Below are 130,518 nucleotides of genomic sequence, written 5' to 3'. Positions count from 1 at the left end.
CGGGGGTGTCACATTTTGCAAAGGAGCAATCCTGCGGGGTGCGGTGCATGGTGTGTTGGCGCGGGGGCCTCGGCGCGGCTGCAGAGCAGAGTCATCTCACCCAGGAGGCGGGCGGCTGCTGCTGCTGAGCTGGCACCTGGGCGCAGGGCCCCGGATTCAGGGCTCCCCCCCCACGCTCTGGTGTCTGGAGAGGGATGTGTTTGTCCTCCTCTCCCTCACGGTCACACTCATGCCAGGAGCGGGCCCGTTTCTCTTGGTCCCTAGGGATAGTTTTGGCTCTTGCTCCTGGGAACGTTTCTGTACCCCCGGGCCTCTTCAGGCTCTTTGTCCCCTGAAAGCCTGAGCGCTTTGCTGAGTGGTGGGGTTTGGCCAGGATAAGGGGGGACGTGCAATTGGGGGGGGGGTCAGTCAAGTTTCAGACAAAGAAGGCCAGTGTCTGTCTCACCCTGGGGTTGTTAATGATGTTAGGTCTGTGTAGCACCCTTATATCAAGGATCCGATTCGGAAAACATAAGTACCAAGTTCTTCCCACAACCCAAGTGCTGCCCACCCATGCATGAAGTTAAAAGTCAGATGCCACCCCTAGTTTAGCGTGAGCAGATTTTCATATGGGGTTCTGCTGCTTTCTTGTTTGGATCAGTCAAATAGTTACCAATGCTGATATTTAAATTGTCATTAGGCTTTGGTGCTAACATCCCTGGAAATGCATTGAGCCAATTCACATCTCTCTTTAAGCTGCTGGGAGTTTCAGGCAGAGATCACAGAATTGGTTGACATGCTGAAGGCTGTCTTTGCGGCCCCAAGGTCTAGAGACTTCCTAATTCTTTAAAAACGAGAGCCTAGATTCTAAAGCATAAGCTACATCTACCAGAGGAATTAGCTCACAGTGCACCCGTGACCTAGTGCCGTTTGACTCCTGCCTTTCATCTAGATTGAATACAAAATGATGTATTAAATAAACAATATATGGAGGAGAGTAGTGCTAATGCTGAGATGTGGTGTGTTTTGAAGTACAATGGTGGCCACTGAAAAGTCAATCTTTGACAATCAGCACTATATTTATTTCCCATTCTGAGTATAGGGGCAAATGCTTGTACCACTCAAGACGCCACTGTGCAGTAACCGTTGGCCAATTTTTAAATAGCAACTGTGTACTGCAAAAACTCATTGTAAGGGGAAGCCATAAATGGAGGGCTTTCCTAATTGAGGCACAAAGAACATTTACAGGTTAGGGAAATTCTCTTACAGGAAAGTGAGACAACATCACTCCCTGATGTTATATCCATGTATCATTGATGATTGCTTAAAAAGGAGCTTGGTGAATTAGCTGGGATTAAAAAAGAAGCTGGCTCAAACTTCAGCTCTACAAGCAAATTGAATCTGAGAAGGGTCTGAAACTGTTCAAATAAGTTCAGCTTCCCATTCCTTCCCCGTTTCCTCTCCTCTTTTCTGGACTCATTGACTTGTATTGTTCCTTATCTTTCCTTTTCTATCACTGAGCCCTGTCTTTATCCACTGAACTGCTAACCGATTTCTCCATGCAAGCTGGCTGTGATTTCCTTAGCAGAGTGGCAGCAGGTGAACGATACTTGGTTAGGGTCTGGGCTAAATGCCGTGTTCATAATCTCCAAGACAGTGCTTCAAAGGTACCTCTGGCCCAGGCTTGACTCAAAGTGTGTGAGATTTGATCACACCAGCCAGATAGATCCAGAAAAAAGGCTGGAATGTCCTTAAATATAAGGAGGTTCAAAAGAGGAGGTCAAGGTCTTCTCTCCAAAGAGCTTGCATGCAGCACAAAGCATTCTGCTCCCTGCCTCACAGCACTAGAGCTTGAGTAGTCAACGTCACACTAGCATTTCCCTGGTGGACCTGGACCCTCAAGGTAAATTGCATGTTTGGCAGCATAGTGTGAATTAGCCCTTCTCCAAAACTTTCGATATTCGTTTATCACTCTGGCTTAAACGAAAATGGATGCCTGAAGGGTGCTACGTTTCTTTGTTCCCCCATTTTGCATGCCATTCAACCAACCAACTTTTACTACTGTATGACTTTTCATGTGTAGTCTGACTGTCCGAACTCTTTTATTATACCATGCAAATAATTAGGTACATTCTACCCTGGGTAGGCTGGGTTCCACTGGAGCAGTCCCATTTAAATACATGGTCTTGCGTAGGTCTACCTGAAGGTAGAATTTGTCCCAATATGTTTAACATAGGCAGGATAAAGTGTCCGAACATGTAAGATGAGGTTAGTTGCTTTTGCCTAGGGAAATAATGGAAATATTAATATGGCACTTTCTCAGGAACTGGTCTAAAAATCAGTTTAACCATTTATAACAAGGAAAGCTCTCTTTTTAAATGAGATGAAGATAAGTTAAATACACAGTCAATATGGCCTTTGGTTAATCATGCTAAAGGCCTCAGTGCTCCCATTGAAGCAATGAACGCTTTCTTAAAATCCAAAAAGGTCATTCAGATCACATTAAAAGTACGGTGAAGTTTTTCATATGCAAAGAAACTGAATTTTCAGAAGAATCCCATAAACGGCCTCCAAATGTTTCTTTCCTTTCCACAGCATTCTAAATTCTCATCACTCTACATGTTATAAACCCACCATCCATCACATGTTATTGGTATAGAAATGATATAATAGTTGAAGCTTCCTTGCAAAATCCTGTATGTTATGAATAGCTTCTGTTCTTGGCTCTTTTGGGGGGATTTATTATCTCTTTTGAAATGGAATAACTTTAGCCTTTATTTCTCCAAGTGTTAGATGTATACAATTATTATACCCCATTTACACAAAAATGACTTTTTTTAAGCACATAAAGCAAAAATAGGCAGATCCAACAGAAAGAGAGAGGTATTCCTTGCAGGCTTATTGCATGCATTACCTGTTTTGGGGGAATATTTTACATTTTATTTTCACGCTCAAGCTAACAATGCCTTTTGCTCTAAGATATTTCTGTATTTTAATTAGTAGAACCCTGTGTATGTACAGAGGTAGAAAACAGCTGTGGGTACGTTAGGAATCTTTCTATACGGAAAAAGGTTGTCCATATTTGATTTTCCTGAGCAACAAAATACTCATCTACGCATCCATGTGACCATATGCATCAGCTGAAGTCTTTCATTATTCTAAATTATATGCATGACATGCATGAGGAACCTGTGAAGTGTTCAAAAGTCAGCTTCTAAACCAGGGTTTTCAAAGTCTGGTTTTAAAGTGAATGAGGATGATTGCAGCGTGTTTATCTTCAGTTTGAATACTCCTAGATGGTCCCATGCATTGACACATTTTATTTGTACAGCTAGTACAAATATAAAACTTGTTTATTTATCATTTAAGACTCATGGCGTGTTTCACTGTGAGCTAAATTACACAGCTGCTAATGAGCACGAACTGCTAAAAGTAATCGTGTTTGCTAGTGTAAACGTAACCTGTTTTCTTTGGTGTGAAGTGTCTGTTTTACACAGAACAGGGTGGAAGACCAGGGCTATATTTTCCATCAGTCTGTCACTTTAAAGGTTGGAACTTTGCTAAAGAAGTTAGGAGGGCACAGTTATGGATAGCAAGGTGTGGTTCTTTGCACCAGAGTGTGGTGCACCTGAAAAAACATTTCCAGCAGTGGGGCTTGTGTAAACTGTGTGTCGATTCCAGCAAAAAATTCAGTAAAATGCTTCAGTTTGAAAAACTAAGAACAGAAACAGAAGGAACAAAGCAACAAAGGTTGCAGGATCTCACCAACATGTCACTCATCAATGCCACAGAGAACTTCAGCTTTGACAAACCTTCACAGCGGGCAGACTGAAAGCAGTATTTTGCAAGATTTCACATTGCAATCAAGCTCCACAAAGAAACTGGAGATATACAGGTATCTCCTTTAATTTGTTATGTGGAAGCAGGGAGAGCATCTTTAAATCCTTTGACTTTACTGAAAAAATGTGACTATGAAAGGATATGTTATGTTATACCTCAGATAAATGTGGTTTATGAAAGACCGTATTTTCATCAGAGGATTAAAAAACCAAGGAACACGTTGAATGTTTAATAAGAGTTCTGCATACATTGTCTGAAAACTCTGCTTTTGGGAATGCAAAACACACACATTTCAGAGACAGGTTGTGATTGGGTTAACGGATAAAAATCTTTCATGGCAGCTATCACTGAAGACAGACTTAACCTTAGCCACAGTTATACAGATAGCAAAGCAGTCTGAACTAGTCGAACAGCAGAACAAAAGGCAGGAGCAACTTAAAAAAATGAGACTGGGTTAGAAGCTATAAACAAACACTTGAGTGTTAAAAGTCATTATCACAAACCCCCTAAGACAAGGAGGGAGAACTCCCAGGCTAAGAAGGACAAATTTCAGCCTAGGTGCATAAGGATGTGGAAAAAGTACTATCCTAAAGAGATGATGCATGTCCAGCCAAAGGCATGTGGTGTAATAAATGCACAAAATATTGATGTTTTGTAGTTGTTTGCCACACCAAAGCAGTCAGGGAGTTGACTCATATTACAGACAATCAAGAGCCATTTTGGGGAGGGATCTTTCACCTGTGATGACACAGAGCCTGCCTGGAGCATGAAATTGAATATTCATGGAAAGGCTATTGGCTTTAAAATTAGACTTGATGTCGCAATCATCTCAGAAGGGACTTACAATCAACTTCAACCCCTCGCAAAGCTGAAGTCAGCTGACACAGCCCTGATTAGCTCTGGATATATTCTGAACTGCGTGGCCCAGTTCACCACAGAAACAGTTTACAAAGACAAAAGCTTTGCTTTCAGAGTGTATGTGATCAAAGACCAACAACTGTCTCACCTGCCATGTGGCAGCCATGATGGGTCTGCTGAGAAAGGTGGAAGAACTTGATGGAGGATTTGTTATTGGACTTTTGAAAGGAGATCCAGTATAAATCAACTTAAGAGAATCCTGAACCATATAATGCACAAATCCCCCTACCAGGGAGATCTTGGAAAAGACTGGCTGCAGATTTATGTGAATTCAGAGGACATCACTGCCTTTTGCTGTGAACAACTTTTCCAGTGTACTTGAAAGACGTAATATGCTGCAGTAGTAATGAGAAACTGAAGTGCACATTTGTTCATTTTGGTATTTCAGACAATTAGTGCTGGACAACAGACCACAATCCACTGCAGTAGAATTTGTCATTCCAAGCAAAATATGACTGTGATCATATTACTAGCAGTCCACATTACTCACTAGCGAATGGAGAGGCTGAGAAAGCTGTACAGACAGACAAGAAAAGCCTACAACGTGAGGATCCATTCCTTGCTCTTCTGAGTTACAGATCAACACCAGTAGTGGTTACTGGGTATAGTCCAGTACAACTTCTGATAGGAAGACAGCTAAAAACTATAGTTTTGGGGGGGATAGCTCAGTGGTTTGAGCATTGGCCTATTAAACCCAGGGCTGTGAGTTCAATGCCTTGAGAAAGCCACTTAGGGATCTGGGGCAAAAAATTGGCCCTGCTAGTGAAGGTAGGGAGCTGGACTCAATGACCTTTCAAGTTCCCTTCCAGTTCTAGGAGATTGGCATATCTCCAATTATTACCTTTATTACCAATTTTGGAAAAGAATCTCCAGAGTGGCCAGACATGAAAAGAGTAGCCAAATCAGATAAAAAAACCTAAAAGACCGTATGAATACTTTTACAACAGATGTCACTCAGAGACTTGCTAGGTCTAGAACCTGGTGCTTGTTTCAAATTGGATGGAGAAAAAAGATGGACAACTGCAGCTGTCGTGAAGAAAAAGAATTCAGCACCCAGATTATATGCAATGAACACCGACAGAGAAGAGTTCAACAGAAACCATCAACATCTACAGTTTATTCCTTAGGAAGAACAATCGACAGAACAAACTCTACAGATGGCAGATGCAGAAGAAGACTCAAGGACTCGAGTGACCACAGCCAGTCATTGCAACTAATGGATATCCAGAAGACCGAGTTGTTACGTGTTTGGGTCATGTAATTAGAAAACCAGTATGATTCAGCGATACTTAACAGACGGATACCTACTGAACTTCAAAGATTTCCTGATAGTATAAATATAGTAAATGGTAGGAATGTGGAGTTTTTAAAAGGGGGAGATGTTTGGAATGCTAAACTGTATTATACCATTTAGGCACTGGGTGGTACTGTCTGTAAAAACCTTATTTAAGCTAACCTCAGCCATACTTGGCAGTGCATTAAAGGCTCTTATGATGAACACAACTGGTGTGTATCTCACTCAGAAAAATCTCTGTAGCCAGTCCATATTTCATACAGGAACATGACAGGGCCTATGAAGCTTGTCTGCTCACTCGTGTAGCTCATTAGCAGGTCAGTCCTACTCCTTCTTCCAAGACATCACAGGGTCATCTTGCAGTGCCAGAAGTTCAGCTGTACCTTACAGGTGGTGGGAAGGTAGAATTTATGAAGGTCATGTACTCACTACTTGCCACAGACCTCAGTTCATGGATGTTCCATTCACGCTGCCGCATAACAAGGTTTTGGATGATGGGCTATATAGAAGCTATGCATTGACAAAGAATTACTCACATACGCTTTGCCTAGCTTTTGGAGCGAGTATTTTGGCAATGTTGCCAGTTCTTATGATTTTATCACAAGTATTGTGATAGTTGGTGTTTTTCTTAAAGCTCCAACTCCTGCAATCAAGCTATTATGTGAGAATCTCAGCTTTCATTAAAAAGAGAGGGAGAGAGCATTTCTAGCCCTCAGGATTGCACAGAAAAACGTGAAAACATGAAATCTAAAGGCTCAAAACCCACAAAGCAAATTAAAGAACCTAAAATGTATTATTTATTAAAATCTCACAATTTTAAAGCCAATCTCATGATTTTGGGCCTGACTCATGATTTTTAAATCAGGGTTCTCAACACCGCTTTTGTGAATAGCTGCTGATTTAAATAAAAACAATAACAAACAAAACCTTTCATACTGTAAACTGTAAATAAATACATTTGCATGGTAGACATTGACAGTAAGTGTTGCTGGGACCTTGTTCATGCCCTAAGCGATGTCTGATGGCACAGAAAAGGATTTATTTTCAGACTAATAATACAATACTCTGTGCAGCCCCCTCACTGACTTTCCTACACACATGCCACTGAAATTTTTCTCTGAAAAGACACCATACCACTAAGCTGCTTAACTTTCTGAGTCTGTGCATAATTCTCATCTCTGAACTATGTTGTGACTCTCTATTGCCTATTTCCATAAGGAGAGCCCCTAGTGTTATCAATGGGAATTCCATACAAGAAAGGAGGGCAGCATATTTCACACAGATCCTCACTGCAGGGTCCCGGAGCTGTATGTCACAACAGTATTTGCTATGAACTGGAGTGAAAAGAAATAAGTCTCTAAAAATGCCCAATGGTTTTGTTGGGATTTTTGCAAGATAAATATGAATGTTACTGAAGACTGATTTGCAAGTTAAGTAGAGGAATAAGTATTGAAATTTGCATTTTATGCTTACCGGTTCCTTAGCTTGGATGACATTTTATATTAGTGAGATAAAACACTACTAGGTTTTCTTTTGACCCAATTTTCTAAACTGTTAGCATGTATTTATGTTCAAAATTGCCTGATTTGTGCATGCAGTTACTATGACAGCCTATGCAAATTATCTGTAAGTAACTGTAAGCCAATGACCAATTATATGTATAACTGGTCATTAGCATACAGTTTACCCTGGTATGCATGTAGATATATTTGCATGCACAAATGACATATGCAGTTGTTTGCAGAATTTTGCACCTCTTGTCATGTGTATAGAGTTTCCAAAATCTTTTTTGAGTGTATATATATTGAGTGCACCAGTTACCATGGTGCTTAGGTTCCAAATGCAAGACTTAAAGTCTCAGTTTTGACCTGAAAGGACCATTTTCTCTGTTGATTGGAGTTGTATTATTTCTGCAATGAGCTCTCTTTGTGACGAAGAGGACAGGCTGGCCAAAATGTTGCTGCCTCTATTGAGGAAAGGCTGGTGCAAACAGTTGCCATGTCTGTTCTTTAAAGGAGTCAAGACATGAATACATCTTGATCTCCTGCTGTAGGGAGTTCTAGCACCAGGACCTGAAACAATACTGAGATGTTTTTTTTAAAGCAGGTCATTCATTTCAGACAAGTATCCCATACCACATCTCTTATGTATTATTAATTTTGCAGCTTTTCTTTTTGGTTGATGCATCCTTCCCCAAACGATTTATGGTATGAATGTTTCATGAATGAAGAGTGCTAATCTTATTTCATCATTTTACGATAAAACCTCATAAGCTTCTCAGAAATCCTGGTTTGCCTTGAAGAAAATTAAGTTTAATTGCAGCCCTATCATTTTCATCTACCCTAAGAACAGAAGTCATGACAAATAAAGCATGAAACCTGTTTCACCAGATTCCCATTGTGTGCTATTAGCAGAACATGCATTTTTTGCAATATCTGGTACAAGAGATGAATCATTACTTTTCACTGACAATAAAAGTCCACTTCTCAAATTTCATGGTATTATAGGGCCGGAATATGTAAGGCTCAGTGATTTATTTTTTTTGCGTTTCCTAGAGGGGCAGGCCACACAAAGGCTTCTGCACTGCAGACTGAGGTAAACTATGTGTGTGTCTGTCTACTTAAGTAATTATATGGCCCCTATTTCAGTCGCAGCTGAATGGCTCACAGGTAATAAAAACTGGAAATTACAGGAATAGTCTCTCTCTTTTTTTTAACAGCTGTAGGATGAATACCTTGATTAGCTTATAGGTTTGTGTGCGTGCAACATCATATGTATGAAGAACATATTCAAGGGAAGCTAAATCAAATAGATGAGATTTGCATTTAGCTGTGAAAGAGATGAGATTGGAAGGTATTTCTCTCTCTTATGGGAGTGAGTTCTGCAGTTTGCCTCCAGATCCATGTCATCTGAAAATTCTGGCTCCTGATTCTCTAGCTTCTCCCTGTCTGGTCTATGGTTCCAGTGTTCCAGGGGGATGTAGCACACACGGAAGGGTTTGACCTGAAAGGACCAAGTAATAGAAGTAATAATCTCTCCAGTAGCTGGGGCCAATCTACAAAGGGTTATGAATATGAGATCAGAGATCTTGAACTGGACCCCATTCAATATGGAGAGTTGAGTACCAGGCTGATGTGCTTGTGGTGACCTATGTTGCTAAGAAGACAGGCTGTTGCCTATGGTAGGTTTTTCAGGATGTGTGACTCCATTCTTAGATACATAACAAGCAAGCTTGGATCTCTGTGGCCAGGTCTGCATCCAGTAGGATGTGGTAATATGTTTAGTAGGGCTGTCAAGCAATTAAAAATATTAATTGCAATTAATCACAGTTTTAATCGCACTGTTAAACAGAGCAATTAAACTCCTGTTAAACTCCTTTTACTGTGCTAGGTGGGCTCCCTTCAGCTGAGCTAGCCCTTGTTTGCAAGGAAAGGTGGGTTTTACCTTAGGGACACTGCATGTGGCAGCAGAGGAGAGGCTGGTGCAGGGAGCCTCAGCTCACCAGGCCCTTGTTCTCTATGGCAGTGGTTCTCAAAGCCGGTCCGCCGCTTGTATAGGGAAAGCCCCTGGCGGGCCGGGCTGGTTTGTTTACCTGCCGCGGCTGCAGGTCCGGCCGCTCGCGGCTCCCACTGGTCACGGTTCGCCACTCCAGGCCAATGGGGCCTGTGGGAAGCGGCGGCCAGCACATCCCTCGGCTCGGGCCACTTCCCGCAGCCCCTGTTGGCCTGGAGCAGTGAACTGCGACCAGTGGGAGCCGCGATCAGCCAAACCTGTGGACGCGGCAGGTAAACAAACCGGCCCGGCCTGCCAGGGGTCTCCCTGAGCAAGCAGTGGACCGGCTTTGAGAACCACTGTTCTATGGGATACCCCCCAGAGCAAAGGGCTGGCCAGGGGCACTGGGACATGGTGCCGGGGAGGAGGGGTTGGTCCCCAGAGTGAGAGGCTAGCCGGGGGCAATGGGGTACAGTACAGGGGGGCACAGGGATGGTCTGTCCCCAGAGAGGTGGCAATGGGGCATGGTGGGGTCAGGATCCCTACGTCTCTGCTCGATCTGGAATGGGAGCCACTTCCTCTTTTATTCCCGTCCTTTGGTGGCAGCTTGGGTTACTGGATCTGACTGGACACTTTCAGGTCTCTCTGTAGCTGCTGACTTTCTCCGCCCAGAAGTATGCGATTAATGTGTTAAAAAAAATTAACACGTTAATTTTGTTTTCAGTTAATTGCAGGTGTTAACTGCGATTAATTGACAGCCCTAATATTTAGTAACTGATCAGACAATCTATATCATAAAATCACTGAGGGTCCAATTCCAGCCTCATTTATGCCAATTTTATCTATAACACCAAAGCAATCAGTTGAGTATGAGTCACTTCTGAGTTACACGAGTGAGAGATCAAGCTTAGAGCTTCAGGGCCCAATCTTACTGCCATTAAAACCAACCGCTTTGTCATTGATTTGATAGAGAGGAGGATTAAATGCATAGAGGAGCCTGTGACAATTACATTCCTTGGTCCAGAAATTATTGCAGGTTTTGAGCCAGGGAGCAAACAGTTTAGAGGATGTAAAAGGGAGAGTTTCTCCCGAAACAGAAATCACTAAAACGACCGATAGAGAGAAAAAAATGTTTACACTGATTCTCTCAGTGGGGCTTGTCACGGAGTGTGCGGGAGTCAGGGCCCTGCACCTCCCACTTCCTGCGATTCACTGTGACTCTGCGGCAGCCAGTAAAACAGAAGGTTTATTAGATGACAGGAACAGGTACCGTCCCTCACCTAAAGTCATCCCCTGCTCTCTCATCCCCCCATGCAGACCGTCCCAGTAAAACTAAACGACATTCCCTGTTCAATCCACCTCGTTCCCTACTGCATCACAGTCAACAGTTTTCAAAACAAACACTATTAGGAAGAATCATGGCCTTGTAGTAAAGGTGTGACCCTGGTAGTCCGGAAAGCTGGGTTCAGTTCCCAGACTTCCTGTTTAAACTTGGGCAAACCATTTAATCTTTCTATACCTCCATCCCCATCTGTCAAATAAGGATAATAATAATTTCTCCCATGCTTTTGTCTGTCTAGTATATTTCGATTGTAAGCAGTTCAGGGCAGGGCTCTCATGATGTGTCTGTACTGCAACAAGCACAGAGCCCCAGTGCCAGTTGGGAACTGTAGGCATTAATGTGATACAAATAATAACTTTTAGTTTGGATTCAGAACTGCTTAAGATGCAAAATGACACAGTTTAGTAAGTCAGTGAAGCTCCTCCGCTCTGTATCTATTTGAAGCATACCTGGCTTCAAACCACTTTCTTTCTCATCCTTCCTTTGGCCACCCAGTCTTGCACTGAGCTTATCTTGGCCAGCTCAGATTATCTGGTCTTTCATTTTTAAATATATTTTTCTGGAACACATTTGTTCAAAAACCATCTTTGTATAAAAGTAACCTGGAAACTTAGGAACATTTCCACACTAAGATGTTGAACTGGCCTCTGTAGATCCACATGACTTCTGTGTTTGTGGTCCCAAAAGGGACATGTTCTGGCCAAAATTGTGATGATTTTGTGCAACATTTCTTATGCTGATGTCTGAATAAGGTATCTCAGAAGTTATTTAATTAAGCATAACTTATTCCAGAGCCCTGCGGAATAAATAACATACTTTGAAGGACTGCAAAGCTTGGGAGTTTTGCAATTGTATATGAAGACCTTAATGTCTTTCTGAGTCCGTGTAGTGAGGCGGCCTGGCTCCCGGCCGCACCTGAGAGGGAGGAGCCAGAACAGCCGCCCCAGTGGGCGGAGCCACTGCCGCCTGTCCCCGCCCCCCGGAAGTCAAGGGGTGGGACAGGAAGTATAAAGGCCCGGCCCCAGTGCTCAGTTGCTGCCTGGCCGCTGGAGAGGACAGACGCTGCTGCCCAAGCTCCTGTTAGGCCGAGCCTTCCCTGAGCCCGGTACCCCGAGGTGGACTGACCGAGCCTTCCCTGAGCCCGATACCCCGAGGAGCTGCCCGAGCGTCCCCCCGACCCAAGTCCTGAGGAGCAGCCCGAGCTAGCCAGCCCTCAGCACGCCGAGGAGCCCATGGTGTGGGACCCAGCGCCGGACCCCAGCGATGAGCAGGTACCCATGGAGGGGGAGATGGAAAGTAGCCCAGGGGTAGCTGACCCCAGTCTGGCTACAGCAGACGTTGAGCCGATGTTGGTGTGTTGCGGTCAGGACCCCACCGACACAGCAGCAGACTAACTGCCGCTGTTAGGGCCCCGGGCTGGGACACAGTGGAGTGGGTGGGCCTGTGTCCCCCCTGCCACCCCACTCACGGGTGGCAGTCTCCCCCTCACACCAGCGCTAAGGCATAGAAGTCTGGACTTACCTGAACTATTGTTGCTCAGCTCCTGCCTGAGGACCTGAGCCCTTGAACTGCTGTGTTTGCTCAGCTCCTGCCTGAGGACCTGAGCTCTTGAACTACTGCTTGTTGCCCCGCCCTGACTAGGGCTAGGGTTTTACTGACTCTGTTTGCTCAGCCCCTGCCTGAGGGTCTGAGCCCCTTGAACTACTGTTTGTTGCCCTGCCCTGACTGAGGACTTGGGCTTAAATTACTGTTTATTTTGCTCAGCCCCTGCCTGAGGGTCGGAGCCCTTAGACTATTGTTTGTTGCCCGCCCCGACCTAGGGCTTGGACCTTCGGAGACTGAACTACTGATTTAGGCCGTGTAGTGAGGCGGCCTGGCTCCCAGCCGCACCCGAGAGGGCCGAGCCCCCACACTGGACCCTTACAGTCAGTCATGACAGAAAGTCTTCATTCCCTGTTGACTGTTCAGTGGCAAATATGAAAAGCATTAGTGGTTTCCATTCAGTTCCAGGTAGACAGGTGTCCATATAATTAAAAAACAAAACAATCGCCTCCCCCCCCCAAAAAAACCCTACCAGAATTACAATTAGTTTGAATTAGTAGTCTCAGCAGAGAGAGACTGTGGAATGAATAGAAATGGAGAACCAACTACCCACTTAATCATACAGACGGCTCCTAGACAAAGAGGATGAATCACATTGGGGAGGCTGTGTGGGGAAGATTGCATTGGTGATGCCTTTGCGCTACCTCTTCAGTGATTGAAAACTTGACACATGCCAATCCGGCATCTTTTTTTTTTACGTTAAACCACTAAATATACTTTTAAAGGGCAACATAAATCAGGTCACTTTACCGTCCTTTGAGTGGGCACATGTGCATTTTTCTCAATGTGTCGGTGATCTAAAAGTAAAATGGAGTACTCGTGTACATCTGATATATTCCCTGGAGGATTTTGGACCCATAAACTAATAAATAGATTACACTGATATACTCTATATATGTAGTTCTTTCCATGTGTGACAGGTGGAGCAATAAATGTATTTTATTTTTAATATGAATAATCTTAATTTAAATATAAATCAAAATATCACATATCTTGTCAGTTTATGTTAAAATATTCTTCATGTAGGTGAGAGTACATGAGAGAACAGAGATTGCTTATATATGATATTATTGGGTTCTGTATATTCTCTGAAATTAATAGCAAAGAAGAGGATAAAGAGAAATAGGGGCAAACATAATGTATTTCCTGGCTATGCAATGTTGCCTAAGCCATCTAAATCCTGGAGTTTCAGGCTGCAATAGCAATCACAGGGCCAATTTGTGCCTTCAAGATCTATGCATTCAAGTTTCAACCTTTGCAGTCAAAAGTGAAGGAGGGTCTGCTATTTCTGGCCCTGTTGTGCTTACCTGAGTAAGGTAATATCACCTGGGCTGTCTGATCTATTCTGCAAAATGCCTCTTTAAGGGGAGGGCTGGGACAGATGTAACTAGAAGACCGTGGTAACATGGGGAGGGCATATAGCTAATGTGGATGCACAAGTTCTCTACAGAAATGGCCGTGGTCTCTCACTGATACCCCGGGATCCCATGGGTCAGGTAGTAAGCAACTCCACTCTTCCAGTACAAACACTGGGAAGAAACTCCACGAAGGGATCCATGCAGATTTTGACTCCTCAATAGCTCACTCTTGTGAAGTTTACACCAGAAAGGAATGGTTGGGTCCATAGCTGGTCTGTGACAATGGAAGGGCTTTGTGATCAGTGAGTCCTAATGAGATCTATGGTAGAAAAGCGTATTCCTGAGACATTCTTGCCCTCTAGGTGCAAGGGAAAACCCATGCAGTGTCCCTGGTGGAAGTTGCTTCATGGTTCTTAAAAAGAAAGCAATAGTTTCAAAAGCAAGCAAACAAAATATTTGGGTTACCAAGATCTACCTATTCCAATAATCTGAGAAAGATTATGATAATATTTCTAACAATAAGGCTACGGCATCCTCCAGGGATGCTGCCTGGGGTTCATCGTTCTTTCAGTTTACCACAGAGTCAGGTGCCTTACAACTAACAGAGAGATACAAGTTTGGCGGTAAAGTGTTGGCCACATTTGGGAGAAATTTGATTTACAAACTGCACCTTAATACAGGTTAGGTAATACACTTCTATGAAAAGCCAATGACAGAACTTGATAAAAGATCTATTTAACAGTTATATCATAAAGAGATCGGCTGACGTTGTGCTGCTTCTGCCTCTACTGGAGAGACTTTTTTTCACTTGCAAAGAAGAACTGTCACAGTTTCTTGTGATTGTCCAAGTGCAGTGGTTGGCACTTTCTGAGGTACCACACAGTGGAAACGTTGTATGTAGACTATCAATAACTGGCTTCTCAGATATCACTGTTTGGTAACTGTTGGCAACCCCCTCCCCTCCCCAGTATTCCAGATGTGTATATATACATCCATTTAATAAGAAAGTTCATCTTGTGGTTAAGGCATAGAATTGTGATTCAGGAGACTGGGATTCAAGTCCAGTTTTGACACAGACTTCCTGTGTGACTTTGGGCATGTCGCGTAAGCTGTCTGTTCCTCAGTTCCCCATCTATAAAATGGGGATAATGCTTCCTTTCTCCCCCCAGCTTCTCTGTTTAGACTCTAATCTCTTTGGGGCAGGGACTGAATACAAATAATAATAATTCAATGAACTATAATTCATGTGGCTTGTCTTGGCAACTGAGTCAAATTCAGCCCTTGGTGGCATCTGTTACAAGTTATTGCCTATTTGAAGCCTGGACACTAGTGTTTGCAATTCCTGAGCATTATACTTTGAGCATGACCTTTGAATTGCACTGAGTAGGTCACATGATTTTTAAATTATGAACTAAAAATCACCACACTGAAATATTGTCTATGATTATAACAGCTTCTGAAGCCTCCTTCCAAAGAGTGCAGAGAGTAAAATCAGCAAAAATCCTTATTTTACACACTTGTCTGCATTTAATCCTTCAGTCTATCTGTTTCACTTGTGTAGACAAGGCAAGTAAGCTGAGATCATAGCAGATGTGTCCTATAAAGCTTTACAGAAAATCATTGCTTTTTAATCCCTTTATCCCTGCTATTTTCCTACTGCTGTGAAAATCTAGTGGCAGGGAAAGCTGCCATCGTGTAGGACAGATGCGTAATGTGTAATGCTAAGTAGGCAAAAAATCCTTCTGTTTGTATGATACTCAAAATACATTTTATATGCCAATGTTAGCCCTGTCTGTCCTACATAAATACTGTAAAAATAACTTATCAATACCCAACAGAGAATTACACATATTTATGCTAACCTTTTATACATGCTGATTTGATAACTAGGGCTAATCTTACTTCTAATCAAATATAGGTTAGCCAGGATGCTAATGCACTGAAATGGTTTATGAAAACAGGTACCACAGAGAGATATTTAGGTATAACAATGAGATGTGCATTACGTGTTCTACGGGACCTCATCTCAAGCCCTTCATTTTAGTTTGTGTATTAGTTTTCTCCCTGCATAAACAGAGAGAACTGGCTTAGACAATAGACGTGTACCAGAGTGCCTAGCAGGCATCCAGAAATTTTCAGGTGCATGCTTGTTTCCTTGATCTTCACATTAAAGGATTCCTTCTCACTGTAGTACAAATTTAATCAGCTAAGCTACATCCTCTTACTACTAAAGAGTCCATGAGTCCTGGAAGTTGACTAATCATCACATTATGGGAGACTATTTTGTAACACAAGGGTGAGAATGGATTTACTTAAAGTACAGAAGTAAGGCTTGAATATTGTACAGAAGCTGTAATAAAAGGCAAATGTTTTAATGCGCATAAGATATTATGAGGGGGGATCATTTACAGGAATTATTTTAAATGCACTATAAATGTTTACATCATGCATTTCTTTAATTGGAATACTTTGAAGTGAAGTTGTGAATTTATATTGACTTCAATGGGAGATTTGGCTGAGTAAGGACTGCAAGATTTGTCACCTAGCATTAAAAAAATTGTGTTGATTTCAAGACTCAGGAGTTAAATAAAATAGTTAATTTTCAGAATACTAACATATATTCCTAAATAGAAAACTGGATTTAATAGGTTGAGGTTGAAAGCATGTGTTTCAGTGGAGTCCAGATAACCCCCCAATATGTTTACACCTTCTTTGCAAAAATTCTACAACTTCTTTAAAAAAAAAAAAAGCAAAACTCTGCCCTCCAAAAAACCCACAAATGTTAAAACACCTAGATATGAATAGTTAAAGGATCTAGCCCATTCTCCACTGTCATATGAATGATCCTTTGTCATTGAATGTTACTCACTTGGACTCCAGCTAACCACCCAATCTCAATTTTGCCTCCTATAATTTGTATAAAACATATGAAAATGGTTTACATAATAAATTAAAATTTAAAACCAAAAGTTTAACTCTTTTATAGCACATTTCAGCCACAGATCTCCAAATGCTTTGCAAAGGAGGTAAGTATCACTATCTCCATTTTACATATAGGGAAACGAAGGCACTGAAAATTAAAGGATGGGAGTTTCAAAAGCATGGAGAGTAATCCAGATTCTAATGAAATGCGTCGGAGTTTTAGCATTCACTTCAGCAGCAGCAAAACTAGGCCAGCGTTGAGAGCGTTTGAAAATCCCACTTGAAACAGCAAAATGGCAGAACCAGGAATAGAACCCAGGACTTCTAAGTCCCTGTCTAGTGCCCTATGCATTGGCCCAATGCAGCTTGCACTTAGGGTGAATTACCACCACTGCTGGGCTCAATTCTGCATAACTTACCAGAAATGGTAAACTCACATTGATTTCCATGGAAGTGATGTCAGACTGAGGTTCACAAGATCAGCCTTGCCGTGTGGTTCATAACAGATCATGGGAACAATGGACTAGCTGCTCAGTAAATCCATTGGACTAAGTCTGGTGGAACCTTCTGGTGGACAGAATAGCACAATGGCTCCAGAATGCCTGCTAAAGGGATATAAACCAAGGCAGATAATAACAGAGGATGTGTGGTTTTTTTAAGCTAGGGCTGAAAGAAATATGGAGCATCAAAGCAGTATCAATTGAAGAATCTGACAACAAAAATACGTATTCCTTCAGCCATAATAATTTAAAACAATAGTTCATTTTTCTTCTCCTCTTGACTGTACATTCAATATAAATTTCATGAGAGTGACAGGCTTTCAAGCTGTTCTCATCCGACTTAAAAAACATCTGCCTCAGGAAATGACTTTTGTCTAACCTCTGAGGTTTTTTCCTCATTATCTTACTAAATAGAAGTATTCTGTAAAAAGCTGCTATTCTTTTAAAAAAAAGATTACCTAAGGTTCACATCAGTCAAACAAAATGTGATATATTTTTGGTAAATATTGTAGAAATAAATGCTCTCCGTCTAGGGAACAAAGTGTTCTCTGCAGAAGAGAAGAGTGAGGCGGGATTTGATAGCAGCCTTCAACTACCTGAAGGGAGGTTCCAAAGAGGATGGAGCTAGACTGTTCTCAGTGGTGGCAGATTTCAGAACAAGAAGCAATGGTCTCAAGTTGCAGTGTGGGAGTCTAGGTTGGATATTAGGAAAAACTATTTCACTAGGAGGGTGGTGAAGCACTGGAATGGGTTGCCTAGGGATGTGGTGGAATCTCCATCCTTAGAGGTTTTTAAAGCCAGGCTTGACAAAGCCCTGGCTGGGATGATTTAGTTGAGGTTGGTCCTGCTTTTAGCAGGGGGTTGGACTAGATGACCTCCTGAGGTCTCTTCCAACCCTAATCTTCAATGATTCTATGATTGAAATGTTTAGCTAATTCATGATGAATTCACTGACTTCTCAGGGAGCGTGGGGGGAAGGGGTGGAAGAGGGAATAATCTTTTTAAAAAAATTTCCCCCCAATTGAAACATTTTGTTTTGACTTTTTTGAAAATTAAATGTTTTATGTTTTTGCACTAAATGAATTTTTGTTTGAAATGTCCTTTCATTTTATTTAAACATTCAAAAGTTTAAAAAATAGTCAAAATCAAAATATACACTTAGATTTTGTTTTTAAAAAAATTCCATTTCATTCAACCTGAAATGATTTTTTTTCACCTTTCACATTTTTAAATTTTTTAACAAATGTCATTTTTGGTTCGACTGGAAACCTGTATTCTTCCAATTTTTTGGAATTGCCAGCGAACTGCGAAATCTGTTATGCATCCAGAACTACAGCTGTGTGTGTTTAAATTGATGGTGTCAGAAATATTGTCAGAAAACTAGTCAATTGCTGAGTCACAATTATAAGGCCATATTATTGCTTTGAAAATGCATGCAGGGGGTTCCATTGACTTCACTGGAATCTGTGTAACCATATCCAAAACTCATGTATGGGTCATAGCAAAGTTTTATAGAATGAGCAAAACTTGTAACTTTTCTATAGTGGTTTTTTTAGCCATTTAACAGAAAATTATATCCCTCCTAGGGAATCATAAGATGCTTTTATGAATAACTTCTATCGGACCTACATTTCTATAGACTTTAATTGGTTTCATACTTATTACTTTCCCTTAATGTTTTTTAAATGTATTTAATCAAATAGATGTAATCTTGATGTCTTGGGCACATTATCACACTAACCTCATACTAGGATTAAAACTGGCAGCACACACCTATCCATAATGAGGGTCTGTGTGCACTATGGGGTTTTTATTATGAAAGAAAAATGAACAAGGATATTAAGAATGGGGAAAATATGGAAGTCCACATTTTTGACAAAGCTATGGACTCTAATTCTCATTCCTATAATCATGGATGCCTTTAGGCACACACCTCAATAACTGCTATATTATGCTTAACTGTGATGGCTTCCCAAAGTTACTCTTTGGTGAAATAGACCATTTGTGCTGCTTACCCATAAAAATGACTGATCTTTGGTGTTACTAGGAACATTGGCACTTTTCCATTGCGAAAACAATTATAGCTTCAGTGCAATTGATGTATCGAGAAGGGAGAAATGAAACAAACAGTGTAAGTGTCCATATCAACCCTCCCTTCTCCCTCAAATACCTTTAGACTGGTAGGATTTTCAGAACTCCTGAAATGAATGCTTCCTGAAAGAAATACACTTCCCTGGGGTACCAGACAGCTTTCAGTCCTGCTTCTATGAAGGTAGGAGAGCTCCATTTTCATTTACTATTTATGAGATGTACATTCATATTATTGAGTGACCATGGGCTTCTGTGCTCTTAAGACCCTGCAAATGAGAATAAGCTCATTATTTTTTAATGTAAAGAGGATGATTGTAAACTTTGCAAGAGGATGTACAACCTCAGAAATCTTTACATGGTTTTACTATAGGATATATATTGATGCTGTTCACTTAAGAAGCTAGTAAGCTATACATAGTATTTACCAGACACTCTGCCTGAAATACTGACGTGGTAGTTATTGGGAATAACATTAAGCAGTTTTTTATTGTAAAGCATGACATAGAAAATTTGCCTGCTCTTTGTGGGAATTTTGCTGTAGTGTGCTTAGATAAATGTATCTTAATGTATCTTAATAATCCCATGTTCAATTTTTTTCTATAAATTAAGATTTATTTTACAGGATCAGACCATTGGTATCTCAAGCCTGATGCCCTGCCTCCAGCAGTGGCCAATACTTGATGTTTCTGAAGATGGAGAAAAACCTGGATAATATGTCTAGCTATTTGTGCAGTAGCAGTTTCTGATCTGAACCAAGGTGTATGATCTCAGAAGAGGAGAACTAACAATAAAGAAAGTACTGAAAACTGCAGTAAACCTGTGTATTGCAACCACAGGTCCTGCTTCACTGTATACCTGTCCTGTTTCCTTGGTACCAAAGAGGTCAGAATAATGATCTGGATTTCTGTTGTCAGTGGTTCTGAGGAGTTTACAGCTGTTCTTTCTTCCTCTCACGTGGAAAACCCACAAACACCCTCCTGTCCAGGAAGTTACATACCAATGTTACTTTTACTATTTCCTAGCCACCTTTAGTGAACTTCCTGTATGTTCCTTTGAAACACATTCCAGCCATTGGACAGGGGAAGGGAATCATCACCTGTTCAAGGGTACTTTTGGAGGTATTTCTACAAAAAGTGGCTGATGTGGGGAAGCTGGACATACTGTTATGTATTATCATACTGCATCTGGTACCTAAGAACTACATTCATTTGGCTATTTCATTAAATTTGCACCTGAGAACAAGAATTTGACAAAAGTGAACTTATTTATAAAAGGATGACGGGTTGGACTTGTTTTAATACTGTCTTGATTAGCACTGCTAATAAAGTTGTATCTCCCACCCAAGTTATGTGCTGTCTAAAATGTATCCCCTGCTGTTGGCCCACTCATAGGGCCACGTTAGTATTGGCTAAAAGGAGTTTGCAAAAAATGAAGGCAGATGATGAACATGCTACATGCTTACAGCTACTAACTGTGAACATGGCACATGAGCTTTCTGATGTTATTTCTGGCTCTCTGGCATTTTCAAGCCCACACTTGTACGTCTTTTTCTGGCTGAGTGGGTAGGAGTCCAATCTATATTCTCTGTTGTCATGCCTACATATCAGGGATGCTTTTTGGGCAGATGCAACTCTTGCAAATGTTGTTTTTTTCTCTGTTGTCCCAAATAAAAGAACCTTAACCAAACAGAGTCACATCCCTTCAGCGGACTGTCCACCTTTGGAAGGACAACCACTTCTCTCTTGGACTCTGTTTGACTCTCCACTTTGCTCTCTGGCTAGTTTGAGGATAAAATCTACTGTGAGCTTGCCTGCAGTACATATAGAATATGTAGGCTGTACCCAGGTATTGTATATACTTTGATTGTCCACGTCTTGATGGATTAGTGAGGCACCTGCTGCAACACATCTTGCCTTGTCTTTTTTTCTTCAGATGCTGATGACTCTGTGTCTCTTTCCTTTGCTATTAGATAATCTTTTCTTGGACAGAAATGTCAACAGGTGTGACCAAGTATAAAAAGACATGTGAGTGACGAATGTTACTCTTTCTGAGGGTGGGACACACCTTGCGAACTCACCAAAGACAGCTCAAGATACTACAGAAAATAGTAAATTATATGGAAGAATACCACATTTCTGCTAGGTTGCTTTTGTTGAGCTAATTATGACTATTGAACACTTATGTCGGTAGTACCTAGAGGCCTCAACCAAGTCAGGGCCCCATTTATGCTAGGCGTGGTACAAACATGCAGGAAATTAGTCTCTGCACCAAAAACGTATGTTAGATTATGTTATAATTAAACGTATGTTAGATTTTGATACAGTACAGCAGAGATGCATGGATCCAAATATATAGCATACAATAAATAGGACACTCTTCATACACAACTATTAATTTGCTTATGGAGCCAGAAAAGAGCATTAAAATGTAAGGCTGGGATTTTCAAAGGCAAGGAGTCTAAGGAAGTTAGGGCCCCAGCTTTGAAAATCCCAGCCTAATTCCCTTCATTCATGTTCTCTTCCCCATTTTGTGTCTGCTTTCCGCAGGTGTTCTAGGGAACTGATTTATTGGTAGGAAGGGTCATGGAAGTGATGAATTTTGAGAAATAGAAATATTGCAGAAAGGAAAGTTTCAACATGTATAAACATGAGGATTCCCAGCAAAAACCATATTCTAAGAGTTATGCTCATCCATCAGGGAATAGACACAGTGCCAAGTGTTTGATGAAGAGTAATAAAAGCAGCTCAAATTTCTAATTTTGAAAATGAACACTTCTAATGAACTGTTTGTGCCTGGGCTATCTAGCAAGTGTTGTTCACAGCCGTTACATTTGTCAAGTAATTGCAAATAAACTCAAGAAAATTGTAAACTTTTCACAGTAAATTCATAAAAAGAAAGAATGGTCAAATTCATCAAATAAATTACTTGCTGCACTATCTAAATGACGAACATTGCTTTTTAGAACAGAAATGGCTGCATGCAATATAATATGATGGACAAAAAAAACCCAGACAACACAGCAGTGAGAACCAAAGGGTGTATTATACAATAAAGTGTTACAGATCTGACAAAAGTAGGGGCTTGCCACAGGAACTTATGTGGAGTTTCCTTGCTATAGCCTGAACCCAGCAAAGGACTTAAGCATGTGCTTAACTTTAGGCACAGGCATCATCTCATTGATGCCATTGGGCCTACTCACACATGCTTAAGTACCTTACAAAATCAGGGGCCTACATCAGGAGAATGCTCTAGTTCAATATGATGTGATGCAATTTCAGAAGGCCAGAGGACGCCCATTCTCCCTTCCTGTGGGTGCAGTTTCTGTTAGATTCCAGAGTAATCTGCCAGTGGTGGTTGTGCAGACCCCATTGCTAGCAATATTTAAAACTAAAGTACTCAAAAATGTTTGTTCTAACTTATTATATCAAGGGTGTGGACTAAATGACCTAGTGCAGTTGGGCTTTCCCATTGCTAATTTAAGTAATTCTGTGATGCAGGCCACTGAATTTAAATGTAAAACGGCTGAATTTTTAACACTTGGATAGCTGCTTCTACTAGCCATGATGATAATTAAGAATTTGTATTTCTAATGAATCATTAATTTAATCTGCATTGAGAACCTTCAATGAAATTTAAATGTTTAAAGTGATAGTACTATAAGCATAATTCCTTGACCATACTTATGAACATCTTTCCAAGATAGATAAGGGATTGCTACACGTTAACAGAGAGCCACATCTGGGATAGAACGCAGCTTGTGATTAACAGCACCCCGCAACAGTGAACAACATTTGTAGGACAGGATATGTAGAAGAAGATCACATGCAGCTGAAGCTGCAAGGAGAATGCATATAGCCAGCACGTAATTAGTTGGGATTAGGCTGTAGGATACTGGCTTTAACATCTGTACTCTTATGAAAAGTATCTATGTGTTCTTTAAAAACTACCTATAAAAAGGATCTTTTTTTAACTCTCCTCTGAAAGACCTATTTGCAGTAATGGTTTAAATGCAGAAATCTAGTCCACGCTAACATCATACCAGTTCCATACAGACTGACATGACAGGGAGAATTAAGGAAAGACTGTCTGATTGAATTCTGAATTTCCTTGCTGATTGAAGTTTGAATCAGAAGCAAAGATAGTTTGGAAGCTGGGCACATAAATGTACCCAGTTTCAAAGAAATTTACACCAAAACTGGATTTTTCTAGATTTGCACATTAGTATCCATCTTCATTTACATCTGAAACAATGTTTTCAGTTGGAATTTGGCAGGTAACGGAAATTATATTTTCAAACCATTTATGTGGCAGTAGTGGGGGAGCTGCCAGTGGGTTAGGATGTCAGTGAAAAGGAAGGTGAACATTCCTTTCTTGCTTTTGAACTTACAGCACCACTGTGTATGCCCTTGTGTCACTTTATACTCCATTATCAATCGTTGGGGGAAAAAAATCGTTTATCTGCAGTCTGTGCCCTGAAAAATGGCAGCAAACAGCAAATTAAACAGGGTTGCCTGCCGTTTGCAGAAATGCTCTCTTCTAAAACCATCTTGGTACTCCCCAGACTCAGTGTTCAACGTTCGATTGAGAGTAATGCTACTTACAGGCTAATATTTTCCTCTTTGGAATAAGGGTAACCAAAAATGGCACACTGGGATTTGGGAATTATCCATAGTCCAGGATTGAATTCTTCCTCCTGCAGCACCCCGGACAACGAGTGAGCAAACTGACTTAAGTTGTGGAGTTTGGGGTACAATAAAGTATTGCAAATCAAAAGAGATCAGTAATCCTTTTCCATAAGATTGTTCAGTTTTCTTTACTTAGCAACAAGAGGATGTGGGGACTTCAACTATATGGAGAGGTCAGAGTGCTATCTTGCTAATACTCTGAACCACCACACCGAGCCACTGGGAAGTTAGTTGATATGTAGCAGCAACTGCAGCTTTGCAGGGGTTGGCTTTTTTATTTTTTTGTCATTTCCCACTCATAATTTCCTTTCCTAGCTTGACTGATATTTGATCCCTGTGAGTTTCCCAAACAAAGAAGAGCAATTTTGGTCTCTGATTAAAAAGCCTCGGCAGCGTGGTGTGTGCAAATCAAGATAAACATTTGTCTGCAACTGTTCTCTTTGTGCCCTTGAGGGCTTAAGCTCTGGCTTGGTTCAGGCTGCAGAAATATTTGCTTTTGCTGTGATTTCAGCATGTGGTGATGGGGACGAGGGGAGGAAAGGGATAGTCTGGGGTCTGCAAAATGGAGATAAGGGCTGAATTACTGGAAGGGATGACTTAAAGCTAGCCAGTAGTCACCTGCAGATAAAATGCTTTTGCAATGTGTAGATTCACAGTATCCACCAAGGTAACTACAATGTCTCTCATGTATTATTCGGATTCAGATAGCGGACATGTGTCTATGCGATTCAGACAACCCCTACCCCGTATTGCATTTCAGAGTACACCTGTCACTGATCACTTTAAAAGATAAACATGAAAATATTTTGGTGTGTTACAGTGGAGCTGCTCTTGCCATAATGATAATGGGTCAGTCAGCATTTCCATCCTAAATTGCTTTTATTGAAGAGCTCCTCACTTAGTCATAAAAAAAATGTACCAGGCAGGAATTTAGTTAAAGGAAAACCAAGAATGATATTTTCAATCCCATGATTTTTAAAAAAAAAAAGTTACCATAATCCCCTCCTGTGACTGGGTATTTGAATAGTGGAGGCACATAATTGCATATATACAGGTCAGGAAAGATTTCCTTGGTTAAGATAAAATATAAGAGTGTAACAGGCCAGGGTGCAAATTAAACCTCCAATCCATGCTTAAAATACCTGTACTTTGCTGGATCAGGTCCTTAGGGCTCATTAATGCTGTTTAGGCAGAGCCCTGTGTTGGGGGAAGTGTGGAGTTGCACTATCTGACAGATGGATATGGTTTATGCCTGCCTCCTCGTACTCCCTGATACGCACAGGAGCGCACCTGCTGATGCACCATGCAAGAGGATGCGATGTGGCCTTCCTTTCACAGCTGGCTGCCTCTTCTATCTCCTCACTCCTATGGGGGTGGCCTCCAGGGCAAACAAGAGCTGCAGATGAGGCCTATCCCTGTATGGAGTGTGGATTCCTTGCCCCCTCCCCTCTAGTGCAGAGTGCCCTCTCCGCAAGCCATAATCTGGCCCTAATTGCTTTTGCTGGTCTTGAGTGAAGCCGTTTACAATGACTGAACAATTACGGTTGAATTATTCAGTATGGATTTTATCATGTGGATACAGGGTTTTTCAAATAAGGCTTCATGCTGCAAGCTGAGAATTGCCATGTAGATTTACACAGCTTGTCTCTGGAACCACTCTGTCACCTTTCTCCTTCTCTCCACTGCTTTGTCCACGTCTGCCATTAGCTGAGCCCATCTGCACAACAACTGTTATTGCACCAGGGACCACACTAAGGCACAAATCTTACTTCAGCTGTGTGCATTGGATGAACTGCCACCCTTCCTGCAGGTGTTTGCCATTGACTAACAGCGAGATCCTGTAAAAATGACATTTCTTTCCACAGGGCCTGTAGGATTTAAAACTGTGTTTTAACTATTACTTAATTATTCTCTTCTATTCATGTTCCTATACCCCACGCATTGCCATGATGGAGTGCCTAATCCTGTAACAGGTGTCTGCTATAACATAAGTCTATGATTTATTGTCAGGGGACTGGGTCATAGACAGTCAGGCCTAGTGGTTGGCATCCAAATGCCAGAGCCAAGGAGTGAGACAGGGTCAGAACCAGGGCCAAAGGTCAGAACTGGATTATCAGGAGCAGGGCTGGTTCTGATGCGGATGCAAGGCTGGGAGAGGACCAGAACAAAGCTGGGCAGGCTCCAGGCTGGAACAGTAGAGCAAGAGCAGGACTTGGGGCGAGACAAGCACATGGAGGCAGAGAATCTGTGGAGGTGCATACTGAACAACCAGCAAGCTGCTCCTGGGCTTTCAGAACCGGCCCGCTGGCTTCCTCAGGTAGCCAGGCTGGGTGATCCGTCAAGTAGCCTGGCTGACTGGCTGTCGGGAGTATTGAGCAGGTGCAGCTCCATGCTCTTACTCCTGACACCCATTTACACAGGCTAGTCTGAACCATGTTCTAATACAATCCTCAACCCAGTATAAATTGTCAGTATATTGATTCATTCTCTGCTTCCTCGGGCCTCCTCTCTTTGGTTTTGCTTCTGTGGAGTCATAGGCTCTAAGGCCCTCCTCTCTGTTTCTAGGCCTGTCTCCACTTTTCACGACCTCTCTTTCTCAGTTATCTCCACTCTGTCCCTCTCTCAGGGCTAACTTCATTGCCTAGGAGAACTAGTACCTCAGAATATGTAACAGAACCATGTTCAAAGTACCATGAACCTTTCCAAAGCTACAGAACGCCAAGAATAATAATATTTATCCCATCACGTTCATCTGGGTTTGAAATTAATTGGAAAATAACCTTGTCTCTTTCCCTAGCGCACACAGTTGGTAGAGAGACAGTATGTTGTGTTGTATAGACATATTTGGTTTTTGTTTAGTACAGGGATTTAATACATCAATCATATGATAATGTTACACATCCGGACATATCTCGCTACAAGCTCTGTCCTTCTGAATATCCAATCAAATCTACAGTTAAATATATTTCACTAATATCACTATAATTTATTATGGGATTTAAACATTGTGCCAGAAACCTGTTATCTGTTCTGAAGCTTCCAAATTTGATTCCCATCAAAATTAGTTAAGTACCAAGAATTGTACAGGTTGTGCAATTTTAATCCACTATTGTTTCCTGCTTCTTTAAATGATGACTTTAGTTTGTAATAGATTAATTTGTAACAAAGCTTGAAATGTCGTCTTAAGGAAAGAATGAAAATATAAACACTCCTCCAAGGTGCATGAGTCCAGAATTGGCCCAAATTCTTTGCCTTCAGAAGCTCATTTTACCTTGTTTGCTTTTTTAACAGTGCACGGCACTGAAATAATTTAGAAGATAGCAGGGAACAAAGGATGTTGAAGCCTTGATAGGGGAAACTAAATAGATTATGCATACACCTCTTGGGATATGAAGCTTGGCCATATGTGCAGTAGAGATATGTTTACATTTTAATTCAGTGACAAAAGAGGGAATATTTTGCTTTTAAAAATCTGTTCATATTCATAAATAGGGGTGCTATTCGGATATACTCCATAGTGAAATGGCTTAATTACTTTTTACATGTAAATTACATGAGAGAGAAAAGAATCCTTACTCTCTCCACAACTGGACTGCTCTTTAAGAAGGGAGTGCTTGAGAAAAATCACCTGCTTAGAGCTTAGCTTGCTTAAAACAATAAAGCTGAGGCTAGAGAGAGTGAGTGGATGGCTCAGGGGATTCATAATAGCATAGTGCCTTCCAGATGTAGGTCACTGGTTGAAATCCAGCCAAGGGAGTTAAGGGTTGAAGTCAGGACAGTATTTTTCATTGTGCCGGTCTTGTTGTTTCAATTGAAAACATAACATTGTGGTGACTTGGCCATATATCTATTTATATATATTTTTAAAAGGAGCTTAACTATTCGTGGTCTCTTACATGCTATATATTATTTTTAGAAAAATAATTAAAACTTCAAAAAAACCCAAACCAAACCAACCAACCAAACAAAAATCAGCTCTGGCAGGCCTAATTCAGGTACAATGAGCAAAACCCTTCCTAAGAGTCTAGCCTGTCCCACGGGTGTTGGATTGGCTGTGTTTTTCCCTCAGTCCCTCCTTTCTCCAGCAGTATTTCACTGCGGAGAACATTAAACATTTTTCACTCCTTAGGATGGAACTGTATGATGCCTTTAGGGTTGTTTTTTTCCTGATGAATTTACTCACTGGGGTATAGAGAAAGCCTAGAGACCTAAGTGGCTGAAATTAGCTTTTGATTGCCTCTGGCCACTGAAAGATTTACAGGCCTCTGGAGCTAAAGAGATGTGGAGGCTATTCCTGATTCAGTGGCTTGGTTCTCCCCAGCCTTTCACCTTAGGTAGCCATTAACACCAGTGCAATACATGTTTAAAATGGGGAGTGAAAGATGGAGAATTTGGATTTGATACATTTTAAACCCACTTTATATTGATTTTTGCATGGCTGTAAATGGCTACACACAAGGTATAGGCAGTGTCAAATCAGGCCCAAGGCTGAAACGTCATTTTAGAGCTGGAGTAACTGATCTTTGTTGTGTGGCTGTAGTGAGTGTGTCAATAATACAAAGCAGTCACACAGTCAGGCGGAAGAAGACAACTTGTCTATAGAGCCAAACCAGAATTCACAAAGATGTGTTTGAACAACAAAGCCCAAAGTGGTTTGCATGCTATTCAGGACGTCTTTCTGACATTTGAATGACTGAATTTTTGTTCACAAACTTTTTCATGGAAATAGAATATTGATGGGAATATTGGCACAAATACTTACACTAGATGTGTTTAGGGGTCAACTTGAAAGATTTTTTGTGGGCCGTGTGAACAGTGAATACTCAAAGCAAAAACCGCGGTGAATAGTTTGTGAGTGAAACGTGCTTAATAAACAAATGTTTCAAAAAACCAAGACATTCAGGATATCTGAATTCTCTTTGAGGATAACTGGTGAACAGAAAAGAGGTCTGTATTTAAAGCTCTTTTTAAGGGCTTTGGAGGACAGGATTAAAATTCAAAATGATCTTGACAAACTGGAGAAATGGTCTGAAATAAATAGGATGAAAATCAAGAAGGACAAATGCAAAGTACTACACATAGGAAGGAATAATCAATTGCACCAATACAAAGTGTGAATTGACTGCCTAGGAAGGAGCACTGCAAAAAAGGATCTGGGGGGTTCTGGGGGATCTGATGGATCACAAACTAAATATGAATCAACAATGTAATACTGTTGCAAAAACCCCCAAACATTATTCTGGGATTTATTAGCAGAAGTGTTGTAAGCAAGACACAAGAAGTAATTCTACTCAGCACTAATAAAGCCTCAAGTAGAGGAGTTGTGTGTCCAGTGCTGGGCACCACACTATGGGAAAGATGTGGACAGATTGGAGTAAATCCAGAAGAGATCAACGAAAATGATTAAAAGTCCAGGAAACATGGCCTACAAGCAGGGCTGGCTCCAGGCACCAGTGAAGGAAGCAGGTGTTTGAGGTGGCAAATGGAAAGGGGCGGCACGTCCGGATCTTCGGCAGCAAGTCCCTCTCTCCCTCTTTGAGCTGCTGCCGAAGTGCCTCCGAAGAGAAAGAAAGGGATCGAAGGACCCGCTGCCGAATTGCCACCAAAGAATAGAGCAGCACGACTGAGCTGCCACTGAAGTGCTGCCAATCGGCTTTTTTTTTTTTTCGCTTCGCCGCTTGCAGCGGCAAAAAAGCTGAAGCCTGGCATTGCCTACAAGGAATGATTGAAAAAACTGGGTTTGTTTAATCTGGAGAAGAGAAGACTGAGAACGATAGCCGTGTTCAAGTATGTAAAAGGTTGTTATAAAGAGGGGGGTGATAAATTGTTCTCCTTAACCACTGAGGACTGGACAAGAAGCAATGGACTTAAATTGCAGCAAGGGAGGTTTAGGTTTAACATTAGGAAAAACTTCCTGTCAGGATAATTAAGGACTGGAACAAATTACCTAGGGAGGTTGTGGGATCTCTGTCGTTGGATGGTTTGATAATATTTAGTCCTGGTTCAGTAACTGGGACTGGACTAGATGACCTATCAAGGTCCCTTCCAGTCCTACATTTCTAGGATAATCTGTGATTCTTTGATTCAATGGCCCAGAACTGTGTACCAGAATTTAACATTTCATTTTGGAAAAAGTGTTTCTAGCTCTTATAGTTGCAAAGAAAAGTAGCCAATGATGAAACGAGAGTAAATTGATATAGTGCTGTCTTTCTGGGTTTACAGACAGACAATTTGTCTGAAGCAATAGCTTTGAAAGGTGTGAACTCCCACATTCATCTCAATGGGGTGTTGACTCTGAAATCTAGCAATGACGATTTAGCGGCTATGTTTATTATTTCACTGCTGGTCATCAGGGATCCTAGAAATCCATTTGCTATGGAAAACATAGAATTTGCATTTTTACAGAAAATCTTTAGTTTTTACATTTTGTGAAAAAATAAAAAACATATTCAGTAGAACCCCATTTAGCCTAGCCTCCATTATCCAGCTCTCTCTATAAATCGAACTGGGGCTGTCAGCCCCAGGTGGCAGGGCTGAAGCTCTCCGTAGTATCTGAATTTTGATTATCTGATCTGTCCCTGGTCCCAATTAGATCAAATAAATGGGGTTCAACTGTATCAATAAAACATTGTGTTCAACTGATTCCTATATATATTGTGACTAGGGAAACCAAAATTCAGCATTTCAGTTTAATCATGGAAAAATATGGATTTTTATGTTTTTTATCAGATTTTTTTTTTAATAATGGAAAACTAGGATCCCTGCTAGTCACTTTAGCTGAAATATCCAACTGATGATCCTGTTCCTCAATACAAATCTTTCATTTCCCTACATCCCAAAATCCCCAATTGTCCTATGTCCTATGTCCAGCACGCTTTCTGACAGCTGCTGCATCTTAGCATTGTCAATACAGAAATCATCAGTGCATCGAGCATTTAGAGGCAGAATGAAATAACTCTAATAACAAAATAAATAACGAGGGCTGTTGGATTTGTTCCCATTTGTATTTAATTCATTAAAATCTTTATCCTTTGAATTCACCTGAAGCTGCTGTAGAATTTCCAGTCTGCTGCGTCAAAGAGCTGCGGAAGCTGGAGCAGCTCTGCTTCAGAGGGCATGGGGCCTTGCTTATCTTCCTTAAAACAAGTGTACACTGTGAATAACCTCTAGGAAATACTTCCCTTGTGGGGAACTGAGTCACTCCAATACATGGCACTAGGCGTTGTGTGATGTCTATAGCATTCCCTGGCAAGTTATAATTTTTTATTACAGTAGCACCTAGAGACCTCATCTGAGATCAGGACCCGCTGTGTTAGGCCCTGTATAAACATTCAGGGCTTATCTTCACTGCATCAGGTAGCTCATTTTGGGTTAGCCTGCTTGAGTGAGAGTGGATTGCTAGGGGCAAAACTTGAGTTATACTTGAGCTAACAATGTAGTGAAGACAGATTTATGACAGTCCCTGCCTGGAAGATCATACAATGTAAACAGACCAGGAGGGGAAACAGTGGTTAAGTGATTTGCCCAAGATCACACAGCAGGCCAGTGGCAGAGTTGGGGGAAAAAAAAGGGTCTTTCAAATCACAGTCCAGTGCCCTATCCTTAGACTTCACTGCCTCACCAGAGATATGTCCAGATCTGAATCTCAGACCTGTCACTCATATATACTGGGGACGTTTGGAGCCCAGTCCTGAACTGAACTTTGAAGCTTAGGCTGAACTCTAGTGCAAATAGTCTGGTTTGATCCCGAGCTAGGATTTTTGTCCCCTTTTGTAGGGCTTACCCAAGTTGTTCCTGATACTTTTTGCTGGAAAAAGACCTTTAAAAATATGAATTCAGCATAATTCTTCTCAGCCTCACAATATGTTTGTTTAAAGTATAAGCGTCAATGTTAAATTAGAAACTAGAAAAAATGATCAACAGAGACCCTGTTTCTCTTTCAGTACAATTTCATCAATTTAAATGCTAATAGAATGCATACTGATAAGGTCTCACCAAGTGCAATGTCCATGTTATATTTATTGTTGTCCTAGGCTGTGTAAAATAAATGCATTCAAGCCTTATAATTCCCACTGGTGCTCATATACAGCCTCCGGTATCTTTAGGTTTGTGTCTGTCATTGATAAAAGGTATTTGAAGATGACAACCCCCTTGCACAATTCTGGTCCTTACTATAAACAATACATGGAGGATCATTTTTATCCCCAACTAACCTCTCCACCGCTCAATAGCGCTTTCCAAGGAAATCCTCGTTGTCATTGTTTTGTTATATTTTAAAGAAGAAAGTTGTGCCCCCATGTTACTGGGCCACATAGTCTTCTAATTCCTGTTCTGGCTCATTATGAGATTCAAGGCAAAACTCCCATTGACTTCAGTGGTGGTGAATTGGGCAGCTAATGAGTGTTTGGTACTTGAAAGGTGAGAGATGGCATGGATTAAGGTCCATGATTCGGCTGGAGTCCCCAGATAGACTTTTGGCTGACTTGAGCACAGCTCATGACTAGAGGAGTAGCACACCCATTGGAGAGCGGCGAGTACAGCATGTTCCTTTTTAATGCATGGCTCTTTCTTCTAGCTGGTACGAAGTGGGAAGGGGAACCATGGCTTCTCCCATACAGTCTTCTTTCAAGCACCTGTTGCCTAGATGGATGCTGGAAGGGAGCAGAACTTGTGCTTCCCAGGAACATTGTGGCTGGCCACCACACAGCAGTATAAGAGAATCATAGAATTGGAACTGTCAGGGACCTCGAGGGATCATCTAAGTCCAGTCCCCTGCACGGGGAGGAGAGTCTTTTGAAGCCCTGCAACTGGACCCTAAGGACTTGATTCCTCACTCATTGATGTCAACGTGAGTTTTGGTGTTCACGTCACTGGTGGCAGGATCTGGCTACAGTTCAGCAAAGCACTTAAGTACATCCTTAGTTTTCAGCATAGACTTGAGTGCTTTGTCAAATAGGGATCGATTACTGACTCGGGCCCTAGGTGAAAGCAGTTAAGAGACAAAAGCCTAAAGCAATGATGCATTTACTACAGTGGTATGAATGATTTTCAGATTTTGAAATCCATGTAACAAACTGTCCCCAGTACAGCTGTGAAGGGAAATACGCATAATATGTTAAGCCTTCGAAACTCTCCTTAGACTGTAGAGCCAGTGCACAGGAAAAATTACTTTCTCACAATAAATTACATCGCTCGTCCCTGTATTGCTAATCCTCTGTGTGCCAGTCCTGTGGTTCTTTTAAATGCGTCTGTATTAACATTGAAATTATCCATCTGGGTGGTTCCAGCATCCATTTGGATATTTTACTCTCTTCTGATCTCTCTTCATTACTATATGGAATGGGGCATTAGAAAGGCAGTTGTGATGCAGGTTGTAAAAGTTCTGCAAAGGCACAAGAAACTAGAGTAATTGGAAAGCATGTGTTGCCATCATGTATTAGGAATCTTTAATGTATTTATTTGCCTTTGGAAAAGAAACCTTTCGGGGTGAGTTTGCAGATGCCTTATCCACACCAGTCCTAAACTAACCTGATACTGAGATTGGTTCCACTGAAACTGCTTTGCACTGGTTTAGTGCATATATGTTACTCCAGAGGGAACTGGTTTAGAGAGTATCTAAAACCCTTGTCTGCATGAGGTGTTTTCTCACCCGCTGGTCACAGTGGGTAGCTCAACACCAGTGCTAGCACTGGTACATGTGCTAATGTAAAGCAGACTTGGCTGTTTTTCTGTCTAGATGCTTATATGGCTCATCACCTTAGTAAATGAGCACCTTCAATTATTAATAGATTTTATCTTCACAACTCTCCTGTGAGTAGGAATTATTCCTCTGACCCTGTTTCCATTGTAGGCATGGTTAGACAACATGGTTGTAAACACCTGTGAACAATGTGTACTAGCACTGTCCTCAGTGCTAACGTGAGTGCAGGCATCATTGCTAGCCGATCTCGATGCAAAGATAGGGGCCTAACACACTAATGAGCTGATAGACCGAGTTCATTCTTTGCTCTGACTTTTATTCTAGAATTAGAAGAAAAATGTCTCGAATCTTTGCATAAAAGAGAGCATTCTGATAGTGACAGATGATGGTCCTTTGGCTCTGTTTGGCACAGAAAGGTCCTGCAATGGTTGAGAGGCTTTGAATCCCTCTGCTAGATACCCTGAAACATTGGTTGTGTTTGACATGCAGATCTGGATCAAATTTTGCAGTTTGGAGTAATTTCTAGTATTAATGGCTTCAAATCCTTTTACACACTGTGACAGACCCAGACCAGTGGGGTACAGGAGTTTGCTAGAAGGCAAATATACTGGCCACTGGATGAATAGTTTTCTGTTCCCTGAGTGACCAGAACAAGAGCTGCACTAGAGCAATCGGGAACCTGCTATAACCAATTAAGACAGGGCAAGCTAATTAAGACACCTGGAGCCAATTAAGAACATACTAGAAGCAATTATGGCAGGCAGACTAATCAGGAGACCTGGTTTAAAAAGGACCTCCATGAGTTAGTGGAGGAGTGAGAAGGTGTGCTGCTGGAGGACTGAGGTGTACAAGTGTGATCAGGCTTCAGGCAGATGATCTAGTGGTGAGGATAAAGAAGGCGCTGGGGGAAGGCCATGGGGAAGTAGCCCAGGGCCTTGTAGCTGTCATGCAGCTGATATCCACAGGGCCCTAGGCTGGAACCCGGAGTAGAGGGTGGGTCTGGGTTCCTCTTATCCCCCCAACTCATGATTGGACACAGGAGGAGTTGACCTGGTCTGTGAGCAACCCCAGAAGGGAACGTCTAATTTGGAAAGGGATCTGGTCTGTCCCTGACCCATAGGTGGACTGCGGGGATTGTTCTCCATTTACCCCATGCTGGCCAGTGATGAGGTTAGCTGAGTGAATGGCAGGTTTGAGCTTCTAGCAGAAGCTTCTAGAGGGCTGCTGTGAACCTCTGAGGTGAGCCATTCCGCCAAAAAGCGCAGGACCCACTGAGGCAGGGGAGGAGCTTTGTCTCAACACTTATGAAAATTAGGGAGACCATAAAGATGTATACATGCTATCAGATGGTTCCTTAACTTATTCCATGACAACATCTGTTCTTGTAAGGTTACAATTACTTTGTGATATGTGGATTCTTTTTTCTGTTTATCTTACTCTCTCTTTTTCACATTTTTAAAAGTAAGTTTTACATGAATATATCAGCCTTGAGAAATATCAAGTAAATAACTGCTTTGCCTGCTTTTCTTAAATTTTAACTGACCTTGAAAAGAAATGGATCATAGTCTGACCTCCATATTCAAGCACAGGCTATCACACAAACGGTGGGTTGTTTTTTTTCAGAAGGCACCAATCTTCACTCTTGTGGTTTATTCAAGTATCCGAGTAGGTGTCGACTTTATAAACAATACTGAGAGCCAAGAAATCTGACGTCTGTTAAAATAACACAAACACTAGCAAGGAGAACAGTGTCTCCAGATGGCCTGCTACTGTATAAAATAGCATTTCACTTAATTAAAATGTACACTTCACTGCTAATGTTCGAACAGCGCTGAGTTCATATCCTAGTTCTGCTTCAAAGGAAATCGGCATGGGAAATCCATGTATTCTGTGTCACTGTCATTTATGTAATGGCTAATGCTAGTGATTATTGTAGGACAGCAGAATGTCTTTTATTTGCTGTCCTTTAAACAATAGGATTTAAAATTAACCAGCCCATAACAAAAAACAAATAGGTTAATTGTTAAGTAGGAAGTACTCATTTATTGTTAGATAATTCTAAATGGGGGGACCTGCTGCATCTAAAATTGCTGATGGGGTCAAGTGGGAAAACTACTTAAAGGATTTCACGAAGTGCTACTGTACCTGTGTCATTAGGCCTGTTGCCCACATGAATCAGAATATCAACATGGATAGTTACAGATTTAGGCTGTGATCCTGCATTGTGATCCTCATAGGCAGCTTGCTGTGCCCGTGCAGTTCCCAGTGCAGAATCAGGGCCTAACAGTATTGATTTAATGAAAACCTATTTTAAATTGTATTTAAAGTTGTGTGTTTTGTATGTACACCACTGTCCTGAACTGGGTGGCATCAAATCTCAACAGCGTATCATGAGCCCCACCCTGCTAAACAAGTCTCCTTCACTGGTAAGCACCACTATTCCTGCAGGAAGAGGTCTGAGCTCTAGCTCCACTGTCACAGTGAAGTTCTGAAGGTCCATGGATTTATTACATCGTGTTCCCTGTGTAACATGCTGCTTTCAGACAAGGAGGCAAAAAAGCAGTAGAACTAATGTGTCCACTTGGTGGCAGAGGGCAAAAGGACAGGGGGAGGGATAGCTCAGTGGTTTGAGCATTGGCCTGCTAAACCCAGGGTTGTGAGTTTAATCCTTGAGGGGGCCACTTAGGGATCTGGGGCAAAAATTGGTCCTGCTAGCAAAGGCAGGGGGCTGGACTTGATGACCTTTTGAGGTCCCTTCCAGTTCTAGGAGATTGGTATATCTCCAATTATTACCTTATTACATGGGCATTTAAATCATTTTGAGTACCACAGAAACATGACTTAGGGGCATCTCTCATTATAGCACCATACAAGGCATGGTTAGTGAGAGGCAGGGGTTTCACCAGTATGGAGGTCAAATGTGTGTAGGAGCCAATAACTGGCCAGAGCAATTAGTGCTGCCAAGAGACTGTGCTGGCAGGGCAGAGGGGCTGCACAGCTGCTCCACTACCTGACTCCAGGTTTGTTAGGAAGGGAGCATTAATCTGACTCCACTCCCGCTTAGGCTCCAGTACTAAAATCTCATTCAATCAAGCTTTGCATGGGCAGTGGGAATTTTGCCCTTAAGCACAAGGTATGTGAAAGAAGCATAAGTACATTCATGGGCACGAAGGGAATCATCATTTTGCCACTCAGGCCACATCAAAAGGAAGGTTAGAGGCTTTTTTTTTCTTTGGGGGTGTGTGTGTGTGTGTCTGAGAATGGTCTCAGAAGGCTTGCTGAATCCCAAGCCGTTGGTGCAGCCTTCTCAGCTATAACTGAAGAAAGAGATGGGGAAAGGCTCTGTTCGTTCTTGTAACCGATTTATAAGCATTACTCAGAATTGATTTTTCAAAAGTCCAAAGGTTGTTTATAGTTTTCAGTTGTCTCTCAAATGCGGCGGGTCTGCGTGGCTGAACTTTCCTTGGTGAGCCTCCATTAGCAGAGAAGTTAATGTTCCTGGCTTAGGCTGCCACTGCCATAGACTTGCGGTTTGTTTGAAGTCTTCTGTTGAAATAACACAGTGAACAGTAAAAGTGTAGAAGTGACTTAACCAGAGCAGTGATAGCCTCAAACAAGTCTGATCTCTAGGAGTCTTAATGGTTTGTTTTTTAAAAAAATAACAAGACAATCGGTCTCAAAGGACGTAATTTTTCCGAGATGCATTTTGATACGATTTTGCTGGATGCTGTGGTTTCTATGTATCTAAGTGCAATTCTACTCAGATAAGCGACTGTGCAAATGACATTGAGAGGTTCCCTATTTATTGTGGCTCAGTGATTTTTGACATAAGTGCTCAATTTACAGTTAGAGGTTTAAATTGTGTTTTTTAATCTGCCAGATCTCCAGTCTCTACCTACCACCTAAGAACTGGATATTTTTTTTTTTCCATCTCATGTCTCATCAACAGTAACAAAAGTTCTGCTGGCCAAATTAGGGCCCATAGGCCACATGTGCATGGTAAATGTTATGAGATTACACCCTCAGTGGCACTTGTGCAAACCTAACAGGGCAGAACCTCAGCTGCTGTAAATTGTCAGAGCTCTGTTGACTTCAGTGGAGCTTATGACCATCTGTACAAGCTGAGTACGTGCCTCATTGCCTTCAATGGGCTTGACAGGTGTGACTGATTGGAAGACAGTTAACAATTCTATTGATGATTCACAAGAAGGAAGGGACTCAGATCACTTCCTGCTTTACAGAGCTACCAAGAGTAAAAAGGAGTAGGTGCATTTCTTTACTTTAGTGTCAAAGCTTATTTCTGAATAAGCACAAGAAACTGACATGTTGAGTAAAAAGGTGCTGTTCATACATAGTTATTTTTTAGTATAACCACCTTTGAAAGTGCTCTTGCACTTGATTAGTAAAGCTTTTTGTTGTTTCCCTGACTCTTGACAAGATATTCAAAGGGTGTCCAAACTGCTGCAATTGCAAATTTTGCACAAGGTAGGTCTGAGTTATTATCTGTCTCCATTTCAATGGGGGAGGTGGGAGTGGTCTTCCTATCTGGGTAGCTGTTTTTGTACCCCAGTTGATGGATTTTAGCTAGACATCTTATATGAGACTTAAAGTTCTTCAGGTCATAGACTCTGTTGTTTGGCACAGATGTCTGTTGTACAGCGAGATATAACTGTACATCACTTTAGAACTGATCCGCCCCCCAAAAAGCACATAAAGGAGCCCCTGTCCCTGTGGTGGTGGTGATGATGATAGACACACAAAGTATCTGTCTTCTGTCTGCAGTTCATTGAGCTGCCTTCTTTTCAAAAGCACTTGGTTTAGAACACATGAAAAATCCCAAAATTCTACTATGGTTTTACCAAGTAATCCTATTGTTTACAAACAAACAGTGCTTAGTAACCGTTAGTTACACCCTACCAAAAGCTTAGAAGCATGGAATTAAGTTGTTACTGGAAGTCTCCTGCATTTCTTGCCTTTGTCACCTTCATATTGCCTTCAATGCTGTCAATACCATGCTACAGCACTTCATAAGGCTTTCATTCTGTTTCCCACAGTTACCAAAAAGCAGTATGTGCCCTAGCTTCAGCAAACTTGTGCTGTAATGCTAAACTTCAAAGAGCATGTGAGATCCCTGTTATCAATTATATCAACAGATCAGCACATTGCTGCTACACATTCAGGGTAGCATTCTGCCTTAACACTGCTTAGTTCATTGAAATTTTACATTCAGGACTAATTTCTCAAAGGACTTCTGAAATTATAGAGCTAATTGTGGGTGCAAATGTGACAGCCACCATCTTGCCTGACACCCCAGTGATTGAACTGCGAACTTGTAGAGCTAAAAGCATGAGCTGCTGCAGCTTGAGATAAAGAGCCAGCTTTCTGTAGCTTGGGTCTAAGAACTCATGTCCTATGTGGATCAGCAGGTGACCTGTAATCCACACTCACCAGTGGGTAACAAACCCACATTTATACATTCAGACAGGCATTTGTATGCTCAGTCAGATCAATAGTTGTATATGTAATTACCAGACTGGTATAGGCAAATATCAGGCTGTGTGAGGAAATGTGGATTTTGTGCCCACAATTGGATGTGCTTGCAAATTTTGCACATGCAGATCTCAGAGGCTCTGCAATTTTACAGTCAGGGCCAGCTTTTCAATGCATTGTACCTGCTCTGTGTCTGTGTGCATAATCATTTTGGTGAAGTAATAAGACTATGGAAAGTAATGTTAGAATATTTAAATGAAGAGGTAGAACATCTGACATAGCTGCAACACTTTATTTATTATTAATAGATCACTGAAGGACAGGCCTTTTAATCAAAGGGTTTTTTCCATTGTGCCTCAAAAACCCCCCTATAAAAGCAGCAGGCAAAGTGTACAGTGTTTGCTTTCCTTTGCTGAAGGACAGATATTGATGGCCTCCTAAGATGTGAAAATGGAGACCCCAGGCAGTACTGCTCCACACAGAGCATCAGTGTTGCACTATCGGGGATGGCATGTAGTATCTGACAAAGCTAGTGTTTTCCCATACATCAATAATGTGGACAAGAAAGCATTACATCTTCAGTTTAAAAAACGGCGTGTGTGTGTGTTTAGGAAAAGTGTTTGTCTGATTTGAATTTAGAAAGCTCATAGGTATATTTAACTCACTTTAACCCTTGTTGGAAAAAATGGCATGGCTTTGAGTAACCAGGAGACTTGTCTATTACAGTATGGGCAAGAGGATGGTCTTGTGGGTGACACATGGAACGGGACTCAGGATTGCTTAGGACTTGATCCTGCAGGATGAACTTCTATGGGAGCTGAGGGCAGAGGGCACTCAGTACTTCATGGGATCAAGTCTGTAGTTTGTAACAAGGATTCTCTGCAGCAACAAATATCTGTATGAAGTACAGAATTATTGCTCAGATTTAACCGGTGTTACATAAACACAAGCACTGACACACATTTGGCGGGGTGGAGACAATTGATTGATTGCTCGTCAATGATGGTGCCCCAATGACCAATGCAGGTATGGGAGTGGTGATGATGACATTGACCTACATATAGCAGGTAACAGGTAAGGAACATCCTGTGAGTTTCCAGCCTCTATCATTCAGAGTTTGATCACTCAAGGTGCTGAGGACAGTGGCAGCAGAGGATACTTTGCACATCATGACCCTTAGGAATCATCTATCTGTGCATGTTAGTGCACTATAGAGTAACTTGTATCATGTATAATCATTTATTTATTTATTTATTTATATATGATGTTAAATTAAAAAAAATTGCCTTGTCCTTGAGTTCCAAGAATTCTCCCATACAGTAGATTCCAAGGCTCATCTCAGAGCTTAAGCAGTAAATGCTAGTAGAATTAATGAACTGCTGCTAACTGGTGGTTGTCTAGTGATAGGCACTTCAGAGATGCAATGAACGGCAGTGCTGGGGCTACAAGCGAAAATTCTAAACATCACGTAGGGCAGAATTGATTTTCCTTGTCTAAATTATTTGCAAGCTTAGTCATTACTTTTGTAGATGACGATTTCTGGGAGGCTTGAGACCTGCTGTATTAAGGTTTATAAAAATTTAACCATCAGTGAATTCTTAAGCAATAAATCACTGCATTGTTGTATTTTTTTCTCAAAAACTGGTTGAAGATGAATATGTGGAGGAAGTAGCAGAAGAAACTGAGGCTGTAGCTCTTCAGGTATCTCATGCTGAAAAATTCCAACAAGCCTCAAAATTCATGATGTGATCCAGCAAAGCACTTAAGCATAGGCTTAACTTTAAGCTTGCCCCCATTGAAGTCATATGCTTCAGTACTTTGACTGAAGCCCTAGTTTCCAAATGATCCAGCAGCTAGTTTGTGGCATGTCTGCCTTCCTCAAATGCCAAGAGTTTACTGTAAGCATCATGTGTGGTGTTGTGTTTTTTTTAAAAACTGTGAATGTTTGATTCATTAGACTTTTTTTTGCTTGCTTGTTGCATGGCTTCACCCTGTTTTTCGAGCAACAACAGCTGCAATTATTGTTTCAACCCAAAGTGCAAATGTGTGTGGGTTTCCCCTCCCCCCTGCCCCCATTATTGCTGTTCTGTCAGGAGAATTCTTCTCTTTTACAACCAGGTCATTGATTACGGTGGCCTTCTTGCAGCAAGCAAAGTGCTCACTTATCAAAGTCACCCCTTTGTTTTCTCTAGGTCACAAGGGCAACCTTTCCCACGGGAAGATGGAAAAGCTTCTCCTTAACTTTTTGTGGGCAAGGTAGCATCAATACTAATGGCCAAAGGACAGTAGCAGGAAGGTGATGTTTATTGACTGACTGCTCCAGGGTGCATTATCATAGTACAGCGTTGCATTTGTTTTGCTACACTTAAAGGTTAACTGTTCTTTCTAGCAGAAGCGTTTGTTTTCCCTTTTATTAGGGCTTTGACAGAATGGTGATGTTAAATCACAGATGCTTGGCAGGCGAGGTCCCAGTGGGGTAGTTGAATATCTATTAAAAATAGCTAAATTGATGATGATGGATTCATTTTTAGTTCCAGAGATGACAAAAATAATTCCTTTTGCTTTGGATATGAAAAACCCTACTTTTGATTGTATTCTAACCAGGTATCGGCTTTGGGGTGAAGAGGTGAGGAAACAGTACAGAAAAAGTTATGTATTCTGGGCCTGTATGAGGGCTATATTGCCCTGCTAGCAAGCATTTTACAGTCTGAAGGACTAATTCTGCAGCTGCTCCATCCACTGACCTCAAAGAGAGCTTGACAAGTGAAACAGCCACAAAACTGAGCTCCTACAAGATACACCAAGTAGTTAAACAAACTAGACTGCATCAAAAGAGTAAGATTAATACTGTGCTCTGAAAGACAATGCTTTCACCCTCTTGGAACCTGATCCCTTTACTCACAATAATCTGTCCGTAATCGTGCAAGGGGAAATGGGGTAGGCAAAAGCTCCAGATGCAGTTCTGCCAGGGTGCTGGAGCCTAAGCCCCAGTTCTTAGGAAAAGAGCAGTTGGATCTTTGAATGTGGGCCCAGTCCAAATTTAATGGAAGACAATGGAAAGACTCTCACTTAGTTGGATCAAGCTTTGTGGTCAGGCTATATGTGGTTTCGTGTCTCCTCCAAAAGACAGAAGAATGCCTCCTAATACCGCACTGGAAGCAGTTGTGTAGATACCAAATCACTGATGCTACTTTCTGCAGCACCCTTGGTTTTCCTTGGAGGTCTTCCATCCAAGAATTGGTCAGTCTCATTTTGCTTAGGTGATGAGATCATGGTCCAAGGTGGCTTGCCTACAGAATTTAGGGCTTCTTTTCATGCAGACATTATACAGTTACTTCCATAGTAACAGGTGCATCTGTTTTCATTTGTGCAAACTCAGGAGGTAAAGTCAAAATCTGCATCTAAATGGAGGCACTTTGAAACTCTCTGGAATTCTGAAGCCTAAAGGTATTTTTCATAGCAGTCTGCCTGTTAAATGTTTGACACTACAAGGTATGGCAGGTAAATCTCGTTCTCACTGCAGATGCTTTAGATACAGCTTTGGTAAAGCTCTCATACTTGTTTGTATTGTTTACTGATGACATGAGTTTTGAAGTGAGGGAATATTTCATGAAGGTATATTTCAACAGAGCCCAAGGATTAAATTTTTCCCTTAACATTAACAATACATCAGTGCCTTTTGTCAGAATGCAATGACATCATCTTGTAGTGAGTCTCTGTGTTTGGCATGATATCATGAGGTTGCTGAAAGAGCAAAATTGCATATCTGCCTCCTCTGTGATGTGTGTATAAGTTACGGGAAAAGCAGCATAGTCAGAGGTGCATTCAGGGAAGCTTACGTTTTTATGAAATCCTTATGTGGTTTAATTCCTGCTTTGCAATTCTGAAAGCAATGTATTTCCTTGTGGGGAAGAACTCTGAAATGGTAATGTTTGAGATGGCAGAGTAGCTTAGATTAGTCTATAAGTAATATTGTTAAGGACCTTTGAAATGTAATGCCAGGGACTTCATTTTCTTAATTGGTCACCCCATTCTAAAACAAATAGTTCCTTTTAATTTTAGTAGCTGAAATAGGCTTTAAATAATGGTCACAATGGATAAGGTTCCAGATCTGTTCTAGTTTGAGTAAAAAACCATGTTGGGGCCACTGTTAGCTGGTTATATCGGTGTGTGTGTTTGGGGTTTTTTATGCTACATTCTAGGGATCTCACTTCAAACATTGTTACTGTAGTTGGCAGCAAAATGGAATTTTTAAAAATTTCAGAGAACTAAGTAGTTCTAAGTAGTTTTCTCTTGACTTTAGCAGAGGCAAAGCCATAGATCTAGCGCATGGGTTCACCACTAATACATATAACCCCCATTGTCTTCAATGAAATTTGGACTGGGCCCACGTTCAAAGATCCAACTGCTCTTTTCTAAATAGTGTCTTTAGTATCTAAATCTCAAAAAGATGTTGCATATCTGTCTTAGTAAATGAGAATGCTTTAGGGCATTTATTTCACTCATGAGGGAAGCTAGGATTATGAGTCTTGATTACACAGGCTTTGCAATCCTTTATTAACCCGCTTGTCCATGGTGAGTAGAAGGTCTTTGTGGTTTGTTTGGTTTTTGGTTGGTTTTTGTTTTTTAGGAGGTGGGGAAAATCAGATGAGTAACATATATAATAATCCACATTGCAAAGGTCTGGCAAATAGCTTTTGAGCTTGGGCTAGTAAATGTTCTTGACACTCCAGCTTGCAAAATTGTCAATTTACTTTGGAAGCAGCAAAATCACTATTTTTATATCAAAAGACCATTGATCTGAGATCAGATCTGTGGAGAATGAACCTTGCTTGTATGTTATAAGAAATAAGAGGACATTGTTTAATTTCTTCAGGGGATACTACAACACTGACAAAAATCGCCCTTTTTTTTTTTAAATAACGTGATACTTGCCTTCCTTTGTACTATGATCTGTGGATGAAGAGCACTATATCAGAGCTAACTATCACTGTTACTATATAGGGGTCATGTGCTGCAGGATCTTCTTCAGATAAAACTTCCCTTTCCTTAAATAGCTGTTTTATTTGAGTAGCCAATGCAGAATTCACCCTATACAGGAGGGGATGGGGATGGGAGGGGGAGGAGTATTGAGATATTGGCTCAATCTCTCTCTGAACTGCCCTCTGGATGAGGTTCCCATGGTTTAATTTTTCTCCTAGTTGTGAAAATGCCAACATTATTGTTAGTCCTTTAAGGGGTTTCTCGCTCACCCATAAGTGCCGACTCCATGGGTGCTCGGGGGCTGGAGCACCCATCAGCAGCCTCATGGATTAGCACCTCCTAGGGCGACCAGGTAGCAAGTGTGAATAATTGGAGTGTGTGTGGGGGGGTAATAGGTGCCTATGTAAGACAAAGCCCTGAATATTGGGACTGTCCCTATAAAATTGGGACATCTGGTCACCCACCACAATCAGCTGTTCAGCGGTGTTCAGGAGGTGCTGGAGGGGTGGGGGAGGAGCAGGGGCAGGGGTAGAATGGGGGCAGGGCCTATAGCAGAGTAGGAGTCGAAGCACCTATGCGCTCATCCATCTCTGCCTTCCCTCCCTGAAGGTGGCCTTGGTTACATCTATAAGACCAATCCATAAAACTGCAAGTCCACATTAAACATCTTGATAATCCTTCCCTGCCAATACCTGCTGAAAGCTGCTAATGTTTCAAAACCTCCAGACTTTACTGAGCAATTTTCCTTGTGTGGTATGTTCTGTTGGGTCCTTAAGGAGAGTGTTGATTTATACCAGCATATGGCTATTTGGAAAGCAACATTTTGATCACAGGAGTCTTAAATTGGATCCTGGTGGAGGAATTTCTACTGGACTAATACTGACATGCACAGAACTGCAAGCAGTTCCAGATCTAGGGCGAGCTGAATGGAAAATATTGCATAACGTTAGCTGAATCAATCTTCATCTAATTTCTATATAAACTGTGTTCTGACTTTCACACACAGTTAGGTCTTAGAGAATGAGACCAGGGCTAAGAAGGTGCTGAATAAGTGGGATGATAAACTGGCTGTTAATTATATTTACACATAATAAACTTATACATAATTCACTGTATGCATAATCAAATGGTTGATCATCATGACCAAAGTAATCAAACAATGGAAAGTGCCATATGATAAGATCTACATTATGCGATATGACACAAAGTATCTAGAGGAGATGATGATGTGTGTGTGTGGGGGGGAAATGATGCACTTGAATGCGATCATCTGAGTGCTAGTGGAGAGGGAGGAGAGGGAAAACATAGCAGCAGCTTATTAATACAGATCAAGAAATTTCCATTAGTTACAAGATCCTCTCTGGAATTCAGTTTTTCCCACCTTTTCTTGAGTCCATATGAAGCCAGACAACTATTGGGGTAGGGGGAATCCAACACTACTCTCTTGCTGTGCCCAGCACAAAACCAAGTATATTATTGTGTTTTAAACATGTATATCAAGAGCAGCAAGTCTGTTTAAAACCCCATCATCTTGCAACACTAGCAAGAATCAGCCATGCCTAGCAAACTGCAAGCTGATGAGGAGCACAATGAAATGTAACAATGAATTCTACGTAGGCCTCTTGCTGGTATTGCCACCCTTACTTCTGCACTGCTGCCTGCAGAGCTGGGCTCTCAGTCAGCAGCTGCTACTCTCTGTCCACCCAGCTCTGAAGGCAGCAGTGCAGAAGTAAGGGTGGCAGGGCGGGCTCCAGGCACCAGCATTCCAAGTAGGTGCTTGGGGCAGCAATCTGCAAGGGGTGGCAGTCCGTGTGTGTTTTGCCCCCAAGCAGCGCACCGAATTGCCGCCACAGGCGGCGGGGGGCAGTCCATGCGCCGTTAGGGCGGCATGCGTGTTTTCGCGGCGGCGGCAGTTTGGCGGCAGCTTCTATGTTCAGCTGTCCACAGCAGCACAGCTTCTGTCTTCTGGCTGAAGAAGCTGCGCCGCTGTGGACAGCTGCCGCCAAATTGCCACCGCCGCGGAAACGCGCGTGCTGCCCTAACGGCCCACAGACTGGCCCCGCCGTCAGCGGCAGCAATTCGGCACGCTGCTTGGGGTGGCAAAACCAGTAGAGCTGGCCCCGAAGGGTGGCATGGTATGGTATTGCCACCCTTCTGCGCTGCTGCTGGCAGGGTGCGGCCGTCAGACCTGGGCACCCAGCCAACCGCTGCTGCTCTCCAGCCAACCAGCTGTGAAGGCAGCACAGAAGCAAGGGGGGGGGTCACAAGGGTATTTGCCCTGCAACTCCCTTTTGGGTCATGACCCCCAGTTTGAGAAACTCTGGTCTCCCCCATGAAATTGGTATAGCAGAAGGTAAAAGCACATGACCAGATTTCACAGTCCGTGATGCATTTTTCTGGCTGTGAATTTGGGAGCTATGATATAGCTGGATGGGGTACAATCCTAGCTATGTGCCTTTTGGGTTATGGAGTGTTTCCTTCTGTATAAGCCTACCCCCTTGCTCCAGGAGTACAAGTACCTGCTTCCTGTCTGCCATACGTGGGGTGCCAGAGTGTGATCCTGGGTTCTGAGATTGTACAGTTAAGGATGGAGTGGCAGGGCTAATTCATGTTTTCCTATTTTAACACATTGCTCTCTATTGGGAACCCTGCACCAATTTGAAATTTTGATGATTCAAACACGTCTGTCTCAGTTTTGGCACCTGAACGTTCTCTCCCCTGCTGACTATTGAATAAGCAGAGGACGTGAGTCTTCCAGATTTGGGCCTGAACCTAGGGCCAGTGCAACCGCTAGGTGCCCTAGGCGACTGCCTAGTTCACCAAGATATGGGGGTGCCAAAAAGCAGTGTCCCCAAAAATGTTTTATAGTGTTTCAGCCTACTGCCCCCCTGCGCTTCCTCCAAGCGTTCCCCCCGGCCCCCAGAAGCGTCCCTGCCTCTCTTCTGCAGCTCCACGCTGCCTTGCCTCGGCTCTGCTCCCGGCATCAACTGCTGCTGCAGGGTCCTAATGCCCCTCATCACTAGTGGCAGGGCAGGCTGCCCTCCCCCCCTCAAACCCTGCCCTTTTCCAGCAGGACCCTCCACCAGCACAGGCCCCCCTCCCCCGCAGTCACCGCTCCTGCCCTAAACTGGGCAAGGGGTAGCAGCAGGGGAGGAGGCACACATGTGATGGCAGCCCCCCCCTCCGCCCAGCACCCACCACCAGGGAGTCAAGGAGGCTTCCTGGACCTGAGAGGGGCTCTACAAGCAGGTGCAGTGGTGCAGGGTGAGTGTGCTACCAGGGTGGGGGAGGAAGTGGGGGCCCCTCCCCCAGAACTCACTGCTGCTGGCAGAGAGGGCTGGGGGAGTCCTCATCTCTGGGCCCCATCCCTGGGGCAGCCTGTCTACACCCCAAACTCATCCTCAGCCCTGCCCCACCCGAGAGCCCACAGCCAGAGGCCTCACACACACCCCAACCCTCTGCCCCAGCCCTGAGCCTCTCCCACACTCCAAGCCCCTCATCCCCAGCTCCACCCCTACCCTCCCAGAGCCTGCACCTCTTAGCCCCACCCTCTGCCCTAGCCTGGAGCCTGCACCCCTCACCCAAACTCCCTGCCAGAGCCAGGGCCGGCTCCAGGCACCAGCTTAGCAAGTAGGTGCTTGGGGCGGCCACTCCGGAGCGGGGCGGCACGTTCAGGTATTCAGCAGCAATTCGGCGGAGGGTCCCTCCCGCTCGGAGCGAAGGACCTCCTGCTGAATTGCTGCAGATTGCGATTGTGGCACTTTTTTTGGCTGCTTGGGGCGGTAAAACCCCTGGAGCCGGCCCTGCCCAGAGCCTTAGGCAGGTGGGGGGCAGAGTTTGGGGGGTGGTGGTTTCTAGGCACCACCAACATTTCTACAAACCTGCCACCCTTACCAGTATTTGGGTTTTAAGCCCTGTTATGCCTGTGAGTGACCGCTCATAGCAGCTGCCTGAAGTGCTTGGGGGAATCGCACATTAAAGACAAGTGTCGGATTTGTAAAAACTTTTGTCCGAGAATGCAGAAGGAGAGTGATATTCGTTTGAGGGCTCTCCTCATGGAGGCTGCGCGCTGCCCGGCGCAGGACTGCAGTCTCGGCAGGGCTCTAGGCCCAGCACCTCGGCCTCGGTTTGTAGTGCACCCCGGCACCGGACTCAGTCTGGCATCACTATCCCTCGCCAGTGCCCAAGAAGCAGTCAAAAAAGTGGTACTCCCTGGCACCAAGCAAAAAGGGACATCGGACAAAGGACCTAGTTCAGGCCTTCTGCCCACCCCAGAGCCGCATGGGGATTTCTCTCCGATTGGATCCACTAGTCTCCCCAGGGATCCACCGCTGACTCCCGGGAGTGGCATGGGATCCAAACTCACTATTGTACAAAGATGCGTATGTAGGTTGTTGAAATCTGTCCTATTGCTATTGTCAGTTGTTGTGTTTTGATGTATCCACCATTCTAATTTTATTAATAAAATTTATAAAATTAAATTAGATATTCCAAAGGTAGAATAAAATGTAGTCGATTTTGATATGAAGGAAGAAAATGTGACTAAAAAGGGTGTATTTTTTTAAAGTATTTTGAAAATTTGTAATAAGCGATGGTCCGGGGGAGGGAGAAAGGGGGTATAAGGTGGAAGTTTTGCCTAGGGCGCAAAATATCCTTGCACCGGCCCTGCCTGAACCCGAACTTTGTATCTGAACTCCTTCAAACTTCAGGAGTTTCCAAAATCTATATCCACATTTCTCAGCTTTAGCCCATCTCTCTATTTAAAAATAAACAAATAAAAGTGCCATTATACAGCACCCAAGATGCTAACAAACGAAGTGGGCAGAATGGCTCTTTGCATGTGTAACAGAAAAGGAGCATGCAACCATCTTAAAACTGGCATATGCCAGAGGCATTTAGTGCTACTAGTGTACTGTGCCTTATCTTGCAGTATCACAGTCATCATATGCTTGAGGCTTATTATATAGTTTAACAAGTAGGCTTTGGTGGTCATAGGTTGCAGTGTACACTGAAATTTAAATGGCACAAGAGGAATCGTGTGTGGTTTCCAGACAGCTCCTTCCACTGAGGAGTTTTGAAAACAGAATGTCTGTGAATGTTAAAGATGGCCAAGACTCTCTAATGAGGCTGTTAAGTATACTTGCTGCATGCTTGATTTAGCTCACTCCATATGCTCAATTGGACATGTCCTGTTACTGTTTCTTTTAAATCAGTCTGGGCTTCTAATCAATAGATGTATGGTCACCCAAGCTGTTTATCCCTCTGTTCTTTTAGAGCAGGGACATCACGAGATCAAGATGTGGGCAACTAAACACGCTTTCATGGGAAATCTGGGAGAATTAATTGCCAACATTCACAAACAGAGCTATGAAACTGTACTAATGAAACTCCTGGTTCAGGCCACAAGCTGATTGCTTAAGGAGGTCAGCAAGAAATGTGTTTACCTATATATTGCTCAATTGACTGTCTCTAGTTGGTGTGTAGATATATTTTAGATATTGGGCTGTAGAGGTTAAAATGCAACAATGGCATCTGAGGTTATTAATGAATTTGTATTTACTGTCTATTAGATCTCCACATTCCCTCTTGCTTTTTCTTCCACTGTCATTTGTGAGCTCTGCAGCACACAGACACTTGTCATGTTGGTTACTGTTCTCTGATGAATAGTGGATGTCTCTAACCTGAATGGATGGCATTAGACTCATGATGTATGCAACGCACAACAGAACAGATTTACCCGAGTATGTTCATTCAGAATCTTTGTCTCCAGCAATACCTTCATTAATTATGCTCCCATGGGTAACATACCTATCATTGGTATTCATTTAAATATGACTGAAATGTGATTACGTGCAATAAAAGGGAGACCTAATCGGTAGTTGTAACCTTCTCTATCAGGAAAAGAGAGCCCTTTAGGGAACATTGGTTTACAGATTCTATCACTGTTTGTGTTCTGCCCTGTGAATTATCCACTTGATCATCTTCATGTATTTGAACATGGTGGATTTGGTAAATGGCTAAAAAGAAAATTAACTGCTAAGGGCATGGACATCTCTAGGAGAGGATCAGGAAAAAGCTACAACCCTTAGAGAACTGCTGCAACTATCATTCCTCTGTGGATGTTCATCATTCACAAGTCTGGCCTATGATTCCTATATACATCCCCTGCTTTCTATGCCTGACTCCTACTAGGGAAAATGTGTATATGCTCAAATACAGAGTGCTCCACTCCCTTTACATTCTAGTAAAAATCTGATTTTCCTCTGATGCCAGACTTATGTAGGAAACCAGAAGCAAGCCTTAGTACTTCAGAAGAGAGAGACCTATATCTCCTCATAACCCATGGATTCAGCTGTAGAAGCTGGAAGTGGGCAATGACTCTTCAATGTACTTACCCTGATTCTATATCTCTCTAGTCTTTGTGCATGTTCTGTTTCTTTAAATCTGTACAGTAAGCCAGTCTGAGGAAGATTCATGGTAGAAATGCTGCCAAACAACATCAGGGATAATTCTGTTTCCTTTTCTCTAACAGTGTTTCTTATTCAGTCTTAGAGGAAAGTGACTTTCTGTGCTGCTTTTTTTTTTTTTTTTTTAAAAGCCACTGTCTCCTATAACTTTGGGTCTCCGTGTCTCAGACCTCCTAATCTGAGGTCACATTCTGTTAGCTTGGATCCCTGTCTCTTAAGACACATGCTAGAACAGGCAGCCCCACCCTTTTGGCTGACCTTGGTGACTGCAAGCCAACCAATCTTTTATGGTTTCTCTTTCTGCCCTGAAAGTAGGGGATGTTTTGTTCCCTGGAACATGTGGGCAATAGCAGTCAAAATCCAAATCATTCAAAACCAGTTCTAATTAATGCTACAGTAAAACAACATGTGGCTTATTTTAAAAAAGAGGAGAGGGAGAGAAATAAAAATCAAGAAGAGCTTTTGCTCTTATTCTCATGTAGATGCAGCTAGAGGAAGCGGCGCTAGGTTGATCAGGGAAACATAACTTGCAGAGGTTAACCTTGCATGACAGAGTTCCAGTCTGCATAGTGCTCTTTTCCCTGATCTCATGAGCCATGATTTCTGGCCTCCCAGAATGCCTGCGTCTTCTCTGCAAAGACTGGTGTATATACTACCCAAACCCAGATCTTTGCCCTGGGAGCAGGTCAGGAAGAGGATGTTTCCCAGTTATTTTTATAAGATTAAATGGTAGCAGTGATCTAGGAGACTGGACCTCTTGAACTAAGAGCAGTTCTGGCACACCCCTGAAGTTTCTTGTTCATATCAATGGCGGAGAAAGGATGGTCCAATAGACAGAGTGCTAGCCTGGAAATCAGGAAACTCGGGTTCAATTTCCTGCTCCATCTAGCTATTTTATTTCTTTTTGTCCTGAAGTTACGAGGGGATTTTCTTCTCACAGCCCTCCAGTCCCTTTTATATATCAAGATCGCTGTGGGCAGTTGAGACCCTGTTCAATAACAGGTATGAACTTGTGAAGTCCATTTAATATGCCAGCATGCCACAATACTGTTTGTAGAAGTCAATATTTAAAATCTTGTTTGCATGCTTAGCATTTTTGGTAGACTTGGGTCTTGACCATGAAGTTGGGATCTAGATTTTGCACTTTCCTAAAGTTCACCGTGCTTGGATCCACAGGGGGAGGGTGTGGTTTAGATCCAGAGTTTTGGTTCTGGCCCATTTCTAAGTTGTAGATGGCTGAACTGAAGATCTGATTGTGTTAAACAAGGATTTAAAGTGCCTAGCTGTGCATGTGCCTTTAGATATCTTTTATTATATTTAACTTCAGCATTGCAGATCCTCCTATTTATGGGGTTTTGAAACATTGCCAGAAAGCCATGGTTATGAGTATGTCTCCAATATGTATATCTGCACACGTGCTTGTGCCACTATGGTTTATTGCCGCTCCACGGGCCAGTTCCACACACAGAAGAATCTGTTACAAAAATACCCTACATACAAACAGGTGTCCCTTTTCACGTAATAGTCTCCTATTACTCCTACCAGCACTAACAGTCCCCCCCGCCCCCCCCCCCCCAAAATTCTGGACCATTTGCAGGAGGTTTACACAGCTCCTCTAAGTCAACCTCTGGTATTCGCCTCATCACTCTTGTTTATGAAAGTGTCCTTAGCTAGATCAGTCTCTGGAAAGCTCAAAGCGGTAGAGGGTTTCTAAAGAAGTCCATCATTTCAAAAGCAGAAATCTAATGTTTTCCAGCTGGGAAGAAAGCCTCAGCAGTCACTAATCCACCACCATCTGTATATTATCTGTCTGGAAGATTATTCTTGTACCAGTTTTCTCCCTCTCCCTTTTCCCCAGAACTGTTAGAGCTGGTCTGTTATCTTTGTTCACCTATATTTACTCAACATTGCATCTGCAATTCTCACCAGGTCAAACATGAAAGCATATGAGCGCACACTTATTTAATAGGACACCATGCCCCATTGTATACCTTAGCCACAGTTGGGTGTTACTTCCATCATTTCTTCTTCCACTTGAGAGAAGTCTTCTGAAAAATTCTTAGTTAAAATTCTTATATTTTAAATCTTTGCAGCATGCAAAGTTCAGTTGTTGATTCCGATATGTTTATCTCCCCCACACCCTGACTGACTGGATTAGATAAAAGCACTGAAAAAAGTTGAGCTGACGCAGTGCTTAAGGATGTATTGCCGAAGTCATCAGGTGTCTGCAGCTCTTGAAATTGTTCCAGACTCCATGGGATTGAGAATATGCTGTTCTATATGGAGCAGCCTGGCTCATGCTGTGACAAGTGAAGGTGAGTCATCCTTCTTTGTGGCCTGCCAAATTTGAGGTGTACATTTTTGAGGGCTTCAGAACACAGGTGAAAGTTTTCAGCAATGTGAAAAGCAGAATGTACAGATTGTGGCTGTTAATATACATATTTTAGTGCACAAACTGGCATTTGAAAAAAGGGACTTGTGACTGACAATAGATAGTTTCACAACAGCACATGGAACCATATGCAGGCTTTAGCATGCTTAATTTGCATGCACTATTACGGCATTTGATAGTCTGCTGCCCATCTGGTACCTACCATAATTCTCTGCAATGTACATTGGGTATGAAAAGGAACATATCAATTTTTGTTTAAAATAGTACTGATTTGTTTTCTCAGAATAATTCTTTGTTTTCCTTCTATTAGGCAGAGCTTTTGAGTTACAAGATAAGACTTGTCCTGTCAGAGGTTTGGATATAATGTCTTTGTTTGCAATTAATTATAGCAGCATTTTAATTGCCTTATTGGGGGCGGGGTTAATTGACAGCATGTTATTCATTCCAGTCTCTAGGGAACATTTGTAAACTTCACAAAATGGCCACACAATTTGCAGTCTCTGTTCCGTTCAAGAGAGCAGCTGGACTGGAGCATCAGGCTTGTTAACAGGTTAAGTCCAGATTGGGGTGTGGTTGTCAGAGCTGTGACGGTAGGAAAGCTTTCAAAATGCCTATAAGCAGTAGAATCTGTCTCAAGCAGGCCCTCACTTTACAAAACACGGAACCCACACAATTTATTAAACAATTGTGTGTGCATATAATTATAGACATGTCACTGTTAATACTGAAAACTGATTTCACTAATTGAGTTTGGTGAAATACAAAAGCAATGGTTTACACTCTGGATGTATTTCTCATGATATTCAGATGGCTAGGAATCTGAAATGTGTTTCCACTTGGTGTGTGCATCTAAATATAGTGAGAAGGTATGGAAAGTCATTCCTTGGTTATAGTGGCATTCCTTTGAACTTTACAAAACCAGCAACTCCTGTGAAATGTTACTGACCCAATAAATTACATCCATTTCTGTCCAGGGTCACTAGGTAGGACATCTGTGTAAGTATGCTCTTTTTCTGATGGTTTTCCTTGATCAGTGAAATAGATCTAGAATCATTCAAGTGCAAGGAGAAAATCCAGCAAAATTATGAGCCTGGCATTTTGCTACCAGTCAGGAAGGGCAGAAAAAATAGGATTATGAACTAGAAAATAAGATGGATAAACTTACCCCACACACCTGGTGAAATACACAAATGACTGAAGTTTAAGTCTGAGCACCCCCTGCTCAAAGGAGAAGCTTATCACATTCACGCATTCATTTCCTTTCTGAGAATGTGTGTGTGTGTGTATATTGTAATACTGATCAACCCCTAACAGCTAGCAGTAATACTCATAATGGACTTGTTGCATCAAAAAGAACTTTTGATTTCTCCCACCCCCACCCCCCATGGATGGGGACGGGGAGCATGAATTCATACTGAGTTTAACAAAGGAGGGTTTCTGACATTTATTAACTTGTGCTGCTTCCCAACAAGAATTGTCACACTGGTTATTATTCATGCAAGAAAAATGTACATAAAGTCCAATTTAATGCTATCTCTAGCACCGAGGGGAAAAAATAGAAACTTGTTGATAAATGAGTTAATACCATTTTGCATAAACAATGCTGAATTAAATGCAGCTATTGCTTATAGATCTAAGTAAGGAATTCAGATGATTAAAAGAGAGAGGTTCAAAACATCTTTGAAGTTATCTAGAATCTTGAAGGGAAAGACATTAGTCTGTTTTTACTTAAAATGGTAATGATCATAAATACAAGTAATAGAAGCACCATGAAAACTGGAAGAATGCAATAATATCGTGCTATCTTATTCACTGCTGAATCCATTACCAAAGTCAACCAACTTTGGGAGGGAACTCTCTTGAAAGGAAAACATTGTTTGGAAAGCTTAAATTGTGGCTCTTTGGTTAAGGCCTGATTCAACTGTGTGTGAAATAAATAGAAATCAGTGAGATCAGGTGCCAAGTTTGTCTAAATATATTTTGCCTTGGTCTTCAAAGAAGAGTGGTGTGTGGTTTTGTTTTGGGGTTTTTTTGTGTGTTTTATATCTGGTTCTGGGAGGTACTGTTGAAGTTGAGTGCCCTAATGTAAGGCCCAGCAGGTCTTGTATCCAGACTTGAAGAGCTGCGAGGTAGTGAACGCCTCCATGTTGCCACCCTATGGCAGCTATAACTAGCTTCAGCTCCACCACCTATGATCTGCTGTGCACAGACCACAGGAAGTCCTGCCTCAAGGGGTCCTGATTGGCTCCCTGCCCTATATAGTCCAAGGGAGGTTCCAGGAAACAGGGCGGATCTCCTGTAGCTGCCAGGACCATTCCGTTGAACTCCTGGTTTTGATCTCAGTTTGGTTTGGACCTCCCCACCTGATCCTTGGTATTGTCGCCAGCCTGGAACTTGACTATGAACTCCTCTGCTATTCTCAGCACCAAGCTTGACCCTTCTGACAGCTCTTGTCAGGATCCTGACACCTCAACTGCCATGGAAGCCCAAGCTAAGCTCACCATCTTTCAAAGTGCTCTGCACTTGAAGGGCCAAGTTCTAAAAATGGGGGGAACAAGGAACAAACCAAAAACCTCACAGCCTCTCCTCCCTGGAATCTGAATACAACTGGAAAGAAGTGAATGCACTCACTTGCGTTACATGTTTAAATGTCAGGCTAGTCCGGCTCCTTCTTGGGTGGGTGGTTTTTTTTGTTGTTGTGGTTTTTGTTGTGTTTTTTTTTCCCTCCATAGACTTCATAGGCAGCAGGAGCAGGCCTAGAGTTTTTTCCATAGTCCCAAAGGAAACGTAAGGCAAAATTCCAGCATGTCATAGCAAGTCCTGCTCAACCAAGTGTGAGAAGGAAAATATCATGGTAGAAAATGTGCTAATTCTCAAACATCACTTGTGACTAAATATATGATCAATGTGTCATCATTATTATGGGCTTGATCTCTCAATATGAAGAGCCACCCTGGGAAGTGCTGAGTATCCCTCAAATCTTATTGAAGTCATTGAGAGCTGGAAGTGCTCTGCACCTCCAAAAGTTGTGCAACCCATGCACAATCAGGCCATATGACCTGTGGCTTCCATCCTGGTACTTTAGTACATTACTGCATCTGAATGTTTAAAAACCTGTTTTGGGATTTTGTGTGTTAAGTCTTAGCAACAATGTATGTAATTGATTTCAGTCATGGAGGGGAAAAATGAGTGCAGGTTACACTTTACAATCTAATTATTTTAGCATGCCTTAACGTAGTAGTGTGTGGTGTATTTATCATCTCAATCTTTGTATTGATCTCTTTACAATATACACCTCTTCCCCAATATAACGCTGTCCTTGGAAGCCAAAAAAATCTAACTGCGTTATATCGAACTTGCTTTGATCCACCAGAGCACTCAACCCCGCCTCCCCAGCACTGCTTTACCACATTGTATCCGAATTCATGTCCAACGCTATTGGATAGCGTTATATCAGGGTAGAGGTGTACATACCTGTACTTCCGTGATGGAGGTTATAGATATAAGCAAAATGTATTTCAAGTTTCTGCTGGGGCAGTCAAAAATGTTTTAACTTTCAGATATAAGGTATTCTAGGAGTGTGTGTGTGTGTGGGGAGGGGGGGTTGTTTTAAATTGCAGTAGAAAACCTGTTCTAGCATATTGCTTGTATCTCAAACTCTACTGGGGATGAATTTTTGTTTAATTTCTGTATATTTAGAATGCATACTTACTACTGGTGCATTTGTTTATTTACTCTGCAACTCTCATCTAGATTTTTTTTTTGTGGGGGGTATTTCCACGTTTCTAACCTTGAATATGCCAACCTGTGAACATCTATAAAACTATACCTAGGCTTCCAGCCATTTGGAGACTCGGCAATCATTGTATTAGAAACAAGTTACTATAAATAATCCTTTCTCTCTTACTGGCATTAAATTGGTTGACATCCCAGAATAATAATTTATTCTGAATGATCTGTCTCACAATAAATCTTCTCCACAATGGAATTCCAAAGGGAAGGATTTCAATAAAATTTCCTTATCAGGGAAAGAGTTAGACGATTTTGTTCTATGTAATGTTAGGATCCATTTCCCAACTTGTTACAGTTTTCAAACATTCCCATTTGTGGTTTGTCCCGTGCTTTTCCCCCCCGCCATGCCTGGAAGGAGCTTCTTGCAACATCTGCAAAACTATTCTTCAAACCTCCCACCTCTCCCCCGCGCATTTAAAAATATCCTTTTTCATGATTCCTACAAAAAACAGTTTAGCCTTCACAGTTTGGGAGTTGAGTTGAAATGGCAGCATTGCCAACACCAAATGTTCAAAAATCATGAATGAGACCCTCCAAAATCATGCAATTAAAAAAAAATACTACTATTGGGGAGATTCAATGTAATGGCTTTCTGGTGTTGTCTTTAAGCATCATGTTTTCAAGCTTTTCTTCATAACCCTGAGTGTGTGAGACTTTAAAAAAAAAAAGGATAAAATCTGAGACACACTGAGTAATCACATGAATCTAGAAACCTGGGCCTTTAAGAAAACCACCAGAAATCGTGAGACTCCACTGTAAAATTGAGTGGGCAACAGAGTTTGTTTCCATGTCCCTAGCTACTCTCCTTCTGGTACTGCTGGATACTTTACTTTCACAGTGCTGTCCACAATGGAAATATGCACTGTCGATTTTATTTTTGTGTGGTTTGATTACCTCTCTTCCCTCCCACCCCCCCAAAAACACCCTAGCTGTTTGCAGTGATGATTGTATATGGCAGCAATGTCTTGCTGGCTCCTGTATTGCTGGAGATCTCCCACTGATGGGCTGAGCGAGTAAGAACAGGCAAGTGGCTGGCTGGCCACAACTATGAGACACCAAGATGTGTTTGTTTAACACTTTATAGTGTGCTCATGCATTGCTCTGGGAAACGTGTACGTACACAAATAAACTCCTTCTCCTGCGATTAGTAGTATATTGTCAAGCTACTGTGCTTGCCCAGCACCCTGCTGACCAGTAGTGCTTCACCGGGGCACAATAATCGCCTCCCCCACACAGACAGTTGCAGGGTCGAGGCCAAAGTCTATAACAACCCAATACAAAAATGACCTCTGCTTAGCACAACTTCCTATGAGCCTAACAGATATTGCCTCCAGGGCTTAGATTGAGCAACATCCAGCTGCACGCCACAGCTGTAGCAACCTTCATGTAATGCTGCCTTTTTTTCGCTTTCTGGGGGCTTGGGATATAAACTAGTTTTTGTTTCCCGCACTCTTGTCTCATGTTCCAGAGTGTACACACTGGACCACTAAGTCTACATTTTCAGTTGGTCTCTGTTCTGCTTCCTGCCTTCCTTTTTAGCTTGGCCCTGTGAACTTGTCCTGCACTAGCAGCCAGGGCCGGCTCTAGGCACCAGCGGGCCAAGCACCCGCTTGGGGCGGCATCCTGGGGAGGGCGGCAGAGGGCCCCGGTGGACCCCCCGCTGGCAGGCCTGGGGGTGGTCCACCGGAGCCGCTGACCCGCAACCGCCAGAGCGCCGCCCCGCCCCAGCAAATCCTAGCCGCGGCTGGGAGTTAAAAGGCTCTGGGCTGCCCGCCGTGGCGGGCAGCCCGGAGCCCTCTGATTCCCGGCCGCGGCTGGGAGTTAAAAGGCTCTGGGCTCCCCACCGAGGCGGGCAGCCCGGAGCCCTCTGATTCCCGGCTGCGGCTGGGAGTTAAAAGGCTCTGGGCTCCCAGCCGCGGCGGGCAGCCCGGAGCCCTCTGATTCCCGGCTGCGGCTGGGAGTTAAAAGGCTCTGGGCTCCCGGCGGCTGGGAGTTAAAAGGCTCTGGACTCCCCGCAGGGGGAGCCCAGAGCCCTTTAGACACGCCTGCCGCCCTAAGGGCGCACGGACTGCCCCCCCCAGCCCAGGGCGGCAATTCAGTGCGCTGCTTGGGGCGGCAAAAACTCTAGAGCCGGCCCTGCTAGCAGCTGCAATTATTATGATCCTTCACTCAGATAGGTCCGCTGCCCTTGCTATTTGGAGACATTTCTCTGTTTAGATCAGTTTTCTTTCAACCAATTTCTCCTGTAAGTTGGAATCGCATGCTCCACAAATGATCCTGTCTCTAATTAGGAAATCTCTAATGTCTCCAAAGTTGCATGGTCTCTGATCTGTACTGTAAGTATTTCTTTCCTCTTCTGCTCCTTTTTTTGGGTAAAATACAGTATCTCTCTACAGTCTCATTCTGTCTGGGGTCACAGTTCTTATCAAACATTGTGTGAAACATTCCAGTGTTTCAGGCATCAATCTGGCAAACAGCATTTCACTTGCTTCTTGTCCATCTCTTTCTCTCCCCCACCCCAAAAGCCATATGATAGTAAAATAACATTTTTTTTCTCATCTTTGTGTGGTTCTTCTCCTCCCCTCCCTCATCTGCTCAGTATATAGACTCAGTTTTTGCTTCCATGCTTGTGCAAAGATGTTTGTCTCAAAATCCAGCATTTCCAGTGGTCTGAGACAGTGTTTCCTCTAACTTCTTATGTCCATGTGGAGAATGAATTTTATGTGCACCAGTATGGAGGTGATGTGTGGTAGGGGTGGGACTGAAGGGTTCAGACTATGGAAGGTGGCTCAGGGCTGGGGCAGAGGGATGGGGTGTGAGGGCTCTGCAGTCGGGCTGGGGATGAGGGGTTTGAGGTGTGGAAGGGGGCTCCAGACTATGGGTGCGGGGGGAGAGGAAGGGCTCTGGCTGGGGGTGAGGGCTCTGGGGTGCAGGCTGCCCTGGAGCTGCAGCAGGGAGGGAGGACTCCCCCCCGCCCCCGCCCTTTCTCGCGGCAGCAGCTCAGGGCCAGGGGAGGGGTGCCTCTCGCTATCTGCATGGTCCTTGATAGCCTGCTGCACGGCCATGCAGCTTAGAGGGAACTTGGGTCTGAGACCTGTCTTGCTTCCTATTTGCTCTATTTCTGGTTGCTGCTTTCTTCTCTTCATTCTGAGTGCCACCACCACCACCTTGTTTCATGTACCACATGCTGGGAAATAACATTAAAAGTCTGTTTCTAAAGCTAAACTGACTCTCTCTCTCTTTATGAAGAGAATTATTTACAGGGATGATGCAGTTGCCATTCTAGCCATGTGCATGCGGACTGACTTCCTGGTGCTGCGTCTATCCTGTTTCCTCCTGCTTCCTCCTGCAACCAGTGCTCCTCCCTCTGAGTTCCATGCAGGTTGCTATAAATGCCATCATTTATTCCCACCATTCTGATCTCTGCCCCAAACACACGTACACCATCTCAAAACGTAGCCTCTTCTCAAAAGGTTGGGGGGGGGGGAAAGGACAGACCTTCCAGCATGCCCAGATATGGAATCTAGCTGTACCCCTGCAAATGTATTGAATGTGACTATACCTATTTCTGCAGTACTACTTGGTGGTAATCTGCTATCTGGAAATGTACACAGGGAATATATTAATCCATGAAGCTAGTCTGAACTTTTACAGCATGGTGTTTACTGAATGGCCAAATCCTATTCCTTGATCCTGTAAGGAGTTGCATACAGGTGCAGGGATCTACTTGCATGAAGCTGCTTGAAGGTTTGAGGTCTTAGTCAGTGGCGGATTAACAAATTTGCTGCCCCTGGGACCTCCAAATTGCCACCCCCTCCCACGCCAGCTCACCTCCGCTCCCTCAGGACAAGCCTGGGGGAGGGGAGAAGGGGAGTTGTGGTGAGCTCGGGGGATGGCGGAGGTGGAGTGGATGGTGAGCTGGGGCAGGGAGTGGTTCCCTGCCCCTCCCCCCCCGAAGAGTGACTCCCTGCGCCCACTGGCCCCAGGTCACCTCCACTACCCCCCGAGCGTGCTGCTACTCGCTTCTCCCTCCCTCCCAGCGCTTTCGCATGGCAAGCCTGGGAGGGAGGGGGGAGAAGGGGAGTTGTGGTGAGCTCGGGAGATGGCAGCGGTGGAGCGGAGGTGAGCTGGGGCGGGGAGCGGTTCCTGGTGCACCCTGGGTTACTGCCCGCACCCGTGGGTTCCAGCTCACCTCTGCTCCGCCGCTCAGAGTGCCGCTACTCGCTTCTCTCTCCCTCCCTCCCAGCGCTTTCGTGCGGCAAGCCTGGGAGGGAGGTCGAAGGAGGGAAGTGTAGCGTGCCTGGGGGAGGAGGTGGGCTGGGGATTTGGGGAAGGGGCAGAGTTGGGGAAGGGGCGTGAGCAAATTTGCCGCACCTGCAAATTTGCCGGCCTAGGCCTTGTTGGCCTAGGTGATAATATGCCGCTGGTCTTAGTGAAGATTTCTCTAGAGACTGACGTGTCATGTCATTTTGATATGAGAGTGGCTGAAGATTAGCAGCTTTTAGCTGGTTTTCATCTGCTTAATGCATCTTCCTACCTCTTTCCTCGTCCCACTTTCAGAGATTAACATAATGTTACAGATAGTCACATACTAAAAATAACTGTATCAAGTTGACAAGCAGTTTCTTGTGTTTATGAATGAGTTGAGTCGATGCTTAGTGAGAAAAATGGTCTGTTACACGTATAAAATATTTTGTTTCTGACCTGTGGGGAATATCAATATAACTTCAATCTCATGTCAGTCATCCAGTTCCTCTTGCATGCCATCTTAGTCATTCATCTTGTCTGTATTTCTATTTATTGATTTGAGTCTATTAGGAAAACAAGCCACCAAGAAGTTCAGTAATTAGTTTTCTTTTCTGAATTCAGATCTGCAGATGTCCACAGTTAAAATGAGCATGGTTCTAGCCTAAGGTCCCTTAGTTGCTTCAGATATGAGTATCCCTGATTAGCTAGTTGGTGTAACTAGCCAACAGCCCCAGCTCTAATTGTTATACTAACAGTTTACCATGAATTCTTTACAGCAAGTGGACTCGGATTAGAGCTTCATGTGCCTCCTGGAACAACATTTTGATAGAATCCATTGAAATAAACTAGGAGCATTTCAAAGAGGCCTGCTTTCAAATTGTGGCTTGATATCAGGGCTGCCCAGAGTGGGGAGCAAGTGGGGCAATTTGCCCTGGGCCCCCAGGGGCCCTGCGAGCCCTGGCTTGGCGGCGGTCCAGGTCTTCGGAGGCAAGAGGCCCTTCAGTGGTGCCGAAGACACGGAGCAACTGAAGGGGCCCCCTGCCGCCAAAATGCTGCCGAAGACCTGTACCACTGCCTGGTGAGTAAAGTGCCACAGCTCTCCCGCTTTGCCCCAGTCCCCCTGAATCCTCTGGGCGGCCCTGCTTGATATTACAATAAAGTGATTTGTGTCAGCTAATTAAAAGAAGGATTTAAGTAGTAATTTAGAAGTAATTTAAGTTTCCTCATTTGCTGTGGCTCTAAGTCACAGGGTAACTAAGATAGTTAAAACAATATTATGAGAAATTGATATTTCCATTCCAGTGACAATCTTGTGAAATGAATCAACAAACTTAAAGCATAATCATGTCGTTATTGCAGCTGAGCATGCATGCTCTTTCTGGCCATGTGGTGTGGTCCAAATGTGAAGTCCCTTAAACAGCAGTTGATTTTTTTTTTTACAACAATTCAATTGAACAGGTCTATTAACTGCTATCACTTCCAGTTGAAGGAGTACTCATTTCCAGTTAAAGGGAGTGAATAACTCTCCCTTATCCCCCTCCCACACCCCTCTTCCAGAACTTCTGCATAGAAAGCATAGGTGCAACTGACCATTGATTAAAAGTCATTTGGAAGGGGTTGGAAGAGACCGCAAAATGGCTGTTGGGTTTTCCAGAGCAAATTAAAAATTGTTCATGAAACAGTCTTACATTTTAAAAACTTTCCAGTTCCTTTTAATATGCCCCAGACTAGGCTAAAAACTCTTCCAGGACTTAGATGATATACAAAGTCACCAAAAAATTCTTTGCAAGTTAAAAGCAAATACATTAGAACCTTAATAAATTAATGGAACAGAGCCTAAAGAAGGGGAAGGAACATTCATGTCCATTTTAGCTGCACATACTCAGACCCGTGAGAGCCACGGTTGATGTATGTGAAGCTGGGGTGGTCCTTAACACTTCCCAATGTGAAGGGGTAGAGATGTGACCCCCCTCAGGCTGCCCACATATGGAACATTGAGGGGAAGGCTACAGGGAGGTGCTGGAAGTAATTGAATGGAAAATAATTCATCTGTGCTAGTTCCCAACTGTGTAATGCCTGGCGGCAGCAGAAGCACCCGCTTATTTGGTATTGTACTCTGTGAGGCAGCGTATAGGATCAGTGACAACCGTGTAATAATCATGACGGTACAGCAAGCCCCACAACATTAATAGGTTGTGAGTGTTATGTTCATGTGCACCAAGCACCCTACAGTTCCTTACAGGCTCCCCAAGTCCAGGGCCAGGTGAAGCACTACACCACAATTGCTGTGGCTCACTGGTAAAGTGCTCGTTGTAAAGCTTCCCTGGGCTGTGTAGCTCCACACTGAGCTCTTCAGACAGACCTTGTGTCTGGTGTTCAAACTCAGCAGACAGCTGCTCCTCGTCAGTGGCAACTTTCCCGCTGTTCTTCACAGATGTTGTTCAGGACACAGCAAGCAGCTATAACTATTGGGATATTTTTGCCACTGAGATCCAGTCTGGTGCATAAACCGTGCCACTGACCCTTCAGTCTACCAAAAAACACATTCAACTGCCATTGAATTTTCCCTTGGTGCTGTTGAAGGGGCTGGTGATCAGCTTAACGAGCCAGGGGAGTAAGGGTTAGGTTGGGCGCCCCAGGATCACTATTGGCATTTCAGAATCACCAATCATAGTCTGCCTATCAGGAAAACAATCCCTGCTTGTAGCTCTCTGACCAGGCCTGTGTTCTTAAAGATGTGAACATCTTACACCTTCTCTGGCCAGCCAACACTGATGTTGGTGAAGTGTCCCTGGTGTTCCACCAGTGCTTGCATAACTGTAGAAAAGTAGCCCTTTCTGTTGATATAATCTCTGGCAAGGTGGCCTGGTGCCAAAATAGGGATATATGTATATGCTGTCTCTTGCTCTGCTGCAACTCAGGATCCCCATTGCTGAAAATCCAGCCATTATATCCTGCACATTGCTAAGAGTCAGTCTTGCATAGCAGTCACAACTAATGGCCCTGCACACTGGCATAGCAATGGCCCTCACAGTAGGTTTATTTATTTATATATATTTTTTCCAAACTTCAAAATGATTTCCCACTTACTGGCCGCAGTCTGGTGTTGCAAATTTCCATAGTGTGATCACCACTTGCTTCTCCACTGTCAGTGCAGCTTTCCTTTTGGTGTCTCTGTGCTGGAAGGCTGGAGTGAGCTCAGCACACAGATCTAGGAATGTGGCCTGGCACCTTTTTTAAAAAAAAAAAAAAAAAAAAAAAAAGGAGGAAAAAAAAATTCCACATCCCAACCCTGCATTTTGATGCAATTCAATCAGTTCTCCTTTCTTAGTCCCAGAACTGTCTCCTCACTATTTACAGCTGCTCCATCAACAATCTTGAATTGGTTCTTGCTACATCCCACAGCAATTTGCACTCCAGGAAATCATGTTCCCCACAGCTCCTCTTGTAGCTCTGCAAATGCCAGAAGATCATATGTCCTGCGCTTATGACACTCATGACAGTAGGCTCAATGCTTCTGTCAGAGATAGCAGAGAGCAAGAAGTCCCATGTGGGTTTGTGGGGCTTTTCAAAACAGGCATGAAAATTATGGCACTATGTGATAGAGAAAACTGCACGATTGGATCTTGAGCCCACAGTTCCACTCACCATGCACCACTCATTTCTGCCTTACCAGGCTTTGCCAAAACTTCCCAATAATCAGTGTGCTGGATGGTGGTGAATTGCATGCTGGGATACCTACCCATGGAGCACCACACTGTGCATCAAAACGAGTCTTCCTGATGAGTATGCACAGCGCTGCTGGAAGAAGCCAAGTATGAACGCATACTAACTATGGCAGCTGTATGTTGCCACAACTTGCTTTGGCAAAAGTTTGTAATATAGACATGCCCTTAGGCTCTGAAATTCTAACTAGATTTTTTCCAAAAGCATCTCACCATGAATCAACTGTTTACACAAGCTCCCTGAATGCTTCATCAATAAGGTGCAATATATCTAAAAATGTGTGCAGATGCTCTTGTTCCATGCACCTGCAGAGATGTGGGTTTTTTTTAACTCATGCAGACAAGAAAATGAATGACTTGGTTGACTGATCACAGAATGCATTACAGCTGAAACGTTCATTGTTTTCGAAGGCCTGGTCTACACTACGCGTTTAAACCAAATTTAGCAGCATTAACCGATTTTAATCCTGCACCCGTCCACACAATGAGGCCCTTTATATCGATATAAAGGGCTCTTTAAACTGATTTCTGTACTCCTCCCTGACGAGAGGAATAGCGCTGAAATTGGTATTGCCATGTCGGATTAGGGTTAGTGTGGCCGCAATTCGACGGTATTGGCCTCTGGGCGGTATCCCCCAGTGCACCATTGTGACCGCTCTGGAAAGCAATCTGAACTCGGATGCACTGGCCAGGTAGATAGGAAAAGCCCCGCGAACTTTTGAATTTCATTTCCTGTTTGCCCAGCGTGGAGCTCTGATCAGCACGGGTGGCGATGCAGTCCCAAATCCAAAAAGAGCTCTAGCATGGACCGTACGGGAGATACTGGATCTGATCGCTGTATGGGGAGACAAATCTGTTCTATCAGAGCTCTGTTACAGAAGACGAAATGCCAAAGCATTTGAAAAAATCTCCAGGCTATGATAGACAGAGGCCACAGCAGGGACTCAGCACAGTGCTGCGTGAGAAGCGTAACGGAAAGCCAAAGAATCAAATGGACGCTCATGGAGAGAGGGAGGGGGTACTAAGGACTCGAGCTATCCCACAGTCCCCGAAAAGCATTTGCATTCTTGGCTGAGCTCCAAATGCCTGAAGGGTCAAAAACATTTTCCCGGGTGTTTCAGGGTGTATGTCATCAATTTACACCCTTCCTCCCCCACCCCCAAAGGAAAAGGGGGAAAAAATGGTTTCTTGCCTTTTTTCAATGTCACCTTATGTCTACTGCATGCTGCTGGTAGACGGGGTGCTGCAGTGCTGAACACCAGCATCTCCTTCCCGGTGGCAGACGGTACTATATGACTGCTATCCATCAGCAGCATCAGCCCATGAGTGCTCCTGGCTGGCCTCGGTGAGGTCGGCCGGGGGCGCCTGTGTAAAAATAGGAATGACTCCCGGTCATTCCCGGCAGATGGTACAGAAGGCTTGGTAACCGTCGTCCTCATAGCAACTGGGGGCTGAGCTCCATCAGCCCCCACACCCTTTCATGTCTAAAGAAAAGATTCTGTACTGCCTGGACTATCATAGCAGCTGGAGGCTGCCTCCCCCTCATTTTATCTCACTAAAAGTCAGTGTTTTTTATTACTTCATCACAAAATGGGGGGACACTGCCACGGTAGCCCAGGAGGGTTGGGGGAGGAGGGAAGCAACGGGTGGGGTTGTTGCAGGGGCACCCCCTAGAATAGCATGCAGCTCATCATTTCTGCGGGATCTCTGGGGCTCTGACACGGAGTGGCTGTGCTCTCTGGTTCCCTAGTACACTTGCCCCATATTCTAGGCAGGACTGACTCTATTTTTAGACAAAACATAAAGAAGGGAATGACCCAGGGAGTCATTCCCATTTTTGTCCATGCGCCCCCGGCCAACCTCAGCGAGGTCAGCCAGGAGCACCCATGACAGCAGCAGACGGTACAAAAGGATTGATAACCATCATTGCCAATTTCCAAATGCAAACGGTGCAAAATGACTGATAACCATCATCTCATCGCCAATTTACAATGGCAGATGGTGCAATAGGGATGGTAATCGTCTCTGCTACTTTGCAAAGGCAAATGAATGCTACTGTGTAGCAGTGCAGTACCGCCTCTGTCAGCAGCATCCAGTACACATACTGTGACAGTGACAAAAGGCAAAACAGGCTCCATGGTTGCCATGCTATCGCGTCTGCCAGGGCAATCCAGGGAAAAAGAACGCGAAATGATTGTCTGCTGTTGCTTTCACAGAGGAAGGATTGAGTGACGACATTTACCCAGAATCACCCGCGACACTGTTTTTGCCCCATCATGCACTGGGATCTCAACCCAGAATTCCAATGGGCGGGGGAGAATGCAGGAACTATGGGATAGCTATGGGATAGCTACCCACAGTGCAACGCTCCGGAAATCGACGCTAGCCTCACTACCGCCGAATTAATGTGCTTAGTGTGGCCGCATGCACTCGACTTTATACAATCTGTTTTAAAAAACCGGTTTCTGTAAAATTGGAATAATCCCATAGTGTAGACATACCCAAAGGCACAAGTTTCTCACTGTGCATTAAGCAGTGCACAAAAAGTTCAAGGGCTGGTGCCTGACAATCCTAGGTTGTTCTCCATTATTCAAGGTTTGCACCCCAAGCACAGCCTATTTCAAGACTTTTCCCTCAAGCACAGTTCACTTTCAGTTTAAAGGAAATTTCATTCATTAGAATATAGGATCAACAGAAGGACTTTGGGAATCTCACTGAGCCACGCAGATCACATGGGGGGACCAAAAGTGCCTGAAGTCTCTCTGAGGGTCTTGTGTCTCTGAAATACCTTCCTCTGAATCTGCTAGATTATGAGATCTTCATGGCAAGAATTATTTGTACACAGACACACAGAGGTAGTGCTCAATAAATAAATAGTTTTCCACTTTAGCTGGTGGATAACAAATGGCCACTTATGCAGAGTTGGAGACAAGTGCATATGAACGACACTAGGCCCTTTTCTGGTGAAACACTGCATGCATAGGCTTGAATGGGATCTGTGACCTTTGCCTGGCCTGTCATGCACAAGAGTTGGAGCACAGAGAACAGGACCTTTCTTGTTTAGGACAATCAGTGTCATATGAGCACTTAGATGACAATAAAAAGCTCCTGAGGCCTCTTTCTTTCTATGAATACTAGGATCTATTCTTCTATATTCTTATCTTGTCTAACTTTGATTGGGCGAAGCTGTAGCCTTTTGACCGCTTTCTAAAGCAATGTATTTCCGGTCTTATGATTCCTGCTCTCAAGCATCACAATGTCAAATCAATGTTGATAATAGGTGAATTAAAAAAATATCCACAAACATATTTGGTTGAATTTTTTTTAAATGGCTTTGCTTTGCACAGTCTTGTATACCCATTTAAGCTTGCTCCCCCATGAGCAGGCAAGTGAGAGTTCTTTTGGCTGAAATATTTGTGGACAGCTAGTTACAAATTAGCACACGCAAGTAGATTTACCTAGAAAAGCTGGTGTGCCCCTCCAGTCAAGGAACAGATGAACAGCAGGTAAGTATGCCCAGTGGTCTGTGGTGGGATCTGAGTTACTATAGAGAATTCTTTCCTGGGTGCTGGCTGGTGAGTCTTGCCCACCTGCTCAGGGTTTAACTGATCGCCATATTTGGGGTCGGGAAGGAATTTTCCTCCAGGGCAGATTGGCAGAGGCCCTGGAGGTTTTTCGCCCTCCTCTGCAGCATGGGGCACAAGTCACTTGCTGGAGGATTCTCTGCAGCTTGAGGTCTTCAAACCACAATTTGAGGACTTCAATAACTCAGACATAGGTTAGGGGTTTGTTACAGGAGTGGTTGGGTGAGATTCTGTGGCCTGTATTGTGGAGGAGGTCAGACTAGATGATCATAATGGTCCTTTCTGACCTTAAAGTCTATGAGTCTAACTACCAGGTGATTTATCTGGCAAAACAAAACTAACAAATACAGCTTTAATTCTGAATATTCACAATACATCTTTGTATTTAGAAAGAAAAGATATTAACTGAATTAAGTCAAATAACTTAAAAAAATCATAAGGAGATTGCTATTTCCTAGAACACTGTGTGAACAGAAAAAGAAGCTATGTTTGTTCGAATTATTTGCTCAGCTGTAGATGCTAAAAGATTTACAATAATTTCCTGCCTTCTTCTATGTGTTTCTGTGTTTAGTAAGATAGCCACAGAAGAAACAGCCATTATAGTAAAATCCTTCATATACAATAAACATGGTTGCTTATTGCAGGCATCTAGCTTAAAAGCATAAGTTTTTAAAAAAGAAAATGCACCATAAAGATTGATATTTTGAGTTTATACTAGCAGACTTGAGAAGAATTGAAATGGGGTCTCATTTATCATCTGACTTGGTCACATTTTTAAATAACATCCCCATTTTTACCAAAATATATTCCCAACATAATTTACGTAAGCAGCAATTTGATGCATTGAACTAATTTTTTTTGCATTGAATCTATCTTCTCTGATTTAATATTTTAATAACTAAACTGTATCTGTTACTGAACTCGATATGTGACAACTCCTCCATGCAGTCTGCTTAGGGGGGAAAAAATTCCTATGGGCAACTAGTATCTCCGTTTTCAAGGATATTTTTAAGCTGCCTTTTCATATTTGAAATCACTATAATAGTTGAAACAACATTGAACTAACAAACGTAAACTAGTGTGTTTAAATCACTCTTCCTATACTTCTTATGAACTACTATAAAGAAACATTTTCAGAGGAAGACAGAAAGTTAGTAATATTTTTAGCTTTGTGAAAACTTTACCAAATACTGTACTGTGATTTTGAAATCAAATATTAGCATTCAAAATGTAGCAAATGTAACATGGGTAAGGCCCAGAATCAGCAAGGTATGTAAATGTGTGTTTAACTTTAAACTCGTTAGTAGTACCATTGTCTTCAATGGAACTGGTGATGTGTTTTAAAGTTAGGCACCTACGTAAGCCAAGAATGATCTTATTTTAGAGAGTGGACAATAAAACAAAAATAGTCTCCAAGAGAGAGCTTGCTTGCTTTGTGGTGCTATGTTGCCCATCTCTGCAGACTGAGAATCCTTGAAGATTTAATAGTGAAGAACTCAGAAAAGAGAGAGCTTACACTAGAGGATTAAACCAGCTATAGCTAAAGCTTCAAACAAACCCAAACTGAACATTTTTTGGAGGTTCCGTAGAGTCTGAATAATTTTGTTTTCATTATTTATTTCTGCATGCCTCTGTACTTTCAAATTCTACTGGACATGCCTTCTAAATAGCACTTAGATTGTGTGCATAGATACCAGCCTGATGTCTTACAAATGTCTGAGACATACAGACAGAATGCAACATGAGAGAATTTTCTTGTGGTATTTTTGTCTGGCATGTGTTCTTGAGCCCTCTTATGGATGCTGTCTTAATTCAAGGACATTCAATTTTTATAGTAACATAGGGGCACTGGGGTAAATTTCACCCTGGCTACTCTCTGATGAAAATTACATGCACAAACATGTGCACCTGCACTTTGTAGGTGCACAATACTCATGAGTTCTTTATAAACAGCCTGACATCTAAGTGCATGTGTAACTATGTCAAGTGCATGTAATCATGTCTCTCTCTAGTGCCTGGCCCTGGAACAACCATACAGTGTGCAGCTAAAATGGCGGTCTGTGCTTTAGCACTGACCATCTAAGTTCTGCTGCTGATCCAGGATATGGGTTGGGGAATTGTCACAACCCAGTGACCCCATCCCTCAGGGGGTCCCCTGGGAAGGCAGATCACCATTGTATGTTGTTAAGGCTGTTGCAAGCATTGCAAGGGATTTTGGAAAGTGTTAAAGGTGAGAGTGTGGAGTGGAAGATTCCTTTGCAGGTTGCAAGAGGCCAAAGGGGGAGGAAGAGAGAAGAGAATAGGTTAACATGACGACTCAGCTCAGCCCGAAGATAAGATGCCGGCCCCAGTCCAAGGTCACCGCACTCGAACAGACTCTATCCAGCCAAGAAGCCTGCAGCTGTACCTGGATCTTACCCAACCCCAGCCAACTGTGAGAAAGGAGAAGTAAGCTGAACCAAACTGCAGGGGATTGAAAAAAATAGGGAGACGATGAAGGTCAGCTAGGGGAAAAACCAACCGACTCATGTCCCTGAAGCCGGTGTGTTTTGGAAACGCTGAGGAGGCCATGGAGAGCCAGTTTGGACTGGTACAAAGAGCACGGGGGACAGAGGTCCCTGAACGAAATGCCCCAAAAGACCCTAGGACTTAAAACCCTCCTGAGAGCTGAATGAAATTGGAGATCAACAGCGGACCCTGGACGGCCAGTGCACAGGACAGAACTCTAGTCCACCCTTCCCCCTCTTCCTACCTTACACTCGGGCTTGGCCAGCCTTGTGTTGTGCGTGTGAGAGTATGAAAGTGGGTTAGGGCACAGGCACTAACTCTTTCTTCCGTCCTTTGAGTGATGTGGGGAGGCCCCACACACACCGCTGTTATTTTATTAATAAAGATTTAAAACTTAGACCCTTGGTGTGCTCCTTCATCTCCTCTCCTAAAGATCCTGCAGCCTCAGCCTGATGACCTGACACCTCAGGCAGATTGGTAACAGAAATCTGTCACAGAATCCTTGCACGTACACATTAGGATTTGCATCCCTAGACACATTTTATCACTGTTTTTCTGAGGCATAGGTTAAAATGTGCATGCAAGCACTAGACTATTTATAGATCATGTAAAAGCATTAGTGCATGGACAGGTGCTGGCATGTGCAAAGTGCAGGCACAAGTGTGTGCAATTTCACATTCATAAGTGAAAGCCATCAACTGAAAATCTGGCCTGTAAAGGATGAAAAATGCTGGCCTTGCAGATAAAGTCTGTAGTTCTCAGCCATTCATGTTAGTGCATATTTTACTTTGTGAGAGCTGGAAATGCAAAGCAGTCTGCTTTATACCAGCTGAAACAAGAATTCTGTCCTTTACATGCATGAATGAACCTTTGAGCAACAGGAGTCTATTAGTGACTTTGTGCTGCTTCAGAAGGGTTTTGGGAGAGGGTCATTCTGCTTCAAGCACTTGCTCACCTAGGTCTTATGGAGCTTGTATCCTTTCCCCATGAAGCCAATATTAGTTAGCCCATCCCTTTTATTTCCATGTTTTAAGAATAAATCATGACGTATGTAAGAGCACTTTGAAGTCATCAGAAGCAGGACACTGAATTTGGCCATTGACTTCTTTGTTAGATGCTGTAACAAAAAGAATCCAGATCACATTTTGAATACCACGTGCTTAATAATGTCCCCAGTTACCGCATTCACCTTCCAGAATGATCTCATCTCTGCTGGATGGCATGAGTTCTTTGCAGAGATCGAAAGAAAGAGATGATAGCATATGATGAGAGAAGCATGCTACTGCTGGGGCAGCTATGTAAGCTTCTTGTTCTTCTCTTACCAAGGAACGTGTGGGCTTTTGAATGGTGTTTTAATTCCTTACCCTTTAAAATATTTCTTTTTTTAAACCAATTTTCCTTTTATTCTTAAGATTTCAAACAACTTTTTAAATTTCCCTCCTATGTCCAGATTGCTGGTGGAGCAACATTTTTCCCATCTGAGTTCCCAAATACCTACCAAGAGTTAACTGGACAGCACCAGGTGGTTTTGAATAGCAGTTTAATCCCAGACAGCTACCTTTACAAATTTAGGGAGCTATCCAGAGGTGACTATAGAAAAACAACTGGTTTAAGATTGGATGACCTGCCACTTTCCAACACAGAGGATCTGGGCTTTGTTCCAAAAATTGTAGCCACGTTTCCAAGTTGATCAGAAAACTGGAGCCTTGTTACCTACTCTCTTCTTCTGCAAATTCTAGGTTCATCCAAAACCTTACGAGTGTGTGCTTATTAATTATATTTGTTTAAGCTCTTTGAATGCTAGTGCTGCTATGTTCGTACCTCCAGTTTAAACATTGATTAAGTTGGCAAGAAAGTCAAATTTGCTGGTTTTGTGTAATATGTAGTCTCCACCCCACCCCACCCCACCTCAATGCACATACAGTTCATCTTTGAATGTACTCTGATAACGTTTAAACAACTTTTATTCTTTCCGTTTATTGTTAGTGTATTCTCCTGGACCGTTTGCAGGAGGGCATAAATATTTGGATACAGTCTGAATAAAGCAGCGGTCTGAAATGTCGTTTCTGGGAATGACCAACCTTCAGCTAAAGGAAAATAAAATAAATTTAAAAACCAGCCAAACACCATGTTAGGCATTGATTTCTGCCAACAGGTGACTAGAGAATTGGTTTCGATTCCTTTAATTCCTCTTCTCACTCCTCCATTTCATTGATTTCCTCTTCCTCTCTGCTGCTAGGCAGCATCTTCTTTCAGTCCTGAAAAGTAAGTGAATTGCTTCTCCATTCTAGCTCCTGGTTGTCTGGAAGCAAATGCCCTTGCCTGGGGTGACAGATTCCATTATCCTCCACAGTTGCTGAATGCATCACCTCTGTGACCTGCTCAGTTTCCTCTATTCAGTGACTAAGTAACAGGCACCCTTTCTCTTAGCATATGCCGTGCATAGGTCAGCTGCAGAAATCATATCATCATTTGCTTCCATAAATCAGCTAAGGGGTCCAAAAGGGGCGGGGGGGGGATTTCACAATTTATTCTGATGCCATACAAAGAATGCAGTTTTGTACTTGGATCAAGTCCTGATAGGTAAGAGTACTTCTGCTTAAACAGTGGCAGAACTAGTGAGCTGTTCCTTGAAAGAGCCGAAGACTAATCAACTGGCAGTTAAATGCAAATGAAAACAAATGCAAAGCTTTATGTTCATGAAGGTGAAAAGTCAATAAAATTAGAGCAGAGCCCTACAGGCTCTGGGCCAATGCTCTGTAAACATTGCTGTGGCATTCTGAGCTGCGAAGTGATAAACTTCCTTCGGAGTGAAGCAGTTGTATGGTGTCTTTATCAAGTGGACTAGTTTCTAGGTTGAGATCAGGGGTGTGGGTTTGTGTGTGTGTGTGTGGGTATGTGTGTACATAAAATATATATATATTTTTTTTACTTGTGACTTAAACTCAGGTGCTGAGGCTTCACCTGGACTGATCCCTCTTAGCACTGCAGAGCTGCTGGAGAGATTTCAAATGCTGCTGCCATTTCTCTCCGCCCTGGTCAATGTTGTGTAGTAGCGAGGCAACCTGTTTAGCGCTGTGCCTCTTCTGTTTTTCTTACAAGCCAGGGGATGAAAAGTCCCCATGCAAAGAAGTCCCAGCTGAGTAAGATCCCTGAGCCTTCCTAGCAGGTTCTGGCTGCAAAGAACTTGCATCACCGTCTGTCATGCTTCTTATTGACCCAGCTGAGGCCAGGGACTCTACTGCCTTTGCTGGGCCTAAAGCAACATTCTGTTAAGCAGACATTGTGAGTGTAAGTAAGAGAGGTAGGTTATTACACTGAACTGCACAGCACTGCCTAGCTCCTGTCAATACAGTATACATATTCAGGATACCTGTGGGTAATGGTGATAATAACTTAAAGACTTGTGCTGTGTATTTTTTTTTAAATGGTGCAGAAGAGGGGGAAAAATGTCATGAAAACATGCACAATGTGGTTGGGGTATAGTGCTGATCCCAAGAAAGGGTGGTTGGGGGTGGTGGTGGTGGTGAGTGATGCATTGTTATAAAGCACAAGGGCATGATTTTGTTTCTCCAGCAGAGGATTAAAACCCATCATATATGGATACTATCCATTAAAGTAACTGAGTAGAATTCCTCTCTCTGGACATGATTGTTCCCATGTCCACTGGGTTTATATAGTGAGATTCCATTAACTTCATTGGAATTATTCCTGATTTTAAGCATGTAAATGAGAGCAGAATCCATGCCTCTCCCTGCTGTCTAGTCTCTGAGTAGTACCAATGCCATTAATTACACCAAGGCACTGTACATAACTTTGGTTTTTCATGTGGTTAAATTCTAGTAGTAGGGCTGGGCTTCATTACAATGGTGGGATTGTGCTCAGAGTACATGACAGAGGTGTGTTGTTTTTTAACTCCATGGTGGTGTAACCTGTAATAACATGGTGGGAGGGGCCGAGGTCGAGGATGGTACAATGATGGGATAGCCAAGTAAATTGTCACAGCTGCATGCCTGTTAGATTCTGACCCCCGCACCTCTTACTCTCACTGAATAGTACCTTCCTCCGCTCTGAGGCCCACTGAGCCCAGGGCGGCTTATCACAGAGTAAGGTGAAGCAGAAGAAGAGTGTTGTCGTCATCATCATCTGGCGCTCTCTGAGGAGATTATACGGCCTCGTATTGCTTTGAATTGCACATCACATACTTTCCTGAGCAGATTCGCATGCTGTCTCACACCCACGCTGGACACATCAAGGCTAAGAACAACAACAAACGAGAGAGAGCGAGAGAGACAAGTTAAAAAGTTGCATGTGTCCTCTGAGCGCAGGTCACAAGGGGATGGATAAGGAGAGTCTGCATCTGATTTCTTTGCTTTTAGTTTTTTTCCTCTTCCCACTTTAAAATTAACACTAGACTAGATTAATGTTTGAAACCGATTTAGTGCATTGGAAACGTGCCAGGCTGACAGTCCTGGCGACTGACCTATCCCCAGACCAGCCATAGCAGTGCTAGCTTCCCCAGGGTACCTTGCTGTGCTGAAATATTAGAGAGATGAATGCTCTAGACAGAGGGACTGAGAGAGAGACCTCAATTCTGGTCTGAGGGGGCATTTCAACCAGTGTGAGGTAGTTCAGTCTCCATGTCGAGCCAGGTGTGGCCCTGCAGGATGCTGATAAATGTGTCTAGTACTGAGTTACTCAATTCCCAGGCTACTGTATTCTGATCTCCCACTGGTGTAAAGTCGGAGTTAACACCAGTGAAATCAGTGGCGTTACTCTGCTCTAAAATTAATGTAAGTGAGAGAACAATCAGAACCAGCTGTGTTTACTCCAGTTCCTTTGGGACTGATGCCGCTTATGAGGGAGGACTAGAAAGGAACATACACATATATGGAAAGTAGACTAGCACACAAGTGGAATTAAACCTCCCAGGATCCTGCAGACTACTAGCAGCTGGCAGCGATGCATACTCTATTTTAGCGTACTGAGGAACGCACGCTACTTTCCTTTAAAAAGAACTGTTCCAAGAATCCTAGGACAGGTGAAAACCATAATTTATTAATCAAACAGCTAAATGAGATGTCTGTTCATGGAAAGCTGAATATAAAACTCTGCCTGGGGAAAAAATGCAAGCTGAAAAGTGGGGAAATCTAACAAGGCTTGTACTATCTAGATTTATCAAGGCTAGCACTCATTACCTGGATTCTAAATCCCATGATCTATGAAGTTCTTGGAGAAGTGATCAATAACCCATTACAACAGTGATACACACTCTGAACCTAATTTCCAGCAACACATTAATGGAGCCTACCTAACGAGTTATAAGTATTATTTGGGATTGGTGAAAGTATATGGGGTTAATATCCTCTTGTTTTGTGTGTGTGTGTGTGTGTGTGCGTGCATGCGATCTCTCTCCAGCCCACTTTTACCCTTGATTTCTCAAGTCCTGCAGAGCTCAGGCTAGGAAGGATCTTAATTAGACCTGTTGTCTTTTCCCAACCTCTAACTGTGATTGCAGTTTCTATTGTTCAGATGCCTGAGTGAAAGTCCATTTTTCTGGAATGGAAAAAAAAGCACTTTTCTGTAATGCCATGGTGAAATTTCCAAAATCTGCTTCTTTTTCATCCTTATTAAAGGGCTTACATGTGCTATATTCTTTTTTTCATTAAAAAGCCCATTGCTGTAGTACAGTGTTTCCCAAACTTGGGACGCCGCTTGTTTAGGGAAAGCCCCTGGTGCGCCGGGCTGGTTTGTTTACCTGCCGTGTCTGCAGGTTCGGCCGATCAGAGCTCCCACTGGCCACAGTTCGCTGCTCCAGGCCAATGGGGGCTGCGGGAAGCAGCACGGGCCGAGGGCCCGCCAGGGGCTTTCCCTAAACAAGTGGTGTCCCAAGTTTGGGAAACACAGCTGTGGTACATTCTTTAATACAAGAGCAAAAAGGTACATGTTAGCAACTAGAATGCAGAAGCCTTATTTATGAGCCTGAGCCAAAGGCCACTGAAAACATGGAAAGCCTCTTATTGGTTTTGGTGGAGTGGGCTTTGAGACTGGCCACTCTTTCACTGTCTAACTCAGTGGTGGGCAATCTGTGGGCCACACATGGGCTGACAGGGTAATGGGCTGGCGGGCCACGAGACAGCTTGTTTACATTGACCATCCACAGGCACGGCCACCCGCAGCTCCTAGTGGCTGCAGTTTGCTGTTCCTGGCCAATGGAAGCTGTGGGAAGCGGTGCGGGCTGCGGGGACGTGCTGGCTGCCACTTCCCACAGCTCCCATTGCCAGAAACGGCAAACCGCGGCCACTAGAGTTGCGGGCGGCCGTGCCTGCGGACGGTCAATGTAAACACACCGTCTTGCAGCCTGCCGGCAGATTAACCTGACGGGCCACAGGTTGCCCACCGCAGGTCTAACTGATCTCCTCAATAGAAAAATATTCCATTCATCTTGCTTATATTTTTCTTTCCTTTATTTCATCCTCTTACTCTTAGTCACACTATCTCATACCACTCTAAACAACTCTCCCCACCTCCTTGCTCAGCAAGTGATAGATTTTGTGGCTAGCTGTCTTAACAGAGCTAACCACTAAGGGATACAAGCACAGACTTGCAAGAAAAACTATAAATGTAGATGTGCTAAGCGGCCCCAGCATTTCTGTGTTGATAATTGGTGTGTGAGATGTTTACTTATATATGTGTTGACTTTTAATTATTTCAGACCATGTTGCTTAAGTTTGTTGCTCTTAAATGGATCAAACCCTTTTGCAGCAATCATTGGTGACTGATTACTTATGTGCTTTTATCCAGGAACACGGTGTAGAGTTACAACTTTAATTCGTCCATGCCATTCTAACTATAAACAGCTCCTTCTCTAACATGAGGGCAAGAGTACTGGTTATATTAGGAAAGATGACAGAGGAGTGACTGGCGGGTACTAAATCTTCTGTTCCTTCTAATAAGGAATTTCTCTGCACTAGTTATCTCAGTAACTAACTAACCATTTGTGGACAAATGCTGATAAATGAATGTTTAGTTCAAATATAAGCATTGCAAACTAAAGATTTCAACTAGGGCTGAATGACCCATAGCACCAGAATTCTATGAGAAGGAGGCAATCCAGAGAACAGTGGGAGAATGGGACAGAATGGGTTGGAGGTAAGGGTTGTGCCTTCGCTACAGACAGTAGGTTTTCAATAAAAATGCTTTGTTCTGTTTCTCTGAAAGCCAGCACGCATGTTGTGTAATGACCAGACAGTTCTAGCATAATGCCCTTTGAGAGCCATGGATGTGAGACTCCACCCCAGCTGACTGTCACCATTCATAAGTGCATGGCAGAGAGGTGGGAGATGCTTGCCTTGGACGTTTGCGTAATCACACCTTTAGGCTCCGGCACTAGGATCTGTTCTGCCATGGCAAGGACCTCTAGGGAAAGGAAAAGAGAGGGGATTCTAAGGGTGGTCTGGTAAACAGTGCCCTGTGCTATATCTCCCATTCACCAGTGACTTGTAAGGATCAAGAGGAAGGAGACCATCTCTTCTCCCTTTAGCTGGAAACAATAGTACTGCCCCTTTGTGATGTAGTGCTCTGATTGGCCTGGCCTGACACGTATGCTGCCAAGCTACCATTTGCTGGTGTTTGTGCTGCTGCTAAGGCAGTCTCAGATTTTACTGCATGCCTCAACAGGCTGTTAAAGCCCCAAACACAAGAGGCAAAGGAGGGTAGTCAGTTGCATGTCACCTGAATTTCTAAATCCTTCTCCTTATGGTTCCACTGGGGTCAGCTTCATCCTTCTGGAAATGTGCACACCACGACTGTATGTAGTATTCTAGTATCTGTCTCCCCGATGCAATGTACAGAGGTAAAATCCCCTCCTTACTATAAATCCAGGGATTGCATTAGCCCTTCTTGCCGGAACATCTCACTGAGAGCTCACGAGGAGCTGTTTGCCCATTATGACACTTCAATCCCTTTCAGACTTACTACTTTCCAGGATACAGTCCCCCATTCTTTAGGTGTGGTTGGCATTCCTTGTTCCTATGTGTACAAATTTGCATTTTGGCTGTATTTAAACCCATTTGGTTTGAATGGGCCCAGCTTACCGAGTGATCCATACTGCTTTGTCTGACTGCCCTGTTCTCATCATTACTTGCCACTCCCCCAATCTTTTTCACCTGCCAATTTTGTTAGCAGTGAATTTATACTTCTAGATCCTCAATAAAAGTTCTGAATAGCATCCTTGCAGGACCTCACTAAAAACACCCCCATTTGATGATGATTCCCCATTGACAACCATTATTGAGATCTATCACTGAGCCAGTTCTTCATCTATTTAATGCCTGCAGGAATAGGTTGGGGGTAGTGCTGCAAATCGAAGCCTTATGGGAAATTTCTCTGTTCAACAGTCTGAGCCTGACAAATGATAGTGCCTGGAACAATAAGCAAAGCACGTCAGCCTGTCATGCAAACTAACCCTATGCTGCATGGTGCTGATTTTCTGCTGTATTAAAACTCCTGAGCGTCATTTGGCTATGAATGTAGTAAATACTCTTAAAGAAAAAAGAAACTACGTGTTGTTTAAAAATACAGATTCCAGCTTGCTTAAAAATTCTGTTCCGGTTGCCCTGTTTCTCTCTTTGACATTGAGTTTGCTCCTGGTTTAATTTGTTAATTTAAGGTGTCTGCCTTTATGGATTGAGGGCAGAGCCGATCACAGTCAGGAATATTCAAATGTCAGTAGCTTTTTTGTTAAATAGTCTCTCTCTCTTTTTTTAGGAGGCTCCTATGAAAGATTTAATGAGTCACTGAAGCTTTTCTGTAGAAGGTAACAGTGGTCAGATTCTCAATACAAGTTCTATCCCCTTGGTGCTGCCTGAATAATGCAACGAGGAGGGAATCTTGTTGCTATGAACTTCCATTTTCTACTGGTGCAGACGCCTATGATGTAGGATGGAGGAAATAAGGAGTGTTACGTTCACAGTGGAGCTCTACTAACCTAATTCCTATGTGGCACGTGACCGTAGCCAGCTGTCCTAAATTAGAGCAGCCTCTAGGGTGCTGTAACTTTTATGTCATGTCTGGGACAGGGTCAGCTGGAGACGTAACTAATTCCCAGAGCCCCCGCTTCTCCTCCTCCCCTGGGGTCCTGCACCAATTGTATATTAGCACAGGAAAGAATCTGGCCCAGAGTTTCTGAAGAGTATGTATTGCAGAAACAACTCCCAGTGGTTTCCTTTTGCCTTTTGTTTTGTTTATTTAGTAACTAGTGGGCTATTGTGAGACAGAAACTGGGACTTGAGCACATAAGAATGGTCTGATCCAATATGGCCAATGGTCTACCTAGCCCACTATCCTGGCTTCTGACAGTGACCGATGCCAGATGCCTCAGAGAGAATGAACAGAACAGGGTAGTGATGGAGTGATCCATCCACTGTTGTCCAGTCCCAGCTTCTGGCAGTCAGAGATTTAGGGACACCCAGAGCATGGGATTACATCCATTACCATCCTGGCTAATAGCCACTGATGGATCAAATCCTCCATAAGCTTAGCTTATTTTTTGAACCCAGATATACTTTTGGCCTTCATGTAATCACCGGACAATGAGTTCCACAGGTTGACGGTGCCCCGTGTGAAGTAGTACTACTTTTTGTTTGTTTCAAACCTGCTGCCTGGTAATTTCTTGTGTTATGCTAAGGCAGGGGTCAGCAACCTTTTGGCATGCGGCTCACGAGGGTAAGCACCCTGGCAGGCTGGGCGGTTTGTTTACCTGCCGCATCTGCAGGTTCAACCGAATATGTTGAACAGCACAGGTCCTTAAGCATCCCCGCTATTTACCTCTCTCCATTCTAAAACTGACCAATTTCTCCTACCCTTTGTTTCCTATCTTTTAACAGTTTACTAATAAGATCTTCCCTCTTATCTCATGACTGCTCACTTTGCTTAAGAACCTTTGACGGACCTTGTCAAAGGCTTTCTGAAAGTCCATGTACACTGTATCCACTGGATTCCCCCTTGTCCATATGCTTGTTGAGCCCTTCAGAGAATTCTAATAGATTGGGGAGGCATGATTTTCCTTTTCAAACACCATGCTGACTCTTCCCCAGTGTATCATGTTCATCTATGTCTGATAATTCTGTTCTTTACTATAGTTTCAACAAATTTACCTAGTACTGAAGTTAGGCTTACCAGCCAGAAATTGTCAGGACCTTTTTTTAAAAAATTGGCATTAGATTAGCTATCCTCCAATCATCTGTCTTAAGAGGTTACCTACCACAGTTAGTAGTCCTAGAATTTCATATTTGAGTTCTCTTTTTTTTGAGAATTTTCAGGACCTTTAAATGAATATCATCTGGTTCTGCTGACTTATTGTTTAATTTATCAATTTGTTCCAAAACCACCTCTCCTGACATCTCAATTTGGGATGGTTCCTCAGATTTGTCACCTAAAAAGAATGATTCAGGTATGGGAATCTCCCTTACATTCTCTGCAGAGAAGACCAATGCAAAGTATTCATTTAACTTCTCTGCAATGGCCTTGTCTTCCCGGAGTGCTCCTTTAGCACCCAAATCATCCAGTGACCCCACAGATTGTTTGACAGGCTTCTTGCTTCTGATGTAGTTTTAAAAAGTAGTGTTAGTTTGTGTGTGTCTTTCTGATTGCTCTTCAAATTCTTTTTTGGCCTGCTCAATTATACGTTTACACTTGACTTGCCAGAGTTGATGTTTCTTTTTATTTTCCTCATTTGGATTTTACTTCCAATTTTAAAGGATGCCTTTTTGCCTCTAAACTCCTCTTTTACTCTGTTTAGCCATGGTGGCATTTTTTGGTCCTCTTACTGTTTTACTTTTTATTTGGGGTATACATTTAGTTTGAGCCTCTATTATGATGTTTTTAAATAGTCTCCATGCAGTTTGCAGGCATTTTACTCTTGCAACTGTTCATTTTAACTTCCATTTACTAGCTTCCTCACTTTGTGTAGTCCCCCTTTTTTGAAGTTAAATGCTACTCCGATGGGTTGCTTTGGCATTTTCCCTCCTACAAGGATGTTAAATTTAAGTACATTATGGTCGCTACTACAGAGTAGTTCAGCTATATTCACCTCTTGGACCAGATTGTGTGTGCCACTTAAGACTAAATCAAGAATTCCCTCTCCCCTTGTGGTCCCAGGACTGGCTGCTCCAAGAAGCAGCCATTAGCGGTGTCTAGAAATTTACGTCTGCATCCCATCCTGCGGTGACATGTAGCCAGTCAATATGGGTATAGTTGAAATCCCCCATTATTATTATTGTTTTTAATTTCTATAGCCTCTCTGTTCTCCCTCAGCATTTCACAATTGCAGTCTCCATCCTGGTCTGACTGTTGTACTTTTATTACTCAAGCATAAATCTCTTAATTTTTTATTTTAAATACATTACTAGTTTTCCATCTAATTTATTTAGTGGCTTTAATGTCTCAATAAAGAGTTTAAACTCTCCCACTCTCATACAGACACAAATACACAGGAAAGGCCATAATAGGGACAGTAAGATGCAATTTTTAAAAGTAGGCTTTAACTGTAGATTTGAGTTCTGAACACTAGTTATTAAAGGGAAATAAACTAGTCCTCCCATATTTTTTTTAGCCTTACTCACTGAGTTTTAACAAGTGAGTAGTTCAATGAAATCAGTGGGATCACTCACATAAGTCACTCTGCAGAGTTGCTTATTAACAGTGGCAGAGTAGGATGCAAAATAACTTACAGCCCTGAGATGTAAGCAAGTGGATTCATTATAAAGCAAATGCCTAAAATTATTTTGATGGTGGAATTCTACACTGGAGTAGGTTACTGCCTTAAATAGAACAGTATCCTCTATGAGACATTCAGTAATTGGCTTGAGGTGATCAGTAGGTAGAGAATATACACATACACACACAGGCTTATTTATCTACGTCATTGAAATGACAACGAATGAACTTTTTAACAAAATAACTTCACAAATCATTATAGGAAAGCTTCTTGAATGTATCTATTTATACCAAGGAATTACAGGGCATGTATTTTAAAAACACACAAAAAAGCCAAAAACAATCCACCCAGTTTTAGCTAACAAAGCTGAATTTGGCTTCTAAGGTTCATTAATCACTGCAGTAGCTTAGTTAGAAAGAACGCGGCAGAAGGGGAATTTATCTTTGTCAGCTCCCCAGGGTCCAGTTCATTTGAAGGGCAAAATAGGAGGTAGGAATAAAACTCAGACTGCCTAATTTTGACCTGTGGTTTCTTTCAGACTTTATGGTTAGGAAATTTTCTAATGCTTGCTAATATCAGAAGACGACCAGTGAAACCTAGCAGGTACCAGTGTCCACCATAATTTTTCAGAGGCTGGGAAATGCTGGGGTAGTTTACACATTTTAAACAAAAGAAAAATGTGTGGGGAGTATTTTTTTAAAGGAACAAACAGGAATTCTATGCCCCACTCACATTGATAATCAATGGGAACTGGGCACTGAACTGCAAATCTCCATGAGCATAAGAGCACCACTGCATTTAGGCTATATGAGATGATTTGTTAGAAATGTGGGTTCATTCTGTTATACTGGGGCATTAGGAATATCGTCCTGATCCAAAGTCCACGAGTGTCAGTAGAAAAAGTCCCATTACCTTCAGTGGGCTTTGGATCTGGCCTTATTTAATGAAAGCTTCTGTAAGGACTGTTTGCACGTGCTTGGACTACTTTGTTGTGAGGGCAGAGCGCTTTCTGCTGGGAATGTAAAAGTTCACCACTCTTCCATCACAAAGGCTGATTCTTAAGAAGCTATCCCAATGATATTAATTTACCAGAAGTGCTTTTCATCCCAGAGGATCCCAAAATACGTGGCAAATAATACGTTGGTCTATTAAATGCCAAAACTAATGTAGTGTTAAGGTTGCTGAGGTAAAGTCACAAGGTCAGGGAATGCATAAATTCAGTTTCTAGCAATAATATTAACTTGGTCACATTGTTCTTGTTCCTGGAGTTAAATTGTCCTACTACATTGGAATCCTCAGTAGGTTGTGATTCAGTTGCCTGGATCAAAACCCATCCATGTGGATCTAAAACTAGTATCTGCATATGATCCCAGATTGGAAAGGCCTATTTTCCATTTAGATGCAGCTAACATTTTGAAAGACTAGGCATTTTTTTGCGAGCTAGAAGAAATCTCTTTAAGGAAAAGAATTAATGAGAAGGCTAGAGCTTGGAAAAGTAAACAAAATTCTAGATGTTTATAAATAAATATTTAGCTCACACCTATATATAGCCTCAGCTTTATCTAGATATTCTGGGCACCATCTCCTATGCCCATTCCTGGCTTTCCTAATTTGTTTTAAAACATACATTTGAGTTGTTTCCTCTTATAGTTTCTACCTGCATTAATTTCCGATCTGCGTATCTGGCATGTTGTTACCCTGCTTAAGCAAGGGCCTTTTGACCTTCCCATTATGATGAGAAGGGTTACAAACAAAATACTGAATATGGTATGTGGTGCTTGTTCCTAGCCTATTCCCAGCCTGAAATTTATGATCAATTCTTATTTTTACATTGCTCATTAAAAATGAAATGCATCCATACTGCTGAGTGTATAACACACACATATTCCCTGGTTAACAAGGTTCTTTTTCTTTGTTTCATATAAATGCTCCATTCTTTCTACTGTGAGGGCTAAAACTGTCGGCAAGCAGCTGCAGCACAAAGTAGAGAAGAAACAAACTGATTTGTTAAGCTGCTATAACTCTGAAAAGTGAGGTTGGTTGGAAGCCCTTGGGGAGACCAGGGACAGTAATTAAAACTGACTGAGCTGTCAAAGTGGTGGCTGTTGCCATCTTGAGTTATTTTGTGTTACTATCACAGAATTACTTGAGGTATCCCTCACCAAAGCAGTGTTGCCAACTTTTGAGAGTGGTTTTTTTTTTTAAAATCACAAGTCTCAGGAAATTTGGTGTTTCTCTTAAAGCCCCAGCTCCTGGGATCATGTGAATAAGTGAGAATCTCTTTTTTTCATTTTAAAAAAAGCACCAGGTTTTTAGTCCTCATGGCTGCAGAGAGAGGCTAGACAACATGACCTGAATGCATCCTAAAGGATTAAAAAAATTTAAATGGAAGTTGAATTATGGGATGCAGAATTAGTGGCACAGTTTTAACCACCTTGAATGTGTTAGAGACGAGAAACTATGGACTAATTTTGGTTTAGTAAAATCTTGTGGACCAGGATTAGGTTTTATCTCTTTGTCTTCCCCAGTTCTTGCTCTGAGCCCTGGACCAAGCTTCCATTAAGTGCAAAGGCTGCGGATCATTAGAGGGGAATAGTGTCATGGAGGCATCTGAGCACACCTTCCTGGTGAAAATAGGGAGAGAGACTCCTCCAAGCACAGATCCAAGGGACTAGATCTGGCCCAATGTGATTGAAGTTGCACTGAAGGATTTCAGAAGTGTCTGTGATAAGTGAGGGAAAAGACCTAGACGGCTGGATTAAAAACAAGTGCCGAAGATAAGTTTTCCATGTTAACTGCCTTCTAGGTAGCAGTGACCCTGATAGGCTTTTGGGGGCAGAATGCCTGTAAGTTGGGGGTTTTTCCCCTCCTTTTCCTGAAAATGAAAACAGTGTAAGCAAAATGTATGACCCAGACTGTTCAAGATCGATTAATGGTATTTTCAGATTCCTTGCCAAATCCACTCCATGGAAGAAAGACAGACCTTGAGAGACCTGTTCTTAAGAAAAGACTTCCTGAAAAGGTATTTTTAAATGTCCAATTCAATGTAAATGTTCTTAATAATCCAGAAAAAAGAAGGAACCCTTCCTTTGTTTCCCCAATGTGCTAGCTTTCCCAAAGCAATAGTACATTATCTGGAACATAGAAACAGAGTGATGCTATCTCTTCACTTTCTGGATTTCTTTTGTTTTTATACATTAAAGGACAGAAATGTTAATGAGGGTTTCAACAAGTGTAGAAAATCCAGGGCAACTGAACAGTATCCGAGCAAGATAAGTAAATGAGAGACATATAGGGAAAATGACAGAGTTTAACAGATCAGTCCCCTCAGCAAGCAGCCATTAAACTAATCCAGAAGCAAAGCTCTTTGTTCTAAAAACCAGCTAAGGTTGTTAAGTGAGAAAAGTATACTTGCCTATCACATTACTTATTAAAGCAAAGTACTTAAAAGCCAGGAAATGAATAGTTAAAGGCATCATAAAACTTCCGCTGGCCACATAAATGCATTATTGTTACCAAATATAAAGAGATGCATATTTCAGCACACATAATGGGCCATATCTTCATCTGTGTCCAAAGAGTATTTGATGCAGTTGATGAGGTGGGGTGTAATGGTTTGAGGCCTTAGATTCTGATACCCAATCTGGAAAATGGCCATGTTGAACATGTTCCCCCAGGTCAATGGGGCAGTTTGATGTGGAATGTTGGAAAATGACTCAAGTCACCAGATACTGGTGTTTCTCTTTACTGTTGAAAAGTAACTGGGTCTGGTCTGAGAGAATAAAGTCCAGACCAGTAATATATATACTTGGTTCTTTAATGGGGCCAATTGCACAAAGCGGAAAAACAATTATGAACCAGATCAGCTGGGAGGAAGAATTTAATCAGAAAAATATGAATGATGGTTGGGAATCTTTTAAGGACAGCTAACTAGATTCATTAGAAGCCAGAATTGAGAGAGAAAGCTGTACTGGTTAAAAAACAGACCTGGTTTAAAGGGAAATGAAGACAGATATAGTGAAGACCAGTATATGGGGGGGGGGGCTGGAATACTGCTGCTGGAATACTATATTCCACCTCTCTACCCACCCACCCCCATTTGGTCTTCACTATATACCCATACATATACCCAAATGCCACTGTCAGGATTCTTTTTGACCCTAACATTTTTTAAAAACTCCTTATTGTCCTTAACTCTGCTGGTCATAGGTTTCTCTTTGTGTCCCTTTGCTTCCATTGCCAATATATATTCATTACTATCAGTTTCCCTTTCTTCCATTTGTGTGTGTGTGCATACAGTATAGCTAAATGTAAATGTGTATATATCTAGGAAGAAAGAATGTTGGCCATACTTAGTTTGGGGGACTGTATCCTGTGAAACAGTGACTCTAAAATATTTGGGAGGTTATGGAGAATAATCATCTGAACATGAGTTCCTAGTGTGACTCGGTGGCCAAAAGAATTAAGGGAATCCTAGGATCCATAAACAGGAGAATCTTGAATAGAAGGACAGGGTTTGTTACCTCTGTATTTGCCACTGGTGTGACTGCTGCTGGAATACTGTGCCCAGTTCTGGTGCCCACAATTCAAGAAGGATGTTGATAAATTGGAAAAGGTTCAGAGAAGAGCCATGAAAACAATTAAAGAATTAGAAAACATGCATTAGAAAATATTCTAGCACTAGAAAAGGTTCAGAAAAGGGCAACTAAAATGATTAGAGGTTTGGAGAGGGTCCCATATGAGGAAAGATTAAAGAGACTAGGATTCTTCAGCTTGGAAAAGAGAAGACTAAGGGGGGATATGATAGAGGTATATAAAATCATGAGTGATGTCGAGAACTTTTCCTTATCCACTTTATTTACTTATTCCCATAATACAAGAACTAGGGGTCACCAAATGAAATGAATAGGCAGCAGGTTTAAAATAAATAAAAGGAAGTTCTTCTTCATGCAGCGCAGAGTCAACTTGTGGAACTCCTTACCTGAGGAGGTTGTGAAGGCTAGGACTATAACAATGTTTAAAAGGGGACTGGATAAATTCATGGTGGCTAAGTCCATAAATGGCTATTAGCTAGGATGGGTAAGAATGGTGTCCCTAGCCTCTGTTCATCAGAGGATGGAGATGGATGGCAGGAGAGAGATCACTTGATCATTGCCTGTTAGGTTCACTCCCTCTGGGGCACCTGGCATTGGCCACTGTTGGTAGACAGATACTGGGCTAGATGGACCTTTGGTCTGACCCGGTACGGCCATTCTTATGTTCTTATGCCGATAAACAGATTGAGCTCTTTGAGTCTAATTTAACAACAACAAAAAGGGTTGAGTGGCTAATTACAGTCTATAAGTATCTAAATGGATAAATATTTAATAATGGGCTCTTCAGCTTCCAGCCATTACATCATATTATACTTTTCTCTGCTAGATTGAAGTGGAGTTCAAATGGGAAATAAGGTGTAAATGTTTAGCTGTGAGAATTTACCAAGTGTCGTCGTGGATTCAATGTCTTTCTTTTTAAAGGATATATGCCTTAGGAATTATTTTGGGAACGTTCTTTGGCTTCTGTTATGCTGGAGGTCAGACTAGATGATCACAATGGTACTTTCTGGCCTTGGAATCTATGAATCTGTAGTTCAGAGACTGGTGACAAAAATATTCCCCACAACCATGTTGGTTTTTTTCCTCCATCAGTCTGATTCACAGAGAATCATATATAATTTATAAATAATGGCATTTCTTAAAGATTTTACTCTTTCTGCAAAGTGCTTCTTAACGTGTCAAACTCTAGCTATGTTCCAGCTTTTGTGGTATAATTTGATTATGGTTGGGAGCTAGGACACACAGAAGCACTTTCAGAAAATGCAAACAGTTCAAAAAGAATCCGTTTGAAAGGCTGGTGCAAATCGAGCCTAGTCTCATTGACTTAGAATCTGGCCATTGAATGTCCAAAAAACCCAAATAACTAACAAACAAACAAAAAACCACCTCAGTGATGAACTGTAGTGCAGGCCACGCTCCTGTGTCAGCTAACATCATCATGGGTAGCAGCATTAGGCTAAAAGCTCCACAGAGGGGCTACATCTCCTCCCCGCCCTAATGGGTAGGAGTGGGCAGAACCTTAGTTCTGGCCCCACAATGTGCCCAGTAGTGCAGATATGCCACCGCCTGGGGGAGCATACACTAAGCCAGCTATAGACCCAGGATATTACATCTCCGGAGGGAGATTGTGACTCCCCAGGTCACAATCTCTCTCTGGGGCGGCTCCAGCAGCATCCCGGCAGGGTGCTGCCTTTAACACAGGGCTTGTGGCAAAGCCATGACTGAGGCCTGTGTTGAATTAAAACTTTTAGAAAACATCCTAGTTGTCAATAAGATTTTAACCCTCATAATCTGAAAGCTTCTCTCTCTCTCTTTCTGGCATTATAAGGGAGAGCAAAATCAACCTGAAAAGGGAATTTGGTACACTCTTATTCTGCTCATTGTACACCATCTAAAACTGCCAGATGGATCTGAAATCACAGGCCTCTACCACTTGAGGTATAGAAAGACCACTGTTGGCAACCCTTCTGTTCTTCCTGTGGTGAAGCCAGTCACCGGACAGAAATATGTGTGCACACATGAAAGTTAATGGAAAATTTCCTAATGAAACCCATGAAAGCAGGATTGGGCCCCAAAATAGCCTTGGAACGTCCTTAATAATGTTGCTTAATTACAAGCTGTAGTCTTTATATGAAGCAGATACCTGGGATTTCAATGACCAGTGACAATATGGAAAATCTGAAAGGGGAATGTCAAGCCATTATTGAGGAGACAGAGACATTGAAGTAAAACATTCAAAAATTGGCTAATTTTTGTTGGACTGTAACTCAAAAACGGTTGGACAAAATCTGTGTATACTGTGTTTCCCTGTGCCTTCAAATGAAATGCAGAGAAGTCAGTTTTAATGCTCCATGGTTAATTTGCTCTGTTACAGCTCTGTGATGGGTGGCAACCCCCACAAGGGCTGACTAGGTAAAAAGGGCCACTTAACCTTGTGACAGGTTGCACCTAGAGGGGAGTCAGGGCTGATAAGAAAGGGCTGAAGGGAGGAACTCTGCAGACACTCTAACAGACAAGGGGGAGCAAGCCCTGAGATCCTGCCTTGGGATACAGACTCTAGCAAGAACGGAGAGTGGTGAGACAGCCATAAGGAGCACAGGAAGCTTTACTGGTAACCCAGAGGTAGGCCAGAAGAGAGGGACCCTAGGCAAAGAGCAACAAGGTCAGGGCTTGAGCAGACACTGGTTGCTGGGCATAGGGATGCTGGGCTAGAGCCTGAGTAGTGAGCGGGCCTGGGTTCTCCTATCAGCCACTGGGGAAGTGGCACAGACTAGGCAGTGGAGCAGAAGATGGCCTGAAACAGTTTGTCCAGTAGGATTTTGATACTATCCTGGAAGGGAAGAACTGCAATGACCTGACCGCAGGGCCAAGCCCTGAAGGAGCACCTTGAGTGATGAAGACCTGACTCCAGAGAGAGGGCAAGAAACTGAAGGGGGCGGGTGTCAGACTGGTCATGAGCTAATCCTCAGCTGGGCCCCAAGGAGGTATCAGGCCAGTCAGTAGTGAACCCTGTGATTCACTCTTACCAGGAGTATATTTTTGCACTCTTCATTAGGTTCTCTGTCTCAGAAACGTACAAAATTACATGGTCTTGGCAGCTTGGTAGCAGCTGGATTCTTCTGGGTCAGTTCCCTCAAGTTTAAAGAGTGTTGTTGGTACACAGTTCTGAAAGAAAAGATAAAATGTTTGAAAGCTGTGAAAGAGATTTCCTGCTCATAAGTCTGCTCTTTAAATTGTCATCGCTATTACAGAGGTCAAGTTTTGCATTAAAGAGTTTGAATTTGACTATGTGGGTTATTATAGCTAATTCTCTCAATAAAAAAACAAAAACAAAAAAAACCCTTTTATAACACACACATATAGATCTGTTCATTGCAGTTCAGCTGCCAAAACCTTGAGAGAAAAGTACAGTCATATAAAGGGTAACAAAAACATTAACCTACGCTGGAAAGACAGCTGGAGCTGTAAGCAATTTTACTGCTTCAAATCCATATGCCAAAGACAATGGACAGTTTCAAGATGTCCCGAGGCCTATTCAGAAACAATAGGAACTGAATTATAACTTTAAATAATAAAGGTATTATAGTTATCATGTGTAGTCTATTGTGCTGCACCTGATGTGGTAATGACTACCATTACAGAGCATTTTAGTTTCAATAATGAGTTAAATTTAGTACATCTAATGAAAGCTCCTGAATTAAATGAAGCAATAATATATATGCACGGATACTCATTTTATTAGTGTTGTTCTGGCTTTGTATTTAGCTCTCAGTAGAAAAAATTTGCTCTCAAAACTGTTGTCATTTAGCCCCAAGATTTGTTTTAAAAGATCCATTGAGATTATCCCAGTATTATGTTAAAATATGGTGGTTATCTTACAGTAGGTTCTTTATAGACTTGGTTTAACTTTTACAGTTACAGTAGTTTCTAGCACCGAAATTCTTTCATTTTAGGAATTTTCTCTTAAATAATAATAGGACAATGGGTCAAAGAAAATGTTTGATCTAATAATACTGGGAGTTGAGAATGACAATGCTGCAAATTTAAGCCTGGAATAGTGGAAATATATTTTTAAGCATGTGAGATCAAACATAACACAAGCCTTTTAAAGGAGAAGTTGAAGAACAGGAATGCAAACAGTATTTCACAGTTAGTTTCTGCAATCATGTAAGAATAGACTTCTCCAGAAACTCTTGGATCCTTTTTGTTCTCCAGCCAGACAATGAAGTAGAAAATGAAACCAGAATTAAGTATTTGAAATATTCCAGGAACGACTCTGACACATACTGTAAAATATCTTTCCCCTCTAGCTTGGGATATTTAGTCTGAGCCTTGAGTTGGACCTATTTTAAGATGTTCAACCTAAGCATGAAATGCCAATTAGGAAGTTAATTGTAAAGGTCTTTACAATCCCATGACTGGATCTAGTAACTTAGTCCTTGTCCTTCCCAATTTAAGGCTTCACAATGCTGAATCTATATTAAAATCTCAATTGATCAGGATTCTCTTTTTCAGGTTCCCCTCTTCATTCCATGTATTGCAAAACCATGACATTACATTATGTAAAACTACTGTTTTATTGATCACTTTTGTCTTGGTCCTGGGCTATAGATAAACCTTGTTGCAAGCTTCTTTACAGTTTTTCATCCCACACACAGACCATTCTTGAATGAATCATCACAAAAAAATTAAGAACCTCCTTGAAAGATGTAGCATGTTGTTTCACAGGCTTAACTAATCAGCAAGAAAAACTGTGGACTTGAAAGCAAATGTGTTTTGGATTCTAGATGAGAAATGGCCTGAACTAGTTCACTGAACATCAGATACAACCTAGGGTTGTGCAGAGGCCCATGGGAAGTTAGAATATATGCCAACCCACTGCTGTCAGCTTCAGTAATTCTCAGAAGATTTTAGCTTAATAACACTTAGAGTGTTTTGTAGGTGTTAGTTTGAGAAACTAGACTGAGATGAGTGTCCCTTTGTGCCAACAGGCACATGCTGTTTCAAATCAGGAAGATGTAATTAACAACAGAATCATGGCTAGGTGGTTGACAACCTTTGGGAGGCAGAACCACAGGAAAAATGAGCTGCCTTTCTACTTCAGAGAATTTTAACAACTGGTATACTCTAAGCCTTGACCTGTGGATCAGCAACATGGCATTCACCAGTAAGATGAAGCAAACCACAACAAAGATATGAAGTAGGAATAGTTTGGATGTGCCACTAAAAGAAGAGAGGGAATGGACATCACTAGATAATAACACAGATGAAGCAAGCACAGCTATTGGTGCAGATGGAGAGATGAACTAGAAGCTAAAACTTTGGCACAGGCACGTCCAAGGTCATGCAATGCATCACCAAGTTCACAGAAAGAATCAGTGGTAGAGCTGGTAATAGAACTCAGTTCTCTTAATTTCCACTCCTTTGCTCCAATTTCTAGACCATGCTCCTCTCCTCATGAAATCAAATATAAAACGTGTAATCCTTGCCAATGCTGAGCTCTGTTTTATATATGGTGGGGGGACACGCTTTAATCTAGCTTGTTGCAAGTTTCCATGATATTGAGTCTGGCAGTGTGACAATGACAATTATAAGGTGCTTTATCATTGTAACCTGTATACTTCTAATTGAGATGTTACAATGTGCACCAATTATATATTTGTTGAACTTTCTATAGGCTCTTAAACTTGGATATTTATAAACCACGGAAGTTAGGTTTCCATGGTTGTTTTAAGAGCATTTGCATATATCCATACATATTGCTGCCTGAATTTATAGAGACTTCAGTCTTTCTGCTTTGAAATGTACTGTTGCATATTAGAAAATTGTTCTGCAGAACTGGATGTGCATCTCTGGTACACAAGGAAATATACACTTGCATATGAAGAAGTCAGGTAGTTGGTCACCCACCTGCCTGACTTGCACAGGGAAACAAACAGTGTACTGGACAGCACCAAAAAAGTGCATTAAAATGAATTGTATGTGCAAAGTGGATGCACGTAAATGGAGTTTGATTGAAAATGTGATTTTTAAATCACGATTAACAGCATCCTAATGTGGGTGCTAGGAATTTAGAGAAGTCTATTTTCAAGAAACGTTTGAGAGAGGACATTGTATAAGGAGGAAGGAACAAAGCCTGAATGTAGCACTGTCTTGGTTCTGTCTCCCTCTATGCTAACCCACAGGATGTAGTTTTAGAAGTGAATCAGCTCCTGCAGGTACCTGAAATTAGAAATTAAGAATATTGCAAAAAAGAAACAGAGAAAACAACAATGGCAGCATACCAGATTCCTGTCCCTGAGCTCATGGAGTTTAAAGAGGATGTATCTTGCAGTTTTTAGATCACAATGGGAAAACTACATAATTGTAATGGAGCTGAATGAAAAGGAAAACATAATGAGAGCACACTCTACTAGCCGTAATGGCCAAAGGCTGTCATATGCTCCAAGAGCATCTGGATATGTCAGTAGCAGACTGGGAAGATCCATGTAAAATACCAGAAGTTCTTCAAAAGCATTTTCAACCCATGAAATATGTCATACACACAAGATAACTTCAGCAAGTGTAATACAAATGTGGAGGAACAATAGATCGGTATATTCTCAAACTGTGCAAAACTGCTGAGTCATGTGATTATCAGAAGATGAACTAGTTTGTGATAGATTAATAACAGCAAAGCGAGAGTTCGAATGAGAATGCTCAGAGATCCCACACTAACATTGCCAGGCGTTATAGACAAGTGCACAGCTAGTGAACAAACCCACATCCAAATGCAGAGGATAAGTAGAGCAGACAGAGAATTCACCAACTAGCACAGGGAACGCATGAAAATACAAGACGCACCAAAGTAATGCAAAACCAAATGTACATAAACAAAATGCAAAGGAAGACCTGTGGATAGGGTGGGGGAAAATATGGTAATGGAGAATGCCCTGCATATGGAGTCATATGCAATAATCATGGCAAGAGAAATCATTATGCCAAAGCCTGCAGACAAGAAATCAAAAGGGGGCAGGTGGAGGAGTCGGGAGCGCCATATTGAGCACGCAAGCAGTGACTCAGGAGATGAGATTTTGCCCAACAGACATTTGAGGTACAAACAAGCAAAAATAAATAAATAAATGGGTTGTAAAGCTAAGATTAGGACTGGTTGCAATGACAGGGCAGCAGCACACAGGAAATTGACTGCCAAATAGACAAGTGGGGCACCTGAGAATGTGCCAGTCTACAAAGACTTCCTCATCATTGTGCAAGAAGAGAAAGTGCTAGTTGGAGCCGGGGTGTAATTCCTAGCCCGTATGCACATACTCACACTAGCCCTCATTGAGCGAAATAGCAGTGTGGTTGTGCTAGCACGGGTAGTGGCAAGTGGCAACAGGGGTTAGCCACCACCAAGTACTCACCCATGGGGTTCAGGTGGGTTTGGACCTGGGGGTAGCTAGCCTTTGCTGCTGCTGCCTGCGTTCCCATAGCTACTAGTTGGAAGACAGCTAGCACAAGCTTGTCTATGTTCATACTGTAGATGCAGCCACAGAGAACTTGACTTTCACAAAATGCTAAGTGAGAGAGGACTGTGTGTGGAGGGAGGGATAAAGCCTGAGGGTTGCACTGTTTTGGTCCTCTCCCTTTATGCTCACAGAGAGAACAATGATGATAATTCTGACACACAATGCAGATAAGCAGCGCTTAAGGCAACAGCATATTATTTATGTGTGGCTCATTGCATGGACATGAGAAACAATTTTGCAGAGCAGATAATCCAGCTTTTGCACTTTCATTTTTGGCTGCATGGAATTGCTACCTGGTCAGTATCTCACCACATAAATGCTGAAGAAGCCTTTAAAATTCTTTTCTCTAATGTTCAATTTGTGATTTGGAAACTGAAGAACAAAATATGCACGACTAGATTAAGAACCTGGCAATTAAACCACAAGTCCTCTCAGAAGCACTAAAACAAAATTAATCCTTTCATGATTTTCAGGAACATTTTAGTTTCTTTGCTAGGAAATTATCCTATAAGATGAGAAAAAGGATGTTATCTCTTCTTGTGAAATCCATGACTACATCCCATGTCAAAATGTATTGATTACAGAGAAAATATACATAATTCAGGAGTAAGAATGGGTCCATTCTGTGAAATTCAGGCCCAGAACATTAGTGTCAGTCTGAATTCAGGTCCATCTCTATTCAAGTAAAGTGTAGAGAGAATATTGAATGATTCCCTTTTTTCTTGTGCATCTTTCTATGTTTCCGTATGAACAAAGCATTTTCATTCTCTAATGAAACATTGGTGTTTGTCTACTCACTCCTTCACATTTCATAGTAGACTATAGTGTGACTATATGCTGAGTCCATCATAGTTATGCCTGATGGACATTGTTTGTGAGTCTTTTACATTGTTAGAAAGTTTAACTTTCACACTGAGTCAAACATAAAGTGAATATTTAAAGCAAACAGTTTATCAGTTTTGTTTTCTCTCAGCACTCCTCTGAGGTAGTAAAGATTTTTAGATGGAGACTATGAGCCACAGAGGTTAGAGGACTTCATGTCAGAGAGACAATTAGCATTCAGGAGTATCTGGGTCTGAATCATGTGCTTAGACTACTAAATCATTACATCAGGGTCAAGAACAGAATAATAGGACCTGATTCTCATTTAAGCTAAGGCTCTGTGGCCGTAAAGGGACCTTAAAATGCATGCAAGAGAGTTGTGTAAACGAGAACCAGATCCAGAGTAGTGAAGCTGATTGTGGCATTAAACACAGGGGAATAACCATAACCTTTTTACTTTTGTAGAATAGCTTTTCTACATATATACAAATCACATCACCCACTGCTGAAAAGAAATCAGCACCCCAATAAGTAACATGGAAGAGGTTCTGTACCTCAACATTCTACTGCAGTTCCTAATAGGGGAAGGAATGCACATAGGTGGAATGAACTGTAATTACTCAACAAGGACTTTGGCCATGACATCGGCATTAATGTAATCTATAAAGGCTATTAGTAGTCAGGACCCTGATTTTTGCACCTCATCTGAAATACAGCAACTCGAAAAGTATCTACCGATCTAAAAGCTGAAGAAAGTGCACTTCACACCATGAAAAGGTAACCATCACCACACATTCCTAACCTCTCAGGTTAAAGGTAGTTGTGTCTTCTTTGAAATGCTCTTGGATCATCCTATTTTATCTGATCTAATCTAGCTTCACCTAACCATTCCATTCCAATCCAACCATATATAGTGTCATCTAATCCATCCTACCTTATCTAGCCCTGTCCAGGTTAATGTTATGTAATCTAATCCACTAATTCAGAATATGGCACATGTCCTTTCTGTATTTAAATTAAGAGATTTTAAAAAAACCCTCTCCTATCCTTGTGCTCTAACCCTGTAGTAGCTGCACTACACAGGCTTGCAGTCCAGAGTTGAAAATTGCCAGGGTCTGAGATACGGACCTAGCTTCATTCAGCCTTCATGTGGCCTCTAATTTGCTTCCACAAATCTCATAGTTGCAGTAATAACAATATTTAGACACTCCTTTTGCAAATGCAAGCCCCTAAGTGGACATTCTTTAGTTTTCTTAAATGTTTTTAAATGTTTAGGTATTTCCACAACTATGACCACATAGTTTGCCAGTTAAAGGCCTTGTGTATTCTAATATCCTCTTTCTCTCAAGTTTTTTGAACCTTGAGGGTACGTCTACACAGCAATTAAACACCTGTGCCTGGTCTGGCACAGCTGACTTGGGCTCTGGGGCTGTAAAATTGCTGTGTAGATGTTTGGGCTCTGGGACCCTTCCTCATTCTCGCCCCCACCACGGTCTCACAGACTGGGCTCCAGCCCAAGCCCAAACATGGACAGTAAAATTTTTAGCCCCAGGAGCCTGAGTCAGCTGATCTATGCCACGCTACAGACCTTTTATTCCTGTGTAGACATATTGTAACAGTGCGGACTCTGTTCCCAACTAGGGCTTGTCTATACTGCCAAGTTTTGTCGATGAAACTAATGTCGACGGGAAAATCAACAAAAGCAAAGTCGCCAAAGTGTTTCTACATTGGCTCCCTCTGTCGACAGATCGTGTCCACATTCGAGGCACCTTTGTTGACAGTGCGAGCAGTGGACTGTGGGTATGTATTTCACAGTGCCTGGCGATACCGTTTGTCGTTAGGTGTTGTGGGAATGCGGAAATGGAGCAAAATGTACCGTCATGCACTGTTTTATGTCCCGTCCCTCCAAAGGTCTCTGGCTTTCTTTCACACCATTTCCCAACTGTCATTTTTTTTGTTTTGTGCACCAGCATCTGCAGTGAGAGAGGATGGATCCCACACGTCTCTCCTATGAGCTGTTAGCTGTCGTGAGGACATCGCGCATGGCAGCACAGCTACTCGCAGAGTTAGCAGAGGATGAATCATATGGATGGCAGAAACTTATCAGTGCTTTGTGCATTCACAGAGCAGCTGCATATGGTAGAGTGTCGCTTTTGGGCTAGGGAAACAAGCACTGATTGGTGGGATCACATTGCCATGCAGGTGTGGGATGACGAACAGTGGGTACAGAACTTTAGGATGCGTAAGGCAACCTTCATGGAGCCATGTGCTGAGCTGGCACCCGACCTGCGGTGCAAGGACACCAGATTGAGAGCTGCCTTTCCGGTAGAGAAGCGTGTTGCAGTCGCTGTGTGGAAGCTGGTGAACCCAGACTGCTACCGGTCAGTTGCAAATCAATTTGGAGTAGGAAAGTGTGCAGGGCAATAAATTGCATCCTGCTGCATAGGACCGTGACTCTGGGAAATGTGCATGACCTAGTGGATAGTTTTGCAAAGATGGGGTTCCCTAACTCATGGCGCACACATTCCAATTTTAGCGCCAGACAACCTCACCTCTGAATACATCAATAGGAAGGGATATTTCTCCATGATGTTGCAGGTGCTTGTTGATCACCGGGGGCGTTCCACGGACATCAGTGCAGGCTGGTCTGGAAAGATGCGTGACGCAGGCATCTTCAGGAACAGTGGCCTGTACAGAAAGCTGCAGGCGTGGACTTTCTTTCCAGACCACAAGTTCACAGTAGGGGATGTGGAAATGCCCATAGTAATCCAGGGAGACCCAGCATACCCCTTACAGTCCTGGCTCATGAAACCTTACACAGGGCACCTGGACATCAGCAAGGCGCATTTTAATAGCAGGCTGTGAGTAGGTGCCACATGGTAGTCGAATGTGCCTGTGGCCGTTTGAAAGCTCACTGGAGGTGTCTCAATGGCAGGCTAGACCTTACCGAGGATAATATTCCCGTGGTCATAGCTGCATGCCTCACTTCGCATAATCTGTGTGAATCTAAGGGTGAAATGTTTGCTCAGGTGTGGAGCACTGAGGCAGAGCGCTTGGCTGCACAGTTTGAACAGCCAGATGCTGGGGCTGTCAGAGGAGCCCAGAGGGCTGCTAAGAACATCAGAGAGGCTTTGAGGAACCACTTTGACAATGAGGGGCAGGAACACATGTCTGCTTTGGAATTGATTTCCTGTTGCCACCATGTACAATTTTGGGGCCCAAGGTCCGTGCAACGCAATGCTTTAGAAGCCTGTACCCAAGAGTGAATTGATTGCTATACGCTTTTGTAGAACACAGAATAAAAACGCTGTACCATTAAATATGTTAGCCTTTATTTATTGTTAAAAAGGGGTAAAACCTCACAACTGTGTGTAGGTCTAGCTATCACTGTGCAAGCTGTGAGAGGGGGTGGAATGATGGGGGAACTTAGGAGTGCTGTGGAATGAAAAGGAATGTGTGGGCATGGGGGGGTGGTTGGCAAAGAATTGTGCATCTGCTGCAGAGGCGCTCGAACTCGGATTTGCTCAGTGTGCTGCTGTATCAAGGACTTGAGCATCTCTGTCTGATCCTCCATAACTTTTATCATCCGCTCTGTCGCTTGCCTAGCAAATGCACCATTCTCTTTTCTGTCCTGCCTTTCGGCTTCCCAGCACTCTTTCCGTGCTCTGCTCTGTGTCTCATCGCGCTGCAGCACCTCGCAGAACATCTCCTCTTTGCTGAGCCTGGGATTTTTTCTTATCTGTCGCAGCCGGTCGGTAGGGGTGTGTGGTGTGTTCCTCAAGGTCTGTGCTGAACAGAAGAGGGATTGTTACATTCCAGCAAACGATTGAAACATTTTAGTAAAAAGGGCATTTGCTAGTAGAAATCACTTTCTCCCTGAGACTCTAGGCAGGCACACAGCCCCGTGAGCACCCCAATCATGGTGATTCTGGGAGTGGGGGAAGGCGGTTGTGCATATGGATACAGCTTGCAGGGGAGCTTTTCAGGGAACTCATTCTAAAATTATCCCACAGTTTTTCACAGGCAGCCAACCTGCTGGCTGACATCTTGCGGATGAGGGTGACTAGGGAAACCAGGGCTCAGCTTTTAAATGCTTGTGGCTTTCACCCTGGTCTATATGCAGCTCAGCTATGTGTCGCTTTGGTCCCAGCTCCAGTGACTGCAAAATGGCATGGTACAGTTTCCTACAATGGGACACCTAACAAGGCTGCAATCCCTTGGAATCTGTGGCAGAGGATTAACAAGTACCTCTTGGAAACTTTCCAGAGCCTCTCTCTGGAGGATTCTCTGCAGGTCTCGATGTCCATCAACACCCTGCTTGGCCATGCACATTAGCTACACAGGACAATGTCCAGCTCACAGAAAACACTACCTGATTCCCACTTTTAGATTCCCTACACATGCCACAGCAACTTACCAGGAGGCTCATCTGCTTCCTGCTGCCCATTGAGCACTTCTGGAGTGGAGAAAAGTTCCTGGCTGCATGCTCCACTGGGCGACCCCACTGGGAGCACCACATCCTCTTCTAGCTTGACTACTTCATCCACAATTTCAGCCTCAGGGTTACCCCCTCTTTCAGCAGCCTGTGAAGTATCCACGGGGCAATTGGCGATGGAGGTGGGGTCAGCGCCAAGGATAGCATTCAGCTCCTTATAGAAGTGGCAGGTCTTAGGTGCACCACGGGAGCAATGGTTCACTTCCCACGCCTTATGGTATGCCTGCCTCAGCTCCTTTATCTTCGCTCTGCACTGCTGTGTGTCCCGATCAAAGCCGTTTTCACACAAGCCTCGAGAAATTTTCCCATATGTTTCCCGATTCTTCTGGGTCACTCGCAGCTGCGACTGAACAGACTCCTCTCCCCATATACCGATCAGATCCAACAACTCAGTGGTGGGCCAAGCAGGAGCGCGTTTGGGGTGATAGGCAGCCATGCTCACCTGGGAAGCTCCTCTGGGAAGCCAGCAAACAGGAAATGAGATGTAAAAGTCCCGGGGCTTGCAAGGGGGAGGGGCGGGTTGGCTGCAGGGCAGCAGAGTTCAAACTGCTGACCAGAGCGGCAACAGGAGAATTGTGGGATACTTTCTGGAGGGCAATAAAATTGGGGGAAAAAAAAAACCTGTGGTGTCTATACTGGCTGTTTGTTGACAATAAAAGGAGGGGAAAAGACAAAAGTCTCTTGCAGGAGTGGAAGTTTTTTGTCCCCAAAACTAAGGTGTGTGTGTATGTGTGGTTTTTTTGAAAAAAGTGACCTTGCAGTGTGCACGCTATCACGGTTTTGTCGCCAAAGCCAGGTTTTGGTGACAAAACTTGCAAGTGAAGCCAAGCCCTCAGTCCTAATGTCTCATGTGACCATAGGCAGGTCAGTTCACCTCTTTGTGCCTGTGTCTTTGTAACCCACACACCTCCTGGGTGTGGTGCTCTCTCCCACCTAGTGGCACCAAGACCACTTAGAGAGACATTAATGAGGCTGCTCTACAGCCATAGTTAACAGCCATATGGCTTTTAGCTCAGACAGTAAAAGCTCAGGCAGTAGCGGCTCATACACTAAACTCCAGAGTCCCCAGGTTCAATTCTGCTTGCCGACAACCGGTCTGTCAGTGTTACATTTCTGTTCCTACTCTTTTTGTCTTGGCTCTTTAATCTGTAACTTCTTTAAGGAGGGACTGTCTCTTGCTGTGTATCTGAACTGTGCCTGCATAGGGTCTCTATGCACTACTAGTACTAAATAAACATACATTCCTGAAGGCAAGTTGTAGTAGAGGAGTTTATATTTTAGAGCTCATATTTTAGAGTGGGGATGTTTCTTGCATTGTCCTCACTTGGTTTGCTTGAAAAATAAATAAGATGAATGGAAGTCTTGCATGCTTAATTTTTTTTAAAAAATAGACCTTCTGTATCCTCAAGGCCACTAAGCTTCTGTAATGCTACCAAGGGGTAATGAGAGCGCTGATCTGCTGAGGTCTAGTTTAACTTCAGTTTTTCCAAATTTCAGAAAAATCTTAGAGTGGATAGCTACTCCTGGGGCCACTTGTTTCTCTCTCCCATCTCCTCTTTCTTTAGGACAAGCACAGCTCCTCCTCTATGTACTGAGTCCCTATGCTGCACACCAGAGTCCAGGCAAACACCAACCTTGTGAATGTTGAATGAATGTGTCTTATAATCCCCAAAACTAAAGGGAAATCAGATGTAAGTGGGATAGAAATCAGGGCACAACTCCAGCTTCCTTTTAAATAGGACAGAGCAAGTTGTATTTATATTACACGATGCGTGCTCTGACTATAAATATTTTAAAGCTACTGTACAGACCTGCTAAAAATCTCTACTTGAACTTGATAAAATTGTGCATTATCATACTTGATCTTTTGATTGGCAGAAGGGAGGAAAATTACATTTCCATAACAATAGCATTTAATGACCAGAGTGGGTGAAAATTCAAGGTCTAATTTTACATCTGGAAATAAAGATACAACTTTTCTGCTGGAATATTTGAAACTTGTTTTAAGGAAAGATGTTGGTAGCGAACAGATGGCCGCCTACTTTCATACATATTCATGAGTGCATTTATTTCATTATGTCTTCCCCTGGGAAACTCAATGCTTCAGCTTTTATAAGTTTGTGTGGCCATCAAATTGAGCAGTCAGAAGCCCTCTGTCAAAAGCTGTGTTGCTGAAGGAAAGAATGTGAAAAGCTTTCACACTTTTGTCTTGACTTTTATCATAGAAACACCTGTTATTTTGAGATCTAAGATGGGAATTTTATCAGGCATAATAAATGTGATGTTTTGATAGATAAAGTGACATGTTCATTTTATCTGAATTATTTTTACCTTAAATTTGTGACATCTCTAAGCATCACTATTTAATAACTTCATAAAAGATGAGACTACGTCTTGCTCGTATTACATGGTTAAGAGCTTTTCAATGCAACCAAAGGTGTCAAAAATTGTATTTCAGTTTTTAAAAAAATCATGTGACTTTTTGATATCAGTGATGTACTATAATTCTGAGATTAGCTATTTAAGAGATTCCTTTCTCAGGATAGCAAGCACGTTTTTAACAGTAATTAAAAATAGTTTATAAAGAAACCAAACTTAAAGATACAAAGCAAATCCAGCAGAAACTAAGTTTGATGTAATCTTTATCAGATAGGAAGGCACATTGTTAAGAAATAGTAATCATGGTTTAAAATGCCATAATGATTATTTGTGAATATACTTTTTAAAATATTCCAAGTAGAGTTGATCCAACAAATTCAAATTTTTAAAATTTTCACCAAGAAAGGACACATTTTTCTTCTGACATTTTCATGAAAAGGGTATCCCTTTTTTCAACCAGCTCTAATTTCAAGTTTGTTAGATACTGAATTTCTTATATAGGACATTGCAGTGCAGATTCATTCATTCCTGCTATCTCTGACAGAGACATATTCACCCTGAACCTTATTGGAACACAGATCCTGCCCATCAGGGCAAGGTATGTCTGTTTTACCCAACCACTCTTTATCTATGGTTTTAAGGTTTGTTTGTTTTTTTCCTTAATGTCCACAAGATTTGATCCTATAGGGCAGGGGTCGGCAACCTCTGGCACGTGGCTCGCCAGGGTAAGCACCCTGATGGGCCAGGCCAGTTTGTTTACCTGCCACGTCGGCAGGTTAGGCCAACCGCGGCTGCCACAGAAAGTGAACCAGTAGCTGCAGACGCTGAGCGGGATGTCTGCCTCCGACGAGCTGGATGACTCCCAAGTGCACCAGATGCTGTTTGATTTGCCGTCCCAGGCCAATGGGGGCGGCGGGAAGTGGCGCAGGCAAGGGATGTCCTGGCCGCCACTTCCTGCCACCCCCATTGGCCTAGGATGGCAAACCACGGCCAGTGGGAGCTGTGGTTGGCCGAACTTGCCGATGCGGCAGGTAAACAAACTGGCCCGGCCTGCCAGGGTACTTACCCTGGCGAGCCACGTGCCAGAGGTTGCCGACCCCTGCTGTAGGGATTACTTGAAGTCAGTGAGATTTAGGCTACTTTCATGAATAAATATTCCAGGCCTTTATTTTGTACTCAATGGGACATAACAATGCCGAATGTTTAGATATTTTTATGGTGCCTTTCCCTAGCAGACAGGTTCCAGATGAATGCTCACATCCAGCATTCAGTGATAGTGCAGAGTAACATCTGTGGTGGAATGATATGTAAAAGTCCAGTCCCTGAAGAAGCTTTGGTTATCCTTTAATATCTTTGAGACTATATCTTGCTGCTGCTTCAGGGAAAGACATGACCTCAGAGAGAGTTTTTTACTTTAGTAATGAGTCCAAGGGCAAGGCCCAAGTTCTGGGCAGTATTTGCTCAATTACTAAATTTCTTGCTCAGAGGTTAATCTGACATGAAGTGGATAAAACACTGAAAATGTTCTTTTTTGAAAGCTTTACTTAAACTGGGTCTAATCCCAGCCAACACAACATGACAATTAAAGTTGTCAGCTGTCTGAAACTAGATGAAATTTTGCCCTTGGCAGTAAACACTTATCGTAAAAAAGGTGTTTTATTATTCTATTCCATTTACTTTGTTAAAAATAAAATAAAACAAGGTTAATGTTCCACCATTTAGTTTAATGGATAGAGTGCAGTTTAATTAAACTGCAATGTGCACAGCTATGGTTTTTTTTTTTTTAAAGCATTATGGAATGTCAACCATGTGTGCATTTCCCAAAGTGTGCTCAAAGGTTCATTTAATTTTAAAATGATTGTAGCCTTGGAATAACTTAAAAAGCAGTAATACATTTAATCAAAGGCGGTAACTGCTAATATTGAAAATTAATCATTTGCACATGCAAGTAGTAAAGTGTATAAAGCTGCATGGAAAACATTTAGGGCTAAATTCTTTCCTCGAACCCCTTCGTATTAATTTCATTGAGGTGAATGAGAGTTATGCATATAGTCCAGGGCAGAATTTGGCTCTTGACTTTGCAAACTACATAATGTTTTCAGTGGAGTTTTTAAAATGTAACTTCCCAAGTGTTTCTTAGAAGGAACAATGTAAAAGCCAATTCTATTCGCAACTGTCAAAATGTCCTAGTTATGTATCAGCACCAGGGATTGGATCCTGAATCTTCAGAGCTGCAGCACAGATTGCTACCACTTGTAGCTAGTACTGTAGCTCATTAGCTAGCATCAGGAGAAGGTTGTTACCCCAAACTGGGGGGATGTGCTGTCACGACCATGTTCTATGTATCTGGATGGTGCTCCTCATTGAAGGGTGAGGTCCATAATCAGTATTTTACAGTTTGATATTCAAATTGTTTGGTAATCTGTTTTATCCTTAATTTAAAGGAAATCCTGGGCTCACTTCTGTGGTTGAAGAGAAACTTCCTGGTGCTCAGATGGTTTTTTTTTTCTTCATGCTATAGTCTCTTCATCATTAAGCATAACTGATGGCCTAATTTGGTAACTCGTTAGCTTTGAAGGTATGGATTTTTCCCCCTCATCTGTACTTCTCAGCTTCTTTTGTTTTTGTTTCTGCCTTTCTGGTTAGTTCTCTCACTTGAAGAGCTGTATTTTGAACTAGAATGCTATTTGACTCAATTGTAAATTAAAGTTCTCCATAGGTGTGAAAGCCCTCCAGTAATTTTTCCATTATTGTATTTTATAGATGAGGAGTTATAATTATAGCATCACTTCAAATTGCTATTTGAATTTTGAAATGATTGGGGTGACAAGGTTCTGAGAAGGCAACATAGAATTCTTGGAGAAGTGTAGGTTTTCTTTTTTTTTAAAAAAAATTCAATACATATCATTGGAAATTATCCACATTTGCAGCAATTTAACAAGAACAATTTTGGACTTCTAATGTTCTGCTATTTAGAAGCGCCTCCATCTACTTAACTGAAGTGCAATTAAAAATGTGAAGCTTTCAAGCAATTGTAAATCTCTTGACCAAGCAGGTGCCATAAACTTGACTTTTTGCTTTGGGGTATTTATATTTTAATTTCTAATCTGTGAAATCTTATTTGTAACATGTCAGTGTGAGAATATAAATCTCTACAAGAAGCCAAATGCTTCTTAGTCCATGCAGTGCACTTTCTATTATTGTGATTTTACAGTACAGAAGAAATGGAGAGAGTGTATACCATCCGTATTATAATTATCCTATGGGAGATGCTGAGTGCCTTCAGCTCCTGTAGACTTCAGTGGGATCCTATCACTTTGCAAGATCTGGCTAATGTCCGCAGATATGCTTAACTTTCCACATTTGAGTAGTCCCTTTGACTTCTATAGGATTATTCACAAGGGTAAAGCATGTATCTAAATCTTCCCAGGAGTGGGCCCTATGATTTCACACACATTCAGAATGATCGTATAACCATTCCTTGTGTTTAGTATTGTGACATTATTGACATGAACTGTGATCATATAGATCATTGTTGCAACCAAGATCCTATAGTTGCACCAAATCTTGTACAAAGGAGGTTGAGTAAGTCTATGGAAAAGTTGTAATTTGCTGGTTATGATTATGCTGTCTATATGTGTGTATCATCTTTGTATTTGAAGTTATGAATATTGGCTATGTACTTGTATCTCAATGTGTTTGATTCTAAGCCCTGGTCTACACACAGCCCCGGGGTCGAACTAGGGTACGCGAATTCAGCTACGTGAATAACGTAGCTGAATTCGAACTACCCTAGTTCGAATGACTTACCCATCCAGACGCCGTGGAAGCGAACTCCGTGGCTCCAAGGTCGACTCCGCCAACTCCTCCTGCCACGGTGGAGTACCGGAGTTGACCGTGGCGCTTCCGGAGTTCGAACTATCGCGTCTAGATCAGACGCGATAGTTCGAACTCCGAGAAGTCGAACTCGCCGCGTCGACCCGCACGGTAAGTATAAACGTACCCTAAGTAGCCTCAGTGAGGCATTTGGTCAGCTTCTTGAGAAAGGACTATTCTCAGTAAGTGTCCAATCAAGAAACACTTAACTGACAATGGACTTTGGGAGACGCCAATCCATATCTGAGCTTTCCTGGGAATGTTCAGACTAACATGTAAACAATGGCATTGGCCTGCAAAAAGCTGAATCATTCATGGACGTGTGATTTGCCCAGGTGGCTACAAATGCCATCTTGTTGCTGTGACTTTGCACAGAAGAACAGAGGGGTTTCCGCCCACAAGAGAGAGAATATAAAAGGCCCTGGAAGCCTCTCCATTTTGTCTTCAGCTAGCTCAAGAGATGGCCTCCCCACTCCAAAGAGATGCCTGAAAGAAACTGGGACAAAGGACTGTAACTACGGGAGTGTGCGTGATTGTTGGACCCAGGCCATAAACCACAACGTTGGTCTGGAAAGGATTGGGCCCAGACTAGGAAGGAGTCCAGTCTGTGAAAGAAGCTTATTGGAACATCTCTGAGGATGAGATTCTATCTGTAATCAGTTTCTTAATTTATTTAAGTATTAGGCTTAGACTTGCCTGTTTTGGTTTATTTTGCTTGGTAACTTACTTTATTCTGTTTCAGAGTAGCAGCCGTGTTAGTTTGTATCCACAAAAAGAACAGTTTAGCAAGAAGATGTGAGGATACTTAACATGGGGAAATAGATTCAATGTGTGTAATGGCTCAGCCATGTTAAGTATCCTAACACCTTCTTGTCAAACTGTCTTAAATGGGCTATCTTGACTATCACTACAAAGGTTTTTTTTCCTCCTGCTGACAATAGTTCATCTTAATTAGCCTTTTAGAGATGGTAGGGGAACGCCCACCTTTTCATGTTCTCTCTATGTGTGTCTGTGTATGTGTGTGTGTGTGTGTGTGTATATATATATATATATATATATATATATATCTTCACTATATGTTCCATTCTATGCATCTAATGAAGTGGGCTGTAGCCCACGAAAGCTTATGCTCAAATAAATTTGTTAGTCTCTAAGGTGCCACAAATACTCCTGTTTTTTTTACTTTGTTCTGTCTGTTATTACTTGGAACCACTTAAATCCTTCTTTTTATATTTAATAAAATCACTTTTGCTTATTAATTAACCCAGAGTAAATAATTAATACCTGGGGGGTGGGCAAACAGCTGTGCATATCTCTCTATTTGTGTTATAGAGGATGGACAATTTACGAGTTTACCCTGTACAATCTTTATACAGAGTAAAACTGATTCATTTGGGGTTTGGATCCCATTGGGAGCTGGGTGTCTGAGTGCTAGAGATAGGAGCAGTTGCTAAGCCGTTTTCAGTTAAGTCTGCAGCTTTTGGGCTGCATGGTTCAGACCCCGGGTCTGTGTTGGAGCAGACTGGCGTGTCTGGCTCAACAAGGCAGGGTTCTGGAGGCCCAAACTAACAGAGAAAACAGGCTCGGAGGTAGTCTCAGCACATCAGGTGACTGTCCCAAGGGGATCTCTGTGACCGAACCCATCACAAGTATATTTAACATTTATCATTTTTGATTGCCAAAGTATATAAATGGCACCATCATATTTCAATCTTCATACTGTATGTAATGGAAATGACTATGATCTTAAAATATTGCTTCAACCATCTTAAACCTTATGTTTTATCTATATTTGAAAGAGACGTGAGGACTTACAATCACATGGCACAATTTTTTATTCTTAAAACTTTATTATAATCTTCCTTCTGAAGTCTGATATCTGGGTTCTTGAAGCTGCTTGACTGTTCCTTGGTTTTTCAGACAATTGATATGATTGATAAATGTGTTTCTCACAATTTTAAATACTAAACAAAAGTTTTTTATTTTAATCTTTTCCCTCTCTATAGAAAGATAAATGATCTAGTACTGAAGACTTCACCAACATAAATCAAAATATGACTAACTTCCGGTAAGTTAATACACAGCGTTGGCTGTATAAAATAGAATTGCCAAGCCACAAAAGAACCTGACAACGTTCATATCTCTTGCGGACAAAATTACAAACACAAAAGCATGATGGCAGTAGGCTTGGGGGTTAGTTAACTAATTACCCTGATTCTGTGAGGTGCTGACTACCTCCTGCAAAAGCACTGAATGACATCAAAGTCCATTGAGTTCAATGAGAGTTGAGGGTACTTGGCTCCTTTCAGGGTTGTGTACGGTTGTACATGTCTGTATATTTATGGAGTTCATTATTTCAGTCATTCAAAAAACATGTTGCTCATGGTAAATATTGTGTTATTCATTCTAGTGGTCCGCACCAGTTAAACTCTGTGATCGGGCAAAAAGTAGGACTGTGGGTGGAGCAGCCATGCAGCAAGGCCTCTGCACCTTTGTGTCACAAAGAGTGTGTGTGTGGGGGGGGGGATCCAGTGGCTGTAAACCCCCAGAAAGGGAGAGCAGAGTGGCTAAAGCCTAAGGTTGCAATACAGACTCCACTGGGCTACTGCACCGAATTCCATTGCCAAATCCCAGCTAAGGGTTTGATCCAAAGCCCATTGCCGTCAATGGAAAGATTCCAATTGACTTCAGTGAGGTTTAGCCCATGCTGAAATCCTAGCCATTGATTTCAGTGGGGTCAAGATTTCACCCCAGGCCTCTAGTTCCCTTCACAGAGCTCAATTACTCAAGCTTAGCATAGGAACAGTGAATTTCACCCATAGTCTGAAAACACATCCATTGGTAAGGGGGAAAAAATCCCTACTATCTTGCCTTCACTGACATACCTTTCTTTCTGGTAGCCAGTTTGTGAAGGCTTTTTTTTTAAACTGACAGTCAGGAAATGTATTGATTGGCAGCTTGGTGGATGCCTGAATTTCTATACTTCTCAAAATGGTCATGTTAAGTATGTAGAAATAGAGATAAGGGAACTAATTTGATGACAAGAGGAAATGAGACAGGTGTATTAATCTGCCTTTTGATTTTGATTCCTCTGGCTGTGGTATATTTATTAAATGGGGTGTCAATTTTTTTAATTGATTTAACTCAGAGTCAACCTTGTCATAATATTCGTACACATTATGTCCATTATGTGATATCTTCTTCTTTGAATGAAGTTATTACATTAAGTCAAAGGTTCTGAGCGTGATTTAATGAAAAATGAATTTCAAGGGAAAAAAAGCTGGTGAGTCATAAATATGAGAGAATTTCCATCTGTTTGTGATACATACCTCAGTGATAGATTCATACACCCGTGTAAAGGATGGATAACTTAAAAATCATCACAGAAAGAGCCTTCTAGTTAGTTTTGGGAGTGGCAGTCCTGCAGCGAGGCCAAGGTAATTTAAAATTTCAGTATAGTACCGATCTGCTAGAGGTGACACTTTAGTAACAAAACTCTACCTTTGAGTATATTTATGGGAGGATTAAGACCAAGGAAAAAACCCCAGGGGCCTAAAATACATACTCATCAAATAAAATGGAAACTAAAGATTTTGATATTTCATTACTGCTGCTGCTGGGAAGTTGGTTTTAATTTATTCTTGATGCGTATATATAGCGCCTTTTCCTCAGACTTTCATTCATTAAGGTTGCTATGGGCAAGCTGCACCGAAACAAAGATTCACATTCCTGCAATGTCTAGAATTGGAAAAACAATTCAAACACTTAGTCTCTTTTTTTAAAGAAAATTCAGAGGAGGTTTTCTTTGTTTGTTTTTGGGGGTTGTTTTTGCAGCTCAAAAGTAAGAAGCAAGATAAATTGGTGGGTGGGGGTGTTCACTTGTAATTTTTTTGCCTGAGCTGCCTTGGAAAAAACATGGTGTCACTCATATTGGTTTGAAATGTTCCTATAGAAACAAAATGGCTGCCAGTTTATATTTATTTCTATTGCATCTAATGTCAAGTACACTTTCATTGGTCTGAGTCTGGGTTTGGTGGGTTGTTTTGATTTATTAATGTACTTTCAACAGGATTCCAGCAGTCATTCTGAGTACAAATTAAAATAGAAAACCTTTCCTGGTATAAGGTAGTGTTGCCGGCACAGAGGCCCGAGGCGACAGCAACAGTGGTTCGTTGCCCGGTGTGCTTCGCCAATAAACACACCAAGGTGGAGAAGCAAAAACCAGGTTTATTTGAGCCCAGATAAGGTGCAAGGGAGACAGCAATCTCAAATCCTGCATACCAATACAAGCGGTTTCCCTCTCTTTATACATAACTTCAGCTAAGCATTCCCATCACCCCCACATTCCTCCTCTCCCCCCACCTTTCATTCCCATGCAGCAAATACACTTTGCAATAGCAATCACATGAAGCAGTTAAGTCATACTTGGCAAAAAACCACCTTAGCTCGTTAGCAACTCTTCTGTGATCAGTTATCTGTACTTTCCCACCGTGGGGGCTACGTTCTCATGCATATAACTTTAATTACAGCACCTGCTTTCCGCCTATCTTATTTAGTATTGGCTACATCTAGTATCAAGCAACCTTGCCACTGCCAGTAATTAGCACATAACACAAAAGGTTACAAAAGTTTAGTAAGGCTAACAAAAGCACTTTACATAAAGGTACTTTGGGTCACATAGGCCCAAAGCCATCCTCCCGAGTTACCTAGATTTATGCCTAGTGACACCAATAGTAGGATAAAAATAAAACACCTGTATATTCACTACAACTGCTGTATAGAATTATTTTCTGGTAAGCAAACCCCTCAAAGTGTGGGAGATGTTACTGATACTTTGAATCAGATGGTCTGAACTTCACTGGTCTCTTCTTCTGATCCTGTCATGCCTGGCAAGCAGAGACTGTGAGAATGCTGCTAAACCTGTACATTTTGCCCCTATGGGGGTAAAGCTTTGTGTCATTCTCGTGAGCTTCCTTCCTGCCCTCGAAACCAGGGTTTGGTCTTGTTAGGCAGAGAAGAGAGGTGTGGTAATTTCAGCTCTTCAGTTGTTGAAAAGGTTGTAATGAGTTGGGGCCTTTGAGAGTAAGTTAGGAGAGAGAATGAGGGGTTCATCAGGGCTCTGAGACAAGACTCCAAAGGGCCTTTGAGGAGGAAAAAAAATGTAATTCTTCTGAGGCAGGAAATTAAACTTTTCCAGCAGAGATGCTGACCTGTAAAGTGATATCTACAAGGGTTTAGCTCTGAATGTCATTTCTTTGGTGAGGCAAATTTGACTGACACTGACCTTATTGGAGAGAGACAGACAGAAAGGAAGGAGAGACTGGGGGACCGAGACATTTTTAAAGTAGTATGCCAGAATAACAGTATTTTAAAGAGAACTCTTTATTTGGGGCCTAACTTGTCATGACCTGTATCCAAAAAGATGCTATTAAAATCATTTGCTTAGATAAGTTTCTAGCGATAATGATGCAAGGATTTCACACCTTAGGTGAAATCCGGGCCCCATTGAAGTCGCTGGGAGTTTTGTCATTGACTTCAGTGGGGCCAGGCTTTCACCCTCTGGCTTCAGTGTATAATGTTGTACAATGAATAAAGGATGGTGAGGTGCAGGGCAATGCCTTAAAAATAAGGTTTGCTTCATATTTTGTCTGCAGTTGCCCTTTATTTCAGTAGATGGTCTCGCTATTCCAGACCCACAAATAACTGTACACTTCATATTTTTATTTGTTTTGTAATGTCCATAATACCACCAGGATGTGAGTTTAGTTATATTCATCACAAACTAGCAGCCATGCTTAACTAAGGCCTATTGCACTCATGATCACAGCCATCTTTAATATCGTTTTCAAACATAGTTTTGTCTTCTGTGATTGTAACAGAATTCGCATCCATATTCAACATGCTTCCAAAAGTGGAGGGACCCAGTTCTGTGAAATGCTGAGTGTCCTCAGCACCCAATGAGTTGAGAATACAGAGCACCTCTAAGAAGCATCAGTTCCCCTGCTATAGTTGTGCTAAAAAGCCATGCTTTTATCTTGTTAGTGGGTAGCCTTGAGTGTGATTTTGGCCACCCCATTAATTAGGAGATGAAATTTCCCTGAAAAACTGGAAATAATTGAATGAACTTAGTGGTGGTATGGTAGAAGCAGTAGTAATAATGAGGATGATTGTGATCAAGTACATTATATACCAATTCCTCCTGAGCAACCACAGTTTGCTTTACAAATTGATATACAAACATCACTTCATCCACCACTGAAATGCAGAATCTTCTAGGGTAAGAGAGTACAATAACACTACATAATTCTATATGAAAGGAAGGGAGAAATAACACTGTTCTAACTGAAGCTGCAGGGAAGCTTAAGTAGGTGGAATGTTTTTGTTACTTAAACTGAAAATTAGTCTTGAGAATATACCATGGGACATTTAAGTCACCACAAGGTCAGGGACCCATGTTTTGCATCTTGTCTGAAAGACAGCACCTCCAAGAGCAGAGTCATTCATGCTAACGTGCTGGACTATATTTCGGTATGACTTAGAAGCAAGCGAACTGCATATGAAAAGAGCCCTACCAAATTCATGGTCCATTTTGGTCAATTTCACGGTCATTTAAAAAATAACAATTTTCATGATTTCAGCTATTTAAATCTAAAATTTCATGGTGTTGTAATTGTAGGGGTCCTGACACAAAAAGGAGTTCAGGGGAAAGAGGGGGTCGGAAGATTATTTGGGGGGGGTGCGGTACTGCTACCCTTACTTCTGGACTGCTGCTGGCGGTGGCGCTGCCTTCAGAGCTGGGCAGCTGGAGAGTGGTGGCTGCTGGCTGAGATCCCAGCTCTGAAGGAAGAGCTGCCACCAGCAGCAGCGCACAAGTAAAGATGGCATGATATGATATTGCCACCTTTACTTCTGCGCTGCTGCCTGCAGAGCTGGGCCCTCAGTCAGCAACCACCACTCTCCAGCTGACCAGCTCTGAAGGCAGCGCCACCGCCAGCAGCAGTCCAGAAGTAAGGGTTCATAGTATGGTATTGCCACCCTTCTGCACTGCTGCCTTCAGAGCCAGGTGCTCTGCCAACAGCTGTTGCTCTCTAGCCACCCAGCTCTGAAAGCAGCACAAAAGTAAGGATGGCAGTACTGCCACCCCCGTAAAATAACCTTGCAACCTCCCTGTAACTCCCTTTTGGATCAGGACCCCCAATTTGAGAAATGTTGTTCTCTCCCATTAAATCTGCATAGTATAAGGTAAAAGCACACAAAAGACCAGATTTCATGGAGGCGGGGGAGACCAGATTTCACAGTCTGTGATGCGTTTTTCATGGCTGTGAATTTGATAGGGCCCTACATATGAGGGAGGGGCCAGCATTACTTCTTGGAGCACCTAGATGTTCTTGGAGATTCCCATCCAAATATTATCTAGATTCAGCCTGTTTAGCCTGTGAGATCTGAGGAGGAAAACAGCCCAAGGTAATGTGTACAAGCTAATTGGTGATCTGGGGAATTATACATGTAGCTTAAATACTATTGAATTTTTCTGACTTGTAATTATGCAGTTAGTGTAGCTTTTCTTCATCTTTCTATTGAACATACTTTCCAATGAAAGATTAATTGTAATGCATCTGTGTACACATACATGAAAACAATACTGTATATGTGAATATTTTGTGTGTGTGTGTAATATGTATATATTTAAAGATTGTGAGGTGTTGAGATACTATGGTTATGGGGGCTATGTAGGATTGTCAGGAGTCTGGTTTTCGATCAGAATACTCGTTCGAAAAAGGACCCTGGCAGCTTTGGTCAGCACCACTGACCGGGCTGTTAAAAGTCTGGTCAGTGGCACAGCAGAGCTAAGACAGGCTCTCTGCCTGCCCTGGCTCTGTGCAACTCCCCGGAAGTGGCCGACATGTCCAACCCCTAGTCACAGGGGCAATCAGGGAATTTCCGCGTGCTGCCCCAGCACTGACTCTACAGTGAGTGAGGGTGCGGGAGCGACGGAGGGAGGGGGGCTGGAGTGAGTGGGAGGCGGGGTCTCAGAAGGTGAGGGGTAGGGGTGTGGCTTCAGGAAAGGGGCAGGACAAGGGTGTTTGGTTTTGTGCAATTAGAAATTTGGCAGCCCTAGGGCTATGGAAGTACCTAAAATAGAAAATGTGGGCTCATTGATGCTCCCTCCTTTCTCAGAAAGCAGTTCAGTACATATATGTTTAAAAATAGAGAGTGATAGAATGTCCTCAGAGGCAAGACACAGTTTGGTATCTCCTTGTTTTTAAGTACACAGCAGTTGGTTTAATCAGAAAGTAATTTCACAGGTAGAAATTGTGTAATTCAGCAGCAGAGCTTAATAAAGCTGTCTCCTGTGTATCCATTTAACTTGCAGCTGCATCCTTCTCTCAGATGTTGTTATAAAATATTAAGGCAACTCTCTCTACTTCAAATCTGATCTAGTAATGAGCTTAAAGTGCTGTTTTGGGTGAGCAGTTACCTTTTATAGCTTTTGCAATAAGTGAATAGTGTAAATTTGCAGTAAAAGAAAGAAAAATGTCCCAAAAAGAATAGACCAAACAGAATCTAAGACAGCAAGTCTTTTGCTCACTTTTATTATTTCATCTCCAGATTATTAGAACATTGGTTCTCTTCCATTTAATACCCATTCTTAAAATTAGCAGGTGCCACTGAAAACTCAACATTTGTCTCTCCTTAGATATTGTGGCACTATGGTGTCTCTTAAATGTAGGAAGATATCACACTTTCAGGTCTGGGAAATGTACTGGGAGTGTCACAGCTAAATACAAGATGAAACAAATTGTTTAGCCTAAGTGTTTTAACACGTCAGACACAATTCAAGGTGAAGTGTGCCGTTAACACTTTTGCAGTCACAGAATAAAGGAGGGTTAGTAGGTTACAGATTATTGTAATGAGCCATAAATCCAGTGTTCTAAGACCATGATTTTTAGTGTCTAACAAAATTATGAATTTAAGCGCCCAGGCTCATCTTTTGAAGGTATTGAGGTAGTTTCCTTTGAGGGGGAGGACTGAGAGAGGCGATATGGAGTGATTATTTTGTTAAAAATGTTCGCCCATGGGTGATATAGTGTTTTTGTCTGTCATTTCCCTGTGTGAGTTCATGCAAGAGTGGAGTGATTGTGTGGTTTCACCTACATAGTGGTGTTGCGGTATTTAGTGCACTGGCTGAAGTATACTACATATTGTGATAAGCATATGTAAGACTCTTGGACCTTGAAAGGTCTGTTGTGGGGGGTGTTGATCATTGTAGCAGTGGAGATATGTCTGCAAGTTTTGCATCTGTTATGATGTGATTTGATGCTACTTTGAGTTGGTGGGTCCTGGTCTGTTGGGAGCTTGCTTCTTATGATGAGGTTGGGGGTGGGGTTGTTTGAAGGCCAAAACAAGGGGTTCAGGAAAGATTCTTTCAGGATGGGGTCCCCTTTGAATATGGGTTGTAATGTGTAGTGATAACCCTTATGCGTTCCAGTGTGGGGTCATAGGTGACAATTAGAGGGGTGTGGTCAGAGGGTTTTTTCCCTGTATTGAAGGAGGTTTTCTTGGGGTATTTGGGTGGCCCATTCGATGATGCAATCTACTTCTCTGGTGGGTGTCCTTATTTGGTGAAGGTAGTTTTGAGTGTGTTAAGGTGTATATCCTGGACTTTCTTCTTGGTGCATATTCTGTGGTATCTGAGTGACTGGCTATAGATAAGATTTCTTGGTGTGTTTGGGGTGATTACTGGATCCGTGAAAGAAAGTGTGGTGATCCACGGGTTTCTTTATATATAGTTATCTGTAGAGTTCCATTGCTGAAGCTGATCATGGTGTCCAGGAAATTGCTGCTAGTGTGGGACTGTTCTAGAGTTTGATTGATAGTGGTGATCGAAGTTGTGGTGGAAATCTGAGGGAGTTTAAATCTGATGTCTAGAGAATGAAAATATCATTGTTTCTGAGGTATATCATTGATTTCATGGTGCATTTGTCCAGAAATACTTCATTGGGGTGGCCCATGAAAAAGTTGGTATAATGGGGAGCCGACAAACAGGGTGAACAAGCTTAGTACCTTGGCTGTTCCCATGGTTTGGACCAAATGCTTGTTGTTGAATGTAAAGTTGTTATGGGTAAAGATGAAATGAATGAGTTTGGTGATGTTTGGAGCCAATACCACTAGAATCAATTAAAAGACTTTCATTGACTTAAATGGATGTTGCAAATTAGGCCCTAGAGCAGGGGTGGGCAGCCTGTGGCCTGCGGGCTGCATGTGGTCCATCAGGGTAATCCACTGGTGGTAAGTGTCAAAAATCGGGACAGGAGGTGTGGGGGTAATAGGTGCCTATGTGAGAAAAAGACCCAAAAATCGGGACTGTCCCTCTAAAATCGGGACATCTGGTCACCCTAGCTGGTGAGCAGACAGTTTGTTTACATTTGCACAGCCGCCCACAGCTCCCAGTGGCTGCGGTTTGCCATTCCCGGCCAATGGGAGCTGCAGGCAGCCATGCAAATGTAAACAAACTGTCTGGCGGCCCACCAGCAGATTACCTTCATGGGCCGTGTGCGGCCCGGGGCGCAGGTTGTCCACCACTGCCCTAGAGGGAACTGAGTATTGGTGTAGAGAGTCACTACATATATCTGAGAGGAGGAGTTATGTGCTGTGCCTGCCTGTCTTCCATTTTGCTGGTTTTGGTGTCCTTCCTGATACCTAGAAAGTAGGCTTATTCATCTATTGGAAATGTTGTTGTGAGGCTTAACTAATTGTTCATGAAGTTCTCTAGGGTCCTCAGAAGAGAAGTATATAAATGCAAGAATTACAAATCATCTCCATGGATAAACTCAGATTCTCCTCATTCCAGGAAGCAATCACAGTAAGCTAGCAAACTGTTCAAGATAATCTTCAGGTCAGTAAAAAGTTTTAAAGCAAAACTATTAATTGATGCTATATAGAGGGTGAGACATGGGGAATATCTTAGTGCTGGTTTCATTACCCCAGTCATTGCAATTCTGGCATAATGAAGACAAAAGTACACTATCATTGTCAGAACCTCATTTAAAGGATGATAAATTTTAAGGAAAAAAAAGCAATGACTCAGAAAGAATATAAAAGTAAAAAAAGCCAAATATCTTTTTTAATGTGTGTCTATCAATCAGAATTTATTGGAAAGGCAGTAAACACAAATGCAGAGAGATTATGTTCTGGCAAATAAAATGAAAATAATGGACATAAATGGGTTGGTGTAGCTAAAACTTCTCAGTTGTGGCACTTAGCCTTCTGCAGGAACTATCAGTAGAAAAATTTCTGAAGGGACTTTTAATCTCACACTGTCACTTTTTTTTACTCTTCAAATTAAATTGATTTTTGGTAGTCCAACTGTGTTTAACTTTACCCACACATTTCATGCCACAGCTGAAGGGGGATTTTTATGGAGCACTGTCAAACATATACATTTTTCATAACAATTCAGTTTAATTTTCTAACTAGAGGTCTCTGCAGCCTCACAGCTCTAGTGGAGACACTGTTGTGCCTGAAAGATCCTGGTGCTTCTGCTCCGGTGGGTAAACAGTTTATGAAAAATGAGGGAATTGCTGCTGGCAGATTTAAATTCCACTTACAATAGCAGCATTGTGTCTGTTGCCTTCATTTAGGATAGGAATGAAATAAAACACCATTGGGCACTTTGTAGATGCTGCTGTTAATCATATAACAACACAAAATCTGCATCTAGGAGGTATCCTAAGGCTGAAATATAAAGGTCTCTAGAACATGGGTGCAATCAGGTAGTGACATACAGACACACTTCACTCCATGGAGAGGTGGAAGGAACATCCCAGAAATGTTTTAATTTGCTGGAAGGTGCAATTCCTGTTTCAGTGACCCTCTGACCATAGGGACAAACATTGCCCCTTCCTTCCTTGTGTGTGGAAGGCTCCACACGCAGCAGATCCGGTGCAGTTCTGTTGCAATAGGGGAGATTGGCAGGAACTGCAGGAGTTCTTTGTACTACCCCTCATGAAGATGATGCGGTGGACAGAGACACAGGTATCAAGGAGTCCAGGCATCAGAGCTGGTGTAGTAGCCATGGAATAGCTTTGCTGCTGCTCCATAGTCTGGAAAACAAGGTTCCTTGCTTCACATCCTCATTTTCCAGTTACTTTGTTAGGTGCTGGTAAAAAGGGACCTAAATCAGTTTCTGTCAAATTCAATGGGATTTTTTGCTAATGATATCAACTAGAGCAGGCTTAATAGCCCAATCTTAAAGTTCTGTGGGGAAAAAAATGATTTTACTGGAAGAGAATCCGAGTGTAATGATACATGCATGCCTTTGCTCTCAGAATGATAAAAACCTGGTCTCTCAAATTCAACCCCATTAACAGCAAGGCTAAATACCATTACAATTGATTCTATTTTTGTATTGCAGTAGTGCCTCAGAAGCCCAGTCCTGGACCAGAACCCCATGGCCCTAGGTGCCGTATGAGGATAGAACAAATGCTGGTGAAATAATAGCATGCGTGTGTGTTTGTGGGTTGTCTAATTAAATGACCCAGGAGTCAGAACCCTATATTATAATTCATTCCAGACCAGTATAAAATAACAGGACCATCCACATAATTGTTCAAGTATTTTGCTTGAAGTATGAATGGGAGAACATGTTAGAAAATAAACTACTGAAATGGGAAGACGACTTCATGAAAAGGCTTATTTTAGAACTTATTTTAGACACTGGAGAGCTAGACTATATAAACGACTTGCAATCTTTTTTTCACTCCCCTTCGCTATACTTTCCATGACCTGGTATGACATCTTGTATAAAGTGCGTGCAAGTGGGAGGAGGCAATAGAAACAACACACTCTAACCCTTTCAGAGATCTGACTAGAGCAGGTTGGGGATTTTCTGACAAAACATGTTTTCATTGACAAATGTTGATTCATCAAAACTGAAACTGTTTGGGTGAGAGGGTTGGTTTCAACAGCGCTCCCATTTCAACATTTTTTTTGGGGGGGGGGGAGTTTTGAAATTGTTAAAACATCCCTTTGCGATATTTTTGAAACAAAATGTTTAGTTTTCTGATTCAAAAGAACTTTTTGTTCCTAATTTTTATTTAATTTATTCTCAAAAAAAGTGAGACATTTCAAAATTATTGAAACAAAATATTTCAACAGACCCTCTCTACTATTTTTTGTCATCAGTTTGGGGAAATGTTTAAGGTTTTGACTTTGGGACAGGGAAAAAAAAATCTAAATCTTAAACTCATATGGGCAAACTGTTTCCGAGTCAGCTCTGACCTCTGCATTGCAATACCCCACTGTGGGTGGTGATCAAAGCAATACCCAGCCAAGAAATGCAAACAAGCATCCTATTAGTGGGTTGGATTGCAGGAGGGAGATGTTTTTCAGGCATAAAAAAATTAAAAGCATGAAGATTAGTGCTATGGCATCTTGTATGAACTTTATCTTCTACTTTTGACTTTAATGGCCAGGATGTAAATTTCAAAATTAGGTGTGCATGATTGGGCAGCTAATTTGTGCATGCCATTTCTCTAATTGCCTGTGTACATTTCAAAGAGGAAATGGTCAGTTATACATCTAACTAGCATTTAAGCATGCAAATGTCAAATTTGCATACACAGTTGGAGGTATTATACAAGGAAATAAGGCATGCAATGGATTTTTGTGAAGTGTTTGCCTGCCAGAATCAGGATACCAGACTAGATGGAGACATGGCTTGTTCTAACATGATGAATCCTACATTTTTTCCAGTTTAAGCTTTCTTGATCTAAGGATCAAAGTGGTATCAGGCAAAAGACACTGTCGTATTTATAAATTATTTGCTTGTGTGATTTCATTGTTGATAAGAGGGTTACATTAAAACTGTGGAAAAGCTCTGCTTGCCTGACTCATGCAGAATGGTTGTCTGAGCTGACTAATACTGCCTTAGTGGAAAAACTCTCATTTAATGGGAGAAATAACAGGAAAATGCATGATAAAATCTGGAGCTTTTATGATAAGCTTATTGAAGGAATTATGTGAGCACTTACATTTTAAAACTGTCTCTCTCACTGATACTAGATCACTGACCTATTAAATTTATATTTGTACATATGAGTGACTTTTACAGTATTTTTTCCTCCTATTTGTGCTGTTATAAAGCAAATCCAAAGTACTTTGTTCTATTATGGTTCATTTTCCCTTTATTCCAGTTTTTCTGTTACATTGTATTTAAGCAAAAAGTACTTTAAAAAGTAGATAAGAGATTATCTTAGATCAGAAAGGATTTTTCAAGATCCTACGGGCCAAATCTTGGCAGAGCCCTGCAAGTAGATGCATGCCTATATCCATTAGGGACAGTACAGTAAGGAAGTTGTCTGCCCCAGTTTTGGATTACCTGCTTCCAAATACCGGATCTCTAGGCCTTGTGCATGGGTATTCTAGTCTGGCTCATAGGAGTAGGAAGAAAGGGCAGTGAGAAGGTGGGGAATGGAAGGACCATGACCCCATCCACCCTGTCCACCGGTCCACTCAATGGGGCTGAAGGACCATAGTAGAAGTATTCTCCTCCCCCCAATATATGGTGCATCCCTCCGGTCACATGAGTTCTTTACATCGGGATTTGTAGAAATGGTACAGTCTAGTCACAGACCATCTTAAGTTTTCCCATTTCCTAGAATCATTGCATTTGTTAATTTCACTTTGTAACTGGTGCTATGTTGCTGAAATTATGTTTTGCCTGCTTGCTGATGAAGACACTAGCAATGTATTGTGCTTCTTTGCTTTCTGTCTACTTTCTAGCAATGCACTGTCCCTTTCAAGGACACTGTATAAGGCAATCATTATTTTGTACATGCTCTCTGAATCTTCTTTATTCACCTTTGCCACCTTTGTCCAGCTTGTCCTTGTCCGTCTCTCCACGAACGCAAGTTGACACTACACCATTCTATTTTATTGCAAGCGTGTTCTTTGTTATGGGATCGGCCTAGCGTGTTTTCGGTCTGTCCAGTGGTCGCTTGTGGTCTCTGGGGATCCAGTCACTGATGCGGGTTGTCCATCTATTGTCTTGTCTGCGGACTACATGACCTGCCCATCTTCACTTTGTGTCGTACACTGCCTGCACTACATTGGTCACCTCTGTATGCCTTCTGATCTCCTCATTCGGTATATGATCACGGAGTGATGTCTTGCACATTCACTTTTCCATTGCTCTCTTGGTGACAGCGAATTTTTCTTCCTCTGCTTTTGTCATTGACCAGCTTTCTGTTCTGTATATCATTGCTGGCAGAACACTGGAGTTAAACAGTTCTTTCCTTTTCTTCATGGGCAGCTCATCATCCATTAGAGACGTCTTTATTTTGTTGAAACTTGCCCACCCCACCTTTTTCCTCCTCCTGCATTCCCCTTTGAATCAGTTGTCTCTGCACAGCTGTTGACCCAGGTAAATATATTTGTCAAACTCCTTGTTTCCTTCCCCGTTTACAGTGATGATTCCTTCTGCACAATGCTTATTCTGCACTCACTTAGTCTTTGACATGTTCACTTCCAACCCAATACCATGCGAAAATGTTTGCAGTTGCTGCAGATATAACTAACAGAACGTGAGCAATGATATTCAATGTGACTTTGGATTCTAATCTTTTTTGGAGTACTGAATTCAATCCATTTAGCATTCATCAATTCCTCTTTTCTTTCTCTTATTTTCATACTGTTGTGAACACAAAATGTAATGGTTACATTGGCTTCGGCTTCCTTGTTGTTTTATCCCAGTGAATCAGTGAGCAGATGCAGTGTTGCTGCCTAGTGGCTGATGTCCCAAGGGTTGCTTTTTAGTTAGTTTAGCACTCTCTTTAATTGACTACAAACAATAGAAACAAGTTAGTTGAGGATAGCTGAATCCATCCATGTAGGGAAAGGGTGATAACTGAAGTCTTAGATGCATGAGGCCTGAGGGCACCCCTGTAGGGTTTTACAAATTAGCACATAAGAGACTTCAGAACTCTTTAAAAACTCCAAGGAAAGCAATGTTAAGGAAGGCCAGAATAGAGTGACCAGACAGCAAATGTGAAAAATCGGGATGGGGACAGGGGGTAATTGGAGCCTGTATAAGAAAAAGACCCAAAAATCGGGACTGTCCCTATAAAATTGGGACACCCTAGTCCAGAATGAAAGCTAAAGCTTGGTCCATAGCTCACCTTGCAGTTGATAGGCTTTGCCGTTTTGACTCTCCAGTCTGCACCTTGTGTAGGTTACACCTAGGAAAGTGCATGTTAAATGCTACTATTTTTATATATTAGCATTTTCCACTCAGTTTTGCATGGGTATACATGACTATGCAAAGTAATAGCCAGTGGAGACATGGGCCTTCTAGATCATGTGATGTGCTGAGTGTGATGGAAAATGCATCAAACACACAAACAAAGTCCAATAGGGTCAGTTGCTATTTATTTCCTACTGAACATCATATATATTGTGACTTTATTCTGCCACCAGTGACATTCTTTGAAATTAGTAGACCTGAAAATGGTGTGAAAATGTTTTACCAGCTCTAGAAATTGGTGTTAATAACTGTGGCTTTATATGAGAAAATCATAGAAAATTAGTACATTATTACCGATAGGCCATTACTCTGTTTCCTGCTTATTTCTGGCTCACACAATGAGGACCACATATGGGTTCTCTTTTTGTTGCATACCTCTGTGCTCTTATCATGATCATGCTTTCTGTAGCAGTTGCTAGGAGATTATAAGAAGTGTGACATGGATTGAAGGCCAGATTCTGATGTTTCTTATATGGATGTAAATTGGGATTAATGCCCTTAAAGTCAATGGAGTTACACCAGTGCAAAACCAGCCTGAGATCAAAATCAGTCCCTGATATTGGGAGCCAGCCATTAGCAATTAATTCCTTAAAGTACTATAAGTTTATAAATGAGCAGAGAAGTGCATCCTGACAAGGATTTTAGATATGTATGTGGAGAATATCCTTTGATTATAGCAGGCAGCAAAAGACCTGATTTTAGCCAACAGATACATGGATAATTGTCAAGTATCAGAGAGGTAGCCGTGTTAGTCTGGTTCTGTAAAAGCAGCAAAGAATCCTGTGGCACCTTATAGACTAACAGACGTTTTGCAGCATGAGCTTTCGTAGGTGAATGCCCACTTCGTCGGATGCAAGAGGATGGATAATTGGGTACCTGTGCAATTATACACTATTCTTTTTACAAACTCCTCACTGTGTGGGTGCTTGCAAATCAGGTGGTGCATGAGCATGTGGCTGGATAGGTGCTTAGGTAGTCATATGCCTGTCCTGCTCCCTCCCAAATTGTGCATGCATAATATTAGAGAGCTGTGAAAAGTAAGCATGCAGTTGCATGCCTGCAGGTGCACATGGATTTCACTTTTTTTTTTCTTCCTAAAGCCTGCATGGCATATTAACCATGCACTGATTTTTTTTCAAACAAACCAAAGAAAGATAAAACAGGAGCTCTTTTGCTATGCAGTTGTTTGGAATAGGTTGCACAACCTACTGAGCTGCAGGGTTTTCAGGAATATTTTGTCTCCATCATGCACATATCAGATTTGAAGCATGAAATCTGAAACAAACCCCCTTTCTCAGCTTTGTGCAATTAAGGCAACAAAGGGTTCATGAAATGAAACACACTTGGAGAAATGTTGTGTGGAGTAATCTCTTTGCTAAAATATTACAAGATGAAATGAAGTGAATTTTCATTGTCCTCTGTAGCCTTTATTGAGACCTGGTTCTACGTTAATCTACTGGTACTTTACTTTAATATTTCATATGGGTGACAAATGAATGTCTTGGGGGGGAAGAGGGGGATGAACACAATGTATGTAATGACCTTGAATTTTCCTGGCACATCTACCAGACAGAAAGGATTAATGGTATGATCTCGTATTGACAAAGCCTGTGTTCCTGTGACCTGTTCTTTGGATACCTAGCCAACTGAACTTCCCATGCAATAGTTCATGTCATTAAAGGGACAGAGAGACTCTAAGTGCTTGTGCAGTGATTTGGACAGATGATCCTCTATGCAGATTAATCCATAGGTTCAGGAGCTCCACTTTGGACAAAAAATTCCATGTCCGTAGAAGATGACTTTACAAATTCTGGCTACATGAGGAGTGGGCAAACTTTTTGGCCTGAGGGCCACATCGGGGTATGGAAATTGTATGGTGGGCCATGAATGCTCACAAAATTGGGAGTAGGGGTGCGGGCTCCGGCTGGGGGTGTGGGCTCTGGGGTGGGGCTGGAGATGAGGGGCTGAGGGTGCTCCAGGCTGGGACCAATGGGTTCAGAGGGGGATCAGGGATGGGGCAGGCTGTTGGGGCATGGGGTGGTTAAGGGCTTTTGATGGGGGTGTGGGTTCTGGGTTGGGGCTGGGGAAGAGGGGGCTCTGGGTTCAGATCGAGGGGTTCAGAGGGTGGGAGGGGCATCAGAGCTGTGGCAGGGGATTGGGGCTCGGGGTGCAGGCTCCGGGTGGCACTTACCAGAAGCAGCTCCCAGAAGCATGTCTCTCCTCTGGCTCCTACATAGTAAGTGGAGGCATGGGCAGGTGGCTGTGTGCACTGTCCTCTCTGCAGGCACCACCCCCAGAGCTCCCATTGGCCAGGAACTGCAGCCAATGGGAGCTGCGGGGGTGGCACCTGCAGACGGGGCAGCATGCCGAGCTGCCTGGCTGTGCCTCTGTGTACTATGTAGGAGCCAGAGGGGGGTCATGCTGGCTTCTTCTTGGGAGCTGCATGGAGCAGGCCAATCCCCCGACCCCACTCCCTAGCTGGAGATGAGGGCTGGATCAAAAGGTCTGATGGGCCGGATGTGGCCCACGGGCTGTAGTTTGCCCACCCCTGGTCATAGACCCTGAGTGCGCTCAGTAAGAACTGTAATGATATGCCCCTTCATGCTGATTCAGGGCCTCATGCAGCTTTGATTCTGCTTGATCTATCAGCAGCACCGAATGGCTTCAGCCACCATGTGATATGCCACTACTTACATCATTCTGTGAGTCTTATAAGTTCCTTTCTAAATTAATTTTCTCAACGCTATAAATATTTTGCCTCCTGATCTGTTGTATCTACACGGATCAATCCTGGGCCTCTTGCATTAAGTACATATGTTTAATAGGTTCTTGCTATTCTGCAGGTGATGCCCACATTCTATCTGCCGCTCTCGTCTGCCTAATTTGATACCACTCAGAGCCAATATGGGCTACCTATACCTAAAAGTCATGTCATATGTTTGAGTCTCCAAATGTAGCAAGAGATATTTTTTCACACAGATCGGTGCTGAGACTAGCTCAGAAACATGCCAAAAAGCAGCAGTCAAGAACAGCTGGCTCTGCACTTATTTCTCTGCAATTTATAAAATAATGTACTTTGTGAAACTGTGAATATTATCCTCTTGCCTACTCATCATTGTATCAGCATGCACATTGTAAACAGTAAAAGCCATCAGTACATATCAGTTCACTTCCAGTGCTCTTTCTTTTAGGGCTTGGATGATAATTTACTAATATTAGGTTTCAATGTTTCTGTGGGGTTTTTTTTTTACTTCATTTATACAAAGAACGATAGCGATTTGTTATATACATACTGTAAAATGGTAAATTACAAATATGGTCTGCAGTAATTTGCTATAGAATACATGCATTGGGTTTGAGTAAAATCCAGCACAAAGATTAACTGTCCTAACTGCTATGATTGCAGTATTTCCTTTGTGCTTCCAGACCCTGTATTGTTTCTGTTGCTACAAAGTAATAAATTCTGTCTTGGAATGTGACGACTACTTTGTAATTCTAATTGTAACAGTGTCACTTTCTTTTTTAAAAAGGACATGGTTAAGATAAAATTTTATATTTATATATATATATATATATATATTAATATCCTTATCCCTGATAACATCTTATGCTATCAAAAATGAAATCATTTTCTAAAAGGAAATTTAAATTCCATCATATATGCTGGCTGTTTCTGTTTCGTTACCTTGCTCACAGACAGTGGATGTTTTATAGACAGTTTCACTTTCTGGCCACAAGCAGGTTTGGCTTGAGTTTCCAGTACAGTGGAGGGAAATGTTGATTTTCAAACAAAATACATATTTTAATTTAAATAAAACATTTCATGAGCATGTTTCTATTATATTAGGGCTGGATTCTGCCACCCTGACTCTCACTGATTGTTGCGGTACTTTGTGAGTTTCTCTATTGACTTTAATAAAACTTCAAATAGAGGAAGGTACTACTCAGTGTGAGTAAGAGTAGCAAAATCTGGCCAATAAAATGTTGCATAATTTTTTTTATTCACCTCCTGAAGCGAGGTTTTGTTTGTATTGCAATGCCATGTTGACTGTGTGTGGAATGACAAAGAAACCAAAAGTAAAATATTAGTCCTAAACTTGGCAATGTCCCTTTGCCAACTCTCACAATTTTATCTTGAATCTTATGATATTTAGTGTTTTTCTTCAAGTCCCAGCTACTGAAATCAATTTATTTCATGAGAATCTCAACTTCAAAAAAATTAAAAAGTTGTTCTGGCCCGCATGGTTGCAGAGAAATGAGATTGCACCCTGCAAGCTCGGAGGGCAAATACCTTCCCTCCACCCCTTTAAAAAAATAATCTTAGGTTGATTAAGGAAATCGCATGATTTTGAGTGAGGGGGCCTGACTCCTGATTTTTGAATGCTTGGGGTTGGCAATACTGCTTTTGGGACTTGTTTGTGTGTATTTTTCAGTATACATTGCAGGTGCAATTGTATGTAGCTATTTGGGCTCTCTTTTGTGGAAGACACATTATTTGCCACTGTGTAAAGGGGGTTGGCATACCAGTGTCTATTTTTTTATATTTTATACGTTTATCTTTGTCTTTATAAAAACAAGTTTGACTCCACTTTTTGCTGCACTGTAAAGCCTTTCAAATGGAACGTCCACTGGTCACTATTAAAAAGTCATCACTTGCCATGTGTTTTTACACAGTAGTATTTTAGCCTTTCGTATTTCCTGGATACATTTTGATTAATGAGGTATCTGATGTATCTGTTTGCAAATGTTGGACATTTAAAAATCTTCCACTCTACTTACAACCTGAATGTTCTTTTCACTGCAAATGAGAATATGTAGCATGTCTTATGCATTTGAACCGTGTCTTTGAATATACCTTTCCTTAGAAAACACAGGTTCGTGAACTGTTAATAATTTCAGTCACAAGGAAATGAATCAAGCTTACTTCAAGGTTGTACTGAAGAGCCAACTTCATGTGCAAAAATGTATTCTTGGGCTGAAATAAAGCCTTCTAAAACACTTTGGATTATCAAGGAGTATTTGAGGCCTTAGATACTGAAAACCAGAAACAGAACTAGCCTGCATCTGATAGTCGTCAGGGTATGGTGCAAGGCCTGTTTATTATTCCTGTTTGGAGTGAGGGAGAATTGTGAGGGTTGTAATGGGAGGATGGATGGCTTAATGTTGATGTGGTCTTTGCTTTGCCTGTTGAAGGTTGCAGAAGGAGTTGCATAAACTATACGTTTGTATATTCTTTGTATATTGTATAAGTTATCAAGGGCATCTATATCAATGGGTGAGGAAATCTTTTATTCTCTTTATCTGTGAATAGAAATAAATACATCTTACTCTTTCTACGCACTGGACCAAATTCTGTCCTCATGCCTCACTGGCATGAATCTGTGAAGTCCAGCGAGTTACTCTGGAGTTTCACTGCTGAAGTGAGCCAAGAATCTGGCCCAATACCTACTGTGTAATGTGACTATTTCCACATCATGAACACACACAAGCATGGAGCTTGCCATGTATTTGATAGGGCTGGAGCAGAATGGGATGTATTTTGCTGCAATGTTTGCTAGCTGATATATTAACTCTTCTCATTGTATTATGCTAGAGTTTGAGTGAGTGTAAATTTACTTGTTGCTAGGGTGCCTGGAGTTTGTGTATAGGCTTTTCAACATATGTTGTATCTAATCAGTATTTTTTTAAAAATAAGCACTTGTATGGCACTTAAAATCTTTGTAGACTTTGAAAAGTTTTAATCAATAATCCCCTATGAGTTAGGTAAGCAATTGCCTCCATTTGGGATTGGGAGAATGATGTACAAAGAGACTGAATGACTTTCAAAGGTCCATACAAAGGTCTTTTGTTAGAAAATTGAAGTTTCCAGTCCCATGGTCACACCCCTAGACTGACTTCTCTTGTGGTTACAGCTTTGCAGTAAACTGTCTTCCACATTTGTCATAATTCTTCTCCAGTAAATAATAATTTTTCCACAACAGTCCTCCTTACTGGCCTGATCCAGATCCCTCTGAAGTCAGTGAAAAGATTCCCACTGCCTTCAGTCAGCTTTGGATCACTCCATTACAGGGAAAAAATGTGTCTTGGTTTGCTTTGTTGAGGGGAAATAAAACCCCAAATTCTCTTTTTAAGGTTTCTCCTTGATATGTCCAAAGAATGATGCATTTATTCAAGGTCTACCTAGTTCTGTTCCTCATTCCATGCAAAGATTAATTCCTACAGTCTCAGTATTGGAAATATTTTCCAGTGCTCATTTTTACAATATACTTTCACATCATGGAAGACCCAAACTGTATCTTTAAATCTGGTGCAAAAATAGTTTCCAGCATTATTTTACAGCATGAGCTTTCGTGGGTGAAAGCTCATGCTGCAAAACGTCTGTTAGTCTATAAGGTGCCACAGGATTCTTTGCTGCTTCTACAGAACCAGACTAACACGGCTACCCCTCTGATACTTGACAGCATTATTTTAGTGACGTTGTTTTTAATCACACTGTGGACCAGATCTTTAACTGGTGTAAATTGGCATTGCTCCTTTGAAGGGAAAGATCTATGATGATTTACCCCAGCTGAGGATCTGGCTCATAGTTTTTAATGTATATCTTTGTTTGAATGTAACTAGGTTTACACAGCTTGGGAAACCATAATCTCATCAATCATGTACTGAGTTTCAGGTGCAACTCAATTAATGCACTGCTAATTTATCATCCAATCAGGGATTGCTGGAAAGGTTTGATAACCTAATTCTCATCATGCTTATTTTCTGTGTGGTTCACACAAAAACACTTACAAAACCTGTGTGTCAATGAATATAGTTGCCTGTACAGGAATATTTAATTACCAAGTGGAAAAAAAAATAAAATTGGAACAGAATACTTAATGAATCAAAACACATTCAGATTGAATGATTAGAAGTTCTCAGTTAATCACCAGAAAGAAAACTAATTAAATTACAATTCAGCTTTTATGTGGGCTTTGGGGATAGTATGCTAAAATGGGTTCCTTCAGTCATTTTTCTATTAGATGGGACAGGCATATTCAAGGTTAGCAATGATAAATGCAGTTTTCTTGCTCCCTTTCCCAATTACATGTAACTGATATCTTATGCTTTGTCACCTTACACCAACACCGATAGATACTGGTAACAGGAAGCCAGCGTGAAGAAAGCTCAGTAGGCAGATACACAAAGGAAAGGCAAAAATTAGGCAATAAATCAAGTTTTATATGTATCCTCTTTTCATTGTTTAAATTTCTGACAGTATTTCCGCTTTGCACATAAGGAACATCTTGGATATGAGAAGGTATGTATGGAATTTCATTTAATACAGTCTTTATACCTTCCGAGATACAGCAGAATGGCTCTGTTCCAGAAAAAGCACTTACGCATGTACTAAAGTTTAAGCATGTGAGTAATCTGATTCCAGTGGAGCTACTTTCAAACTTAAAAGATAAGCACTTGCTTAAATTCACTGTAAACAGAAAAGGTGGAAAAAAAAGTCTGACATTTTTTTCCTAATACAAAGCAGAATCTCTGTAATGAGCCAGCAAAGCTTGTCTTTCAAGCTGCAGCTAGGGCTGTGTCTTTATAAATCAGGTTGTTGGTTTTTTTTTAAAGTGGGCATTTTGTTTTGTGTTTTGGAGATAGAGGGCCTCGGCTAGATTGGTCAGGTCAGTGTGCACAAAGAATCAACTCTTCTCCCCCCCCCCCCTCGTAAAACTGTCTGTCTTTAGATTATTAGCACATAGACCCTGTCCATCATTGATGCACTGCACACACCCCTTCAGTTATTTTGATTTGAAAGGAAATGTTACCTACCTCGAACATAGTTAATAGGGTTGCCAGGTTTCTTGTTTTCGACCAGAATGCCCGGTCAAAAAGGGACCCTGGTGGCCCCAGTCTGCACCACTAA

General features: G+C 42.2%; 1 long non-coding RNA gene across 1 annotated transcript; it reads left to right on the top strand.

Annotated features, from left to right (window-relative positions):
* The first annotated feature begins 34,562 nt into the window (after positions 1–34,562).
* Positions 34,563–90,250, top strand: LOC123374856. Its single transcript, XR_006581215.1, has 3 exons — positions 34,563–34,606; positions 85,577–85,653; positions 89,055–90,250. It is a non-coding gene; the product is annotated as an uncharacterized LOC123374856 (long non-coding RNA).
* The last annotated feature ends 40,268 nt before the right edge of the window (positions 90,251–130,518 follow it).

The sequence above is a fragment of the Mauremys mutica genome, chromosome 7, assembly GCF_020497125.1.
Source record: "Mauremys mutica isolate MM-2020 ecotype Southern chromosome 7, ASM2049712v1, whole genome shotgun sequence".
Lineage (NCBI taxonomy): Eukaryota > Metazoa > Chordata > Testudines > Geoemydidae > Mauremys > Mauremys mutica.
Note: the sequence above shows the minus strand (reverse complement) of the source record. Positions and strands in the feature narration are given on the sequence as shown.